We start from the raw sequence: 144,179 nt of genomic DNA, 5'->3' as shown, positions 1-144,179 counted from the left end.
AATTATTATGTACTTTTCCCCTGATGTCAAATTTAATTTAAAGCATTAAAACATGACATAAAAACAGTCAGTTTAATGCAAATCTTACAGCATAACACAGCTTGAGAACATTTTCGGCAGTCTTTTAGCGAAAGCCGAGACGAGGCTCTTGACTGAGATTTTATTGCTCCAGGTTCAACAGGTAGCTGAGAGAGGTTTGTAAAATATATGTCAATACTACCTGGAAGTTGTCGTAACCTTCGACGAAATATATTAAAACGACTAAGAAAAGGTGAATTGCAGATTGAGAATTAAAATACAGTTTTTGGACACGGCTTTTCCCAGACAAAAATTTTTGTTCAGAAATTTGCTGAGATTGACCCAATAATTATTAATTTCTCCAGAAAATCATCTTATCAACGTCACTTGATACGGTCATCCTTGATACAGTTTAGTTCACTATCAGCACCATATTCTTCTCAGGTGCAGCCACCTGGGGTGGCCATGTCCCGATTACAAAATGGACACTTTGCAAAGAATGCAGGGAAAATGGACAATACTGAGAAAGCAAGCAGGAGCAAGGTTTGTCTGTTGATTGGAGCTGTAGCTCCCAGACAAGACCGATACTGCAAAGCCATTACCATACTAATGAGCCATCTCCGGGGACAAAAGAGTAACATTTAGGTAAACGATACTAAAGCAGACACCCTGGCGCCAAAGGAGACTAAGCAGGCCAACGGCCACCTAGGACACACCCAGCAATCAGGGCACCCACCCCTTTATTGGAGGAAATCGATACCGATGATCAAGATACGGTCCAATTAATTGGGACCAAGTTCAAGGCCCGCCCAAAAGTGCGTGAAGCCCCTTTGGGTATAAGAAGAAGCCCCCAAGAGAGAATCGCTCTCTTGGCCTTGGCTCTCAGCGAGGAGAGACCTGCCTAGCAGCTGCACCAGAACGAGTAAGTCCAAAGTCAACGCACGCTACAAGATAGACGCTCCTAGCTACTATTCCGTAACAGCTCGACGCCAGCAGCCTCAGAACCGGACAACGGCCATTGTTCCTCTGACTAAGTGGGCACCCGAAGCTAAGTATTGGCTTTAGTAGTAGTGATAGTTTAGCTAGTAGAGTTTTGTGCATGAGTATATTTGACTCTGTGTGTAAATAACTGAGCATTGATTTCGAACTTACTAACTGGTGTATCAAGTCTTTGATCAGTATTCGGTTTTGAACCTTGTGGCAGCATCAAAAGATACCTGGCGACTCTTGAGCAAACGTAATTAGAATTAAGGACGGCATCCATATTAACTGCCATAAACAGAGCCAATTAAAGAGAGAACACAATGAGCAACACAGGTAACTTCTAAGAAAGGGAAAATACCTTCAGTTGAAGCTGAGCTTTCTCCTTAACCCAAATAAGGATTCCATATAAGCCAATGTTACTTTCCAATGAAACAGACATAAATAAGGACATTAATTTAGCTACACCATATAAATATCTTTCTGGTCAGGGTAAATATTTGGAACCCCTACGGAAAAATAATTGGACAGATCTTGACTTTGTGCGAAAGTGTACAACGATAGCAAGTCATAGCCTGTTCTAGATTTCTCAATTTTTATTCATTGAAATCAATGGAAATAAAAATTGAGAAACATAAAACTGGTTGCCAACTTGCTGTTACCTGTTTTACTATTAATCAAAGTCAAGGTCTACCTATTTGAGTGGGGTAACATATATTCAGTCTCTACAAATTCCCACTTGTCTATTCTGAGAGACAGTCTAGCTGTCAGGAAAGCTTCCTCATGAGGAAGGAGGAGGAATCCCTTGGTTACCATTCCTTGTTCCCAGCAAACAGCTGCAGAATCTCATTGCCAGAGGCCTCCCACCCAGTTGGAATAAGTGCAGAGAGCAAAATCAAATATGATGGACGGCCTTGGTTCATGTTGTAACCACCCGCATTTAGAGTGTGACTCAAGTTAATCTAGCATTGGACTGCAATGAGAGTAGAAAAATCATCAACAGCTGCAGATGAATAACAGGCATTATAACTTGTTGCCGCCAACTGCAGATTGCTTTAATAGTGCATATGTGCTGTACACGCTTTGCAGTGCAGATGAAACAGTTTACATCCTTTTTTGTTCTCTGCTGTTTCAGTTGTGTTCAATCTGAACTGCTGTCTAGTGAGCAGCTTGGACTGCCAAGACCACAATATGGTAGGCAGGAAATGCCTGCTGCAGTAACCCGCCAAATTCACCAATAGAACCAGGCAAATTATCAATTTAAATTTAGGAAGTATGTGAAGGCATGAGAAAGGGTGCAGAAAAGATGAATGTGAATGGTTCCAGGGTGCCGAACCTCTGGTTACAAAGATAGATTGGAGAAGGTGGGGATTGCTCTCCTTGGAGAAAGAAGGTTGAGAGGAAATCTGATGGAGGTATTCAAAATCAGGGCCTCGACAGAATAGATGGGAGGAATGCTTGAGATAGTTGGCTAAAGAAGTAATGGCGACATTGAGGGAAAACATTTTTGTGCAGCGCGTGGATGGGTTCTGGAATGCAGTGCCTGAAATTGTGGTAAAGGAACGGTTAATTCAAGGATTCGAAAAGGGAACTAGGTCATTATTAGAAAAATAAAAATGTGCAGGGCTATGGGGAAAAGGCTGGGGAGCATCATGAGGTGAATTGCTCCTGCAGAGGGCCAACATGGACATGATGGGCTGAAAGATCTCCTTCTGTGCTGCAACCATTCTGTGATTCTACGATGATATGAAGAGAAGAAACAACTCCCAAGAAGGACGTTGAGTTCTTCCGAACCTGATGTATTACTACGGGCGGTGAATGTGGAGAAGGTGCGGAGCTGGGTAAGAGGGGTTGATTCCCAGTGGGTCAGAATGGAGGATAGTTTGTGCAGGGATTCGGGACTGAAAGCACTAGCAACAGCGCCACTCCCGATAGCCCTGAGGAAATACTCAGGGAGTCTGGTAATAATAGCTTCATTGAGAATTTGGAGGCAGTTTCGCCAACACTTCGGGTTGGGGGCAGGGTCAAGAGAAATGCCGACTCAGGGGAACCACAGATTTGACCTGGGGAGGTGGGATGAAATTTTCGGAAATGGGAGGAGAAGGGGATTAAGGCACTGAAGGATTTGTTTCTTAGGGGTCGGTTTGCAGGATTGAAGGAGCTGCAAGCGAAGTATGGGCTGGAGCTGGGAGAAATGTTTAGATACATGCAGGTTTGAGATTTTGCTGGAAAAGAGATACAGAACTTCCCAGAGGAGCCAGCCTCCACATTGCTGGAGGAGGTGCTGACAACAGGGGTACTGGAGAAGGGGGTAGTGTCAGTGGTTTACGGAGCTATTTTGGAAGTGGAGAGGGCACCATAATCAAAGAAAAGTGGGAGGAAGAGTTGGGAGAGGATATGGAGGAGGGGTTCTGGTGTGAGGTGCTCCGGAGAGTGAATGCCTCCACCTCGTGCGCGAGGTTGGGGCTGATACAGCTGAAGGTGGTATACAGAGCACAACTCACGAGGGCGAGGATGAGTCGATTCTTTGAAAGAGTAGAGGATGTGTGTGAGCGTTGCAGGGGGCATCCCCGCTAACCACGTTCATATGTTTTGGTTCTGTCCAAAGCTAGAGGATTACTGGAAGGAGGTTCTTCAGATAATTTCTGAAATGGTGCACGTGAAACTGGACCCGGTCCCCCGGGAGGCCATATTCGGATCCTGATGGCTTGGAGGGCAGCATCTCCACCCTGTGCCCTGGCGTGTTGGGGGGATCTGTTGGAATTCTTGACTCTTGAGAAGGTTAAGTTTGAACTGAGGGGAAGGATGGAGGGCATTCATGGGCATTATTCATTATGCACTTTCAAGAACTGGATAACATTAAACATTATTTGGGGGGTTGGGTGGGAGGGTTGGGGGGGGGGGGGTGGAGGGGGGGGTGTTAATGGTGGCCATGGGTGATTCCTGATTCCTTTTTGTCAGTTGTCTATGTGAACATATGGGCGAATGTTTTGGGTTTGGTGGGAGGATGGGATCGTTGTTATTGTTATGGGGATTGGCATATTTGTTACTGATTATTGTTTATTACTGATTATTGTTTATTGTTGGTGGGTGTAAATTTGGGAGAAAATGCGAAAAAGGAGAAGAATAAAGAAATATTTTTTTATAAAAGGGCACCGAGAAAGCCTTGAGTGTTTTTTACCTTGAATTTTACATCGTGCTTCACATGCTACAGTCAGCATTAAGTGACACAGACCAGGATCCCTCACTGCTGATATTTAAAAAGATTGTGCCGGGCTGACACTCCAGCAGTGCAGCACTGAGAGAACAGAGGGAACAGATTGAAGATAATTTGCAAAAGGAAAAGCCGCCACAGTCCCAGATGTCCAGAGGCTGCTTTCGCCATTGATGGTGAGAGCTGGCTGGTGGTGATTTACCCTAAGGATCACCACACCTCCAGCGAGGGGCAAGGTTGAAAAGGAAGGGCCTTCATGAATAACCTCAGCTGGTATGGGAATTGAACCCAAGCTGCTGGCATCACGAACCAGTTGTTGAGCCAACTGAGCTCATCGATCGAGGCATTTAAAAGAGATCATTATCCACTTTTGATGGTGTTGCCTTTTGGTTGGGTGGAGGTAAAGAAACTTATTGATTGCACTATTTCAAAGAAGAGCAAAGGAATTAATTCTATCCAGTATTTTGACATACGTATCACTCAAACAACGTCTAGTCATTCTCACATTTCAGTTGCGAGACATTGTTGAGTACAAATTAGTTGTAAAGCTCTTTGGGATATTCTGTGGTTGTGAAAGTTGCTGTGTAAATACAAGTAATTTTTTTTATTTCTTGTGATGAAATTGAACTTCTTCCTACCGTGAGGTCAGGTCCTAAGGATGATGCTGTTGGTACTGACCCTGCCAGTCACCTGCAACCAGAATAGCCGAGGGGATGTTCCTGCAGGTGCTGGGGAGGAGTATCCCCTTCCTTGTACTGCTGTCCTAAGACCACTATGGAGACATCTATAAGCCTGTTCCATGAATTACTTTCCCTTTGGTCCTTCTTCCAAATGTATAACAGCAAAATCTGGATCAGAGAATGTGACCTTACCTTAAGTTGTACATTCCTATTTTAAATAGACCTCAAGAGGCATGCCAAACATTGCTTGGAGAGCATGAGCAGGTTACCCATTTCCTGATGCAATCAGTTGAGCAGACATCAGTCACGTTAATATGAAGCTCAGTGGTTCAAATCACTCAGCCATCATGCTAGCCATATCATGGGGTCTGTTTTCCCTTTCTCTATACATAACCAATCCCCTCGGATCTTCAGTTCATATAACTGAACTCAGTAAAACATCAGCAGCTGCCAAATAGATAGATGCAACTCAGCTGCTGTGTAAAAAAAATCAATCTAATTCTCTTTTGATTTCCATCTCCTGCATATCAAGGCTCTCCCATTTAATGTATGTCACTTCCAGGTCAAGAAAATCGCTTAATAATGTCTTATTGTTCAATAGAGTGAATTGCATTTCAGAAACTGCGAGGAACGCCTAATAATTTCCCATCTTTAAGATTTATTTTCCACTTCCCTATCGTATCAATCGGTACCAAGGAGGAAAGCAGGCGACTTGATCTCAACGTTTGCCAAAGTCAGTCTGAACCTCGCCATTGTGACAGCGGACTGGGATGTCATACCTCTTCATTTTTCTTCCTTTGTTTCCCGAGGCATCATCTCACCTCCATGTGGTAACTCCACACATATATAGAACTGTGATTAGGAACGCAATAGGTGGAATCTTCTTTCCTCCCCATGGTGGATTTGGTGGTAGTGCAGGCATTTAATCAGGTGGGGGGTGGGACCATGCCACTTTCCCGCCTCCACCGCTATGATGTGCACGTCAGGAAGGCTCATGGATGACCTTCTTGCCCTGTTGCCAATCAACGCCCTAAAGTGGTCATTTAAGGTACAAAACTGGCACCAACCCGGCAATGTGAAAATTTGGCCACGTGTATCACATCCACAAAAAGCAGGAGAAATTCAACCCAGCCGATTAATGCCCCATCAGCTGACTCTTGATCATCAAAAAAGTGATGGAAGGTGGTGTCGACAGTGCTATAAAGCAGCAATTACTCAGCAATAGCCTGATGGTCAGCTGGGGTTCTGCCAGGGCCACTCAGCTCCTGACCTCATTGTAGACTTGAATCAATCATGGACAAAAGAGCTGAACTCCAGAGGTGAGGTGAGAGTTACTGCCCTTGATATCAAGGCAGCATTTGACCAAGTGTAGTAACAGGGAGCCGTAGCAAAACTGGATCAATGGGAATCAGGGAGAAAGCTTTACGCTGATTGGAATTTTACCAAGCACAAAAGCTGTGGTTTTTTAGAGGTCAATCATCTCAATCCCAGGACATCACTCCAAGAGATCCTCAGGGTAGTGTCCCAGGCCCAACCATCTTCAACTGCTTCATTAATGATGTTCCCACCATCATAAGTTAGAAGTGAGGATGTTTTCTCATGCTTGCAAAATATTCAGTACCATTCGTGATTCCTGTTACGACCAGTCCCTGGCGAGGCCCCCCAAATTTCAGATGAGATCCCTCAATTTGTTAACTTGTGGTTGGGATATCCCAACTTGTTAGGCCACAGGTGAGGAGGAATGAACTGCTCCCTTTCTTTAGTCAATCCCCTTGGTTGTCGCAACAAGGTTAATAGCTATAAAAAGGGATCCCTCCCTTTATGAATACTTTCCCAGTCCCAATATTTATGTTTCAAAAAGGAGTCAATTTAACCAGGATTTAAGTTAAAGAGTGAAAGAGTGACTAAATGCAAGGAAATGATAAACACACACATGCACATTCAAACAGATTATGAATGAGAATAATTCAAACAAATAAGTAAAAAAAAGTACACAAAGCAGTCCTTGACTTGTCCGTGAGGGGTCGCTGATGAAATGTTGTGGCCATTGCGAATCGTCCTTTAAGTAGCGCTGACTGTAGCAGGTGGTTAGTCTGTTTTGAGATTCCAATATTTTGGAGTTTGGCTGAGATGCTGCCTTGTTTCCTTTTCAGCTGTGGCTTTGCTGACTTGCTTCACAATCAGAGGAAGATAACTGTGAAAAATCTTTCGCAGGGGTGTCTGCTGTTGGCTGGCTTTTTTCTTCAGTGTCTCACATGCACTGACACCCTAACACTAGTCCATACCTGACCTGGCTTTAGACCATAAGACCTAGGAGCAGAAGTAGGCCACTCGGCCCATCGAATCTGCTCCGCCACTCAATGAGATCACGACTGATCTGAAATGACAATCCTCAACTCCATTTTCCTGCCGTAGCCCCATAACCTTTGATTCCGTCACTGATTAAAAATCTGTCTATCTCAGCTTTGAACACACTTTTTGAAAAATAAATTAGAGTACCCAATTATTTTTTTTTCTAATTAAGAGGCAATTTAGTGTGGCCAATCCACCTAGCCTGCACATCTTTGGGTTGTGGGGGCGAAACCCACATGAACATGGGGGGAAATTTGCAAACTCCAGACGGACAGTGACCCAGAGCCGGGATCGAACCTGGGACCTCGGAGCCGTGAGGCAGCTGTGATAACCACTGCGCCACTATGCTGCCCTCAGCTTTGAACACACTTAACGACCTCCACAGCTCTCTGCTGTAAAGAATTCCACATATTCAAAAACCTATTTTTATCGAATTTTTTGTATATTCCTGAAAGGCAAAACCCACAATCCATTTGGGACAACTCTTGCAGGATCATTCTTGCTGAGATGATAATTAGCTCCCATTATCTCCACTGGAGATGGCCACTAGTTTCTGTATTGTTTGCTTTTTAGCTTGAAGTAGGTTTCCTTGTTTGGAAACGGGCTGTGGTTCCAATTTCTTTCTCTCAGTGTCACCGACCAGCAATTTAACCAGTGTTTGAATTTACATCTTCCACTATCTTTGGCTTAGCACAGAGGGCTAAATAGCTGGCTTGTAATGCTGAACAATGCCAGCAGTGCGGGTTCAATTCCTGTTCTGGCCTCCCCATACAGGCACCGGAATGTGGCATCTAGGGGCTTTTCACAGTAACTTCATTGAAGCCTACTTGTGACAATAAGCGATTATTATTATTCATTTCTTTAAATCCACAGATTTTATTTAAGGTTCAATACTTTGTACATAATTCAATAATTTTCCTCCATCATCATGACACTCTTAGATACTGAAGCAGTCTTGTCCATATGCAGAACGTGGACAAAACTCAGACTTGGGCTAATAAGTGACAAGTTAAATTTGTGCGGTTGTTTGACGGCAAGTAGTGGGGGTATGGGGATGACCTTGGCAAGATTTTTATCTTCATTGATCACGTGTTGAAGGCTGCGAAGATGTCGTAGTTTCTCCGCTCCGGGGAAGTACTGGACGACGAAGGGTACTCTGTCGGTTGTGTCCCGTGTTTGTCTTCTGAGGAGATCGGTGTGGTTTTTTGCTGTGGCGCATTGGAACTGTTGATCGATGACAGTCGATCAACAGTTGGGTTTGCCAAGGTTATCCCCACGCCCCCACTACTTGCCTTCAAAAACCGCACGCAACCTCAAACCATTGTTTGCAGCAAACTACTCAGCCTTCTAAACAGCAACCACGACACCACACAACCCTGCCATGGCAATCTCTGCAAGACGTGCCAGATCATCGATATAGGTACCACCATTACACATGAGAACACCACCCACCAGGTACGCGGTACATACTCATGTGACTCGACCAATGTTATCTACCTCAGAAGCTGCAGAAAAGGATTTCCCGAAGCGTGGCACATTGGCGAGACCATGCAGACACTGCGACAATGGATGATCGGACATTGCGCGACAATCAACAGGCAGGAATGTTCCCTTCCAATCGGTGAACACTTCAGCAGTCAAGGGCATTCAGCCTCTAATCTCCGGGTAAGCATTCTCCAAGGCGGCCTTCAGGACGCACGACAACGCAAAATCGCTGAGCAGAAACTTATAGCTAAATTCCGCACACATGAGTACGGCCTCAACCGGGACCTTGGATTCATGTCACATTACATTCATCCAACCTGGAGTTGCAAAATCCTACCAACTGTCCTGGCTTGAGAAAATTCACACGTCTTTAACCTGGGGTTACCCCTATCTTTGGATATGTAAAGACATTATTACCTGTAAATGTTCGCATTCAAAGCTTTGTCTTGCATCTTTGACTTTGTCTAGAAATATGTTTCTGGAACATAACTCTTCATTCACCTGAGGAAGGAGCTGTGCTTCAAAAGCTAGTGTTTGAATCAAACCTGTTGGACTTTAACCTGGTGTTGTAAGACTTCTTACTGTGCTCACCCCAGTCCAACGCCGGCATCGCCACATCATTGTTTCCAGTGGCAATGATGAGACTGAAGATAGTCAGTCCTCTGATTGGCCAGCAGCTCTCAGAAGCAGGCGTCCTTAAAAAGACGGAAACCCTGAAAGCAACTCATTAACTGCAATATGGGGCGGGATTCTCCGACCCCACCACCGGGTCGGAGAATTGCAGGGGGGCTGCGTGAATCCCGCCCACGCCGGCTGCCGAATTCTCTGGTGCCGGGTGTCAGAATATACACACAGGTATATGATGGTGCACAGACAGGCAATGAGTGACACACAGGATGACCAGTGAACACACAGAACACAGCAGCCAATCACCAGACAGGACACGACCACTATACAGCCAGAGGGCACTAGTTTTCCCGCTCTCTTGAGATCCAGCCTCTGAGACAGTCAGAGCTCGTGAGCAGCAACTAGAACATACACCATGTGGTAGTCAGATAGTCTGGTCAGGTTAGCCTCAGGTCTCCAGTCAAGGCAGCATAGTGTCAACCCACAGTTAAAGTATACATGATAGTTAAGAGTTCAATAAAATAGAGTTGCATTCCTTCAAGTGTTGGAAGCCTGTCTCTCTCACTACCGCAGTAAATGCAGTCCTCGAAGACCCAGCTTACCCAACACATTACCGGAGATTTGGCGGGGGCGGGAATCGCACTGCACCGGTTGGCGCCAGCTAGCAGCGGCCCGCCAATGATTCTCTGGCCCGCGATGGGCCGAGTGGCTGCCAGTTTTAGGCCGGTCACGCCGGCGTAAATTACAACAGGTACTTACTGGCAGGTCCTGGCTTGGCTGGCGGCCTCTGGGATCTTCGGGGAGGCGTGGGGTGATCTGACCTCGGGAGGTGCTCCCACGGTGGCCTGGACCGCAATCAGGGTCTACCGATCTGCTTGCGGGCCGGTGCCATGGGGGCACTCTATTGCTCCGCGTCGGCTGCTGTGGACATCCGCGATGGCCGACGTGGCGATGACCCCCCCCCCCCCCCGTGCATGCGCTGGGATGACGCCAGCACATGCTGGTGCTCCCGCGCTTGCGTCAACTCGCACTGGCAGGTGGAGGCCGTTCGGCGCCGGTTGGCATGGCACCAAGCCCCTTCTGCGCCGGCCGTCTCGGTGCAAACCGCGCCGGCCTATCCCCTGAAGATGCGTAGGATTCCACACCTTTGGGGTGGCACGGCGCCACACCTTCGCGCCGGAGGTGCCCGCCTGCCGATTCCTGCAGAATCCCGCCCCTGGAACTAGAATACCGCTGGGGAAGGGGTGGGGGGCGGAGTGGGAGCTCCCCAAAATGTCCACGAGGCTTTGCTGCAGCTTTCCGGACCATCATTAGGGCTCTCACTGCACTGTCCTGACAAAATTCATCCCATTGTCTGCAAGCTTTACAAAGTTCCAGATATATTTTTTTTAATTAATGTTTTTAATTGGGTTTCTGAGCAAAGTATAATTACCACTATGCACACAGAATAGGATATATATATATATATATATACAAGAGAAGAGCACACACAAACATACCTTAAAAAGAACAAATATAAAATAAAATAAAATAACTGGTAGGGGATTATGCACCAGCTCAACAGCAGCAACTCCGGACTTTTGGCAATATTATTTTTGACACATAAGTAGGCATCTGTTTGTGGCAGTGGGGGGGAAACTGGGGAGGTAGATATACATTTGGGTGCCGGAGAAACAATTACAGAGGGCAATACTCGAATTGGTCTGGTGTTGGTGTTGTCACTTGTTTCTCCCGGATGGATTTCGCTGGCGTTGTCTCACGTTCACCTCCGCTTCAGCCATTCGTCCCGTCTTTCACCCGGATTTTCCTGTCCCTGTAGAAGCCAAGTTTATTATTGGTTCCCGGGCCCTCCATCCGGCTATCATTCCCCTGCCTCCCCCCCACCTCACTGATTCCCCTCTATTGTTCCCTGTCTCCTCACTCTTTCCCCTACCCCTTCTCCTGTGGTTCGCCTTTCTTTCCTCTTGGGTTTAGCTGTCAGTCCCCCCCATCCTCCGGTCTATCTCTCCCTCTCATGCCTTGGCTACTTTCCCCTGATTCTTGGCTACCTGGCTATTCTTCCGCTTGTTATTTGGCCACAAATAGGTCCTGGAACAATTGGGTGAATGGCTCCCACGTTCTGTGGAAGCCGTCGTCTGACCCTCGGATGGCGAATTGGATTTTCTCCATTTGGAAAGATTCCTAGAGGTCGGACAGTCAGTCTGCAGCTTTGGGTGGTGCTGCTGACCGCCAGCCAAACAGGATCAGGGTGGCAAAGGCAAGGGTGTTCGCCTTCCACCCCAGATATAGATCTGGCTGGTCTGATACCCCGAAGACCGCTACCTTCGGGCATGGCTCGACCCTCATCCCCACCACCTTGACATTGCTTCGAACCAAGGCTGCCCAGTATCCCCCAAGTCTGGGGCAAGACGAGAACATGTAGGCGTGGTTGGCCGAGCCCCCTTGGCACCGTTCGCACCTATCTTCCACCTCTGGGAAGAACCTACTCACACGGGTTCTTGTTAAGTGGGCTCTATGTACCACTTTCAGCTGCGTCAGTCATAGTCATAGTCATACAACATACAGTGCAGAAGGAGGCCATTCGACCCATCGTGTCTGCACCGACCCACTTAAACCCTCACTTCCACCCTATCCCTGTAACCCAATTACCTGTCCTAATCTTTTTGGTCACTAAGGGCAATTTATCATGGCCAATCCACCTAACCTGCACATCTTTGGACTGTGGGAGGAAACCGGAGCACCCGGAGAAACCCACGCAGACACGGGGAGAACGTGCAGACTCCGCACAAACAGTGACCCAGCAGGGAATTGAACCTGGGACTCTGGCGCTGTGAAGCCACAGTGCTATCCACTTGTGCTACCGTGCTGCCCCGTCAGGCTGAGCCTTGCGCACATGGAAGTGAAGTTGACCTTATGCAGTGCTCCGCTCCAGAGTCCCCACCCAATTCAATCCAGAGGTCTTCCTCCCATTTCTTTCTTGTTGCGTCCAGTACGGTGTTGGCCATTTCTACCAGTCAGTCATATATGTCGCAACAGTTCCCTTTATCTCGGATGCTTGCGTCCAGTAACTCTTCCAGTAGTGTCTGTTGCGGCAGTTGTGGGTACATCCTTGCCTTCTTTCATAGGAAGTTTTTGAGTTGCAGGTACCTTAGCTCGTTCCCCCTGGCTAGCTAGAATTTCTCTGTCAGTTTGTCCAGTGTTGCGATCCTGCCATCGGTGTATTGATCCCTGACTTCCAGATATTTGATTGTGTCACACCATCAGCGTTCTTCTATCACCTGGGTTTTAGACATTTGGGCCGGGATTCTCCGACCCTCCGCGCCGGAAACACGCCCGACGCGGGGCGGAGAATAGCCGATGACGCTGGAAATCTGGCGCGACGCCGCTTCCGTGATTACCGCAGACCCGCCAGCCACTTACCCACAATCGGCCGCTGCCATTCGGGCGCCGCTGAAAGAGGCCCCCGCGGCGGTTCTTCGAAGAGACCGGCCAAGATCCTGCCACGTTCCCGCCGGCGTGGTTTACATCTGGTTCCACCCGGCGGGAGCTCATGGTGGCGGCTGGTCGTGACCATCCTGGTGGGGGAAGGGGGGGTCAGACTCCAGGGGGGGATGGGGGGGTGTGGGGTGGGGGGCTCCACGATGGCCAGGCCCGCGATCGGTGGCAACCAACCGGCAGGCACGCGCATTCCGGGGGGGCCTCTCTTCTTCCACGTCGGGCTGCTATAGGGGTCTGCCATGTTGCGCGGGGGCCGACGCGAAAACGGCCGCTGCGCGCATGCGCAGATCCGCGGCCGGAAGGGCAGGGCCCCATATTGGCAGCAGGAGCTGCGGGGCGCATGCTGGGGCCCTGCTATCTCTCTTAAAATCGGAGTGATTCGGTCCCGTTTTTTGGCGGGCGTTAGGACATTGGCGGGTGTGGGCGTGCCCCATTATTAGAGAATCCCGGCCCTTGGTCTGAGTCCTCTGCAGCAGGACTTGTGTACAACCACATTGTCCGGTGAATTGCTACCCTTTACCCCTGCTGTTGTAATAAACTTGTGATGAGTGTCACATCACATGCAAATCTCTCCACTTTCCCAGTTTCTAGACCAGGTGACGCGCCAAATTCTGAGCCAGCGGCTGCCTGTATAAAATCAAGTGAATCTTCATTTTCACTGCCTGCACTGACTGGGAAGGTTCGAGTGAGGGAGGAGTGGAATGCAGACACCCTCACCATCAACCTCAGCGATGCTCCTTCCCATTTCCCCTTCGAGCACTGTTGACTACAGAGGGTTAAAAGATGCAGATGCATTTTTCCGCCTCCGGCTCTTGCCCACTGCCTCCTGTTATGTGTTACCGTCCATAGCAAGAAAGTGAGAAGCATGTCAACAGGTTTGGGCTATGTGACTGTCACAGTTGGATAGCTGCCAGTGTGGGTGAACTGTGACTTGTGGGTGTGAGGCTAGTAACTGCCAAGTATGTGAGGATGAGGGACAGCTAATGAATTTTAGAGTTAACCACTGAGGAATAGTGTTAGTTGGCAGGTGGGTGATGGGGGTGGGTGATGACGGCTCAGAATTGGCTTGCCCAATCATACTGTTAGAATGTGTGATTTATTTGTCAGCTATGAGTGTCTCAATCAGTAACACCACAGCTGCAGCCCAACTGGATCTGAGCAATGTACATTATTCCAACAAAGCTTAACATACCAGATCACTTACCTGACTGACTGTTGACATGATATGTGTTATGATATCATCTCATTGCTTTATTAATGCTTCAACAGTACTTGCCCATGTTAACTTTTCATGGGTTGCCAGAAAACACACCTACTCAGCTGAAGGAATGAAGCTTAAAAAGGACTTCAATGCACACTGTTTTGATAATAGAGTTGATGGGAAGGCAGTATTCTTTTCATAATACACATTTTTATGTTGGCTGTGAGTATTAAATTAGATATCAATGTCCGCCAATGCAGTGGATGTAGATGGCCATATTATGGACATCCTTTGTATAAGAAAGAAAAAGAATGTAATCATTTACTTTAAAAAAAAAAATTATTTACAGGATGTGGGCGTTGCTGGTTAGGCCAGCATTTATTGTCCATCCCTAATTGCCCTTCAGAAGGTGGTGGTGAGTTGCCTTCTTGAATCGCTGCAGTCCTTGAGGTGTAGGTACACCCACCGTGCTATTAGGGAGGGAGTTCCAGGATGTTGCCCCAGTGACGGTGAAGGAACGGCGATATATTTCCAAATAAGGGTGGTGAGAGACAGGGAGGGAAACCTCCAGGTGGTGGGCTTCCCAGGTATCTGCTGCTCTTGTCCTTCTAGATGGTAGTGGTTGTGGGTTTGAAAGGTGTAGAAAAAGGAACCTTGGTGAGTTACTGCAGTGCATCTTGTTGATGGTACACACAGCTGCCACTGTTCATCAGTGGTGGAGGTTTGAATGTTTTTTGTGGAATGGGGAACAATCAAGCGGACTGCTTTGTCCTGGATGGTGTCAAGCTTCTTGGGTGTTGTTGGAGCTGCACTCATCCAGGCAAGTGGAGAGTATTCCATTACACTCCTGACTTGTGCCTTGTAGATGGTGGACAGCCATTTCCATCCTGGGGAAAGGTCTCTGACTATCCACTCTACCCATGCCTCTCATCGCCTTGTACACCTCTATCAAGTCACCTCTCGTCCTTCTTCCCTTCAGTGAGAAAAGCCCAAGCTCCCTCAACCTTTCTTCATAAGACATGCCCTCCAGTCCAGGCAGTAGCCTGGTAAATTTCCTCTGCAAAACATTCACATCCTCCCTATAATGAGGTGACCAGAACTGGACACAATATTTCAAGTGTGGCCTAACCAGGGTTTTACAAAGCTGCAGCAAAACCTCGCGGCTCTTAAACTCAATCCCCCTGTTAATGAAAGCCAACACACCATACGTCTTCTTAACAACCTTATCAACCTGGGTGGCAACTTTGAGGGATCTATGTACGTGGACCCCAAGATCCCTCTGTTCCTCCACACTTCCAAGAATCTTGCCTTTAACCCTGTATTCAGCATTCAAATTCGACCTTCCAAAATGAATCACTTCACATTTATCAAGGTTGAACTCTATCTGCCACTTCTCAGCCCAGCTCTGCATCCTGCCAATGTCTTGTTGTAACCTGCAACAGCCCTCGACACTATCTACAACTCCACCAACCTTTGTGTCATCGGCAAACTTACCAACCCACCCTTCCACTTCCTTAGCCAAGTCGTTTATAAAAACCACAAAGAGCAGAGGTCCCAGAACAGATCCCTGTGGGACACCACTAGTCACCGACCTCCAGGCAGAATACTTCCCATCCATTACCACTTGCTGTCCTCTTTCGGCCAGTCAATTCTGTATCCAGGCAACCACATTTTCCTGTATCCCATGCCCCCTGACTTTCTGAATGAGCCTACCATGGTGAACCTTATCAAATGCCTTACTGAAATCCATATACACCACATCCACTGCCCGACCTTCATCAATGTGTCTCGGCACATCCTCAAAGAATTCATGAGGCTTGTGAGACATGACGTGCCCCTCACAAAGCCATGCTGACTACCTTTAAATAAACTATGTTTTTCTAAATAATCATAAATATTATCTCTCAGAATCCTTTCCAATATTTTGCTCACCACAGATGTAAGACTGACTGGTCTGTAATTCCCAGGGGTTTGCCTATTCCCTTTCTTGAGCAGGGAACAACATTCGCCTCCCTCCAATCATCTGGTACTACTCCATTGGAGAGTGAGGACGCAAAGATCATCACCAATGGCACAGCAATCTTCTCCCTTGCTTCCCGTAGTAACCTTGGGTATATCCCATCTCGCCCAGGGGACTTATCAATCCTGATGCTTTTCAAAATTTCCAGCACATCCTCCTTCTTAATATCAACCTGTTTGAGCCTATTCACACTGTTCTCACGGGCAACAAGGTCCCTCTCTCTGGTGAATACTGAAGCAAAATATTCATTTATGGCCTCCCCTACATCCTCAGACTCTCGGCATGTGTTCCCTCCACTAACCCTGATTGGCCCTACTCTCACTCTGATCATCCTCTTATTTCTCACATAAGTGTACAACGCCTTGGGGTTTTCCCTAATACTACCCACCAGGGCTTTTTCATGCCCCCATCTAGCTCTCCTAAGTCCATTTCTCAGTTCCTTCCTGGAAAAATGGCGTTTAACCCTGATTAGTGCGAGGTGATTCATTTTGGTAGAAAAAATTTGAATGCGGATTACAGGGTCAACGATAGGGTTCTGAGGAATGTGGAGGAACAGAGAGATCTTGGGGTTCATGTCCACAGATCTCTGAAGGTTGCCACTCAAGTGGATAGAGCTGTGAAGAAGGCTTATAGTGTGTTCGCGTTTATTAACAGGGGGCTTGAGTTTAAGAGCCACGGGGTTATGCTGCAACTATACATGACCCTGATGAGACCACATTTGGAGTATTGTGTGCAGTTCTGGTCACCTCACTATAGGAAGAATGTGAAAGCATTGGAAAGGGTGAAAAGGAGATTTACCAGGATGCTGCCTGGTTTGGAGGGTAGGTCTTATGAGGAAAGGTTGAGGGAGCTAGGGCTTTTCTCTTTGGAGCGGAGGAGGATGAGAGGTGACTTAATAGAGGTTTATAAGATGATGAAGGGGGTAGAGTGGACGTTCAGAGACTATTTCCTCGGGTGGATGTAGCTGTTACAGGGGGGCATAACTATAAGATCCAGGGTGGGAGATATAGGAGGGATATCCGAGGTAGGTTCTTTACTCAGAGAGTGGTTAGGGTGTGGACTGGACTACATGATGTGACAGGGGAGTCGGACACTTTAGGAACTTTCAAGCGGTTATTGGATAGGCACATGGAGCACACCAGAATGACAGGGAGTGGGATAGCTTGATCTTGGTTTCGGACAATGCTCGGCACAACATCGAGGGCCGAAGGGCCTGTTCTGTGCTGTACTGTTCTATGTTCTATGTTTATTTATAATACATAATATTTACAAAGGGGCCCAGTAAGTCTTCACCGGATGCTCCCTCTCTGTTGGTCGGTTCCTATCTGGCGAACTCATATACACATGGTAATAACCCATAGTTAGTGGGGGAGCTGATACTCCTCGAGCCACACGGGGAAAACAATTAACCCAGCCCTGTGTGTTCCGTGCAGGTTATTGAACCTTCTACAGATACCCAGGGACAGCTCTGATGGTGGACTGTCTTTGCTCAAGAGGAGATGTTGTATTGTGTCTGGCAACCTTTACAAACTCTTCATGCTCAGGCTTCACCCCCATTGATAGGTGAGGATGAAAGCAGTCCAGCATCCCTAACTGCGAGTGCCAGATGTCAATGTAATTGAGAACAAGGAGATCTGCAGCACTTCCATCTCAGCTTCTACCCCCTTGGCATCACTAGGTTGTGAAGCGAACAGCAAACCACAATAATCTGTGAGACCCTTTGGGTAACTGTACTGCAGTGCTTCACAAGATCTGTCCAGGAACTGGAACTGCATTTTTAAAATGCCAATGGGCGCTCCACCATTATTCTAGTAGCAGCATGAATATCATTGTATCATCTCTCTGAGAACGTTTTTGGCCTCTGGATGGGAATCAGTCATGCCCTTTCCGGGTAACTCTTGTCCCTCAGGAGCAACCCTAAATGCTGTGTAATCCCTTGAAGATATCCAGGATCTGCACTCTGTACAAGACATAGGAATCATGGACGTCTTCAGAAAACTTTGCACAAACCTGCAGGATTGTTGTATTCACACACCAGCTGCACATTTAGCGTGTGAAAGCCCTTGGTTTTGATGTATTGAAGTGCTTGCTGCCATGGAGATCATGGAGGCTGATGAGTGCAGTCGATGGCACTCTGCACCTGTGGGAAGCAGGAAATAGCTGCAAAGCCCAGTGCCCTGGCATCCTGGCTTGCTTGATCTTTCGCAAAGTACATGTAATTGTGGTCCTTGGCAAAGAGAGCCTGGAAGCACTTAGGTGTGGAATCCTGATAGATCATAGAGAGATCCCAAGTTCAACCCTGGAGAGAGCCACTGCTCTACAAGTTCAGAATAACAGCAACTTTCACAGTCATGTCCAGAAAATATCTTCCCAGTCCCGTCGGGGTGCCAGGCGTGAAGAATGTGGCAGATGTGAGGCATTAGATTCCTGGACATGTGGAGGTGTCGGTGACACTGTCTCTCACTCATCTACAGGAGAGACGTGTGTCCTGTACACCCTTAGACTTGCAAGGCGCCTATACACAATGCTTCTGGGACTCCCATCCTCAGCGTGTAGATGGGACCCTGCTGCCCCTTGCTCAGGAGAGTGAGTCTGCTGTCTTCGGCATGCCTGGTGCTACCGTCATTATCTTCCCCGCCTTCTCTCCTGACTGCATGCAATAATGGCAGTTACAATCAATGCAGCACCAGTCTTCCTGGTGGCCTTCTCTCTGCAGTATATAAAAGAGAAAGTCACGAGTCAGCATGAGGCTCTAAAGGTCCTATTTCTTCCCATGATGTCTAATGAGTCACTGGTGGATCAAACGCTTGGTAATAGTGCAGGCAAATAATTACCGCTGAAATCAGGTTGTGTGCAGGGTGTGCTTCAACATTACCCTTCCCTCTACTCTTTAGATGAGCACTCCAGACTCTTATCTATTAGCTATTTTGTTAAGATATGAGATTATTTGGCGATGCAGGGCTGCTGCTTCACATGGGTGTACTTGCGAGCGGAATGATCATAACCAGCATGTCAGACAGGTAAAGTTGCCCAATTACTCCTGATTCCCTTCTAGCTCTGCAGAATTTTGAGTCTGTGGCCATGGAGTTAATACAAGGTCATCGACTGTTGCCACTTATCATCATGGATCTCGCATGAGTGCCCTTCATTTGTACCTTCCCTGATTTCCTGCATTGTGAATAAAGGGCTCATAACATGTCTCAGCTGTGCACCTTTCCTCATCTGAGAATATTCATCTCTGTTGGGTGGCCCTTTCTTCAGCCCCTCAGTGCAGTGCACCAATGTTACCAGACGTCCTCAGCAAACTCACCAGATGAGATCATCCTCATTTAAATTGTTTGCTGCCCTATTGCTTCATGTTGCAAGATGGTGATGCTGAGGTATCAGCATCAGACCTGCTTGGTCCTTCCCTGGGCCAATGTGCAAATTCTTCTCAAAGTCCAGAGATTGAGCTTTCCCTCATTCCTTGACCCTTCAATCCTTACACTCAAAACATCATTGTGAGTACAAATGTACCTATGGCCCAGGTGGACCATGATCCCATCTTGAGGCCTCTGGTAAGATGTGATGTAGAAACCTTCTCACCCCACCCAACGGCACCACAATCATGTATGAGCCCACCCTACCACCCAAATGCAGGCCTCACCTGATACCTCCTTGTGCTGCCGCAGCCTGCATATCCCCAATGCCCATTCCCCAAACCAGAAAGCCATCCAGCCTTACTGCTGCTTCACCGCACCCCTTCCCCTCACCCCGCACTCTCCTCCAACCCTCTCCCCAAGAGCGAAATGCTGCTGGCAGCTGAGCTGATGAACAATCCTCGGTGCAGGGAGCGCTGCATGAGGCAGGTAAACAGGTTCTGAGGGCACTGTGGTTCACCAGGGTCACGACCCATATGTAGCGTTGTGAAAGATGTCGGCATGATTGCTTCAGCATGGGGGGGCGGGAGCGGGGTTGGGAGGTGGAAGATCCCAGGGAGGAACCATTTTAATGAGTATTAACGATATTCAAAAATATGCTAAATATGTTCCCAACGATGCGCTTCAGGAAACACATCATTGCAAACTGGTTTTATGATGTCGTTAAGCTAATGTTTAGGCTCTCGTGATATTTTCTTTTTGATAAGGTGTGGCACATGAGTTTAGGAATCAAATAATTGTGAAAACTTATTAGCATAGATTATTTTATTCCCATTGACCAATCCTCAGAGACATTTTCAGGTTGTAACTAGTGGGGTACCACAAGCATCAATACCTGGGCCTCAGCTATTTTGAATCTATATTAGTGACTTACCTAAGGGGACTGAGTGTAATAAATCCAAATTTACTGACAAGACAAAGTCTGGTCAGAAAGTAAGCTATGAGGAGGTGACAAAGATGTTGCAGCAGAGCAGATAGGTTGGGTTAATGGGTAAGAATGTGGAATATAGTATGGTGAAGTGTCAAGTTATCGACTTGGGTATTAAAGACAGTAGAATATTTTTTGAATGGTGAAAGGGTGAAAAATACATGCATTCAGAGCGGCCAGGATGATGTTATACATAACATCACTTAAAGTATCATGAAGATACAGCTAGCAATTATGGTATGTTAGATTTAGTTGCTTCTAACAGTAAAGGAGCATAGAAATAGGCCATTTAGCCTGTTGGGCCTGCGCCTCCATTCAAATAGATTATGATTGATCGACCTCAACACCACTTTTCTGTGCTATTGAGAGCATTGAGGGCTGAAGGGCCTGTTCTGTGCTGTACTGTTCTATGTTCTATGTTCTATCTCCATATCCCTGTTGCCATTAGCCTCCAGAAATCTCTTGGTTACTGGTTGAACATGCACACTGATTGAGCTTTCACAGTCATCTGGGGTAAAGAATTCCAAAGGTTCACCACCCTCTGAATGAACAAATTCCTCCTCGTGTCAATTTTAAATGGCCTACCCCTTATCCTGAGATATTCCCTGCTTTAAGACACACCAGCCAGAGGAAACATCTTGGGCGAGATTCTCCGTTGGCTGATGTGGAAATTGGGAAACGCGATTGGGCTGGGAATAGGTTCCACCGCCAAAATCATGGCGGGTGCCGATTTGACACCATATCGCAATTCTCAGTCACCTCAACAGTGGCCTCAATGCGGTCCGGAATGCACGCACAGTAAACGGCGATTGTATATCATTAGAGGGCCCGACCCGGTACTCTCCAGGGCCTCCATGATTCTCTTCCTCTGATGGGCCGAATCCCTGACGGTGCTGTTCACTTATGCTTTTAAAAGTCATGAAACCAGAGTCGTGGCTGATGAGTGAGCGGGAGAGGAGCAACACTGGTCGGTATGGATGGGGTGGGGTGTGTGTGTGGCGGGAGGGGGGGGGGGGGGGGGTTGGTGACAAGGAAACAGGCCAAGTGGCCAGATGACCACCCCCCCCCCCCCCACCCACCATGGGACTAGGGCAGTGTTCCGCCATTGCCGCGGCCTGCAAGGGAGCCATCTTGCAGTGCACCCCACTGAGCACCCACCTTGGCCACTGCTTCTACAGAGTGACACCAGCTGTATGGGTGCCCCCCCCTTGGGACCCTCTGGAGGGACCACTCTGGAGGGATCCTCCAGCGACAGTTTTGGCTATGGATCAGCATGTCTAAGGCCTGCGGCATTCTATGCGGGTGCTGGCTGAGTCCCAGGACAGGGTTGCCACCTCACAGGCAGCCATGTGCCAGAGCCCCCTGAAAATTGCAGCAGCGCTTCTGAGCGTGGTCCAGTCACAGCTGACCATGTCTGGGAAGGTTGCACCCGTTAGCCGCCATGGAGCCGACACAGAGGGAGGTGGACCAGTCCCAGAAGGAGATGGTGCAGCCACTGGCTGATGTGACACAAACCCAGAAAGTGGTGGCACAGTCAATGGGTGATGTGGCGCAGTCCCTGACGGAAATGGTCCATTCCCTGTGCTCCATGGCCGTGAGCGTGTAGACCCTGATCATGACCAGAGCAGGGCTCCAGGATTGGTTGCAGGGGATCCTCAAGGACTAGATCAGCTTGCTCCCCCTTCCATGGAGTAGCCCAGGGGCCATTGGGCACCCCGAGGGAGCAGGATATGATGGGGTCCGTGCCGTGACTCCTGCAGGGAAGGTTCCGGAACACTGCAGCACCTCGGATTCCCATCCCACCTGTCCCTGGCGCATCTGGTGTGCAGCAGACAGAACAAGGTGGCACCAGCTCACCTGGGACACCCGAGCAGCAGCTGGGACCAAACAGGCCCGGTTGCCCCAGAAGACGGCCACCAACAGGCCGCCCAAGTCACAGGGCGGGAATCACAGCAAGCCGCCTCTACTCCTGATGCACCATCTAGGGATCCACCAAGTCATAGCATTAGGGTCCATAGGTCCACAAAGTTAGACACCAGTTAAGTTGGCATTGGTGCAGGCCACAGTTTAGTTACAGGTGCTAGGGCACAAATCTGTACATATATTGTCATGTTAAACAACTCTTTGCACTGTTAAAACCTGCCTCGGTGCTTTGCAGATGGGTGTGAGCAGTGGGCAGGTCTGGGTTGGCCATAGAGGGGGTGTGGGGAGGACGGGGGTGGGGGGATGAGCGTACGTTGTGGGTGGCCTGGATTCATTCCCCCTCTCAACCGTCCCCACCACTGTCACCCCAGGGATCCAATGGCACCGTGTGATGGCATGGTCAGCTCGCATGCAGGGATCACCCAGGTGGACGGTGTGAAATGCTACCATGGGCAGGAGTCAGACATTGTCAAACGATCCGGAGCACCAGAGCTCATCGCATTGCAGGTTGTCATCATTTTCCATTCCATGGAGCAGACTCGGTGTTACTTCCAACCCAGGGCCCCCACTCGGTAGTGCAGCAAGTATGTATGATGCAGGAGGAGGGGGTAGAATGCAGTGTCCGTCTCCCTGGCAAAATTTTCCCTCGCCCCTCCCCCCCTAGTTGGTGAACTTGGAATGAGTCAGATGCATCCTGTGCGCATTGCCCCCTTTAGGGGCTGTTTAGCACACTGGGTTAAATCGCTGGCTTTTAAAGCAGACCAAGGCAGGCCAGCAGCACGGTTCAATTCCTGTACCAGCCTCCCCGGACAGGCGCCGGAATGTGGCTTTTCACAGTAACTTGATTTGAAGCCTACTCGTGACAATAAGCGATTTTCATTTCATTTCATTTTAATTAGCTCTGGCGCACACATTTTGCTGCCTCCTGTGCCTGCCTGGGCCCCATGTTCTGCCCACCCTCACCCTCACCCACAACCTTGTGGTTGACGAGGACTGCTGTTCATCCTCCAGCACGCAGCCCATCTGCTGTGCAATGTTAAGGAGGAGGCAACAGGCCGCCAAGATGCGGGCGATCCTCTCAACGTGCTTGGTGTTGACCTGGGTGGCACACATGGTTGGCACCACCTCCTGCCCCTGCACACGGTTGGACTCCTGCACTTGCAGGTGTTGGATGCTCACCGACAACCCTTCAAGTAGTCCCTGGTTTTCCAACTGCATCTCCACAATCAATGGGACTATCCATTCCAAAAGCCCGAAATCCATTTGGACAGCAGCTCATCCCTGGGATTGGCCTGCCGTCCGACCGTCTGCCCCCTCCGGTATTCCTACCTTCACCTGATGTACTGGATCAGCTTTGTGGTGTGCACCAGAGGGTGTCGCAGGAGCCTCTTCACTAAAGTGCCCATCCAGCTGAGTTTCTCTGGGATGGTGTAGGGTGAGTTGGAGACAGCTAAGACGGGAAATCTCTGTCATGCTCAGACTTGAGCTCCGGGGTGTCCTGAGTCTCGGGCGGAGGGCTGCCATCTGGGCAGCTCTCATCATCAGTGCTCAGTTCAAAGGGCAGGGCTCCGGCTGTGGCACTGGCTGGGGGAGGGAGCACCAGATGGACCCGCCCCATCACCAGCTGATCCTCAAGACACTAGGCAAGACGCATTATAAGACTGCAGGCCAGGGAGGGGGGGATGGGGTGGTGTGGGTGGGGGTGAGGTGGCAGGTGATGTGGGGAGGGAGTGTTGACATGTGGAAGAGAAATTGAGCATACTGGGCCTGTAATTCCTGAGAATTTAGAGGAACAAGAGGAGATCACATTGAAACATGTAAAATCATTGAGGGGTTTGATAAATAGGTGCTGAGAACATACAGAACATGGCCAGAGTTTTACAGTGAAGTGAAGTCAGAAAGTCAGACATTATCTTGTTGAATGATGGAGCAGGTTTGAAAAACCACGAGAGATTGAATCGATTGAGCCTGCACTCAAGGGAGTTTAGAAGAATGGGAGGTGATCAAATTGCAACATATATATTTCAGACAGGTTACATTCTAAAGATAAGGGGCGGGATTCTCCGAACCTCCGTCCTGAAATCGCAATTGGCGCGGGGGCTGAGAATGAGCGTTGATGCTGAAGTCCGGTGCAACCCGCTCCCGCGATTCTCCCGCGTGCACATGTACGGACTCCCGACCGGAAGTGCAGGGCCCGTATCCGCAGCCAGAGCTGCGGGAAGCACTCCGGGGCTCTGCTAGCCCCCTGCAAATTGGAGAAAGGCCCGCGTTCTGACGCTGGTGAGGGTACATAGTCCCATTATTGGAGAATCCCGCCCAAGGACTTGGCAATTTAGAAATAAAAAGAGGAGAGATATTTTTGCTTGGAGCGGGTTGCGAATCTATGGAATTCTATATGCCGGAAGGCTGCAGAAACCCAGTTGTTATGTATATTTAAGGCTGATATAATGCTAATAATGTATATTTATATAAAGCCTTTAATGTAATGAAACCTCCTAAGGCACTTGATAGGAGCATTATAAAACAAAGTATGACAGTGGGACACATGAGGAGATATTAGGTCAGATGACCAAAAGCTTGGCCAAAGGGGAAGATTTTAAGTAGTGAATGAATGACTAAGGAAATAGAGTGATTATGAGGATCATGTGGGATAAAGGATTTGAGAGTTGAGAAAATCAGCTATGATCCTGTTAAATCCTGGGTCCAGCTGTATGGTCTATTCCTGCATCTATTCCTTATGCTTGGAGATGGTGAAATAAGTGTTTGTGTGTAACTGAATGATGATGACTTATCTTTCGGTTTTCTCTCTTTCCTGATTCATGATGGGATAAACTTCCACAGGACCTGACATCCCTCTGGTAATGCATCCGTCAGTCTTTGAAGGTGGCAGGACATAATGAGGGAGGGGTTGGGTAGGTATATATGGTGAAGGGCTTCATGAATAGAGGCATTGAGTGTAAAAGCATGGACATTATGGTGAACCTTTTATCAAGCCCTGGTTAGGCCCCAATTAGTAGAGTAATGCATCAGTTCTGGACACTACAATTTAGGGAGGATGTGAGAGACCCTGAAATGGTGCATAACAAATTTACCCAATGGTTCCAGGGATGGGGGTTTTAGGCCCAAGGTTAGGTTGGAGAAGCTGGAGTTGCTCATTTTGGAGCAAAGGAGATTGAGGGGAGATTTAATAGAGGGGGACAATGTTATGACAGGTTTGAATAAGGTAGACAAAGAACCAACTGTTCCCATTAGCTGATAGTACAGGAACTAGAGTAGACTAATTTAAGATTTTATCAATGAGATGCAGGGGAAGTGAGAGGAAGAAGTGATAATGACATGGAACTTGCGTGGGTGATGAAGGTGGTAACAATCAATGATTTCAAAAGGAAATTGGATGGGTATTTGAAGGAAATAAACTGGCAGGGCCCCGGGATTGAGCAGGGGAATAGTACGGATGGAGTTGCTCCTTGGAGAGCTGGCGTAGACTCGATGGGCAAAATGGCCTCCTTCAGTGTTGTAAGTGACTCAATGACTGTGACTATTTTTCACTCACCAGCTGGACAGTAAGGGCTGGATTTTGCTCCAGAGCAGATTTTTTTTGCCAGAGGAGGGTTGGTGTCTGGTTTCTGCCTACTGACCTAACACAGCCAGAACACTTCCTGTGTCAGCACTCATTAATAATGCAGAGATGGTTCCACTGACAGAGAGGGCAGCAGGGTAGCATAGTGGTTAGCATAATTGCTTCACAGCATCAGGGTCCCAGGTTCGATTCCCGGCTTGGGTCACTGTCTGTGTGAAGTTTGCAGGTTCTCCCCGTGTGTACGTGGGTTTACTCTGGGTGCTCCTGTTTCCTCCCACAGTCCAAAGACGTGCAGATTAGGTGGATTGGCCATGCTAAATTGCTCCTAGTGTCAAAATTGCCCTTAGTGTTGGGTGGGGTTACTGGGTTATGGGGATAGGGTGGAGGTGTGGGCTTGTGTAGGGTGCTCTTTCCAAGAGCAGACTTGAGGGGCTGAATGGCCTCCTGCACTGTGAATTCTATGATTTGGATTACTGGTCCTTTTGACCAGAGACACGAGGTGATCATGTATCAAGCCAGCCATTGCAGTGGTAGAAAGAAAGGAGCTGCCTTGAAAGGGATAGAAACATTTGAAATCTACTGTAAAATTCTGTTTTATGTTCTTAATGAACTAAGGCCAACACAAAACCAATGACTGGAGGTAGAAATTATAGATAAGATTCCCAGAACTCTGCATGCTTCCACCAAAAAGGCCTTCATCTGCCACCAACCAGGGTCTTGAGATTCCTGTGGTTGCTGGTTCTTTAGCCAATAAAACCAGGCAGCTTCCCAGACTCCTGTCTATTTGGGTTTTGAAAGGCAATTCAAATTCTACCTAGCTTGCCATAGTCAGGTGATCTCTGCCATGGGGTAACCTCTCCAAACTGCCATATTAGATCAACTGAATAAAAGACTGATAATCAGAAAGCACTGAGAAGAAGTTCTGCTTTCTTTAAACACAAAACTTGAGGCGGGATTCTCTGAAGGAAAACATAAATCAGCAAGTTATTTATTCGGTTATGGGATTTGGGCATCGCTGATTAGGTCAGCATTTATTGCCTATCCCTAGTTGCCCTTCAGAAAGTGGTGGTGAGTTGCCTTCTTGAACCGCTGCAATCCTTGAGGTGTAGGTACACCCATTGTGCTGTTAAGGAGGGACTAGCAGGATGTTTCCCCAGTGACAGTGAAGGAACAGTGATATATTTCCAAGTCAGGGTGATGAGTGACTAGGAGGAGAACCTCCAGATGGTGGAGTCCCCAGGTATTTGTTGCTCTTGTCCTTCTAAATGGTAGTGGTCGTGAGTTTGGAAAGTGTTGGCTGAGGAACCTTAGTGAGTTACTATAGATAGTACACACTGCTGGTGGTGGTGGAGAGTTTGAGTATTTGTGGAAGGGGACCAATCAAGCGGCCTGGATGGTGACGAGCTTCTTCAGTGTAGTTGGAGCTGCACTCATTCACCAAATGGAGCATATTCCGTTACACTCCTAACTTGTGCCTTGTAGATGGTGAACAGCATTTGGGGGGAGGGGGTCAGGTGGTGAGTTACTCACCATAGGATTCCTAGCCTTTGACCTGACCTGTGTAGCCACCTGCAAAGGACCATGGGAATTATGGCCAACCCTAGACTCAGACAGATACAGAGCCGTTGCATATCTAAAACATAGGTAACAAGACCGGATCGAAACCCCCGTCCGTTTGCATTTTAATGGCCCATTTTCCCAGGACAATAGAACTCCAATCAAGCAACCGGTACACCCACAGACTGATCGGTGCCACTCCCCTCATTCAGAAAGCACAACTGCCAAGGTCAATGACTGCTAAGGACCCGCTCAGCTACCAAGGCACCCGTTCCTTTATTGACCGAAATCGAAGACAGTGATCAGAGCCCTGTCGAACTATTAGGTCCAAGGTTAAGAACTACCCAAAAGATCGCAAAATCCCAGAGGGATAAAAGAGAGCTCAGACATGTGTTCTGACTCTTTTGGACCCAGCCTGTAGCAGCCCTTTCTGGATCCGGCCTGTGTCAGCCAATTGCAGCAGGAACAACCAGCGAAGTTCAAGACCAATGATCGCTACCTGACGGATGAGCCCAGCAGACACAGAACCACTTTCTTCGAACCAGCCAAGTGATATCCAGATAAAGGCCTTATCCATTTGCACAGTTCCGGTCACCCTGAAGTTAAGCATAGGTTATTGTAGCTACTAGGTGTAGTTTAACTCGTAGTAGATATTGTGTTTGCATGTCGAGATAACTCTTGAGTGTGTAAGTAAACCATCTTTTGAACTAACTAACTGGTTGTGTGGTAATTTGATCGATATAAGGGAAGGCTTGTGGTTCACTAAGATAAATAGAAATACCCACAGTATTGGCGACGCTGCTGGGTGGGACTGAAAAACACCAACATTATTGCCAACACCTGGTAACCACAGTACTAATATGGCTAGTCCAGTTCAGTTTCTGATTAATGGTAATCCCCAGGATTTTGAATGAGGTGGATTCAGCAATGGTAATGCCATTGAATGTCAGGGGGCGGTGGTTAGATCCTCTCTTGCAGGAGATTGTCATTGCTTGGCACTTGTGTGGCGGGAATGTAACTTGCCACTTGTCAGCCCAAGCCTGGATATTGCCCAGGTCTTGCTGAATTGGGACTTGAGACTGCTTTATTATCTGAGGAGTCACGAATGGTGCTGAACATTATGCAGTCATCCACAAACATCCCCACTTCTGACCTTACAATAGAAGGAAGGTCATTGATGAAGCAGCTGAAGGTGGTTGGGCGTAGGACACTACCCTGAGGAACTCCAGTAATGTCCTGAAGAAGTGGTTGGTAGCTGAGGTGATTGACCTCCAACCACCACAACCATCTTCCTTTGAGCCAGGTATGACTACAACCAGCGGAGAGTTTTCCCCCTGATTCCCATTGACTCCAGTTTAGCTCGAGCTCCTTGATGCAGTCAAATGCTGCCTTGATGTCAACAGCAGTTACTCTCACCTCACTTCTGCATTCAGCTCTTTTGTCCATGTTTGAACCAAGGCTGATATGAGGTCAGGAGTTGGGTGACCTGGCGGAACACAAACTGAGTGTCCGTGAGCAGTTTATTGCTGAGTAAGTGCCGCTTGATAGCACTGTTGATGACTCCTTCCGTTATTTTGCTGATGTTGGATAGTAAACTGATTTGATTTGCTGGGTTCCTTATGTACAGGACACACCTGGGAAATTTTCCACATTGCCAGGTCGATGCCAGTGTTGTAGCTGTACTGGAATAGCTTGGCTAGGGGTGTGGCAAGTTCGGAGCATAAGTCTTCAGTACTGTTGCTGGGATATTGCCAGGCCCTATATCCTTTACAGTATCCACTGCCTTCCGCCATTTCTTGATATCATGTGGAGTGAATCATGTTGGCTGAAGACTGACATCTGTGATGCTGGGGACCTCTGGAGGAGACCAAGATAGATCATCCACTCGGCTCCTCTGGCTGAAGATTGTTGCAAATGTCTCAGCCTTGTCTTTTGCACATATGTGTTGGGCTCCTCTGTCCTTGAAGATGGAGATATTTGTGGAGCCTCCTCCTCCAATGTGTTGTTTAATTGTCCTCCACCATTCACAGATGCATGTAGCAGGACTACCGAGCTTACGTCTGATGCGTTTGTTGTGGAATCGCTTAGCTCTGTCTATTACTTGCTGTTTATGCTGTTTGGCACACAAGTAGTCCTGTGTTGTAGCTTCACCAGGTTGATACCTGATTTTTCGGTCTGCCTGATGTTGCTCCTGGCATGCTCTCCTGCACTCTTCATTGAACCAGGGTTGATCCCCTGGCTTTCTGGTAACGGTAGAGTGGGGGATATGCCGGGCCATGAGGTTGAATACAATTGTGCTGTTGCTGATGGCCCACAGTGCTTCATGGATGCCCAGACTTCGGTTGCTAGATCTGTTCGAAGTCTATCCCATTTAGTATAGTGGTAGTGCCACACAACACGTTGGCGGGTATTCTCAATATGAAGACAGGACTTTGTATCCACAAGGACTGTGCAGTGGTCACTTCTGCCAATACTTCCATGGACAGATGCATCTGCAGCAGGCAGGTTGGTCAGGATGAGGTCAAGTACGTTTTTCCCTCTTGTTGGTTCCCTCACCACCTGCTACAGTCCCAGTCTAGCAGCTATGTCCTTTAGGACCTGGCTAGCTCGGTCTGTGGTGGTAGTACCAAGCCAATTTTGGCAATAGACAAGTCCCCCACCCAGAGCATATTCTGTGCCCTTGCCACCTTTAGTGCTTCCTCCAAGTGGTGTTCAACATGGAGGAGTACTGATTCATCAGCTGATGGTGGTCGGGACGTGGTTATCAGCAGGAGGATTCCTTGCCTATGTTTAAACTGAAGCCATGAGATTCATGGGGTCCAGAGTCGATGTGGAGGACTCCCAGGGCAATTCCCTCCTGACTGTATACCACTATGCTGCCATCTCTGCTGGGTCTGTCCTGCCGCTGAGACAGGACATACCCAGGAATGGTGATACTGGTCTGTAAGGTGGAAATATATTGCCATCCTTCACTGTCTCTGGGTCAGAACTCCTTCCTTAAAAGCACAGTGGATGTACCTACAACACATGGACTGCAGCAGGACAAGAAGGCAGCTCACCACCACTTCTCAAGGGCAACTTGGGATGGCCAACAAATGCTGGCCTAGCCAGCGATGCCCACCTCCCATAAAAATGAGTTAAAAAGAAAATGCGACCAGAGTACTTCTGTAAACAGAACAATACAATGTTCAGACTGAGAAAAGGTTCATGCAAATTTGTCTTTTGTTCGGCAGCAGAAGGGGGATGTTTGGATTTGAACTGCAACAGTACTACAAGTCCTATCTGCCTTGCCGTACTCAGGTCATCTCTGCCATGCAGCAATCTGTGTAAGCTGCCATCTTAGATCAGTTCAAAAAAGACCGACAATGAGAAACCACTGAGAAGCTCAGCTGTCTTTCAACACAAAACATTGTCCATCATCCCACATCGCCATTAACAAGGGACTGGTTAACCAACTTTCCTGCTGAGGTGGTCAAGAAAAGCTCATGCTGGTGCTGGCAGAAAATAACATCAGTGTCTTCATTTTGCAATCTACCATGTTAGCTATTGACACATTGTTTTTCTGTGAGAAACATCTGATCCCATCCTTACTTGACATTCGCACGCGTACAACTTAACAAATATATGATACTTTTGAAGGAGTTGAATGTCTGCCTGATTTTCGCTGCTTAGCTGGGGACACTTAGGTCCATGGCATCATGTTCACGGCTGTTCTCAGTGAGATCAGCTGACTCAGCAAAATCAAGGGTTCAACTTGGAGTTTGCATGGCTTCCGTGCATTATTGGCTGAGTGCCACATGCCAACATAGGAAGTGTAGTCCCCATTATATTGTAAAAAAAATCCCCCTTCAATGCCAATACAACAGGCAGCAGCCAGCATCAAGGCTTCATGTTTTTATTCTCCTGCCTTTGAAGCTGCCTCCTACAGAGTGGAATTGCCTGAAACTCTATACTTTGCGCAGAAATTCACGCTGAGAATTTGTTATCACTTGTAGGATTCTTTGATCATGCTGTATGCTGTGGGAGATCGGCCAAAAACAACATTGCTCAGATGATATCTTAAACTTTGGGAACACAACTTGAAACAAAATCATTTTGATGCATCGGTCATTCAAATAATCCAGCAGAAATAACATGGAATTGCTCACAATACTGTTTCATTACCACAGAAGTGTTATACGACTTAAATTTATTAACCTGCTGCTAACGTCCCCTGATTAAACTGGTCTATTACTTCATATTGAGGAGAGTTTTACGGGACCTTGCCGTTGGTTTGCCGGCGGTGGACGGGCTACCCAGCTGCCTGCCACGTTTGGTCTTCACTTTTATTGGGGTGGTGGGGGGGGGGCGGTCCTCGGGCAGTTGAGGCCCTTAAAGTGTCGAATGCGGAAGAGCTGCTTCCATCTGGCATGAAATTTGGGAGGTGGTGGCAAAGGTGTAGGGTATTCCATCACTGCCTCCTACTACCGCGACAAAGTCTGAGCCCTGGGTCCTCCCTCCCACCTTTGCTTCTCCATCAAGACACCTATTCCGATCCCTCCCTCTCCATGCACTCCCTCAGGCCTCCCCTTCCCATCCCTGCGACGCCACCCCGTGAACTTATCTCCATCCTGGTTTCGACACTTCAACTCGTGAGACTACCTGTGGTCCCAGCATTGGCACTGATGACTTCTTTTGAAAAAAGAGAATTCTTATAAAGCCAGTGGAAAGAAAACTGATGAACAAGGTGACATTATAAAAATGTTCAGTATATAAAGAGTTAATGTCATGTTACAATTAACCACTAGATGGGGCTAGATGCGGTATTTTATAAAGTACTGACTTTAGGACTTTTGGGAGACAGAATGAAGGCTAGAGTAGAGTGCATAGGAGAGATCTAGAGAGGATAGAGTACAGTTAGAGTTAGAGTGTAGAGACTAGTGTTAGTAGAATGTAGATTACTACCATTATTGTTTACTATCGGAGCAAGTGGCCAAACTTAATTTTTTTTTTATAAATTTAGATTACCCAATTATTTTTTCCAATTAAGGGGCAATTTAGCGTGGCCAATCGACCTACTCTGCACATTTTTGGGTTGTGGGGGCGAAACCCACGCAGACACGGGGAGAACGTGCAAACTCCACACGGACAGTGACCCAGAGCCGGGATCGAACCTGGGACCTCAGCGCCGTGAGGCGGTTGTGCTAACCACTAGGCCACCGTGCTGCCCGGGCCAAACTTAATTTAAGTAGTGTAAATAAATGTTAGTTTTGTTAATGAACTTAGCTTCTGTGGTCTTTGTGAACACTACGATATCAATCCAGAAAACAGCATCACAAAGAACACCATATACAAGATTTCACTTTTTAAACCTTTACTAGAACAAACCACCGTAACTCAAACATTACTTAACAGGCAAAGAGGGCGGGATTCTCTCAGCCCAGGGCCGTGCCGGAGAATCTCCACGACCGGACCACGCCGGCACGCGATTCTCCGCAGAGCAGACAATCGGTGCCATTGGCGTTGGAGTAGTTGGCACGCCGCTGGTCGCGGGCCGCTGTACGTGGCCAGCCCGCCGATTCTCGGGATGGGCTGAGCAGCCGTAGTTAAGACGCTGCGTCCCGCCGGCGCCGTCCACACCTGCTCACAGCCAGCGGGACTCTGCATGCCAGTGTTGTGTGGCAGCCTGTGGGGTGGGGGGAGGGCCTCCGAGGCGGCCTGGCCCACAATCGGGGCCCACCAATTGGCAGGCCGACCTCTCTGTCCCTCGGCCTCTTTTCCTACATGCCGGCCCCTGTAGCCCTGCGCCATGTTGCGTCGGGGTTGGCGCGTTGAAGGAGGCCACCGCGCATGCGCGCGTTGGTGCCGGTGCCACTGCGCATGCGCGGATCCTGCGGCGCACAGTTCATGCCAGAATCGGCAGCTGGAGTTTCATGAACCACTCCAGCACCGTGCTGGCCCCATGTCGGGGCCAGAATTACTCCTGACAGTGGCCTGTTCATGCCATCGTAAAACACGACAGCGTTTATGATGGCATGGATACTCTGCCGCGGGATGGGAGAATCCCGCCCAGGATATTTCAAATGGAAAGGTCAATTTCACTCTGCACTGCTGATACAATAAAGCTACACCTCACCTAGTTACTCATATTCATTCCTGCATCAATGTGACAGGTTTTTGAATTTAACCTTTGTTGTGTGCAGTCTCTCAGTTTCCATTGAATCATTTTAACCCTTGATTCGGAAACACCAACAGTTGTATTCCATCTCAAGACCCTCGACATGGTTAACACCAATGAGGTACACAACTGCTAATTCTGTCCTACTTGGGCCATAACAATCTTGATGGCACAGCTATCCGAATTCCCGCTTCACCAACCAACCAACACATCCGCTTCACAGTCCAGTTCTCTGATAGAAACGTTCAGCTTGCTCAATGCCTCACCAAAGTACCTGGAGTTGCATTTTCTTCTTGCTGCAAAACAGAAAATTAATCTATTCGTAGAAAGCTCAGCTGACTTTCCTGACATGAATTCTGAGTTCCGAACTGTCTGCTACAAGACTGACCAGAACCAGACGCCACTGAAATTAGCTTTCTATTTACTTTTGGCTTCAACTTTCATCCCAATGGCCACCTCAGGTCACAAGGTCTTTTTTTTTAGGATTGCAATGATACATAACCAGGAAACCAGTTACTCATCTTTCAGAAGACCCACAGTTTCACTTTGGTCTTAAAGCCAAACACAAAAAGAAAATGTAGGCTTTTCCCAAAGGACATGAGTCATCACACTTAGATGTGAAGTGGTACATTTTGATAGGAAGAATAAGGAGAGACCTAGGAAAATTACAGGGAAAGGGCAGGGGAGTGGGACTAGCTGAGGTGCCCTTGCAGAGAGCTGGCTCAGACGTGACAGGCTAAATGGTCTCCTTCTGTGCTCTGACCGTTCTGTGATTCTTTGAGCACAAAAGTTGATTTACTGTCCTGTTCCGACTGGGAACTGGCTGACGGTCAATTGGACTTCAGCCTGAAAACAGCAGAAAGAAACAGTGCCTTACAAATTGTGGTTCTCTGATATCATTGAAATGCTATTTTAAGTGGGTTGGATGGAAAACTGCCCAATGTCACATTTCTTTCTAAAACCTTATAGGATTGTCTTCAGAAACTGACTGACCGGAGTTCCTACAAGAATTTAAAGGACTTTATTTGAACCCAAAGGAATATATGATGTGGAGATGCCGGCGTTGGACTGGGGTGAGCACAGTAAGAAGTGTTAGAACACCAGGTTAAAGTCCAACAGGTTTCTTTTGAATTACTAGCTTTCAGAGCACTGCTCCTTCCTCAGGTGAATGAAGAGGTGGGTTCCAGAAACATATATATATAGACAAAGTCAAAGATGCAATACGACACCATGAATTCGAGTCTTTGCAGGTAATTAAGTCTTTACAGGTCCAGATGGAGCAACTGGAGAGAGGGATAACCACAGGTTAAAGAGGTGTGAGTTGTCTTAAGCCATGACAGTTGGGAGGGTTTCACAAGCCCAGCCCAGATGATGGGGGCTGAATGTAATGCGACATGAATTTAAGGTCCCGGTTGAGGCCGTACTCATGTGCGTGGAACCTGGCTGTATGTTTCTGCTCGACGATTCTGCGAAGTCACGCGTCCTGAAGGCCGCCTTGGAGAACACTTAACTGAAGATCAGAGGCTGAATGCCCTTGACTGCTGAAGTGTTCACCGACTGGAAGGGAACATTCCTGCTTGGCGATTGTCTCGTGATGTCCGTTCATCCGTTGTCGCAGCATCTGCATGGTCTTGCCAATGTACCACGCTTCGGGGCATCCTTTCCTGCAGCGTATGAGGTAGACAACGTTGGCCGAGTTGCCTAAGTCTGTACCACGTACCTGGTGGGTGGTGTTCTCATGTGTAATAGTGGTACCCATGTCGATGATCTGGGACGTCTTGCAGAGATTGCCATGGCAGGGTTGTGTGGTGTTATGGTCGCTGCTCTGAAGGCTGGATAGTTTGCTGCAAACAATGGTTTGTTTGAGGTTGCGCTGTTGTTTGAAGGCACATTGTGGGGGTGTGAGGATGACCTTGGCAAGATGTGTTCATCTTCATCGATGATGTGTTGAAGGCTGCGAAGAAGACGTTGTAGTTTCTCCGCTCCGGGGAAGTACTGGACAATGAAGGGTACTCTGTCGGTTGTGTCCCGTGTTTGTCTTCTGAGGAGGTTGGTGCGGGTTTCTGCTGTGGCACGTTGGAACTTTCGATCGATTAGTCGAGCGCCATATCCCGTTCGTACGAGGGCATCTTTCAGCGTCTGTAGATGTCTGTTACGCTCCTCCTCGTCTGAGCAGATCTTGAGTATACAGAGGGCTTGTCCATAGGGGATGGCTTCTTTGATGTGTTTAGTGTGGAAGCTGGAGAACTGGAGCATTGTGAGGTTATCCGTGGGCTTGCGTAAATCAAAGTGCTGAGGTGACCGCCCTTGATGGAGATGAGTGTGTCCAAAATTGCAAACGATTCTGGAGAGTAGTCCATGGTGGGTCTGATGGTGGGCTGGAACTTATTGATGTCATCGTGTAGTCGTTTCAGTGATTCTTCACTGTGGGTCCAAAGGAAAAAAATATCATCGATGCATCTGGTGTACAACATTGGTTGAAGGTCCTGTGCAGTGAGGAGGTCTTGTTCAAACTTGTGCATGAAGATGTTGGCATATTGAGGTGCGAATTTGGTCGCCATGGCTGCCCTGTGTGTCTGGATGAAAAACTTTTCGAAGGCGAAGACATTGTGATCAAGAATGAACCGAATGAGTTGCAGAATCGCGTCTGGAGATTGGCCAGTTGTCGTGTTGAGTACTGAGGCTGTTGCAGCAATGCCGTCATCATGGGGGATGCTGGTGTAGCATGCCGGGAAACACTTCAGCAGTCAAGGGCATCTTCGGGTAAGCGATCTCCAAGGCGGCTTCAGGATGCGTGACAACACAGAATCGCCGAGCAGAAACTTATTGCCAAGTTCTGCACACATGAGTATGGCCTCAACCGGGACCTTGGATTCACGTTGCATTACATTCAGCCCCACCATCTGGGCTGGGCTTGCAAAATCCTACCAACTGTCCTGGCTTGAGATAATTCATACCTCTTTAACCTGTGGTTATCCCTCTCTCCAGTTGTTCCGTCTGGACCTGTAGACTTAAATACCTGCAAAGACTCGCATTCAACGTATCGTATTGCATCTTTGACTTTGTCACTATATATATATATATGTTTCTGGAACCCACCTCTTCATTCACCTGAGGAAGGAGCAGTGCTCCAAAAGTTAGTGTTTTTGAAACAAACCTGTTGGTCTTTAATCTTGTGTTGTAACACTTCTTACAAAGGAATATAGGGATGATTGTGCTGTAGAGATTATGGGATTTCCACAGCATTGAGAAACTACCATATTAAGTTTTTTTTTCTAATTTTTACCTTTAATTATCTTCACCAAGCCCTCTTTGCTTGTCATAAGTGGCAGCATTGCTTATCTGGTTGGAGGGACAGTTGGGAGAGGAGAGCATCAGCAACAGCTCCAGGAACCAGACTGAGCACTGCCTGGGCCTGTTAAAGCAGCTTTCGAGGCATCATAACCAATTCAATGGGTTGAATCTTGCTTGAAAAATAATAGCAATTTAAATACGTATGTCTTCATTAGTGCACAAACCATCCAGCAAATTCAGGGTATTAAAATGTATGCCAACCGTGCAAATCTCCAAAACTTGCTGGTCAATTAAAACCACACCACCATTTGCTTTGCATAAACAGCATCTTGCCCTTAGTCTTCCTATTACTTTTAAGAACATGCTGGATTTGCACATTAATTAGTCATTAAACTCATTGAAGAAAGTTAGAGTAATTAAGAGTGGAAGCGTAATTTCAGTGAAGCGATGATTGCTAATGCAATGCCAATTAAGTTCTCTAGCTGTGAAAGGAAATAATGAGTTATTTGAAAATAATAAAATCGAATCTTACATTTTAAAATTTTTATTCTTTCAGTTATTTCTGTTTCTTTTATTGCTACTTATCCAATCTTTCTTCCCCTCTCTATTTATTTATCTGTATTTGACTCAAATTCACACTATTTCATCATTTCTCTGTTTCTTTCTCAATATTTCAATCTCATTGGTTACAGATGGACACTCTTGATTCTATCATTCACAAACCCTAATGGCCTCACAGTAGTTGTAAACATGCACTTCCAAGAAAAATGCTTTAAACGACAGAGTAGGGAATAAAGTCTGTGCAAAGCACATACCATGAAATGCCATGCTCCAACACGATTTGGCCATTGGCACAATGGCAGAACTTTTACTGACCTGACTCACAGGAAGAGCCTTGGTCTGAACATCAGGGGGACAGAACCTGTAATTTAGAAATATTTCAATTATTAAACAATAAACATTACAATTGGCATGGGACTGCATTTCAGGCTGTGAAGTTTTAATTCAATAGTGTGTGCTTAATGTTAATGATTGGTTCCTCACCTGAAGGCCCAGCCTGACTGATAGCTGGGTCTTCAGTTGGGCAGTGAGCCAGTCACTGATCATGGTCAGAGAGCAGGTATCTTCATGTCTAGAAAGTAGGAGTTCAGTGGGCTGGGGGTTCCAGTAGGAGGGGCATCAACCAGAGTGGGATGTTTCAATGGTGGTGGGGGTTTGGTGATCAGGGTATGGGGGGGGGGGTTCAAATTGTGGGGCTGCCAATTCTGAGAGGGATGGTTTTGTACAGAAAATCCAGTAAGTTCTAAAGTGATTTAAAGTACTGCAAATAAACCTATTGTAGATTTGGCAAAAGTCATCTAAGGTAAACGGCAAACCAGCAATGAAGGGTGGAACCAGTTGATAGTGAAGCGAGTGGTGCAGAGAGGGAGACAAGGGCCTAGCGGTGTGGGGAATTTGGAGGTCTTAGAGGAAGCATTGATCTTGGAGACTCCTCAGGAAGGGACCTGGATCCAAGCAGGAGGCGTGATAACACTTAACTCCTGAATCTGCTATTTGTCTTGTGAAATCTGCCAGGTTTCCCGATGCTCGACTGGCTGACAGTAGTTAAAGTTCAAAAGTGGAATGATAATGAGATTTGCAACATCTTTTTTGTGTTTAGAGTTCCTGCCTCCCTCCTTGGATTGGGCTGGCCATCTTCTGTCCGCAGTTGAAGCCGGAAATTAAAAAGGTCAGAGGCAAGTTTGGATCAGGGGACAGATTCCTGGCATGTTAACTGCTCACTCGACTCAATCTCCCCTGCTTTTCTCAGTTAATAATTCAGCCTAATGTCTATAAACATGTCTACTTCCATTAAGGTACTTATAATGATCCAATGCAGGAACTCTAGTTGATTATCCTCTCCCTGATCTCGGACAGCAATGCCAATTGTCATGCCTTCTATCCTCTCCAAATGAGATGAGCTAATTCAGCAAAAAAAAATCAAAGATCAAATCTGCTCTTCCTAGTTTTTACTGCTCAATTGTTCACCACCTAAACCTGCTGAGCCAACAGAGGACCCTAACATAAATCTTGAGTTTGTTCAAACGTACCTATAATAAATATTGATATAATATTTGCTCTTAGCTACATGCTTGCTTTGTCCAATGTACCGAATAGCAGAACATATTCAAGGTGCTGAAAGATCTACTCTTATTCCGATACTCCCGTAACCTTTGTGCCTCTTTTAAAACTTCAAACGCCTATATTATTTCTTCATTTCCATGTGTAACACTATATAATCTTTAAAACTTCTGTTTCATTTGTTTTAACCGTAAAAGCATAAAAGTTATGCACCATTCTACCACAACAAAGCAAACGGGGTGAGAGAGAGAGATGTTTCTTTAATGTTTCAATGACAAAGCTCTGTGTTACTCCCCCAGTCTGTGGGGTCCTGACCTGCCCACTAGTTACATCAGTTAGGATTTTGCATGTTAGCTGTTCCTCTCCGCCCCTTCAGCTCAGGGCCCTATAAATTGCAGCTCAGTTAAAGGCAGCTTTTTACCTCAGGAGACTGCTTGGATTTCTGCGGACGAAAGAGGCTGAAGTCTTCAGTCAGCATGAAGTATTTTGTTCTATTTGTTTTTCCTTTGGTTTTAGTTTGCACCAGCGCTTTTTTACCCTACAAACAAGTATTACAGCACAGCAGGATCAGAGGCAGACAGCATGGGTAAGCAACTTTTAAAGAAAGTTTAACAAAAGTTCTGTCTGAAATTACTGCACATCTTACCTTTCATTCAATGTAATGCAAATGTGACCAAAAGTGCTGCACTCTATAAATATAAAGTGCATGTGAAAAAACTAATGAATCTGATTTAAAAGAAACATTTTGGTCCCAGGATCAAAAAGGCTGAATTTTTACATTCAAATTAAAGTATATTATAAAGACAGAAGTCTAAGCATGTTCCTGTTCATTAAGAATTAAAAAAAACCTATATAACTACGAAAACAGTGTTGGCAGTGTTGTGTTGCTCTATGGTAAAATAAGTTAAAACTGAATTTGGTATAACAGTTTTTAATTTAGTCTTGATTTGAAACAATGGTTCCTTTGAAGAGCTGGACAGCAGATGGATTATGCTCTTGCTGCTTCCTGGAAAGCCCTTGGTCACCGTTCTTTGCTTTAAAAAGAAAAATGTGTGTGTGTGTGTTCCCCCTCAGCCCCAATGTATGTGCTATGCAGCAAATAACGGGATCCAACAAGAAGTACTTCACCAACTGCAAACAGTGGTACCATCGGAAAATCTGTGGCAAACCAACGTGAGTATCACGCCATTTAAATTCAATCCTAAATAGTGGCATAAATTAAAAATCTTGAGCAAAATTGTAGATTTTTGAGTTTTAATCACCAGCGGGTGGTGGATTAGGCCTGAATAAAGTTTGGATAACTTTGATTTTTGTGTCAAAAGTATTTTCTCTGTGAATAACCTAATTTTTCACATAAACAAAATATTTAAAAGTTATTCATTTACGTGTTTGGCTGAAATTGTACTAATGTACTGATGAAAGAATATACGCTGATAATTTACCTGCAAAAATTAAAATAAATAATATTATACTTAATCTGGCTTTTCAATTTTACATTGACAAAGTCAGAACTGTATTAGTATAGGTAGATTGCAAATGATGGTTTGGCAGTGGACTTTGCGTTTTGTATGGTGAGGTCCGATTTCCTCAGACAGGTAAATCCAATTCTGTGCTGTCTGGATATAGTTAGCACATTGGCCGTAAAAATGCAATAAGTGGAAGAATGGAATGTATGTGGAGGAAATGATTATCGGCTGTAAAAGCATTTGAAAGAAGTAACTTTGCACCTGAAAGGACAGTGTGTTTGGGACAAGTTTAGCAAGCTGTGGTAAATGACCGGCAGTGTGAAATTTTTGACAAATCTTCTTTTGTTGCGGGAGCTAAAAGTTTTTGAGTTAAGCCTGGCTCCAACCACTGCACAAGCACATGGTGCCACTCACATCAGCAGGCCACTGGGGAAGGGAAACCGTGACACAGATCTGATTTCGTGGAATATTTAAGCTTAAATGGGATCAACGTGATCCAGGCGATGTAAAGGAAACTGTGTGGGTTTGCTCCAAATTATTTGCACGATGGTAGGACAGATATTTCTGGTTCTTCAGCAAGTTTTACAACTTCACCTTAACATGGAGACTTATAAATCAGTTTGTTTCTAATTCCTTGCAGAAAACCTTTTGAGATAAACTTTGTACACATGTGGCAGTATCATAATTGAAAACAAATGCTATAAAGCAAAAAAAATGTTTTCTGGTGATGATATATCCACACAATGACCTAATATAGTATAAGCAGAGTACATGATGAGGAGACAGCTGACAAGATTTCATCCACTCGTGGAACCATCAAAACATATTGGTCACAAATCATCAGGAGAATCTCGCTGGGATTACAAATCATATCCATATTTTATCATGTAGTCTTTATTGATAGACACTTGTATAAATTATTTTATACAGGCAATTAGAAGTACACATAGATCTATTATAAATTTTATTTAAAAAATTCAAGAAAGGTGAGAGGATTCGCTTTCAAACAATCACTTTGTGCTCTCGAGTGGTTAGATAATGGCTCTATCATCCAATCTTTTCTTTATTTCAGCTGTCACAATCTACACCATGACTGGGATTTACATCTCTATTACTCTTCCCTAAAGTTACACATCCATAAAGAAGTGAAAGCCTGTAAAATTTGAATGATAAATCAAAGCTATCACATCACAGAAATCAGCAAAATTAAACAAGTGAGTTTCTGATATGAATCAGTACTTCAGAAATATCAAGAACTCCGACTATTGCAAATTTCAAAAACCACAAGGAAACACCAGTCGAATCAGTGTGTACGACTGTACTGTGGCTCTGAGACACATACATTGGATTTTTCATTTGGTTCATTGTTTTCCCATTATTTAAATACATTTTTAAATGATTACCAGGGAGTTTTTTTTTCTAAAACGAGTAGCAGAGAATGCCTTTCATGATTCCACATTTAAACTAGTCATTGACGGCGCTAAATTTGGACTTTGTTAATAAGGTTAACACTTTGGCACCAAATCACCTTGAAGAATTTTCAATTGGTGGCAAAGCATTTTAAGTTTAAAAATAGGATTACTAGCTATTGAGAAAACAGCCAAGACCTGCATGATGCAATGTTCAGGTGGATCTTGAAACGGGCCTTTTGTGCTTCTGCCTGAAATATGTGGGAATCATTATAAAATACTTTGGCTTGAAGGACCCCAATGCCACTTGTCTGCACCAACCATGCTAAATTGTCCCTAAGTGTCCAAAGGTTGGGTGGAGGTACAGGAATGTGGTGGGGGAGTGGATAGAATGGTCTTTCGAAGGTTCAGTGTAGACTCGAAGGGCCGAATGGCCTCCTTCTGCATTTTCCATGGGTTCTGAAACACCATCTGTTTCAGGCGATTGGCTTGGAGAACAGAATTACTATGCATATTGACGTCCTATGATATAGTTAGGTCTCTGTCTGCAGTTTAAAGGACAAATGAGTGGAGGTTGTGCTGCACATTGTCCATCCATCAGAGGTCCTTGAAGGAATGTTTCTCCTGACTCCACAAAAAATACCAAAGGTCATTGCCAGATTAGGCTCTTCATTTTGCCCCCCACCCCACAGCCCCTCAACCTGTTCCAGCACTTTCCCTCAGGACCTACCTGTAGCCAAATGTAATGTATGAAACACCCAACATTATGCTGGCCACCAGCAGAGATGCTTCAGTGAGTTGTCCGTTGAGAAGGTGCAGTTTGCCAGCAGCTCTGAACCGCAAAATAGCTTGGGTACTATATTGGTGGGAACAATAATTAAAATCGCTTTATCTCCCTCTTTCTCAATGTCTCTAAATTCATAATCTCTTCAGCTCTTACATCTTTTCAAATATCCTTCACTGATGCTCCTTTGTTTTTCTTAATGCTTAAATTTCCTCCTCTTTTGAAGTAATGTTTCAGACTGGATAATTGTTCTGGATAATTATGTGCCAGCATCTTTGCACAGTAACTTAAAAATGGCCATTCTTCATGTGGGAGCCTAAGTCTGTTAGAATTAATAGGTGGTAGAACATTGGGTCTCAGCCAACGCCCACTGCACAAATTCAGATTTGCCACAGGTATTTCCCGGATTAGTAGCATCAGTCACTCTCTCTTTTATATGAGTTAGCTCCCATTTCCTTACGTCCACTTGTACAATAGTATAACTCAAGAATAGTAATATGGGCCGAATAGCCTCCTTCTGCACTGTATGTTCTATGTATGTATGAATGTATTATCTGAACAGCCTACTTGTGTCTACTGAACAGTGACGTTTCTGTGAACACTGCAAGCAGGTTGATGATTCTTGTTGCTATACAGACTGTCTCAGTCGATATTTCTGCCCGAAAAGGTGCATAATCTGTTTGCCTCTGAAAATTAGGAAAGGCTGTCTGCTACCATCATTTAGTGTGAGGCTTGGTTTCATAAGATTGGAGTTAACAGTCGATATTTCTGCCCGAAAAGGTGCATAATCTGTTTGCCTCTGAAAATTAGGAAAGGCTGTCTGCTACCATCATTTAGTGTGAGGCTTGGTTTCATAAGATTGGACTTAACATTTATGTATACAGTAATCATAGTGTCCACTATGGTTAACCACGGAACCAACAGTATGGGAATGACTTTAAACTACTGCTTTATCATTGGGAGTAGAGAGCTTCCAATTAGGCAGAAACCAGAGTTGACGATATCTGCCTATTATCGATTGTTTCTGTGAATTTTGAAACATGAGGAAATTCCAGTAAAAGGGCAGAATCTGCAGTCATGGTTAATATCTTATTTTACTCTTATAAAACAACTAAGTGTACGCAAACCAAACCAGCTCCTGTAGTTTTGTTACATGAAGAACAGCAGAGTTCTTCCTCATGGCCAATATTTAACCCTCAGCCAACTTCTATAAACAGATTTTCGTGACTTAATCTCATTGCCACCTGTGGGACCTTGTTGTGTGCAAATTGGCTATTGCATTCCCAACATTTCACCAGATTTTAAGAAGTAGTTCATTGTCTGTAAGGACCGTTGGGACATCCTGAGGCCATGAAAAGCAAGCCTTTATTTTCGCCATGTTTAATGGTAACATGTTGGATCAATTTCCAAAGCAAAGTTTAAGGTTCTCAATTGTTCTATTTGTACATCCTGCAAAACCATTCATCAGTGCTTAGACTAATGGGATGGCTACAGACCTGTTTACAGATTGATTCCTCGAGTCAGTGTAAGTGGTAGTGGTTGGAAATATGTTGCTGTGTAATTACCAACCATAGCATAATTCACATTAATCACATGATAAATGCTACGAGCATTTCCCCCTTTTATTCTCTTTGTTGTACAGTTAATGGTTGCTTATGTCATGTTTTTGATGACGTTTTTGAAATATGACAAAGTAAAGATTTCTGATCCATGTTGTACACACTGGGTAGAATTTAATCTGTCACAATAGAGAAGGGTGCTGTACACCAGCATTCAGTTCCATTGCAGACCCTAGAATTGAATATCAAAGGGGCAGATAAACAATGGCCCGAATTCTCTGGTCATCAGGATTCACTTTTCTAGCTGGCAGCATACCCCCGCCAATGGGTTTCGTGGTGGCATGGAGTGTCTTCAATTGGAAATCCCATTGACAAGTGGAGTGAAGAGAAAATACCGCTGCCAGCGAATGGTGCACCCCTGAGAAACAGGATGCAGGGGGACCGGAGACTCCAGCCCACACTGGCTTTTTGGGTGCGATTCACACTGGTATTCGTCCACAGTTAGGGCGCGACCTACTGGCCGTGTCCTGCCGGAACCGGACAAGACGCCGCCAGTCGATCCTGGGAGGGGGGATTCCTGATGGCTGTTACGTCTCGCCAAGATCTAACCAGATTTCATGGGGCGTCGCGATCTGGGTCTTGCAGAACCAACTTAGCCGTGCTACCGCCAGATCGAACGGCCACCCGGCATCTATCAGCCTCACCGAGGAGACCCCAGCCAGGCGCCATTCACTACTGGTTCCCACAAACTGGGAACAGATGGAACGGTACATGGGGGGTCTCCCAGGTGATCAGAGGCCCCCAGGTGATTGGCCTCTGGGCAGGGTGGCACCTTGGCATTGTTGATGCCACATGGGCACCTTGGCATTCCCAGCATGGCACCCTGGTAATGCCACCCACATGGCAGCCTGGCAGGGATACTGCCAGGATGCCAGGCAGGCAATGGCAAAATGTCAGGCTGGCATTTTTGCTCGTACTGGGGATCAGGCCAGAGGTGCACTGCCCCTGTGAGGTGGGGCGGGGGGGGGGGGGGGGTTGCCCGAGACTTCCTTATAGCCGAGTTGGGACTTTGGGGGGGGGGGGGGGGTCTGGGGGTCGAGTCAGTGAATCAAGAGATTAGGACATCATTTAAAAAACGGTGTCCGGTCTCATCTTGCACTGAGGAACTCTGCTCACTGGAGATCCTCAGGGCAGGGAATAACGGGGCATTCCCTGCCAAGCACTAAAAACAAGCAGAATTCCATTCGTTAGTGCTGCAGCCACCAGCAATGACCCCGCTAATCCCACCCAGGATGGATTGTTTTTTCTGGTTAGATTGCACCCGAGTTATTTTTTGGGGTCTTGAGGAGTTTCTCCCCAGTCCAGCCCACAGTTGAAAATGTTTTCAATACTGGAGAGCTGAACTCGCCCACCAGACTGACTCTTCAGATATCAGGCCACCACTTTGAAAGGGCAACCTGTCTCTAAGTGTGCTTGAGGGTCCCCACAGCCCCCCCCCCCCCCCCCCCCCCCCCCCACACACACACACACACACACATGGGTATTTCCACCATCCCCCCACACATGGCTATTACCCCCTCCCCCCACAAGGAAGAACACGCTGCTGTGGGGTCGCTGTGGGCTCCTGCATCTTCAGGTCTCCCCACCCACATTTTTGGACCTTTCTTCTCTTTCAGGACCCCACCTGCATGCCCTCAATGTTTATGAGGCCCCTTCATACCCGCCCTTCAGCCCTACATATCTCCCTCAACATCCCTTCTAAGGGCATGGCCCCCCTCAAGCCCTGACGCTTGACAGTGCCTCCTTGGGAACCCTAGCACTGCCACCCTGACAGTGCCCCTACTAGCCTGGCAGTGCCACCTGGGCACACTTGCTGTGCCTGGGTGTCAGAGCCAAGGTGCCAGCCTGACAGTGCCATGTGCCTTGATGCCAGAGGGAGACCCAGGATACCACCCTGTCCTGTCCTCAACCACCCAGGGGTCGCCAAAGGCATGGGAAAACTACCCAGGTGCCATTACAGCTGCTCCATGTTTGTGTGGACCAGTACTAAATTATGCCCAGTGGAGGCCTCGCTGGGGGTGCTGTTAGTTCCCGGGAACCCAAAGAACATGGCACAGGCATATTTATATGTACTGATGTGGATCTCGCACAGCGCGGGTGAGATCCAGATCGTGACGTCACGCGAGGTTCGGTTGAATCACACGAGACGTCTTGAGTGTCGCTAATTGCCTCTCACGAGATTAAACAGCCCCATTGCAACACCAGGTCGGGCTCGATGAGACCATTAAATCGAGGCTACGGTGTCGGAGAGGTATTCCTGAATTTAAAAAAAATAAATGAGTACCCAATTATTCTTTTCCAATTTAGTGCGGCCAATCCACCTCCCCTGCACATCCTTTTGGGTTGTGGGGGTGAGACCCACACAGACATGGGTAGAATGTGCAAACACCACATGGACAGTGACCCAGGGCCGGGGTCGAACCTGGGTCCTCAGCACCGTGAGGCAGCAGGGCTAATCACTGAGCCACGTTGCCGCCCTTTTGTTTTCCTGAATGCGTGATATTTGTGTTATATACAAAGTGTACATTGTAAATTGTAGCTCATAATGAATGGTCCAAATGAGAATAAAGTTGGGTATTTTTGCCGCTTTTTAAATAGACCCTATCCTCACATAATGCCGTATTTGTTATGTGAGAACTTCATAGCTCCCAGTCTGATGGGTACACATTTGTCTCAGACAAGTGTTATTGTCCAGCATTCCAATCAAACTGAGGCCCGAACAGTCTGCCTGAAGCCTGGAGACATCAATGTCAGAGGCAGGGGCCAACAATCAGACACTCAGGAGAGAGGCTTCAGCACTGGGAACATCTGCGCGACCAAAAGGTGAGTGTGTGGGTCGGGGAGAGCAACTCATCACGGTCTCCCTAATGTTCCTGGCTGGGGTCTGGGGTCTCGGAACTCCTGCTGTGGCCAAGGATGATTGTGCAGAGTGAGGTTTTCCGGCACGACTGGTTTGATGGAATGGACTCTGAGAGAAGGCAGGGCACGTACGGGTGGGGGAGGCCTAGGGATTTTAGGATCCCGTAGTGGAAGCCTGAACTGATTGTCCATCTCTCTCCTTCTCCAATTCTTTATAGATACTAAAATGGGCGGTTGTTGACCCTGCTGGGCAGCCCTTGCGGATGTGGCAGCAGCCCAGGCTGCCAGACATTGTAGAAGCAGCAGCGTTGAAGTAGGCTGGAGGCACCACCCCATATGCAGGAGCCTCCACACACCCTGCAGACTCGGCTGGCACTCAGACTGAGGAGAGAGTTAGAGAGGAACGGCGGCAACAGCCCAATGTCTATAGATGTCTATAGGGCAGCAGGGTAGCATGGTGGTTAGCATAAATGCTTCACAGCTCCAGGGCCCCAGGTTCGATTCCCGGCTGGGTCACTGTCTGTGTGGAGTCTGCACGTCCTCCCCCTGTGTGCGTGGGTTTCCTCCAGGTACTCTGGTTTCCTCCCACAGTCCAAAGACGTGCGGGTTAGGTGGATTGGCCATGCTAAATTGCCCGTAGTGTCCTAATAAAAAAAGTAAGGTTAAGGGGGGGGGGTTGTTGGGTTATGGGTATAGGGTGGATACGTGGGCGATCATGGCTCAGCACAACATTGAGGGCTGAAGGGCCTGTTCTGTGCTGTACTGTTCTATGTTCTATGTCGGTGGTCGTACGGGGAGATGACAGACAGCATGAGGCATCTCAATAAGGAGTTAATGTGGCACCTATGCCATGTCCCCACACTCTTGGCACCCTGTGGAGGAGGAGGACACCCACTCCTGGAGTCCGTGAAGGTCATTGCAGCCTTGAACCTTTATGTGACCAGGTCATTCCAGGGCCAAGTGGGGACTTGCGTGGCATTTCCCAAGCTACAACCCACAAGTGCATCCGTGCAGTCAGGGATGTCCCATATGCCCCGTAACAAACTACATAAACTTTGAGCTGGGCCAAGCCCAGCAAGGTGCCCGGGCTGCAGGATTCTCCACCATCGCCGGGATTCCCCAGGTACAAGCAGTAACTGATGGCATACATGTCGCCATGCGCGCACTGGGGCATCAGGGAGTGCCCTTCATAAACAGAGGTTCCACACCCTGAATGTTCAACTTGGGGTGGCATGGTTAGCACTGTTGCTTCACAGCACAAGGGACCCGGGTTCGATTCCTGGCTTGGGTCACTGTCCGTGCAGAGTTTGCATGTTCTCCCTGTGTCTGCATGAGTTTCCTTTGGGTGCTCTGGTTTCCTCCCATAATTCCTGAAAGACATGCTAGTAGGTGAATTGGACATTCTGAATTCTCCCTCTGTGTACCCGAACAGGCGCCGGAGTGTGGCGACTAGGGGATTTTCACGGTAAGTTCACTGCAGTGTCAATATAAGCCATGTTGCCACTTGTGCTGCCATTGAGTCGTCCATGGAGCTGTTAAAAATGCGGGTCCAATGCTTGGACCACTCTGGTGGTGCTCTGCAGTATACTCCCCGAGGGTCTACCGCTTCGTGGTGGTCTGCTGTGCCACCCACAACCTGGCACAGCAGTGGGCGACATGCTGGGGGAGAAACAACATGTGGCCTCCTATGAGGAGAGGCCAGACCAGGAAGGGCTGGAGGACAAGCCCATGCAGGACCCATTGGAGCAGCCTGAGATTGAAAGACAGGTGGCGGCGAGGATCCGGCATGGCCAGAGAGCCAGGGAGGACTTTATCCTTGTCCGCTTCTCATAGGACGAAGCTTCAATCCATCAGCTCACCTCCTTCTCTCCCCCCCCACCACATAGATCGGCTCTTCCTATTGACCACGCCCACCCCAATACTTTCCACCCATTTCCCAACCTCCCCTACCCCACCTGCCCTACTACCCTGTTCCACTCTCCCAGGTTCTGTGTAACATCACCTCTACGTCAGCATTGCCAGCTGTTAAATATACAAGACAGACGAGTGATAATAGCCGTTGCAAGGTTAGCTCTGGTGCACCTCATTTATTCCAAAGTCTGACTCCTGTCTTTCTGCTGACAGCACTCTCACACCCATTCTCTGAATGGAGTCTGCATTGGGAGCTCATGATCTTGGACCACAGTGGCCGGGGGGCAGACGGAGGGGGTAGTGGAAGACAGCAGTGTATGGGGGTGCTGTCAGGCCCACTTTGGAGAGTAACATGACAGAGGCTTCACATTTTATCAGGTGTCATATGTTTAATGGTGAACAATTGAAAATTCAATTGCCCCTAGCTACTAATAGTGCCCGTGCCCTCCTCTGCATGCCCCCAATGCCCACTCAATGATCCTTGATCTTCTGGATTTTTTTGTGCTCTACTGCTACGTCTAGGTGTGCTTTGAGTATGCACATCAGAGGAGGAGGCATTTTGCACCCTGTGGCCTTTGTTGCCATTGGCATATGTCCTCTGGACGGCCTAGAGCCAGAGGGCCCAGGCCGACTTACCGGTACCACTGTCATCACCATCCCACCCTGTTCTGCCTGCTGACCTTGAGACCCCTGGTATCAGGAGGAGAGGGGGTTTCGGATGAGGTTGAGACGGCTGTCATCTCTCTTGTAGCAGGCACAGGGTCAGCCTCTATTGCTCCCTCCTCCAATTGCCCGTAGGGTCCTGAAGATCTCCATGGGACAGAGGGGCAACTGGAGTGAGCTCCAGAAGCCTCTGAGCCATCTGGCTCTGCCAGTCCTGGCGGCTCTCCATTGTCACCACCATGGTATTAACGTCCTAAGCGATGGTCCTCAGTAACTGGGCCATTCTGTGGCATGCTTTGGCAATGTCCACCTGCATCTGGAACATGTCCCTCAGTGACTGGGCCGACCATGCTGCCCATCTAAACTAAAATCTTCTACACTTCCTGGGTCCGTATCCCTCTATTCCCATCCTATTCATGTATTTGTCAAGATGCCCCTTAAATGTCACTATCGTCCCTGCTTCCACCATTACCTCCGGCAGCGAGTTCCAGGCACCCACTACCCTCTGTGTAAAGAAAGTTGCCTCGTACATCTCCTCTAAACCTTGTCCTTCGCACCTTAAACCTATGCACCCTAGTAATTGACCCCTCTACGCTGGGAAAAAGCCTCTGACGATCCACTCTGTCTATGACCCTCCTAATTTTGTAGACCTCTATCAGGTCACCCCTCAACCTCCGTCGTTCCAGTGAGAACAAACCGAGTTTATTCAACCGCTCCTCATAGCTAATTCACTCCATACCAGGCAACATCCTGGTAAATCTCTTCTGCACACTCTCTAAACCCTCCACATCCTTCTGGTAGTGTGGTGACCAGAATTGAACAGTACACTTCAAGTGTGGCCTAACTAAGGTTCTATATAGCTGCAACATGACTTGCCAATTCTTATACTCAATGCCCCGGCCAATGAAGGCAAGCATGCCGTATGCCTTCTTGACTACCTTCTCCACCTGTGTTGCCCCTTTCAGTGACCTGTGGACCTGTACACCTAGATCTCTCTGACTTTCAATACTCTTGAGGGTTCTACCATTCACTGTCTATTCCCTACCTGTATTAGACGTTCAAAATGCATTACCTCACATTTGTCCGGATTAAACTCCATCTGCCATCTCTCTGCCCAAGTCTCCAAACAATCTAAATCCTGCTGTATCCTCTGATAGTCCTCATCACTATCCGCAATTCCACCAACCTTTGTGTCGTCTGCAAACTTACTAATCAGACCAGTTACATTTTCCTCCAAATCATTTATATATACTACGAACAGCAAAGGTCCCAGCACTGATCCCTATGGAACACCACTAGTCACAGCCCTGCAATTAGAAAAGCACCCTTCCATTGCTACTCTCTGCCTTCTATAACCTCGCCAGTTCTGTATCCATCTTGCCAGCTCACCCGTGATCCCGTGTGACTTCACCTTTTTGTATCAGTCTACCATGAGGGACCTTGTCAAACGCCTTACTGAAGTCCATATAGACAACATCCACTGCCGTACCTGCATCAATCATCTTTGTGACCTCTTCAAAAAACTCTTATCAAGTTAGTGAGACACAACCTCCCCTTCACAAAACCATGCTGCCTCTTGCTAATACGTCCATTTGCTTCCAAATGGGAGTAGATCCTGTCTCAAAGAATTTGCTCCAGTAATTTCCCTACCACTGACGCAAGGCTCACTGGCCTGTAGTTCCCTGGATTATCCTTGCTACCCTTCTTAAACAAAGGAACAACATTGGCTATTCTCCAGTCCTCCGGGACATCAGCTGAAGACAGTGAGGATCCAAAGATTTCTGTCAAGGCCTCAGCAATTTCCTCTCTTGCCTCCTTCAGCATTCTGTGGTAAATCCCATCAGGCCCTGGGGACTTATCTACTTTAATATTTTTCAAGACGCCCAACACCTCGTCTTTTTGGATTTCAATGTGACCCAGGCTATCTACACACCCTTCTCCAGACTCAGTATCCACCAATTCCTTCTCTTTGGTGAATACTGATGCACAGTATTCATTTAGTACCTCACCCATTTCCTCTGGCTCCACACATAGATTCCCTTGCCTATCCTTTAGTGGACCAACCCTTTCCCTGGCTACCCTCTTGCTTTTTATATACGTGTAAAAAGCCTTGGGATTTTCCTTAACCCTATTTGCCAATTACTTTTTGTGACCCCTTTTAGCCCTTCTGACTCCTTGCTTATGTTCCTTCCTACTTTCCTTATAGAATTTACAGTGAAGAAGGAGGCCATTCCGCCCATCGAGTCTGCACCGGCTCTTGGAAAGAGAACCCTACCCAAGGTCAACACCTCCACCCTATCCCCATAACCCAGTAACCCCACCCAATACTAAGGACAATTTTGGACACTAATGGCAATTTACCATGGCCAATCCACCTAACCTGCACATTTTGGACTGTGGGAGGAAACCGGAGCACCCGGAGGAAACCCACGCACACACGGGGAGGATGTGCAGACTCCGCACGGACAGTGATCCAAGCCGGAATTGAACCTGGGACCCTGGAGCTGTGAAGCAATTGTGCTATCCACAATGCTACCGTGCTGCCCTTATATTCCCTTATATTCCACACAGGCTTTGTCTGTTCCCAGCCTTCTCGCCCTGACAAATGCCTCCTTTCTCTTTTTGACGAGGCCTACAATATCTCTCGTTATCCAAGGTTCAAAGGCTCTCAGCTGAGTCCTCGACCCAGCAGACTTCAGACTGCCGGTTCCCTTGGATGTTCCTGCCTCTATCTAATGTGCATCTGTATGATACTCAACCGATTGAGCCCCAGAGGCCTGTCCACTAGCGGGGTGTGTCTCTGCACTGGGGGAAGGTGGGGATAACAGCTGTGATGTCTTGATGGTGGTCTCCTTGTAGCTCTCCTCTGCGGTTATGTTCCCCTGGGTGACAGGGCATGAGGGGGGGTGGGGTGGGGAGATGGGTGGCTTATCCCCATCAGGTGGAGATGCTGCGTGAAAACGGACATGTGGTCAGTGAGAGGGAAGGATCATTTTGTCTGAAATGAACAACTAATTTAAAACGGGTTATCTGGCAGTGGATCCTAACCTCTGCGGTGCAGGCCAACCTCGCTCTCAGTGACTGCTCTCGCCTTGGACAACCCCATGATCTCCAGGGCCTGTTCCTCATAACGGGTGAGGACTCTGATATCTGGAACTCCACTGATTGGGCCCTTTCACGCCTATTCTGAGCTAACTTCTCCTCCGAGGACAGAGTGGAGGCATTGTGATCGCGCACTTGATGCTTCCGGGGTCTTCGGCGGGTGGCATGTGTGGGCACTGCATCTAGACATGGAGGAGTCATGCTGGTGAGTGCCAGGGACAAGCGCCATTGTCGGATGTGGGGAGGGTGTGGGGTGCCTGCTGCTGACCTGTTTGGGGGGGAGGTGGCGTAAGTCAGGGGGATGGCAGGTGGAACTGATGCCAGGGGGCAGGTGTTCACTTAACCTTGCGAGTCAGTGGAGGTTGTTGGTTTATTTCTTGCACTAAACAGCAGTCCTCCTGGTCACACTGCCCGAACTACCGGCCTCTGCCACTGTCTTCCAGGTGCCATTGGCGGCCCTGCTGGTCCTCTGACCTCCTCGGCGAACAGGATGTCTCTCCTCCAGGGCATCCAGCAGCCTGGCCAGTTTGGCATCCCCGAAGCATGGCGTAGGTCCGTGTGCTGCCATAATAGTGTGTTGACTGGGAGTGAGTTGTGAGGGAGTGTTTAAAAGCTGTGCCAAGGTGCCCAGGTGCCAGAGGGAGAGCCAGGGTGCTACCATGCCCTGTTCCCAACCACTATGAGGTCTCCAATGGCCTGGGAGACACCCAGGTGCCATTATGCCTGGTCCACGTTTGTGTGAACCAGTACTAAATGGCACCCAGTCAAGGCTTCACTGGGGTGACGCTTAGTTACCGGGAGCCCAGAGAGTCTGGCGCATGCATATTTAAATGAGCTAAATGGCTCATTTAAATCATTTAAATATACCGACCTAGATCTCGCAACACTGGCGAGATCCAGATCGCGATGCCCCGTTCAATCTTGTGGACATCTCAAGCATCGTGAATTGTGCAAGAGGCCTTTCGCGAGATTCAGCGGCCTCTTCGCGATACCAAGTTGGACATGATGAGTGTTTAACATCATCTCAACATCTCAATGTACTTTACAGCGAATGAAGTACTTCATGTCGGTTGAAAGATAAATATTGGACTCGACATCCGGAAACCCCCTCTGCTATTCTTCGAACAGTGCCGTAAGCTCTTTTGCAGCCAGCTGGTTTCATGTCTTGTTTGGAAGTCAATGACTCCCGTGCCAAAGCACTTTCAATGTGGGTCCACCTGATCAATAATGATCATGTCCAGCAGATTTCTGACACCGATACTTCAGTAATATCTCGCTATTAGTATGTTATCAATAACTTGACCGAATATGTTAATGACCTATCACATAATAATGACAAGGGTAAGCTACTTGTCAAAACAAAGAAGTTATCAGAAGAACCAGTAATAATTACCTGTAAAATTACCAGTAAGAGCATATATTCTCACAGAATATTGGATCAAGAAACAAAATACATTAGTGAAAACTAAGATAGAGGAAATGTTAGCTAGAAATGGAAATTCTGTGCAGCCCACAGGAATGAACCTCATTACAGAAAACTGAAGTGGCTAAGAAGACAGACGTCATAAATCTTGCATGGGAGACAGCGACCAGTTTGGAAACACCAATGATAGCAACCACAGCTGCATGTTCATTGAGCCAGAACATTTATCATTTAGCAAATATTTTTATTTCCTGGCGCTTGTGGTCATTTGTGTACGGTTCTTGGAACACTGAGAACTCCTGTTTGCTTTCCTGTAGCTGACGATATGCGATTCCCTCCTGTTGTGGTATATCAAAAGACTGAACAGTTAGTTAGGAAGGTGACAAGGTTTATCCTGTTAGCTTCTAGGAATATAAATAAATTGTGGAGATCAAAAAGCTGCCATTAGGACTAATATTTGTTTCTGATATCTTTGTTGATCAAATAATGGCGTTCTCTTAAGTTAACATTTCTGTATACAAGCCTGAGAGATCCAGATGGGAACACTGAAGAGAGTGAGGGGAGGGTTAAAAAAATCAGCAATGTTGCCTCCATCGATTTTGAGGTTGGAAGGCCCAATTTATGGATATATGCACAGGCTACTACTAAATTTAGCAGGACGTTTCGGTTTAGGCAGCGATGACAGAAATTAGCGTAGGCTGCCTCCCTATATTGAAGTGAACCTTCTGAACTCCTATCCAGGCACATTTTTCAAATTCAATAAAAATAGACAACGTAAATTTGCAATGGTAAAATATTGGGCTGTCTGTCTGCTACCAATAGTTTTGCATTATCAATCACATCAAATTTGACCCCATTGTTTATGAAGGAGTTGTATGAAGTAAAGAGGCCAAGTGTGAAACATCATGGACTTTGTGATTGACTCAGCATTCTAAGGTACAGCTACAGCATATTGTGAATTTCTGGCTTTAATATAGAAGTCTGGCTTAAGTGCAGACAATTGTAAACTTGCTGCATCGAAAACGACCGACAACTTGGCAACACATTCCGAATATTATTAAAAATGGAATGTGATCACAATTGCCTAGATGCTCCCCTCTATTTACTTCTCTTACCTGTTCCAGCTCATCTCGCATTATTAGGTCCATCTTCTTGAACCTTTTGCATACTGTGTAAGAAAGGAGTCCTGCAAATACTGTAAAACCTCTGTTCCCTCTCTGACTACCTCTTCTTCTTGCCAGATTATATTAGGGTAGCTAAAATTTTGGATTAATATTATTCCATGTCCTTTGCCCATCGTAGACTGAGTGGCCATATGATGATGTGGCTACCTAAAGGGTCATGTGTCGGAAGCGCGGGGGTTATCCCCAAGCGGGGAAAGAGTGGAAGCGAGTAAGAGCTACTGAGAGTACTGAAGAAAGTATTGTTGTCCTTGTTTGCCAGTCATTGGAACCCAGTCTTCTACATGGTGTCAGGAGTTGGCAGAATGGCATAAGTACTTCGCGCTTCAAGCTGCTCTTGCTTGACGAAAACATTCCAGACAACTGGGCCATGTTTAACCACGATGCCGGATTATTAGACGACCATGGTGTCGGATTATTAGGCAAATCTAAAATGACGCAAGCTTGCTAAATTTAGAAGGCCTAAGGCTATTGAAATGTTTGAATCTTTTGTCTTCCAAATGGAGGAGGAGAAAGAAGACCCCAGTGTCTTGTTATGCTCTAAGTGTGGCATAAGCGGCTTCCTTGTGGTGCACTTGACAAAGGAAGGTTCAGACGTGGAGATAACTTCAACACGTTTATTAAACTATATACACTTATATTACTCGGGTTCGACACTACTGTTAACCCTTCTGTAGCTACTCAGACTGACTAACCAGTCTGCTACAATCCACGTGGTGGGAATGATATTGAATCAACCCTGTGTCTGTACTCACTGACTGTCTCCACTGGAAAGAGGCAGATCATGTGAGTGGTGTCCTTTATATATGGGTTGGCGTAATGCCCTCCTGTGGTTGCGGCACCTCTGTGTGTGTATCGTGAATGCCCATTGGTCGTTTCCTATCTAACTGTTCTATTGGATGAGTGTCTGTGTGTCATGTCTCTGGTGCTCCCTCTAGTGTCTAGCTCAGGGGTGGGCAAACTACGGCCCGCGGGCCGCATGCGGCCCGCCAAAGGTATTTCTGCGGCCCACCAAGTCATTAAAAAAAAAAAAAAAAAAAAAAAAATTTTTAAAATTTTTTTTTTTTTTTTAATTTTTTTTTAAGGTTAATGCGGGGGGGGCTGTTGGGTTACTTACTGGTATAGGGTGGATACGTTGACTTGAGTAGGGTGATCATTGCTCGGCACAACGTCGAGGGCCGAAGGGCCTGTTCTGTGCTGTTCTATGTTCTATATGAGGCGCCCAGAATCATAACCGGGTGAAGTAATTATTTTACTTAATATACTATGCGGCCCTTTGTGAATTGTGAATTTCTGAATGTGGCCCTTGCACGGAAAAGTTTGCCCACCCCTGGTCTAGCTAGTCTACATGAATTTACATTAACCCCTTGTGTATTTACAGTGATGCACATCACCACACCCAGGATACTGCTAAAAAGGTTTGAGAATGTTTGGTTGCCCATGAAGAACATAATATCAACTGATGTGCGTTTAACTCGACAACCCAAATATCTGACAAATCGGTGCAGTCCTATACTGCAAACTAAAAATATTTTAGCAATAAATGTGCGTTTGGCACCCTTACCAATGAGTTAATCAGGGATTGTGTAGTCTGTGAGGTCCTCGGAGAGCAAGCAGCTACTTCAAGAGAAAGATTTAACATTGCAAATAGCCATCAGCACCTGCACGCTAAACAAATAGTCTGAAAAAAAAAAGCAAAGAGTTAAGATGGGAAACAGAAGTTTTGACAGTAGAGTGTGCCCTGTCCCATCTGTAATGGCCATCACCCTCAGAACCTGGCAGCATGTTACACATTTAGTAAACCCTGCAATAAATGTGGCAAATGGAACCAAATGCTGCAGATCTAAACCACAGCAACCTTCCGGTGCCACCAGTCATATTGCAGCCAATCATTCCTCAAAGGTTTGGAGTTTGGGCAAGGTAAATGAACTGGAGCTCAGCCAGAGTAACTAACAACACTCGACTGTGAGAGTGTCAACATTGTCACAGATAAATGTGAAATTTTCACCACCCCAAATAGTGTTCGCAGCAACGCAAGACTGAAGGTAAAGATTGACATGGGAGCAAATTGCAATATATTGCCCAGGTAAATGCTATGGGAACTAGACCTATATGCAACACCAGACCCCAATACCTAGATGGATCGCGTGGCCTGTGACGAACAAATCAGCTGTACGGAATGTTTGGTTACTCTCCATTGCACACAGGTGAGGTTCAAGTTTCACATAGTCGACCAGAACATAAGCCAACTGTTCGGTTTTTTGGGACAGCATCGCACTGGTGCTCATCCACTTTGGTCCAGATGCACATGCTCTGCCACACCAGCTCTCGGAAATGAGAGCGTACAAAGGCCGCTTCAACTGCGATAAGTTACCTGTCATATACCACACCAGACTAGAAGATTCAGCACCACCAACAGTTTGTGCTCTGAAAAGAGTACCATTAGCTATGAAGCAAAACGTTGTCAATGAGCTGCGTCGGATGATGACACTAGATGTCCTAACTCCTATAGATGAGGGAACAAATGGGTTTCAGCAATGCTGGCTGTGCTAAGGAAGCATGGCATCGTCAGGATTCACATCAGCCTATCTCACTTAAACAAGCTACTGCTCAGATCTCATCACCCTATGAGGATGGCTGAACAGATAATAGCTGACATGCCCAATGCTAAAGTTTCAGCATCCTGGGTGCAAATTGCAGGATCTGGCTATTTTCCTGAGATGAGGATTCTTCGCAACTTAACACATTCATGTCTCTGGTATGCAGATACGATTTTCTTCGTATGCCCTATCGGATCTCCACTGACAGCGAAGCCTTCCAGCGATGTACGGAGCAACCGTTTGCAGAGCATTCCTGCAAAATCATTTGTCGATGATATCCTGGTTTGGGGTCGTAGTTTGCAAGAACATGTGCATGTCTTTGACTCATTCTTAAAAAAAGCAGGACCATACTGCTAAAGCTGAACCCTCTATATGCAGATGCCGGTTCAACCAGGTTCCCTACATGTGCCATTTACTCACAGTCGATGGTGTGAAGCTGTTTATTGGATAAACATATGGATGATAAGGGAATAGTGTAGATGGGCTTTAGGGCGGTTTCACAGGTCATATAATTTACAGTGCAGAAGGAGGCCATTCGGCCCATCGAGTCTGCACCAGCTCCTAGAAAGAGCACCCTACCCAAGGTTAACATCTCCACCCTATCCCCATAACCCAGTAACCCCACCCGACACTAAGGGCAATTTTGGACACTAAGGGCAATTTATCATGGCCAATTTATCATAGCCAGTCGGCGCAACATAGAACATAGAACAGTACAGCACAGAACAGGCCCTTCGGCCCTCGATGTTGTGCCGAGCAATGATCACCCTACTCAAACCCACGTATCGACCCTATACCCGTAACCCAACAACTCCCCCCCTTAACCTTACTATTAGGACACTACAGGCAATTTAGCATGGCCAATCCACCTAACCCGCACATCTTTGGACTGTGGGAGGAAACCGGAGCACCCGGAGGAAACCCACGCACACACGGGGAGGACGTGCAGACTCCACACAGACAGTGACCCAGCCGGGAATTGAACCTGGGACCCTGGAGCTGTGAAGCATTTATGCTAACCACCATGCTACCGTGCTGCCCAAACATCGAGGGCTGAAGGGCCTGTACTGTGCTGTAATGTTCTATGTTCTATGTTCTAAGTAGGATCCAGACAAGACAATGATTATTAGACAGACAACCATCCCTGTGGACAAATATGCTTTACGGCACTTCCCTGATGTGATGAATTATTTCCAAGTTCATTCACTGTTACAGTGACGTCACTGGGCCTCTATGCCAGTTCCTCCACCAGAATGTCAAATGGTACTGGCAAGAACCACACAGCAGTACTCAACAGACTCAAACAGGCTCTCTCAGCCCCACAATACTTGATGTTCGAGCATCCGTACTCATATCAGCAAGCTCCTTGCAGCTCGGACTTAGTGCAGCCTGCATCCAGAATGGCAGAACAATAGCCTTTGCATCAAGGCCCCCCATTGACACTGAGACTGGTTATGCTCAGATCGAAAAGGAACTTCTTGGCCTGTCAGAAACTTCATGACGTTATTATGCAGTCACCCTGCAAGCATTGAAACTGATCATCAGCCACCTGTAACTATTCTTAAAAGAAAAGCCTCTGCACACTGTATCTGGGGCTGGTTAGCTCACTGGGCTAAATAGCTGGCTTTTAAAGCAGACCAAGCAGGCCAGCAGCACGGTTTGATTCCCGTACCAGCCTCCCTGGACAGGCGCCGGAATGTGGCGACTAGGGGCTTTTCACAGTAACTTCATTGAAGCCTACTCGTGACAATAAGCGATTTTCATTTTTTTCATTTCATCTGCATGACTGCAGCGCACGATGCTAACTCTACAACCTCAGTGTCATCTACAAACGTGGGAAGGAGCTGTACTTGGCTGCTGCTCTTTTCAGAGCCTTTCTACCCACTACAGGCCAGGCAGATCATGAGGAAGACATTGACAGCATGACCATAGAGGTGCTGTCCTCTCGTAGAATCTAGGAACTCAAAGTTGCCTAACAAGTGGACACCACGTGCAGACAACTACAGAACATCATCATGAGGCGTTGCCCTGAGTCCTTAATGGAGCTTCCCCATGAGTTCTTTTGGAGGGTTGGTGCAGATTTGATGGGCTGAATGGCCTCCTTCGGCACTGTAGGAATTCTGTGGTTCTATGGACAGGGTCTGCACTCATCAGTACAATTACTTTTTCCAAATGCACCAGGATGACAATTCCTACTGCCAAGGCTCAATATCGAAACTAATATGAGTGGTGAGGAAAAAGGTGCTATACACGTGACCCTCTAACACCTGGTTAAATGGTCAGGAGCCAGACCACCCCACGGCCATGTCAAGTTGGAGGTGGTACAAAGACATGCTCCACAGCCAAACAGTTAGGTGGTAGCCTCAGACATTGCTCACTATGTTGGAAACCGGCTTCACCTACTACAGGTATTGGAACTAGCACCAGGAAATACCACATCACTCCAACCATGTAGCCTACTACACAGGCCCCCAGTGGAAACAGAGGCTCCTCCACAGCAGGCTCTGTACCCATTGGGTACGCATGATGTGGAGATGCCGGCGTTGGACTGGGGTGAGCACAGTAAGAAGTCTTACAACACCAGGTTAAAGTCCAACATGTTTGTTTCAAACACGAGCTTTCGGAGCACTGCTCCTTCCTCAGTTCCCTTCACCTGACGAAGGAGCAGTGCTCCGAAAGCTCGTGTTTGAAACAAACCTGTTGGACTTTAACCTGGTGTTGTAAGACTTCTTACTGTGCCCATTTGGGTACAACAAAGGAATGCCTCCGGTAAGCCACACTGAGGACACCAGTCCGAGAGCATCAGTGTGTGTGACCAAACTAAATACAAGGTGCCAGGACAATATTGAAAACTAGTCAACAACTGCCCTTTGACTTTTTTAAAAGCAAAACAGGGTGACGGGGACACGTGACGGGCTATGAACTAGCTGCAGCTGCTTAATCCTTGTTTCATCCCATTAGGTGCCAGGGTGCCTGGGTGCCACTTCCAGGGTGCCAGGCTGGCAGTGCCCAGGTTCCAGGATGGCACTGCCAGGTGCCGTCCCCAGGGGGGCCTTTCCCATGAAAGTGGGGTAAGAGGTGGTTCCCAGGGTCTTGGGAAGGTTGGGGAGGTGAGGGCAAAAAGCCAGGGGGAGTGAAGGGGGCGGGTGGGTGGGGGACCAGGGCTGCCAGACAAAATTGTGCCCTGATCTGAGAGTAACCATTCCTGCTGGTGAGATCAGCAGGACATCTCTTTAAGTGTGGCCTCAGCATGGAGAAACTCTCTCCCCCGCTCCCCCCGCCCCGAGGCAAAGAAAGCCGCCAACGTGCCGTTGAGTAGCTGGATGTTTCTCAGTGCTGCAGCCACCGAGAATCCCGCCAGAATCACACCCATTGTCTCTATTTCCCCTGCTTTATTTTAGATGAAATATACATTGCTATGGAGTACAAAGTAACTGATCTTGATATACATAGAATCAAGATTTAGGTTTTGTTCTTATGAACATTCATGCTATCATTAAACATCTTGAATGACTGTTGTTTATTTTCCGCAAGGGTAAAGGATGTTGTTTGCAGAATGTATGACTCATGCCTGTTGATTTATTTTACTGCCACAGTATGAAAGGAGATGGGCAAGATAGTCTTGAGCAAGGAAGTGGACAATGGGGCTAAGATAACTTGCTACACGTTGAATAGTAAACAGATGGATCATCTGTTTTCTCGGAAATGTAGCATTTCTCAGTATCTTGTTTGCAATAACTCTTGTCATCGAGGGCTGCATGCATGACGAGAGGCCTAGAAAGACGTTCTTTCCTTTACAATTCACGGAGAATCAGGATTGAAAGGATCAACGAAGCTACATCTCCACCCGAAGGAAAATGGGGTGATATTGATTCTCTGTTAGTCTGTGACTTGTATGCTTAGTCAACGGAATAAAACCACTTAGGTTCAAATATATTTAATATCAGATTCAAATTATCTTCCAAAAGTTAATTATTGTTCCATTCTACTTATGTTTTATAGTTGTATTTTTTCCCTGACCATTTATGCTACACTCATTCTTCACTTTTATCGTCTTGCATCTTATGTTATTTTCAACAGACCCCCACACTACCACTTTATTAGTTTAAAGTTCTGCATTCAGTTTAATTATCCTTTCCACTCTGATTAATCCCACTCTGGTTCAGATGGAGCCCAGCCCATTATATTGCTCCATCCTGCCACAATGCTGATGGTGCCAGTGAACCAAACCCCATGGAATAGTATCTAGCCTTCTGTTAGTTAAATCGCTTTTATTTACTTCTATCTCCATAAAGATAATTCTCTGAGCTCGCCTGCTTCAACTGCTTGCTGAATCCTGCATTGCTACCGCTTACGAATTTTGAAAATGTTATTGGATGAACCTCATGAAATGTATTTCTCGTGTCTGTTGTAACTACATTACACAGAATTATAGATTTGTCAGCAGGGGTTCTTACCCCACAGTCAGAAGACATGTGGGTTCAAGTCCCACCCCAGGGATTTGGGCACGGAATCAAACCTGATACTGGGACTGCCGGAGTGCTGTCCCTCACGCAAGCTGTTAAACCAAGGCTCTGTCTACCCTCTCAGTTGGATGTACAATGCCGCACAGTACTGTTTCAAGAAGAACAGGGGAATTCTCCTTGGTGCCCTGCCTAATATTTACACCTCCAAGATTACCACAAAGACAGATTATTTGGTCACGTCCATATTGTCTGCAGGACCTGGCTGTGCACAGATTGGTTGCCGCATCTGCTATTGTACAAACGTGACTTTACTTTGAAAAGATCTTAAAGCAGTAAAGCTCTTTGGAAGGTCCTGAGGTTGGGAAAGAAAAGCTATTTTTTTCCTGCCTTGCACAGAAAACAAGGCACAGGAAAAGGCTATTGGGTCCAACTCTCTGCAATGTTTATGCTCCTCATATGCTCCCTCCGAAGCAACTTCTTCAGAATATTGTTCGATTCTGTCTGCCCCCTGCCACTCTGGGGCACTCCCTAAAAAAGCATTTATATTATTCATTTCATCTACCACATGTGAAAAGGATTTCCACAAATTACACTGCACTAAATCCAGGAAAGGATGAAGCCCAGAGATTTAGTGCTGTAATGAGCTGGACATCTGGCAAACATGGGGGAGAGGGGAGGAAAAGTAGTGAAGAATTTGATTCTACTTGGTTTCTGACGCTGTTCCTGAATCAATACCTTCTAATGGACCACGGAGTGAGTGCTTCAATAACAATTTATCTTTAATGTGATAACAGTGTTCCAAGGTGCTTCACAGGAGTTTTAGAAAGCAGAATTTGACACTGGGGGAGGAGGAGTGAAGTGCGGTTGTGGGTTAGAGTGAAGTCAGGTGCTCTTGAATGCAGGTCTGAGGTACCACGAGGACTATTTGGCCCAACTTGGTTTTCTGGGACATTGGGCAGGATCGAATGGCCTTGTCGTATCTGGGTTGGTGACGCAAAGAAGCCGTTAAACCTGGCGAGAAGTCTCTTGCAAGACTTACAATGCTCAGGACACCTTGGGAGATCTTGCATATGTCGGGATCTGCATGTCGTCCTCACAAGGCGGGATCCAGATTTGCATATTTAGGTGAGCAGTTTGTTTCCCTTAAAATCCCTGCAGTGCAGAAGGAGACCATTCGACCCATCGAGTCTGCACTGACGCTCTAAAAGAGCCATCCTATCTAGGCCCACTCCCCCGCCCTATCCCTGTAACCACACCTAACCTTTGGACACTAAGGGGTAATTTTCTAATGGCCAGTCCACCTAACCTGCACATCTGTGGGAGGAAACCAGAGCACCCGGAGGAAACCCACGCAGACACGGGGAGAAAGTGTAAACTCCACACAGTCACCCAAGGCCGGAATTGAACCCGGGTCCCTGGAGCTGTGAAGCAGCAGTGCAAACTATTGTGCCATCATGCCAGCCAAATATGTCTGTGCCGGAATATCCCAAGGCCTGGGATTGAACGCCAGCGGCTGGGAAACCTCGTAGTGGCGCCGTTTAGCACTGGTTTCCACAAACATGGACCAGGTGTAAAGGCCGTTGGTGGACTCTGACAGATTACCGGAGGTCGCTGGGTGGTCGGGCTCTGGGCTAGGTTGTACACTGGCACCTCCGATGGTGGACTGGCACCTTGGCACTGTCAGCCTGGCACATTGATAGTGCCACCCTAGCACGTTTACAGTGCCAAAATGGCACCCTGGCATTTCCAGGGTGCCCAGAGAGCACTACCAGGCAGGCAGGGCTACTTCCAGGGTGCCAAGCTGGCAGTGCCAAGGTACCCATGCTGCCTGTGCCTGGGATCGGGCCTGGTGGTGACCTTCTAAGGTGGGCTGCTCGAAGACTCCTTAATCAGTAAGTTAGGGCATTGGGGAGGTCTAGAGGTTGCGGTAGGGGGGTCAAACGATCGGGGCGCTCCGATCTCTTCTTGAAGGGACGAGCTGAGCTGAGAAAGTGAGGTAAGTGCAGCCTCGGCGGGTATTCCCTGCAGAGGCCCTAAGTCCTGTTTGATAGCTGGGTCATTATCGGCGCTGCATGCTCCCGCTATTCATGCCCAAAATTAGACTTTCGTTCCCCGTTAAATTGTGCCCTCCATTTCATGTACATGAACTAGGCTGCCCCTGGGTCTGCTGCAGTGTGAACTTAGATTAAAGTACACTGCAGAATCCCTGTCCAATTCTAGAGATCAGGGGTGGGATTCTCTGACCCCGGGGGCATTAATCCCGCCCCCGCCGTATCCCGGATTCTCCTCCCCCTGAGATTTGGCGGGGGCGGGAATCGCGCCGCGCCGGTCGGCGGGCCCCCCGTGGTGATTCTCTGGTCCGCGATGGGCCGAAGTCCCGCCGCTGACAGGCCTCTCCCGCCGGCGTGGATTAAACCACCTACCTGACCGGCGGGATTGGCGGCGCCGGCGGGTTCCGGGGGCTTGGGGGGGGGGGGGGCGCGGGGCGATCTGACCCCGGGGTGTGTCCCCACGGTGGCCTATCCCGCGATCGGGGCCCACCGATCGGCAGGCGGGCCTGTGCCGTGGGGGCACTCTTTTTCTTCCGCCTTCGCCATGGTCTTCACCATGGCGGAGGCGGAAGAGACCCACTCCCCTGCGCCGGGATGACGTCAGCAGCCGCTGGCGCTCCGGCGCATGTGCGGACTTACGCCGGCCAGCGAAGTCCTTTCGGCCCAGGCTGGCGTGGCGCCAAAGGCCGTTCACGCCAGCCGGCGGAGTGGGAACCACTCCAGCGCGGGCCTAGCCTCTCAATGTGAGGGCTTGGCCCCTAAAGGTGCGGAGAATTCCACACCTTTGGGGCGGCCCGACGCCGGAATGGTTCACACCACTCCATCCTGCCGGGACCCCCCCGCCCCGCCGGGTAGGGGAGAATCCCGGCCCTGGAAACTGTGCCACTAAATTAATCATAATAAATGAATACATCCCTGTTTCGTTTTACTAAGCATGAGTGGCCTGTCAGAAATGAAATAGAACTTTAACACCGCTTTGTCCAAATGCATTTATTTATGTGTCTGGCTAGAGTGGAGAATAGGAAATGTTCAAATGATATGAATAACTCAACTAAATAATGTTTCCAACTGCAATTATTCACTAAACAGAAACATTCCAATAAAGTCAATCTTTATTAGATCAGCACAAAGGGAGAGGTAATCCCTCCTTTTGAAGGATTACTTGGAACACATTTCCAGAGCAAATTGAAAGATTGCAGTAGTTTGTGAAAACAATGAATATGCATCAAGATTGAAGGGAATGGCTCAGGGTGCACATTCCTGTAGATAACAAAAACATAATCAAGTAATCAGTGTATGTGAATCAGCCTTCTCCATATTCTTTACAAAAAGAAGGGTTTTATTAGGGGGGGAGGGGAGTGGCCTATTTCTCAATTGTATGATCATTGGCCACCTCTTATGTTCACAGACTCTGTACTTAAATGGCAGTAGCAGGACTGAGATCCTGGAAACTTTGCCTCACACCTTTCTCAACTAATCCCCACATCCATGTGCAAAGTGACAGAAAGCCCTGGGAAGTGGCAATAAAGGCCATGAGGGGCCCCAGCGGGAGGAGAATGTTTGCAGCGCTCTCCCCTAAAGAAGCCAAATGGGATTGACAACAGGAACACACGGTACAACTAGTTTATTACGGAATACACAGAATCACAAAAACTACGACTCCTGTCCCCGAAGGTCCACCTCCCAGACTTGCACCCAGGTCAGGGTTTTTAAACAGAGTAGTGTCCCATTGTTAAGAGGAAACCACACCCCAATTACAGGGGGAGTTCATACTCAACTGTGTAAGTGGGAAATCGAATGGAGCATGTGCCTTGGCCCCAGGGGTGGTTATAACACCTCTCTTCCCACCCGCCCCCCTCTCCCCCTCAAGACCAGAGAAAGGTCCATGTATTCAGGCTGAGGCCCTCTTGTTCATTTGGGGAGTGGACGGCAGTCTGGCATTGGCAGGGTGGGTCCGGGAGGCGTGTAACGTTTTCGGGCAGAGTGTAGAGGCGGGGGCGGTGTGGCCGGCAATGGTGCTAGTGTCACAGATGACTATTCCGATGATGCCACTTTCCAAAATGGTGCTTCGTAAATGTGTTCCTCCTTCCTCGACCGTGATTTCCCACCTACAGTTGTGGACAGGGCCCTCAACAGTGTGCGGTCCATCTCCCGCACCACTATCCTTGCACCCTCCACTCCCTCCCAGAACAAGGATAGAGTACCCCTCGTTCTATCTACTGGCATCTTCATGGTTACGGTTTTCACTTTGCAAGTGGGCATCTATCATCACGAGGAAAGTCTCCCCCTGAAATGACCAGACGAAGACGCAGGACCACGATTTTCCCAGCCATTCCCAATGGTTTCTTGGTGCAGCTGGTGGGGCCTTCTGATTCTCCTGGCATGGGCCACAGCGCTGGGCCATCGTCTCGATGTCCGAGTCACTCCCAGATATAGCATCTTCATCTTGGATACTCCCGGTTGTCCATTGTGGAGGTCCTGGAACAAGACCGCCGGACTGCATTCCGGGACGACCACCCGTGTCCCCCACAATCAGATGCCATCCTCCATGCTCCGCTCCAGGAGCTTTGACGTATATACTCGCAGATCGTTGGGCAAAGCTCTGTGTTGGCCCCCATACTGGACCATGTGTCGGCCCCGAGAAGTTGTGGGTCTTCCTCGGTCCATTCTTTCATGCGAGCACCATGACCAGCAAGGAATCCATAAGAGGAGAGTCGCTACTATTTCTGTGGCCTAGGCGGGAGCTGGCAGTCTTGTGGAGAGGGATAGATGGTTCGCTGTGTCGGCCTGTGGAATTCGCGAGCCTGGGTGGTGTTTCAGCATGTGAGATCCGTGTGCCTGGGGGTGTTCCAGCGTGTGGGATTCACGTGCCTGGGCAGTGTTCCAGCGTGTACTCATATGCTGATAGGCATAATGCCCATCAGTGGACCCTGGTAGATGTGATCGGGGGAAATTACTTGATCCTCCTTGAATAGCCCAAGTAAAGGTTTGTGGTCAGTACAGACCGTAAATACTTGGCCTTGGACATACTGGTGGAACTTCCTCACATCAAATACAATAGCCAAGCCCTCAATTTGGGCATAGTTCCGCTTGGCGTTGGCCCGTGTGCGAGATGCGAAAACTATCGGTTGCCCTGACCCATCAGGCAACTGGTGTGCGAGAATGGCTCCTACACCTGAGGGGTAAATGTTGCAAGCCAGGAGTAGTGGTTTCTCTGGGTTGAAGTGCGTCAACAACTTCTCTGATGACAAATGCCTTTTTGCCTCCATTGCCTTCCGATGTGGGGGTGGGTTCCATTCTAATTGGTGTCCTTTTTTTAACAATTGGTAGCGTGGACTAAGCAGTTTGGACAAGTTGAGGATGAATTTCCCGTAGTAGTCGATAAGTCTTAAAAAAAGGAGTGGAGTTCGGTCAGGCCTTTAGGGATGGGAGCCTTCCGGATGGCCCTCAGCCTAAGGCTATGTCCTGATGCCGGGATGGGAACAGTGGCACTTTACGACTAAAAATTCGGTGCAAAACGGCCACTGATCCTCTGTTTGGTGGGGGCTTGTAGGCAGGCAGTGTAGAGCACCCGGCTCTAGCTGCCGATACGGCCCGTAAAATTGCCGGGTCCGTGGCCGCACAAGCACACGGCGGCAAAATAGTGCCCCCCTTTGACCGGCTCGCGACCCCCAGACCAACACCCAACAGTGCTACCAGCCCCTGCCAAAGTCCCCCCTGCCCACGGATCGGCCCTCCCCCGATTGTGGAGGCGCTGGACCGAGTCCGCACCCTCCACGCCAAGTTCCCGACAAAGAACGCACACGCGACCGAAGCACACGCGACCAACGCCATCGGGAATTCGGCTGGTCGGGGGTGGAGCATCGGGCGGAGGGCCTCTGGAACGTCCTAGAGTACGCCGTTTTGGAGGGGGCGGATCATCGTGAAAGCGGCGTCTGCCCTGATTTTGTCGGAAACGTTGATTCTCTGGCCGAACGCGAATTTTGGTGTCAGCGACCGGAGAATCCCGTCCCTGTCTTCCACTGGTTAAAGCCCCCTCATGTCTACCTGGTACCCTAAATAGGTGACTTTGGGGCATCGAAAACATACTTTTCCCTGTGGAGGCGGACGCTGGCATGTTCAAAATGCTAGAAGACTTTGGCCAGATTCTTCAAGTGTCCATTTTCCAAGACTCCGGTGATGAGTATACGGACACACTGGGTAGACCCCGAAGGATGTTTTCCATCATGCGTTGGAAAATAGCACAGGCCGATAAAATCCTGAAAGGTAGTCGGGTGTATTCGTACAGCCCTCTGTGGATATTTACTGTCATGAACTTCCGAGAGTCCGGAATGAAGACCAGCTGCAGGTACATGTGACTCATGTCGAGTTTCATGAATGTTGTTCCACTGCTCAGGTCCTCAATGCGAATGGCTTGGAGTTTGGTCTGTCCCGTTGTGTTTGGCTCTAGATGAGCACATAGGTGGGTCCCTCGAACGCTGCCAGCAGGATAACGGTCTGATGTTCATCTCCAACCATTCCGTTTGACTAAAAAAAAATTGCACCCGCTCTATGTAATGGGTCCAGTCATCTGCACCCGTGTCTCATTGGTTGCATTTCCCAAATGCGCAGCATCTCACCATTCGGAGTGGAGGCCTCCGAACAAAGCGGGTCAGCAGTATAAAGCACAGCGGCTGTGGCTGCTCCATTTCACGCTACGCTGCTCGGCTGCTAGCCCCCAGCCAAATGGAGGATAGGTGGCCGTTTTACGCCGAATTTGTCGGCGTGGAGACATAGCCTCAGAATCGGGGAATCCAGCACCTTAGCTCCCAAGGGGGTCGAAACATTCCCCACCTCCAATTTGGATCCAGCACTAAAGCCTTCAATTTTACCGCTGATGTTATTTTAGGCAATTGTCAGACACACTGTGCGAAAACAAAACACCAGTTGAAATTTAAACTAATCCAAATGTTCACAAAGTCCCAGTTCTGGACAAAACTATCCATCAGGTCCAAGCCCATGGGGCAGCATGGTAGCATGGTGGTTAGCATAAATGCTTCACAGCTCCAGGTTCCCAGGTTCGATTCCCGGCTGGGTCACTGTCTGTGTGGAGTCTGCACGTCCTCCCCGTGTGTGCGTGGGTTTCCTCCGGGTGCTCCGGTTTCCTCCCACAGTCCAAAGATGTGCGGGTTAGGTGGATTGGCCATGCTAAATTGCCCGTAGTGTCCTAAAAAGTAAGGTTAAGGGGGGGTTGTTGGGTTACGGGTATAGGGTGGATACATGGGTTTGAGTAGGGTGATCATTGCTCGGCACAACATCGAGGGCCGAAGGGCCTGTTCTGTGCTGTACTGTTCTATGTTCTAAGTAAAAATTAGGTTAAGACATTAAAAATCATAAAAGCTAATTTATTGGATCAATTTTAATTGTTATTGTTAAATATCTAATTGCTGTGCATTTTACTCCGTATAAAGCCTTAGTTAGAAAAATTGAAATTCGATTTACTGTGAAGAGATAGGGATGAAGAAAAACATTTCAAAATGCACATTCATTAATTTGTGCGAACCTGGTGGCCAGACTGTGCAATCTTAAGGTGATATACTCTGAAAGTCCTAACACAGTGCAACCTACAAAAGCAACAGGTACTGTAACTTGTAATAGGTCTTCAGTAAAATGCATGCCCTGTGTACCAAATTTATTACATGATAGATGTGACTTTCCAACTTCAGTGTGGTCACTTGATAATCCCATCTTTTTGCATTGCCTACCATGTAAGCCCTCGGAACGTATTTCTAGTTGTTTGAGATATTAATGCACATTAGCACAATTGATTATAAACAACTTGTTTCCTGTTTATCACATCCTCCTATGCTCTATTTTTTATTTATTTGAAACGTTAGTGAAAGATTTATGCAAACTGCATCAACCTTACTTCATGCTTGATGGAGAATTCAGAATTGCTTTTGTCTTGTAAATGTACGGGAAGTATTAAATTAGGTTTCCAACAGCTATATTCCAAAGGCATAAATTAAGCAGTTGTACTTGTCATGCAAAGGTACATAATGGTCAAGGAGTAAGTATTGCCAGTGAGAGTATCGATACATTATCAGTGTCAAGTATAGTCACTAGGAAATGCTGCCAGAGAAAGGGAGTGACAGCATGAGTACTGACAGTCTAAAATACTGCTGGTTAAGAAGTAATTTATCACATTGTACAGCTAGTGTACTACACTGCCAGTGCTGCCAATGTGTAAAGCACTATCGGAGTGACATTTGTCATTGTGTGTACACAGCGTGTCCAGTGCTCACAGATATTGTCAACGAATCGTCAAATGAGAATAGTTCCTCACTAACTCCCCTATCCAGTCCTCTCATGACTTTGAACACATCTATCAATCTTCTCTTTTCTATAGAGTACAACCGTGCATGTCCAATGTATCCACTTTACTCAAGTCCCTTATCCCAGGAACTATTCTTGTAAATCTTTGCAGCACCTCTCTAAAGCCTTCGCAAAGTGCTGCCCAGGAATGGATACAATACTCTAGAAGAGGCTGAACCAATGTTCACCATAACTCCCTTGCTTTTATAAAGCCCAGGGTCACCTGTGCCTTTTTAACCACTTTTTCAACCTGCCCTCAGACCTTCAACAATTTTTGCGCCTAAAACCCCAAATCCCTTTGTCCTGTAGCCCCTTTGGAATTGTTTCCTTTGCTTTGTGTTACCTTTCCTAATTCTTCCCACCAAAATGCATCATTTCACCCCTCTCTCCATTAAAAATTTCATCTGTCACATGCCCGTTGATTTTAGATGTCCCATTGAAGTCTATCACGAGCCTGCTCACGGTTCACAATATTCCCCAGTTTTGAGTTATCTGCAAATTTTGAACTCCACTGTATTCCTCCTCCAGTCTGTCATCACTCCTCTAATTTACTGTCACTCAGTCAATGGTCCCACTCCCTTTTATGCCATGGGCTTTATCTTTGCTGAAAAGCCTGTTATGTGGCACTTTAATGTCGAGTTGAGAGTACAAGCAACTGAGCTAAACTAGACCGAGGCCTAAGGCACAGATTGTGCTTCCATTGTTTTCAACTAGTGGCTGCCTCAAACTTGAATGGACCTGATTTCATAAAGGATCACTAACACATTGCGTCTTAGCCTGTGATTCCATTGCACATTGAAATATTTTATTGTACTCCATACAACTCAGAGATACCCATCGTAAGTAGTTGATAACTAAGATACTCTGTTAACAAAATGATCCCTCCTTACAGCAGTAGTGGAAGACATTTGTTTCTACTGTAGCAATTCTAATTCGTACCTAAACTTTAGTCCTGATCAAACCTTGTTCAGGCACACCGTAGCGCATGAAAGCTTTTATTTTAGCTGGAAAAAATATCATCTGTCCATAATTGGATGCTATTTAACTTGTTTTACAGTGTTATACGATATGAATGCTGCCCGGGATACTCGAGGGTGCAAGGAGAAAAAGGCTGCCCCATTGGTAAGATATTAGCAATAATTGATATACCATTATTATATCACGGAATTCATGATTTAATGATTGATTTTAGATGACCAGAGTTTGATACAGACTAAGCGAGTGCTCTTTTAGAATGCTGAGCCCCAAAACTGAAACATTTTGAGTGGAATTTCATGCTCGCACCAACGCTTCCATCAGCTGAAGAGCTGGTGGTGAGACCCACCATGGCAATTTCTAGGAGCCGATCGGCGGGATTATGTTACAATTATGCAGCCTGCTGGCTGCAGCAGGGTTCCCAACTCTACCAGGTCAATTTCCCACCAGACATTTCATTGCAGGCTGGATGTCCGGCCTCTGAGAGCTGCTGGCCAGAAGCAGGCAGCTCTCAAATACTGGAAGCGATGGCCACTAGCAGCTGCAGGAAGCCCGAGGATCATTGTCAGACGCCTGGACAAACAAGCCAGGCAGGGGGATCCTAACAGGGCAAAGGGAAGGGGTGGGTCATTTTGAAGGGTCGAAGGGTGTCTTCCCAGGGGTTACCTCTCCTGCCAATGGTAGCTCCTCCCATTGAGCACAAGATTTCCTTGAAACTTAAGTGAAATTTTATAGCAGAACTATAGGGCGATATTTACCGACCACCCTGCCGGGTGTTTTTCAGTGGCAGAGGTGGCTCCCCCAGTGGGATCTACTGACCCCGACGTCATCAACGAGATTTCCCAGAAACCCGTCCATCGGCGTGGGACCGGAATTTCTCGCTGCCGTGTACAGACGGTAAATTCCGCCCATAGGTTTAATTTTAATTTTCATCCAATTGATTAACTCCTTGTTTTTCCTACCTTTGTTATCAAGTAATTCATCCAATGTTGATTGTCCCTGTAAAGACCATACAGCAGATTAAGGGTCACCTGGCCTAGGGGATCAATTGGAACTCAAAGTGGGGAATCACCCCAGTCATCCTATGCTTAAAGGGATTTTGTGTTATTGAGGTCATTGTAGTTTAAGATATACTTTGTAATCCATGTTGATCTTTAAATCTGTGTGCATGAAAATGAAATGAAAATCGCTTATTGTCACAAGTAGGCTTCATTACTGTGAAAAGCCCCTAGTCGCCACATTCCGGCGCCTGTTCGGGGAGGCTAGTACGGGAATTGAACCGTGCTGCTGGCCTGACTTGGTCTGCTTTAAAAGCCAGCTCTATAGCCCTGTGCTAAACCAGCCCCCATTTGGTAAGCTGAGGAAGGGGGGAGGGGGTGGGGAGTAAAGGTGTATTGTATAATAATCTAACATTTCATGTTTGATAAAATGTTTTTTTTGTTGTTAAAACTAATTTACGGTCCTGTGATTCTATTCCTCCCATGTTGTATTTAAAAAACGTTACCGCTTTTTTGAGCCAGTGTTCCATTCTGGGATCTTACCATCCACTTACAACATGAACTGGGATCGTCATGGTGCGCCATGTAGGCATACTGTGGGTTGGCGTGAAGGAGCTGGACCCTCTCGACCAGGGGGTCGGACTTATGCCTATGCACATGTTTTCCGAGGAGTACAGTACAGGCGTGCTGGTGCATGTGCCACAGGACAGGGCATCTGGGGGCTCATTGAGCTTCCCAGGACGATACACGATATCGTAATTATAGGTGGAGTGTTTGATCCTCCACCTCAAGATTTTATCATTCTTGATCTTGCCTCGCTGTGTATTGTCGAACATGAAGACTAGCGACCGTTGGTCGGTGACGAGGGTGAACCTCCTACCAGCGAGGTAGTGCCTCCAATGCCACACAGCTTCCACAATGGTTTGAGCTTCTTTTTCGACTGGGGAGTGTCGTTATCTCGGAGGCGTTGAGGGTATGGGAAAAAAAGGCTACCTGGTGCCTGGTTAAGGGTAGCGGCGAGGGTGACGCGTCGCTTTCCACCTGGAAGGGGATGGACTCGTCCACCGTGCGCATCGCGGCTGTGGCAATTTCTGCCTTGATGCGGCTGAAGACCTGGTGGGCCTCAGCCGCCAGAGGGAAGATGGCAGCTTTGATCAGTGGGCGGGATTTGTCCACACAGTTGGGGATCCACTAGGCATAATATGAAAAGAACCCGAGGCACCTTTTCAGGGCCTTGAGGCAGTGGGGAAGGGGGAGTTGCAGGAGGGAGCGCCTGCGGTCAGGGTCAGACCCTAGGACTCCGTTATCGACGACATGCCCGAGGCTGGCCAGTCGGGTTGTGCAGAAAACGCAGTTCTCCTTGTTATAAGTGAGGTCGAGGGCTTGGGCGGTTTGGAGAAACTTCTGAAGGTTGGCGTCGTGATCCTGCTGATCATGGCCGCAGATGGTGACATTGTCCAAGTACGGGAATGTGGCCCGCAGCTCGTACATGTCCACCATTCGGTCCATCGTTCTTTGGAAGACCGAGATCCCGTTTGTGATGCCGAAGGGGACCCTGAGGAACTGGAAGAGGCGGCCGTCTGCCTCAAAGGCTGTGTAGTGGCGATCCTCTGGGCGGATTAGGAGGTGACTTCAGATCTACCGTGGAGAACACCCGGTGGTGTGCAATCTGATTCACCATATCCGCTATCCGGGGAAGGGGAGTGTGCATCGTGATGCGTGTACCGGTTTATGGTTTGGCTGTGGTCTACAACCATCCAGTTCTTCTCCCCAGTCCTGATGACCACTAGCTGTGCTCTCCAGGGGTTTACAGTCGGCGGTGAGGTTTGTGAAAAGCGGGGGAGGGTCGACCTTTAGGATTGCGAGGCTACATACGGTGAGAGGGAGTAGGGGCCCCCCGAACTTCAGGGTCAGGCTCCTGAGGTTGCACTGGAAGTCCAGTCCCAACAGGAGAGGAGCGCAGAGATCGGGGAGGACATAGAGTTTAAAATTGGTGTACCCGGCGCCCTGTATCGCGAGGTTCGCGACACAATACCCCCAGATCTGCACTGAATGTGATCCGGAAGCGAGGGAGATTGTTTGGAAATCGGGGGAATTTCTGAGAGAACAGCGCTTTACCGTGTTTGGATGTATGAAGCTCTACGTGCTCCCAGAGTCAAACAGGCAGGGCGTTTTGTGCCCATTGACCCGGACGGTCATCATCGAGTTCCTGAGGTCCTTGGGGCGTGACTGGTCGAGAGTGACCGCGCCAAGTTGCGGGCAGCCGGCGTCGTATGAGGTGGTGGGGTGGTCCCAAGATGGTTGCCCCCGTCAGTCGCACGTGTCGGGTGGCGTTGAAGATGGCGGCCCCCATGAGTCGCACATGGCGGGCCGTGTGGGAGATGGTGGCCCTCGTGAGTCGCACGTGTTGGGTAGAGTCAAAGATGGCTGCTCGCACGGACAACATGAGGCAGATGACGTGTCCGGAGGGGTCGGAGCCGGCAGGAACACAGCCACGCTGCGGGGTCTGCAGCCCTGTGAGTCTGAAAGTCTGGCCTGTGATTTAGAGGTCTTGGACCTGGCCAGGCAAATTTTGGCAAAGTGTCCTTTCTGGCCGCAGTCGCTACAGGTCGTGTTCCAAGCTGGGCAATGTTGCCTGGGGTGCTGGCCGCAGAAATAGCAGGGCAGCCCCCCGGGTTGGGCAGGCAGCCGTGTGGCACAGGCCTGGGGCACCTTCTGGTTGGGTGTCCACGAGGGGGTCGCATGGTCGGAGGGGTAAGCATTGTGGCTCTGGATCGCTACTTCTAGGGAGGTGGATAGTTTTACCGTCTCTTCTAGGTCGAGGGCGCCCTTCTCGGGCAGGCGCTGTCTGATGTAGTTGGACCGGACTCCAACCACATAGGCGTCCCGGACGGCGAGTTCCATGTGTTGTGAGGCCGTGACGGCCTTGTAGTTGCAGCTTCGCGCGAGTACTTTCAGGTCACGTAGGTACTTCTCCAGCGATTTCCCCGGGGCGTTGGCGGCGAGTGGTGAGGAGATGCCACACGAACACTTCGTTCACCGGCCTCACGTATTGCCTTTTCAGGATCGTGACCGCATCTGCGTACGTGGTCGCTTCCTCGATCTGCGCGGAGATTCTGTGGCTCACCCGAGCGTGGAGGAGGCTCAGTTTCTGTTCTTCGGTGACGGAGGGCGAGGAGGAGGTGGCGAGGTAGGCCTCAAAACAGCGGAGCCAGTACGAAAAAATCCCTTTGGCTTCAGCGGTCTGTGAGTCGAGTTCCAGTCGATCAGGTTTGAGGGCTGCCTCCATCACGATGTTGTAGCTGATTAAATTGATGTGACCATCAATTCACACGAGATGGAGAGTTGAAGTGAACAGTGGCTTTAAACAGCTAGAACTGTGCCTACCTGCGACTGCTCTGCACTGGGAGCCGCCTGCAGGGAAGCAGATCTATATACCTTCCCCGAGGGGGCGGAGCCAGGGGCGCAGCCCACAACGGCACCAACATGATCCAATGCGATGTAATGTGATACAATGGTCCCTAGGTGGAGTCCACAAGGGTAACAACATAGTACAATGCAATACAGTGGTGAATGGTTGCCGTAATACATTCACCACAGGTCCCATGGCTCCTCCCGGTTACAGGCCGTCCCTCGCAGGTCCAGCTTGCTCCTCCTGGGTATAGGATGTCCCTCACAGGTTGTAGGCGGCAGGGAAGCACAGTGGTTAGCACTGTCACTTCACAGTTCCAGGGTCCCAGGTTCGGTTCCCGGCTTGGGTGACTGCCTGTGCGGACTTTGCATGTTCTCCCCGTGTCTGCATGGGTTTCCTTCGGGTGCTCCGGTTTTCTCCCTTAATCCAAAGGCGTGCAGGTTAGATGGATTGGCCATGCTAAATTGCCCTTAGTGACCAAAGGGGTTGGGAGGGGCTGCTGGTTTTCTGGTATGGGGTGGAGCTGCGGGCTTAAGTGGGGTGCTCTTTCCAAGGGCCGGTGCAGACTCGATGGGCCGAATGGCCTCCTTCTGCACTGTAAACTCTATGTAATAATCTATGTATGTCTCGCTGCTCCTCCGGGGCACAGGCTGACCCTCACAGGTCCCTCTGCTCCTCACGGCACAGAATGTCCCTCGCACGTCCGGCTTGCTCCTCTTGGGTACAGGCTGACTCCCACAGGTCCAGCTGCTCTCTGCTCCCGATGGAATCAGAATGCATCTTATATTTCTCTCGTGCTCTTTGCCTTTGTCTTTTGTTGATCGAGTTGGAGGGGAATGTCGCTCCATCCTCACAGGGAGGGCAGAGGAATTTTTAGACCAATACTTGCCAATCTGTATTTGCCTCTGAATGTAAGAATATATAATGTAAGAAATATGAGCCTGAAAAGACCACCTGGTCCCTCAGGTCTGCTCTGCCATTCAGTATGATCATGACTGATCTTCAGTCTCGATTCTACTTTTTTGCCCACTCCTCATATCCTTTGATTTCCTGAGAAACCAAAAATCTGTCTCAAACTTGAATATACTCAATGATGGAACATCGGCTACCCTCCGAACACTACAGACCTTTAAATTTCAAAGAGTGGCACGGTGGTACAATGGTTAGCACTGCTGTCTCACAGCACCAAGGACCTGGGTTCGATTTCGCCCTTGGGTAACTGTCTATGTAGAGTTTGCACGTTCTCCCCATGTCTGCATGGGTTTCTTCGGGGTGCTCCGGTTTCCTCCCACAGTCCAACTATGTGCACGTTAGGTGGGTTTCCCATGCAAAATTGTCTCTTAGTGTCCAAAGGTTAGGTGGGGTTATGGGGATAGGTGTGGGCCTGGGTAGGGTGTTATTTCAGAGGGCCAGTGCAAGCTCGTTGGGCTGAATGGCCTCCTTTTGCACTGTAGGAATTCAATGGGAAACAAGGAGACAACACACAAGGGCCATGCATGTCAGATTGTGGGTCATGCCAGAGAAAAGCACACACAATTCTGTCCTTTGACATCTGATACATTTGATATTCAGACAAACTATAACAAACTTAATTTCCATTGCATCTTCACAACTCTCTTACCATCACTTTGTTCACACAACTGATCACACTATTGTACGTTTTAGCACATTCTGACATTAGATGTATTGAAATGTTACTTTTGTCCTTTCTCCACTTTTACAGCTTTACCAATTGACAACATCTACAACACCCTGGGAAATGTTGGATCCAGCACCACTCAGCTGTATTCTGACCGTGCCAAACTCAGACCCGAGATCGAAGGACCTGGAACCTTCACAATTTTTGCTCCCAGTAATGAAGCCTGGGCTGCTCTGCCTCAAGTAATCAATGTCAACTTTACTTTTCACTTCGCTTTGAAGTGTATGAAACCCTGATTGACATGGTCGCATTGTCAGTTTGATCACCTGTATGTCATTTATAGACGAGTTCGTAAAATTAAGAGCCCACCTTTTTCACACGCAGAATAGGTTGAATAAAAATATGGATCTATACAATAGCTTTCACAACCTCAGGATGTCCCAATACACATTGCGACCAATGAAGTACTCTTGAAGAGTAGTGCCTGTTGCAATGTTGGAAATGCAGTAGTCAATTTGTGCACAGCAAAGTCCCACAAACAGCAGTGAAATAATAATAATCTTTATTATTGTCACAAGTAGGTTTACATTAACACTGCAGTGAAGTTACTGTGAAAATCCCCTTGTCGCCACACTCCGGCACCTGTTGGGGTACTGAGGGAGAATTCAGAATGTCCAATTCACCTAACAAGCACGTCTTTTGGGACTTGTGGTAGGAAACCAGAGCACCCGGAGAAACCCCATGCAGACACTGGGAGAATGTGCAGACTCCACACACGACAGGGACCCAAGCCAGGAATTGAACTCGGGTCCCTGGTGCTGTGAAGCAACAGTGCTAACCATTGTGCCACTCATAGCCAAGTTCTAACCAGGCCTGAGTCTGCTTAGCTTCCGAGATCAGATGAGATCGGGCGTTTTCAGACTGGTATGGCTGTAAAATGAGTGGATAATCTATTCTACTTTCACTTGAGAGGGCAGATAGGACCTTGATTTAACATCTGACTTGGAAGATGTCATCTCAGATCAAAAGCCAATCCTCCCTCAGCACTACACTAAAGTACCAGTCTACAGATTATGGCCACAATTCTATCGCCCTGTTGCACCTATCGCACATCCCACTGTTCCCAGAGAATAGTGGAAGAGCCTTTAACGGGTTTGGCACAGGGCATCGAATGGAACGTGATGCCCCCGGCCCGCAGGATCTGGCGCAACCTGGTTCATGGCCTTAAATTGTTTATCTGGGGAAGAAAATAATCCTTTGATAGATTGAATGATGGGTGGGATGGTGGCACAGGGTTAGCACTGCTGCCTCACAGCGTCAAGTACCGAGATTCGATTCCAGCCTTGGGTAACTGCCCGTGTGGAGTTTGCACTTTCTCACTATTTCTGCGTGGGTTTCATCGGGGTGTTCCTATTTCCTCCCACAGTCCAAAGATGTGCAGATTAGGTGGATTGGCCATGCTAAATTGCCCTTAGTGTCCGAAAAAGATTCGATGGGGTACTGGATTACAGGGATGGGGTGGGGGAGTGGGCCCAGGTAAGGTGCTCTTCCAGAGGTTCAATGCAGACTTGATTATGGTCACAATTCTAATGGGCCAAATGGCCTACTTCTGCACTGTTCTGTGTTTTGCAGTTTGATCTAATTGCCTTTTTCCTTAAATGCAGGAAATTATTGATGCTCTCGTAAGCAACGTCAACATTGAATTGCTCAATGCCCTACATTACCACATGGTTGACAGACGCATTCTCGCAGATGAACTGCGGCATGGTGCGACATTGCCCTCAATGTACCAAGATTTAAATATATACATACATCACTATTCCAATGGCGTAAGAAAAATGTATTCTTTGTTACTATTCTGCCAACATATTGTACCTTTTTGTTCTTTTTCTTTTTCTTCACCATTCTAAATGTTTTCAAAAACCAGTTCAAATATTGCCTGTTTATATCCATACAGATTGTGACCGTCAACTGCGCTCGAATCATGATGGCTGACCATCTTGCAACCAATGGTGTTGTGCATGTCATTGACAAAGTCATCACAGCTTTTACAAATACCATTCAGGACACTCTTGATGTTGATGATAACTTTCAACAGCTTAGAGTACGTATAAAAAGATTGACACTTGAGTTAAAATAGCATTTTATGGATGCTGCACAAAGTGTTTATTTACTGATATTGTAGTTTCTAAGATTCTATATCTAATACTTCCTAATCTGTGTGTTCAGCTCCACAGCCATTTTTTATGCTTCCTTTATCCATCAAAGAAAAAGTGTCATTAATTATGGAGCCAATACAATGTTCCTGTGTTTTTCACCCAGGGAAAAATTATTACAGGCAATCAGCGTAGGGAAGAGAGGCAATGCCACAAGACAATAACCTTCAGAACACTTTATCTTGACCTGAGAATTCCAAGAATTCACTGTCTACTTCTCGCTGTAAATGAAGGTTATGGCAGGCAAATGAGGTAGAATAGGGATTTCCCACCACCATTTCCCTAAAGTTTTGCAGATTGAAATACAAAGGTGCCCAAAGAGCCCTAGTGCTTGGCGTCCCCACATCAGTATGCCTGAAGTCAACAGGCAGCGACCTGAAAAGGCCCAAAAAAGTAATGCAGCCTTTCTTTTTTTCAGGAACCCACTGATTGTCTCAGACTACAGGACATCTCATTATTTTTAGGACAACTGTTGGAAGCTACTTCCAATACTGCCGGTCACTTTTACCGGAAACAGTTGTTGGTTTTCCCACCCTCAGTTCCAGATAAATGTGTCTGCTGGGAGCATGCCTGATCCTGAGACAACTCAAAGTCATGCAGACTGGATTCTATAAATTTGATGAGGTCAGGTGAGGCACAAAGGAATTGCCTTACTAATCCCCAGAAACACGGTGAATTGAGCAGGGAATAAACCCATTAATGTCACCACGATTGTTGATATTGAAAGCCATTTATGTTAGAAATAGCTTAAAAGGCAGTCTAGGTTTCCAAATTTACAGAAATTCTTTGTATTTGAAATTTAATGCATTGATTTCCATCTCATACTAGTATAATTGAAATGATTCTAAAGGAATATTTTCTCTATTTTCTTTTACAGTTTTATTGTGCGCTAATACTTTGTCTAATTTGGGTCTGCTCATCTCAGCTGGCTAGATGGCTCAGGAGCGGTTTAGAAAAATGCCAGTGTGGGTTCAATTCCCAGTCTGGCTGAGGGAGACTTGAGCAGCTGCACCCTGACCCTGCCCTTTCGAGTGGAAGGCTGTGGCAAACCACCATTGACTGTAAACAGTCCAGGGTGAAGCAATAGATAATGAGCCAAGGACTATGAGCAGAGCGCACAAAATATTTTCACTTTGTTTTATTAATTCAAAGGATGTGGGCTAGGCCAAAATTTATTGTCCATCCCTAGTTGCCCTTGAGGAAGTGGTGGTGAGCTGCCTTCTTGAACTGCAGCAATCCATGAGGTGTAGGTCCACCCACAGTGCTGTTAGGGAGGGGATTCCAGGATTTTGACCCAGTAACAGTGAAGGAAAGGCAATATATTTCCAAGTCAGTATGGTGAGTGGCTTAGAGGCCAACTTCCACATGATGGGGTTCCCAGGTATCTGTTGTCCTTGTCCTTACAGATGGCATTGGTTGTGGGTTTGAAAGGTGCTGCCGAAGGAACCTTGCTGAATTCCTGCAGTGCATCTTGTAGATGGTACACATGGCTGCTGCTGTGTGGAGGTGGTGGAGGGAGTGGATATTGTGGATGAGGTGCCAATCAAGCAGGCTGTTTTGTCCTGATGGCGTCAAGCTCCTTGAGTGTTGCTGGAGTTATACTCACCCAGGCATGGGAAAAATATTAAATCACACTCCTGACCTGTGCCTTGTAGATTGTAGACAGACTTTGGGGAGTCAGGAGGTGAGTTACACGCTGCAGGATTCCCAGCATCTGACCTGCTCCTGTAGCCACAGTATCTATGTGATTAGTCCAGTTCAGTTTCTGGTCAACCCCCAGGATGTTGAATACATTCTCTATCAGATTCAAAGCATTGCAATTGGATGTAGATTAGCATTCATCCTAGGGAATTGTTGTAAAATAAATACCCAGATTCATTTTGGGATTTAAATGGAATTCTTTCTACTGAATTTGTCTGAATTTGTGATATCAGAAATTCTTTCTGCTTTCAAGTCTATTTGCTTCGGTACTATCCTGATTAACCAGAGATTTCCAATGTCAAAATCCACTTTGGAATTGGAGCTGTATTTAAGTTGACACAAGCGGCACCACTGTGTTTTGATGACATTCTTAACGTTCACCCCGTCCATGGACAGGTTAGGATCCTGTGCCAGTTGATGCAAAAAGCAAACTCAATTCCCATCTATTGTTTCCCAAAAAAGAATCCATATAATCAATGAACCAAAAGAAATTATTGTAAGATGTGAAGTGCCATCGCAAAGGTTTGGAAGAAATTGGCATGAAGATTGCAAGTTCATACAACTGTTATCATTCTAATGCATTTTTTTCCATCAATTATTACATATGCTAAGTTTGATTTCAGAAATGTGTTCTGCTGTTAGGAAGCCCCGACTGTCAGATCAATTTATTGGCAAATCCTTAGGCAGTAAAATCGCGGGATATGCTTTTGCAATTTCCTAACACATGTTCCAGTGGCCAATACGTCACAGCATCAAAATGTGTTTATTAAATCAATTATAAGGTGTCCAGTAATTCAGAAGAAATACATCAAGAAGATAACAGTTATTAGATTTTGAAACTGTCATAACTTATTTTGGCAAATATTGAGATTTCAGACGTGAATTTCTTCCCTGTACTCATGCACTATGTGTTGCAGGCTGCAGTGGCTGCTGCTGGTCTCGAGGAAATGCTGAGCCAAGATGGAGAGTACACGCTCTTTGCTCCCACTGATGAAGCATTCAAGAAGATACCACCTGCCACTTTGAACAGAATCTTAGGAGATCCAGAGGCTTTGAAATGTAAGGTAGAACTTAACAATATGATACAGCTGTTAATGCAAGGTTTCTGATATTCTGCTTTCATAATAGTCTCACATATTTATTGGACAAAAAAAAGGCCATTCAGCCTAGCAGGTCCGTGCTAGTGTTTATGCTCCACACAAGCTCCTCCCAACTTTCTTTATCCACCCCATCAGCATAATCCTTTGTTCTTTTCTCCCACCTGTATTTATCTATTTTCCTGTCAAATACATCGAAGTGCTGACTTCAACCACTCCTTGTGGTAGCAAATTGCTCATTCTAACCAATCCTCTAAGCGTAAAAAGTCTCTTTTTTTACTGGATTTATTGGAAATCCCATTGAGAACGGCGGGACCAGAAAACCCCGGGGGCGGGATGCCTCCCCTGTGAAAAACACATGCGGGTTGGTCAGTACATCCCGCCCTATATCCGATGGAATCCTATGTAGTTCCAGTATCCATGAAAGTGGAAACATCGTCGCTGCATGTACTCTATCAAAGCCATTGATAATCTCAGCAATCTTTAATTTAATTTTTTTCTTTTTTTTTATAAATTTAGCGTACCCAATTATTTTTTCCAATTAAGGGGCAATTTAGTGTGGCTAATCCACCTATCCTGCACATCTTTTGGGTTGTGGGGGCAAAACCCACGCAGACACGGGGAGAATGTGCAAACTCCACACGGACAGTGACCCAGGGCTGGGATTCGAACCCGGGTCCTCAGCGCCGTAGGCAACAATGCTAACCACTGTGCCACCGTGGTGCCCGATTTTTAATTTAATTTAATAATCTTTATTGTCACAAGTAGGCTTACATTATCACTGCAACGAAGTTACTGTGAAAAGCCCATAGTTGCCACACTCCGGTGCCTGTCCGGGTACACAGAGGAAGAATTCAGGATGTCCAAATTACTTAACAAGCACGTCTTTCGGGACTTGTGGGAGGAAACCGGAGCACCCGGAGGAAACCCACGCAGATACAGGGAGAACGTGCAGACTCCGCACAGACAGTGATCCACGCGGGAATCCATCCCAGGACCCTGGAGCTGCGAAGCAACAGTGCTAACTACCATACCACCCCATATCAGATTAGCTCATGAACTTCTCCTTTCTTGAAAAAAGAGCCAGAGCATGTTCAATTGCTCCTGACAAGTATAGTCTCTCAGTTACATTGCCAGCATTCTAGTAAATATTTCTTACCTTCTCCAGCGCCTCTTTCAACTTTTAAGCAGACGGAAACACGTACTCTTCATAGTACTCTTAAAAAATTCATATAAGTTTAACATAGTGCCGAGTGGATGATCCATCTCGGTCTCCTACAGAGGTCCCCAGCATCACGGAATCCAGTCTTCAGCCAATTCGATTCACCCCACATGATATCAAGAAATGGCTGAAGGCACTGGATACTGCAAAGGCTATGGGCCCTGACAATATTCTGACAGTAGTACTGATGACTTGTGCCCCAGAACCTGCCACACATCTAGCCAAGCTGTCCCAGTTCAGCTACAACACTGGCCGGGGGCCGGTTCAGCTCATTTGGCAAGACAGCTGGTTTGTGATGTAGCCAGCAGCGTGGGTTCAATTCCCATATCAGCTGAGGTTATTCAGGAAGGCTCGCCTTTTAAACCTTGCGCCTCGCCTGAGGTGTGGTGATCCTCGGGTTAAATGACCACCAGTCAACTCTCCCCCTCAAATGGGAAAGCAGTCTGTGGTCATCTGGGACTATGGTGATTTTTACTATACAACACTGGCAGTACCCAGCAATGTGGAAGCTTGTCCAGGTATGTCCTGCACACAAAAAGCAAGACACATCCAACCTAGCCAATTACTGCCCTATCAGTCTGCTCCCAGCCATCAGTAAAGCGATGGAAGGGGTCATCAAAAGTGCTATCAAGCGGCATTTAGCAATAACCTGCTCATTGACAATCAGTTTGGGTTCCATCAGGGTTACTCAGCTCCCAAGCTCATTGCAGCCTTGGTTCAAATATGGACAATAGATCTGAACTCCAGAGGTGAGATGAGGTGAGAGTGACTGCCTTTGACATCAAGGCAGCATTTGATCATGTATGGCATCAAGGAGCCCTAGCAAAACTGGAATCAGGGGGAAATCTCTCCGCTGGTTGAACTCATATCTAGCATAAAGGAAGATAGGTGTGGTGGTTGGAGGTCAGCCATCTCAGTCATGGGACATCGCTGCAGGAGTTCCTCAGGGTAGTGTCCTAGACCCTACCATCTTCAGCTGCTTAACCAATGACCCTCCTTCCAACATAATTAGTAAGTTTGCAGACAACACAAAAAGGTGGAGTTGAAGACAGTGAAGAGGATTGTCAGCGGATACAGCAGGATATAAACTGGCTGGAGTCTTGGGCGGAGAAATAACAGATGGGGTTTAATCCGGACAAGTGTGAGGTAATGCACTTTGGAAGGTCCAATGCATGTAAGAATTAGACAGGAAATGGTAGAACTCTAGCGAGTACTGACAGGCAGAGATCTGGGCGCGCATGTCCATCGATCACTGAAAGTGGCATGTGGATAAGATGGTCAAGAAGGCCTTTATTGGCTGGGCATTGAATATAAAAATTGGCAAGTCATATTGCAGCTGTACAGGACCTTAGTTAGGCCTTATTTGGAATATTGTGTACAATTCTGGTTGTCACACTACCAGAAGGATGTGAGTGCTTTGGAGAGGGTACAAAAGCAGTTTACTAGCATGTTGCTTGGCATGGAAGGCATTAGCTATGAGGAGAGGTTAGATAAACTTGGTCTGTTCTCACTGGAACAACGGAGGTTGAGAGGCGACCTGATAGAGGCCTACAAGATTGACTGGCATGGGCAGAGTGGATAGTCAGATGCTCTTTCCTAGGTTAGGAGAGTCAAGTACTAGGGGACATAGGTTTAAAGTGCACAGGAAAACGTTTAGAACAGATGTGCGAGGCAAGTTTTTTACACAGAGCGTGATAAATATATGGAGTGCGCAGCCTGGGGAGGTGGCGGGAGCAGGTACAATAGTGGCATTTAAGGGACATTTAAACAAATATATGAATAGGGTAGGAATGGAAGGATACAGACTCTGTCAGTGCAGACGGTTTTAGTTTAGGCAGGTACCACGGTCGGCCCAGGCTTGGAAGGCCTAAGGGCCTGTTCCGGTGCTGTATTGTCCTTTGTTCTTTTTAAAGTCCAATGTGTGGCTGTTCGCTGATGATTGCAAAATATTCTGCACCATTCACGGCTCCTCGGACTAAAGCAGTCGATGTCTGAATGCTGCAAGACCTGGACAATATCCAGCCTTGGGCTCAAAAGTGGCAAGTAACATTCACGCCACACAAGTGTCAGGCAATGACCATCTCCAATAGAGAGAATCAAACCATCTTCCCATGACATTCAATGGCATTACCGTCACTGAATCCCCCACTATCAACATCCTGAGGGTTACCATTGACCAGAAACTGAACTGGACTAGCCACATAAATACTGTGCCGACAAGAGCAGGTCAGAGGCGAAGAATCCTGTGGCAATTAACTCACCTCCTGACTCCCCAAAGCCTGTCCACCACCTACAAGGCACGCGTCAGGAGTGTTATGGGATACTCCCCATTTGCCTAGATGAGTGCAGCTCCAACAACTATCAAGAAGCTTGACACCATCCATGACAAAGCAGCACTTTGATTGGCACTCCTTCCACAAACAATCACGGAGCCTCGCGGCACCGAGGTCCCAGGTTTGATCGCAGCTCTGGGTCACAGTCCGTGTGGAGTTTGCACATTCTTCCGAATATTTCGCCCCACAACCCAAAAGATGTGCAGGGTAGGTGGATTGGCCTCGATAAATTGCCCCTTAATTGGAAAAAATTAATTGTGTACTCTAAATTTATAAAATAAGATGCACTGCAGGAACTCACCAAGGCTCCTCAGGCAGCACCTTACAAACCCATGACTACTACCATCTAGAAGGACAGGGATAGCAGATACATGGGAAACCCCCCCCCCCCCCCCCCCCCCCAACCTGGAGGTTCCCCTCCAAGTCACTCACTATCCTGACTTGGAAATATATCACCATTCCTTCACTGTCCTTGGATTAAAATTCTGGAACTCCCTCCAGTGGGTGAACCTACACCATAATCACTGCAGCGGTTCAAGAAAAATCGTTACATCTCGCTGAGCTCATCAGTGCAGGAAGTGTGATAATTGTGGCCTCAGAGGGGTATTCCCAACCGAGGTCAAAAAAACATCAGAGTCCCGTTAGATAGCGGTGTCTTTCTCAGTGCTACAGGCGTTGGGAAACACCTCGCTGTGCGTGCCAAAACGGGACTCTGCTTTTTGTGTGTTCAATCGCACTCTTAATTAGTATTTTTACCTGGAGGGACCATTGCAATCAGTAATGCAGCAGTCCCTCAAAATTGAATTGAAATGATAGCCTCAAATATATTCAGGTCCTGGAGTAGATCTTGTATCAACAGCTTTCTGATTCAGAAGCAAGAGCGCTGCAATTAATATCTTAGTTTCAACTGTATACTTATTTTACTGAATTGTAATGTTTATGTTATAGAAATCATACAGTAATTAAAAAAGGAATATTTGTACCAGAGACCCAGCGTAATGTTTTGGGGACCCAGGTTCGAATCTCACCATGGCAGATGGTGAAATTTGAATTCAATAAAAATCTGGAATTAAAAATCTAATGATGACCATGAAACAATTTTTGTTTTTCGTTTTTCAATTTCCAGTGCAGAAGGAGGCCATTTGGCCCATCGAGTTGGCACCAGCCCTTACAAAGAGCACCCTACTCACGCCCACGTCTCTACCCCATCCCCGTAAACAGTAACTCCCATTTAACCATTTTCTGGACACTAAGGGCAATTTAGCACGGCCAATCCACCTAAACCCGCACAGGTTGGGGCTTTGGGAGGAAACCAGAGCACCCGGAGGAAACCCACCCAGACACGGGGAGAGCGTGCAGACTCTGCGCAGACAGTGAGCCAAGCTGGGAATCGAGCCTGGGACCCTGGAGCTGTGAAGCAACTGTGCTAAGCACTGTGCTGCCGTGCTGCCCAGACTGCAGCACGGTCGATTGTCATTAAAACCCATCTCATTCATTAATGCCCTTTAGAGAAGGAAATCTGCAGTCCTTACCTGGTCTGGCCTGCATGTGACTCCAGGTCCACAACAGTGTGGCTGACTCCTAAATGCCCTCTGAAATGGTTCAAGGAGAATTAAGGATGAGCAACAAATGCTGGTCCAGCCAGCGATGCTTGCACATCCCATCAATGAATTAGAAAAATAAATTAACAGCAATAAATGAGTGAAAATTCTGCCTCTGCAATGTTTCCGCAGCTCTTCTGAATTACCATATTTTGAAAAAAATACAATGTGCAGAAGCCATCATCTCAGGCGCACCCATGGAGACCTTGGAGGGCTCATCATTGGAGGTCGGCTGTGACGGTAACAGTCACACAATCAACGGCAAGAAAATCATTACCAACAAGGACCTACTCACAACGAACGGGGTCATTCATACAATTGATGAGCTACTGATCCCTGATTCTGGTAAGCAGCACTCTTGTGATACCATTGTTTTGCCTCATTAAGATTCAATATCGCAGGAAATTGCCGTAAGGATAAAGATGACCTCAACGTAACAAACATATGTACAGTTACTGATCTAACTGAAACCTTTGCGGATTATGGCAATTCACCAACATTTGAGTGTAAAATTTGTATGAATGAATATCATTTCTGTTCTTCTTACTATTAAAACAATTTTACTTCAATCCAGTTCAATGCAATTTCGGTTCAGGAAAACCATTCACCGCCGCCTTTTCAAGGACACTGGAGCATGGACAATAAATGCTGGTCTTCCTAGAGTTGCTCACAACCCATGAAATAATGATATTTTAAAAACGGATTGTTTCACTGCTGTGACTTCCATATGAACTTCTGAAAGTCTAATCTTCCTGAGCCCAGTATTTCAGTTAAGGGCCTTTAAACTATTTATCATTCCGGTGACCCTCATTTGAACTTCTTCGAGTGCTTCTACCCCACCTAAAGGACCAAAATTGGATAATGATTTAAATGAGCCCCAACTAAGAATTTATAAAAGGAGAGTACCATGTTTTGTTATGCTCTTGACATAGCGTAAGCTGCTTCCTTGATGTGAACTCTGACAAAGGATGGTTCAGACTTGGAGATAGCTTTAACACATTTATTAACCTGTTAATGATTCTCCTACTTGGATTTGACTCTCCTGTTAATCCTGCTATAGCTACTCAGACTATCTAACCAGTCTGCTACAATCCACGTGGTGGGTATGATGTGGTTCAAGCAACCCTGTGTACTCACTAAGTGTCTCCACTGAAAAGAGGAAGATCATGTGTGCTGTGTCCTTATATATGGGTTGGTGTAATGCCCCCCTGTGGTAGTGTCACCTCTGTGTGTATCTTGAATGCCCATTGGTCGTGTCCTATCTTACTGGCCTATTGGTTGAATGTCGGTATGTCATGTCTCTGGTGCTTCCTCTAGTGTCTAGCTAGTCTACATGTATTTACATTAACCCCTTGTGCATTTACAGTGATGCATATCACCACATACTATACTTTGGGCGGTATTCTCCGCTCCCGATAAAAATCGGGATGGGCGACGTGAAATCGGCCGAGGTTCACGACGGCCTTGGGGCCCGCTCCCCACACCTAATTCACCCCCACCCGCCCTCGTCGCGCATTTGTGAGGTCACCCGCGCATGCGCGGATGGCTTCATCGCGCAGACAGCGCAAACCACGCATGCGCGGTGGCCGTCTTTCTCCTCAGCCACCAGGCAAGATGTGGCGGCTTGATCTTGCCGGGCGGCTGAGGGGAAACAGTGCTTTCGTTTTGGACGCTGGCCCAACGATCAGTGGGCACCGATTGCGGGCCTGTCCCCTCCCGAGCACAGTCGTGATGCTCCCGTGCCAATCGGGCCCCTAGATGCCCCAAACGGGCATCTGGCGCCCGTTTCACGAATGCAGCGACCAGGTATGGTTGCTGGCGTGTTGAAACAGGCGTGAAGGGCCAGCCACTCGGCCTATCGGGCGCGGAGAATTGGCGTTCACCGTGAAAAATGGCGAGTGGCGATTTTTCCGAGCTGGGGGGGGGGGGGGGGGGAATCGCTGGGGGTGCCAGGGGGACGTGAAAAATGTCGGGAGGCCCTCCCACGATTCTCCCACGTCACGTGGGGAGCAGAGAATTCCGCCCTTTATGTTCGATCCTGATAGGATACATTTTTGGCACTAACATTTTAATTGCTTTTGCAGTAACTTTATGTCGCTAAGAGGGCACATCAGGAATTTCTATACTATCGCACTCGGGCTCAGGTTTTCGCTGCTGGGTCGGGTGAGGAACGACCAGAGAATTCCCGGCTCAGCGAACCCAACATCTAAAAACTGTGTGCCCAATCTTACAATTTTCAGTTTGGGGTGGGCGGAGGTGGAGGATGTGTGTGGGGCGATGTGTTAGGAGTCGGGATGGGCCACCCAGGAAGTACTGAGGGGAGGAGGCGGGCTTGATGCAAGTCCGGCAACTCTGGGCAGATAAATAAAGAGACTCTGTGCGGAGTCTGCACGTCCTCCCCGTGTGTGCGTGGGTTTCCTCCGGGTGCTCCGGTTTCTTCCCACAGTCCAAAGATGTGCGGGTTAGGCGGATTGGCCATGCTAAATTGCCCGTAGTGTCCTAAAAAGTAAGGGTAAGGGGGGGTTGTTGGGTTACGGGTATAGGGTGGATACGTGGGTTTGAGCAGGGTGATCATTGCTCGGCACAACATCGAGGGCCGAAGGGCCTGTTCTGTGCTGTACTGTTCTAATTAAAAAGGCCTTCAAAATGATCTATTTGAGAAGTATAAGTCATAGGTTAAAGAATCCCTACAGTGCAGAAGGTGGCCATTTGGCCCATCGAGTCTGCACTGGCCCTTGAAAAGAGAACCCTAATTAGGCCCACACCTCCACCCTATCCCCATAACCCAGTAACCCCACCGAATCTTTTGGGCACAAAGGGACAATTTAGCATGGCCAATCCACCTAACATGCACATCTTTAGACTGTATGGGGGAAACCGGAGCACCCGGCGGAAACCTACGCAGACACGGGGAGGAAGTGCAAACTCCACACAGACAGTCACCCGAGGCCGGAATTGAACCCGGTCCCTGGGGCTGTGAGGCAGCAGTGGTAACCACTGTGCCACCGTGCCTCCCGCAAGTCATCAATACTCAAGTCCCTGTGGTGTCGTTACCTTGTCAAGTTAGTGTCAAAACTGTAAATATTGTCCAACTGTTAGCTAACCCTGGAACAGATGATCCATCATAGCCTTTCCCTGTGGGAGAATCTTCCTGGCCATCTTCTGCCCTCCCTCTGGCCTCGGGTGACTCACAGTGACTGGCTTCTATGGCCTCTTAGTGTCAGGGTGCCACACCCATCTTTCTTTGCACAAAGTGCCGTGCACCCTTCCCTAGCACAACGTTCTTCCTGCCACCTGGGTGCACAAGTTGGTGAGTTGCCCTGCAAGACCAGGAACCCCACCCTCCTACTCTTGGGTTAAGGGGAGACAGTTCTAATTTGATTTTTGCCGTAATTGTCAGCGAGTTGGGGGTGGGGAGGGCGGTGGTGGAAGTGCAAAAGCAGAAAGCAACAATTTTCATCAACTGACTTAACGTAGGAACTGTGCAAACCTGATGGAAAGACAACATTTTATCACCTCTGCCCCAGTAAAATTCCTTTCCCCAGAGGTCAAAACACAATCTAATCCCCTGAAATGATTTGTTTATACCTGGAACAGGTCTTTTTTTGCTTATTTCTAGGCGGTGGGCAGGCTTTGGTGTGTCAGGAGGTGAATTCCAAAGAATTCCCAGCCTCCATCCGTATCTTATGGCAGCAGTATTTATATGGCTGGTGTAGGGAGGTTTCTGCTGATTGAGGGTCAGTTAGCTCAGTTGGGTGGACAGTTGGTTTATGATGCGGAGCAACGCCAACAGCATGGAATCAATTCCCATACCGGCTGAGGGTATTCATGAAGGCCCCGTCATCTTAAACTTGCCCCTCACCTGAGCTGTGGTGACCCTCTAATGAAATCACCACCAGTCAACTCCCTCTCAAAAGGGGAGAGTAGCCTCTGGTCATCGGTACAGGAATTGAACCCACTCTGTTGGCATCGCTTTACATCACAAACCAGCTGTCCAACCAACTGAGCTAACGGTCTCCCGTGATCTAATCGGCTACCCGGTCAAAGGTCATGTGAGCGTCAATTAGTACTGGTCACACAAATGTGGGCCAGGCGTCATGCCATCTGGGACAGGGCAGGATGGCACCCCTAACTCTCCTCTGTCACCCGGGCACCTTGACATTGCCAGGCTGGCACCTTGGCACTGCCACTGCTGGCATAGGCAAACAGGGACAATGGCGCCACCTAAAACCAGCCCAGTGAAACTGAAAAGTCCCAAAGCACTTCACAGGAACATCAGAAAACAATGTTTGGACTGAGCCATATAAGGAGATAGTTGGATAGCTGTGAGCTGGGACTAAAAGTTAGGTTTTAAGAAGTGTCTTAAAGGAGGAAAGTGAGGTAGAGAATGGGGAGAGGAGTAGGGAGGGAGTTTCAAAGTCCGATGTGACACCAAGGTTGGGATAGACTGGCTTAATCTCAGATAGTTGCCAGGGATAGGAATGGAGTCGCTAGCCAAGGGAATAGAGTTTTGAGAAGGGACTGAAAACAATGGTTTCGAACATCTCAATATTAATTGGAGGATGTTTCTGCTCAACCATCTCTCGATGTTGGTTTAGCAGTCCAATAATTTTGCAACAGTAGAGGAGACAAGAAAAGAGGTGTATGAGAGTTTGGCATATAATTTTAGTGCTATGTCTTTTGTATGATGCTCACAGCCTCTGTTATATTCATTTACCTTTTGACAATTTCCCGCATTACTCTGATTTATTTTCTGACCTGTGAACTCCGGATTGTTTTGAGATGCTTACTTGTCCACTCATTATTAGCTTTCCATTTGACCTGGCTATTTTCTGACGCAAATTAAAATTGCTTGCAATATCCAGCAAAGTCAATGTGACTGCCTAATCATTTATTTTATTTTGATTCCAACATCATTCAGTATTTTGTTATTAACTTCAGTTCTATCACTGCTTCACAATCAGAGGTCAAGCATCATTTTTGATCTTGGTATTTGAAACAAATTCAATCCTGATGAAAAGAAGTCATTCAGTAGGTGCACAAACAATAAGTATGTGCAAAATTGTATCTGTGCGTTTTTATAGTAATTGATAAACTGCAGCATGTCGACAAATGGAGCTTGTGAAAATAATGCATTTGATTTAGAAACTCTTTCCTTTTTAAAAAAATGTTTTCAATTCAGGGGCAATTTAGTGTGGCCAATCTACCTACCCTGCACATCTTTTGGGTTGTGGGGCAATACCATGCAGACACTGGGAGAATGTGCAAACTCCACACGGATCAAACCTGGATCCTTAGCGGTGTGAGGCAGCAGTGCTAACCACTGTGCCACCATGCCACCCCCCCTTTCCATTTTCTAAACATATAACTCCAAAAAAAATCTTGTTGGCTTTCTGCTACACATTGTTCCAAAAGATTCATTTATCTTGATTATTTTACAGCCAAGACGCTTCTAGAGTTGACTAAAAAGCCTGGTGTCACCAAGATTGGAGACCTCTTCAAACAAGCTGGCCTGACCTCCTATCTAGAAGGGAAAGAACTTTTAACGCTTCTTGCCCCTCAGGATATAGCATTCACAGGTAAGGGGAATCTGTGCATCATCTACCTTTCTAAAAAATATCCAATTCACTGTGCCTTTTACTTTTGAAACATTCAGCCAAGTATGGTTTTCAAAGAAGCAATACAAAATGTTAAATTGCTCAGTGGAATTAGACAGTGCCGTTCTTGATTTATGAATCAAAATAACCCTGTTTTATAGTATGTAAGGAAGTCATTTACTGATTTCATAAACAGGAGCACATGTTAATCTGATAACTCCAAGTAAATGAAAGTAAAAGTCAAATATTTCCCATCTGGTACTAATCTGTATCAGTGACTACAATTTCATCAATACTGCAGGTTGATCAGTGAATTTAAATTACTTATTCAGTTTTTGCAAAAGCTGAGTTCCATGTGTTACATATGTGCTACATTACTCCCAATACATGTCAGAGGAATCATATGGACTTGAAACGCTAACTCTGGGTTAGATTCTCTGGCCTCCCCGAGGCATGTAATAATAATAATAAACTTTATTAGCATCACAAGTAGCCTCACATTAACACTGCAATGAAGTTATTTGTTTCTCGGTGGTGAGAGCGGCCTGCCATTGGCTGGCGGAGGGATCTTCTGGTCTCACGGCAGTCAATGGGATTTCCCATTGAGCCCACCCTACTCCACCGGGAAACCCGCGGCAGAGGGTGCGCCACCTGCAGGACCAGCACACCCTGTCGGCATGACCAGCCGGGAGATCTTGCCCTCTGTTTCTCTCTCCACAGATGCTTGCCATCCCTGCTGAGTTTTTCCAGTATTTTGTGTTTTTATTTCAGATTTCCAACCTCCACGGGTATTTAATAATAATAATCATTATTTTTGTCACAAGTAGGCTTACATTAACACTGCAATGAAGTTACTGTGAAAATCTCCTAGTCACCACATTCCGGCGCCTGTTTGGGAGGCAGCGGAAGAATTCAGAATGTCCAATTCACCTCACAGCACGTCTTTTGGGGCTTGTGGGAGGAAACCTGAGCACCCGGAGGAAACCCAGGCAGACACAGGGAGAGCGTGCAGACTCCACACAGACAGTGACCCAAGGCGGGAATTGAACCTGGGACCCTGGAGCTGTAAAGCAACAGTGCTAACCACTGTGCTACCGTGCCGCTCACAGTCATTCATTATCTCATAAATACGCATTCCTCATAACAAAGTGAAAGTGTTCTTATCTGCATCTCTAAACCCTTTAAATAGTAATTCAGTATGTAAGAAATAACATTTTCTCATATTAAAGTGAAAGTAATCCCATCTAACCTTTTGGACAATAAAGAGCAATTTAGCATGACCAATCCACCTAACCTGCACATCTTTGGACTGTGGGAGGAAACCGGAGCACCCGGAGGAAACCCAAGCAGACATGGAGAGAACATACAAACTCCACACGGATAGAGGCCGGAATTGAACCAGGGTCCCTGGCGCTGTGAGGCAGCTATGCTAACCACTGTGTCACAAAACCCGATTTCCAACAAATTTATTTCAAGGTGCCATAGAATAGCACTTTGGGGCTGCTCCTCGAGCCAGTGGGGACCAGTCCCGAGCACTTAGACACGAGAACGGAGAATCCCGGCCTATGTTTCACATTAGTGCAAGGAAGCTTGAACTTTGTCAATCTTCTGGTTAGTACATTAGGTGGCAGGATTCGAACTGATCCTGGAATGAAGCAGAATGAGGCTACCAAGGGGTCCTATACCACCTTGCTCTGGTACCAGCTGCTGACATCAGATTCAGCTGGGCTCACACTGGGACTGAAAATAAAATTTGACACAAAACGTGCCATTGGCAGGTAGCTTACAGTTGCGCTTGCTGCATTGCCCCAAGAAGTCTAAGCAGTGTGAAGGCTGATAAGTGGCAAGTAACATTCACACCTTGAGTACCATCTCCAACAAGAGAGAATCTAACCATCTCCCCATAGCATTCAATGGCATTACCAGGCTGAATACCCACGACCAACATCCTGGGGGTTACCACTGATGAGTAACTGAACTGAAACAACCATGTAAATTCTGTGGCTGTAAGAGCAGGCTGTGAATTCTGCAGCGAGTAACCTGCCTCCTGACTCCACAAAGCCTGTCCACCACCTATAAAGCACCACATCCACCACCTTACATTTTCACTCCTTCCACCATCCGCAACAGTGGTAGCAGTGGTCCCTTTCAAGGTTGCTGGTTACTTCCCTCAATAAATGGATTGATTATAATGGGCAGAACATATGCTGATCCAATTATGCTTCAAAATTAGGGAGAGACACTAAATGCTGGTCTTGGTAGTGATGGCCACACCCTGAGGACAAATCAAAAAGGTCTGGGCCTCATTTACGTGAATCTGTTTGGCTGCTTCTTTTCCTGACAATGAGGTGTGATCAGCTGAGTCCCATGAGGAGGAGGAGGGTGTTTCCTTAATGGGGGTGGGGAGAGCTCATGCCCAGTGTGAAGTATTTCTGTGGGCCAGAAAGAAAATGAATGACCCCTGAAAATGTTTTAAAATTAAACATATTTTCAGGCTAATGGTTGAATGGCCTCAAGGTCCTTTTCAGGACTGCTGGTTCATATCTCCTTCCAGGTTAATTCGCTCAATAAATGGGCAGAACATGAGCAGCAAGTACTTATCCAATATATGCGCCAACATTGAAATTGGTGCAATATATATGCCAATGGGTCCTGATTTATATATCAAAATAGACTTCCCACCTGCAACACGTGGCTGTTCCAGCTTCACAAATAACGTACTTGCCAAGATGGTAGAAGTCAAAGCATGAGTGTAATCAGGGCAGTAAATGATCTGAAGTCACTGCAGGCTGTTAAATTCCATGTAATACCAGATGACCACAGCTAACATTGCAGCTGTAGTGCAGAAACTGCAGCATAACAGTTACGGTGTGAATGCAATCCAATTGGATTCCTCTGTTTGATAAACATTTGGCAAAAGGCACAAAGAATAAAAGTACTTTTGTCAATCCTGGATTAGCCTAATGGCTAGAAGGAACCTCTTTTGTGGTCAGTGTGTATATTTAACCGGGGTTCAGCTCCTAGTGGGGGCATAACCTATTGACCACTTTAATGATTAGTAATAATATAGCATTTGTTGAAGTACCTTAGTATTTTAGACTCTCGAGATATTGCTCAATGCAAGAAGAATTGTTCTTAGGTTGTTATTGTACTGCCTTGTTTCAGCAGCTCTGTCTGTTTCTGTTCAACAAGGATTCTATTTGCACCACTTATTTCTTAGCCCAACAGATTCTTTGACATTTTAAACTTTAACAATAGCATTCCATATCTGTGTAGTTTTGTGCCTGAAACCCTCTCCTCTAATGTGCAAAGAATGCAGGATAGTGAAGAAAGCCTTTATTTCTTTTTTAATTAGTTGCACGGGGAAAAGGTCAGCTTCTCAAACAGGCTCAACATGAATATTATTTGAAGTGAAATACATTCTTCTGAGAGTGCTCTGCTATGTTTTATACAGAGATTCCAACAGTTATAAATGAAGATGTGAGGAACCTGCTGCTCAGCCACATTGTGAAAGATCAGCTCTCCTCCAAATATCTGTACCATGGGCAGCAGCTTGAAACCCTGAGTGGCAAAAAACTGAGAGTCTTTGTATACCGTAATGTATGTGTATTTTCAGTATTTTGAATTCTTATATACATTACTGTGAAGAAGAACAATAACTGCAGGCACTTGTATCATGGACAGATATTGAGCCTGGTGGGTGGTTAAGAATTTCCTGTAAATGCCAGAAACAATTTGAAACTGATACTAAAATGTGACTCATTTGATTGGATATGAAGTTGGTTTTGATTGAACAAATAACAGCATGACGTATCTGGGGCTAGATTCACTGCTGGCGCTGACAGCCCAGGGATTTCTCAATGGCATGGGGCTGCCCACAGTGGGGAAACCCCATTGGCCAGCTGACGAGACGGAGCATCCCGGGGGCGCTGCACACCAGAAATCTGGTGCGGCGGGATAGAGAATCCCGCCCCTCGTGTTTATTGTTTGGCTTGACATTTATATACAAACAGAGGTGGGCATATCTATATAAAGATTTTTAAAAATCATTACATGTTAAATGCATTTGTGTACAATAATGTCAGCTCATTATTTGGGGTTTCCAAATAGCCTTATATGTGAATCATTGAACTTGATGATATGGAGAATATTGCAGTAGTGCACTCATCGGCATGAACTGGTACCACTAACCTGCCAACCCAACAACTTCTCACAGAGCGTAACATATATGTACATCACCAGAGCTTGCAGACAAATCATGGAATGAAAGACCCAGAAATAAAATTGTTTTAAGTCACCTTTAGAATGGAAATCAGAACCCTTTCTCCCAATGCAATGACTGGTAATGATCCAATGTTCATTATGATTTAATGATAACCATATGTTCAAGATAGGACATTGGAAGTGTAGGAGCTGAAGCCTAAGGTGCAATGTTTGGATTAAGAAATGTCTTTTCGACCTTCAAATTCTCTGTTCTCTTCAAGGCTTTATGTGTTGAAAACTCATGTATTGCTGCACACGACAGAAGAGGCAGATATGGTTCAATGATGATAATGGACAAAATAATAACTCCTCCAGTCGGAACTATTATGGACATTCTGAAAGCTGATGATCGTTTCAGGTATGGAGTAAGATAAAAGTGAATGTTTATTTCCAATTGCAGTGCGCGAGTATCCAGGGCTTAAGTAATCATACAGAATAAAATTATTAATTAAAAATACAATAAGGTGTTTAAGGAATCCTGTGGTGATACAGTCCATAAAGCACAAATATCCTGGGCACCAAGTAGTAGGATGCCCAACCATAATTCTAGGATAGTACATTACTCATCTGAGCCACGCGATTGTTAAAGGATGGAAAATAATGGAGTGAGCTATTCCAGCAAACATTCTTGGGGTGCAATCTCGCCCTAATGGGAACCGAGTTTCGTAGCGAGTGTATTTAGAGGGGTGTTTCCCGGCGCTCGGAGCGCTGAGAAACACCATGCTATTGAACGCCCATTTGGGTAGGTACGGGGCCTCAGTGGGGAATGCCCCAATGAGGCCGCACTTAGTCCCATTTTCTGCACTGAGGTGTTCTGTTCACCGGAACCCCTCAGTGGAGAAGGAGAACTGGACAACATTTTTAAATGGCATCCCAAACTCTCAACGCCCCGACTTGCCCAAAGCTCCAACTCGTGTATAATGGGGTACTCACCCGCTCAGGGCACAAACCGGGCCCAATCTGCAGCATGGGGGAAATGCCAGCTTGGCACTGCTAGCTTAGCACCTGGGCAGTGCCCCGCCAATGCCGCCTCGGCACTGTGGCAGCACCAGGCTGGCATCCAGGTGGGGTCCAATTGAGGTCACGTATGACATAGAGAGGAGAAAAGGTGGAAAGGAAACACTTAAAACTTAAAAAGTTTGTGTTCATTGTTGCTGATCCCAATAGTGAATTAAATTAATAATTTAGAAAATTAATCTGATAATTAGAATCCTTTGCTTTTTGACTGTTTCAGTATGTTAGTGGGAGCCATCCAGACAGCAGGACTGACTGAAACGCTCAACAGGCCCGGCACATTCACAATCTTTGCACCAACCAATGAAGCTATCCTAGCTCTACCTAACAGAGAACGGAACAGAATAGTCGGTAAAAGTTACTGCATCCTCATCTCACTTTCAATATATCTGAAATATTGTGGCACACTATTTAAATCTGTTTAGAAGATTCCATTGTGCAAATAATATGTTAGTTTACCTGTTTGCAGTGAAAGAAATTTGCAAACCTCTTAACATGTGCAAGTTTTCTGAAGCAGGTGCTTTTGGACATTCTCCCCAGTAAATTCACCAACATACTGTGCAGCTTTGAACATATGTAATTTCTTGTTGAGCATTCATGATTTTCCATCCAAATGTCCTTCCATTTATATGGGCCGATTTAGCTCAGTTGGCTAGACAGCTGGTTCATGAGGCCAACAGCGCAGGTTCAATTCCTATTATTCATTAAGGCCCCTCTTTCTCAACCTTGCTCCTCGCCTGAAGTGTGAGACGATCCTCAGGTTAAAACACATCAATCGGCTCTCCCTACATAGGGGAATGTAGCAAATAGCCATTTGGCACTTGGCGACTTTACTTTTATTCCTAAGTAACAAGGAACCATTTGCTAAGAAACATTTACATTGTAATTTTGGAAATTAACACTGCAGTAAAAATGAACGATTCCTATCTATTTTTTGTTTTATAGTCTGGCTGTTCTTTTGTGCAGTGTGGCCTTTTGTTGGGCAAGACTAGAGCTCTCTACTGCTCAAGTTCAGAGTTTTTGGCTTAATGGTTCTGATTAAAGTAATGTTTATTATTCTTGCCTGTTACGCTAGTTAACTTAATCACTTGAAGTTAAATTAGGCCCTCAGTGTCTGAGAGTATGATTATATTCTGTTCTGTTGACCAAAGTACAGTCCCTACTGACACCCTCCCTCCCCAACCACATTATCCTTCAAGATTTGGAGGACTGGGAATTAAAATTATTGTTTTGTTAAATTTCTGACTCAAAAGTATCAGAGCAATGAGCTTTTCCCTGGCAGTTTGACAGTGACAAGAAACTTAGCCCCAAGATGCATAACTTTCAAGAATGGTTGCTTTTCCTGGTTAAATTTCAAGCATTGACGAATCATCCTTGTTTCTTCAATTGTTTGTTGTATTGTGTGTTCACTTCTAGCTAAATACATGAAAAGAAACATGAGCTGAAAGGTGTCAAGTAACATTGTTGGGATGTCTGGCTGAGGTTGTACAAGATATTAGTAAGGCCACACTTTGAATACTGTGTACAGTTCTGGTCACCCTATTATAGAAAGGATATTATTAAACTAGAAAGAGTGCCGAAAACATTTACTAGAATGGTACTGGGACTTGATGGTTTGAGTTATAAGGAGAGGCTGGATAGACTCCCGACTATTTTCCCTGGGGCGTTGGAGGCTTAGGGGTGAACTTATAGAGGTCTATAAAACCGGTAGCACAAGTGGATAGCACTGTGGCTTCACAGTGCAGGGCCCCAGGTTCAATTCCCCGCTTGGGTCACTGTCTGTGCGGAGTCTGCACGTTCTCCTCGTGTCTGCGTGGGTTTCCTCCGGGTGCTCCGGTTTCCTCCCACAGTCCAAAGATATGCAGGTTAGGTGGATTGGCCATGCTAAATTGTCCTTAGTGACCAAAAAGGTTAGATGGGGTTATTGGATTACAGGGATAGGGTGGAAGTGAGGGCTTAAGTGTGTCAGTGCAGACTTGATAGGCCGAATGGTCTCCTTCTGTACTGTATGTTCTATAATGAGGGGCATAGATAAGGTAGATAGACAATGGGTGCAATTCCCCCAGTCTCGCGCAGGTCCGGAGAATCGCCGCAACTGCACTATGCCGCCCCGACGCCGGCGCGCGATTCACCGGCACGGATGGGCCGAGCAGCCGCGTGGAAAAAACAGAGTTCCACTGCCACCATTCACACTTGGCCGCTGCCGGCGGGAACTCTGCGCGAAGGGTCGGTGAGCGGCCTGTGGGGGGGGGGGGGGGGGGGGGGGGGGGGGGCTCTGTCCGTGGGGGGGCCTCCGGTAGGGTCTGGCCCGCGATCGGGGCCCACCAATTGGCGGGCCGGCCTCTCCCCTCCCGGGCCTTCTTTGTTGCGCGTCTGGCCCCACTACCCCTGCGCCATGTTGCGTCGGGGCCGGTGTGTTCCCTAAAGCCACAGCGCATGCTCAGGTTGGCACGTCGCCACTGCTCATGCGCGGGTTGGCGCCGCTCCCACTGTGCGCCAGGAAGTGAGGCTGGAGCGGCGTGAACCGCTCCAGCGCCATGCTGGCCCCCTGCGGGGGACAGAATCGTTAGTGCCTGCGCCCATTTCGCGCTGTCGTGAAACGCGATCGTGTTCATGACGGCACGGACACTCTGTCCTGTGATCGGAGAATCGCACGCAACATTTTTTCTCAAAGGTAGGGGAGCCTAAAATTAGAGGGCACCGGTTTAAGGTGAGACGGGAGAGATACAAAAGGGTCCAGATGGGCAATTCTTTTCACGCAAGAGGGTGGCGAGTGTCTGGAGCGAGCTGCCAGAGGCAGTAGTAGAGGCGGGTACAATGTTTTGTCTTTTAAAAAGCATTTAGACAGATTTATGGGAAAGATGGGTAACGAGGAATATGGGCCAAATGTGGGCAATTGAGACGAGCTTAGTTGTAAAAATCGGGCGGCATGGACAAGTTGGGCCGAATGGCCTGTTTCCATGCTGTAAACCTCTATGATTCACATCATATATAAGTGGCAGGAAATAATATCCTCCAGTAAAAATGACCTCAGCCAGACCTGAGGAAGATACTGAATAAACCGTTACAATTGACAGAGCCAAACACTTTTGCTAATCATTGAAAAGCAGCCCTGTTGGGATGGATATGTAGTTTGTGTGTCTGACTTCCAAAGCAAGAGTTCTGCTTTGGAGACTCCCAAGAGGACAGCGGAAACAGCTTCGAGATGTCCTTAACGCATTGCTGAAGGGGTCAAACATCACCTCCGACTTGTAGATGACCCTAGCTTGTGACCAACCGAAATAGAAAAGTTTTATTTGGTAAAGCTCTGAACATATTGAGAAGTTTCATTAAGAGCTTGCAGAGGTGAAGTTTAGGCATTGGAAAGAGTACACAAACATCTCAGCACCGCCTTGATGTTGGGCCCACATTCGCCGCGAGGGCAAATGGCAACGTGGGCGCAAAATCCCACGAGACTCGGAAAACGAAAACCTCACCGGGGGAGGTTTTGTTTCCTGATTCTCTCTGCCCCCTGCTGCTAACACACTGAGGTGCCACATAGGAAGGTCGGGAATCTAATTTCAATAACTTTAATTATAATTAGCCGGTTTCCCCATCATATCGTCCCGCCCCCTCCCCACACATTTCGAATTATCACGCTGGTGAGATTTACAACTGCTTTTCAAACACAGGAACCAGGTGAAGGGAGTCCAGCTGGAGGGGTGGGGGGGGGGGGGGGGGGGTGGCGCAGGGTGCCTGGGTTAGTGTGGGCGGGGGGGGTTTCAGGTAAGTATAGGCCTCATGGAGGAGAGGGACATGGCCAGGCACTGCCCCCTAGCACTGCCCCATGATTGGCAATAGGCGCGCTGGTAGCTCCATTGGTGGGGTTCCCCATATGGGGGAGGTGGGGGTTCTGATCCCGCCCTGCTCGCGTGACAGCAGGAGCCATGCCTCCAGATTTGTTTTGCACACTGTACTGAATGATCTGAGAGGAAACTCAACTGTGCAGCCTGCGAGCTGCGTACCGGTTTTCTCCCCTCAGCTAGCATGTTGTGCACAGAATGGAAAATTCGGCGCTTCATCTACCCACGTCTTTGTGCACTATCTGCCCCAGATGTGGCAGAGAATGCAGAATGTGCTTTGGACTTATCATCCATCTCGGAGTCCATTGAACTGGAGTGGAAGCAAGTCTTCCTCAATCCAGAATGCAGTATAATGATTGGCCAGTCTCCCACGGCAAACATCACAGGAGTCATCATTAAGCAGACACAAATGTCATAGCTATTCCATTAGGAATGCTTTTGCTTTTATCACCCCAGAGCCTTTCCACCACCTCCAAGTAACAGCTCAGAAATAAACTGGGATATTCGCTGCTCCACGGATGGATTCAGCTGCAGGAACTTTCAGGATGTTCTCATGCATTAAGGACAAAACAATCCACTTGGTTAACTGTACCTATTAACCTAACATCCACTGCTGCCACAGTAGGCATGTGTTAGACAGGATGGTGACAGTGTGTACTATTTACAGAAAATATAGCAGCCAAAATTTTTTTGGCAACACCTCTGAAAACCCACAATCTCCACTCCCTCGAATGACAAGGACAATAGGTGCATGAGGACATCATCACCTCCAAGTTATGCATAATAATGATTTGAACATATACTGCTGTTCTTGGTCAAAATTCTGCAATTCCCTGCTGAACGGCAATGCAGTGCAATAAGAAGACTCACCTTCACCTCCACCTGGGCAACTAGGGATGTAACAAATCCCAGGCTTCAACCACTGCCCACATCCAGAAAATGCATTATTAAAAACACCTGAGAGCAAAAGACAACTTTTAAAGAAGGCAATAATTGTACAACTATTTTACAATGAGCTGTCAGAGTATAGCCAGACCTTGCAGAACATACCAAAATAGATTAACAAAAGAACATTCTTTCCTTTCTTTTAACGTCATGTAATTTGAATTTGCACCAATGTCATAACAACATTCAACAGTGCCATTGAAATTCACCAGAGTCTTTTTGATTCATCGCACACTGATAAACATATCTTCCCTATTCATAACAAATGGATTCACATTCAAGGATCAATTGTCATCTTAATTCATGCAAATACATTTATCTTTTTAAAAGCTGTGCTAATAGATGAACCGTCGTTTTGAATTTGAAGGAACAATTCTTCTCAAATGACTCTGTGCCAATTAAAATAAACATTTCTTAATTTTCCTCGGCCGAGGTTAACAATTTGTTGACATTTTTGCTTTCTTCTCCTTTCCCGTCAGGTGACCCCAGTTTGTTGAAGTACCACATTACTGAACAAATCTTGGTTAGCGGTGGTGCTGCCAGCCAGATTGTGTTATTGAAATCCCTGCAGGGTCCTAAGCTCGAAGTGGGAACAGTTAAGTGCTCAACTTCTTACCACTGAATTCTGCCGTCACTTCACTTTGGTTGATACTGTGAATAAACAGAAATGTTGTGTGATCTCTTTCAGAAAAGACATGTGCTCCACGTAAATAAATTTCCCGTTATAGAGTCTGACCTGATGGCAACTAATGGCGTGATCCATGCCATTAAACAGGTCCTGCAGCCCTCTGGTAAGGAGCAGTTTGCATAGAATGAAAAAAACTTTACAACACACAACGCTATACAATGAAACAACTGTATACAGTACACATGCAGTGCTTAATGTGAGAGGTTTAACTGGATAGCTAAGTAACTTGAGAAAAATGGAAAAGTGTTCTTCTTCAGTTTGTTTTATTATCTTCCCCTTTCTAGCCTTCTCTAGCCAAGACAACAGGAAATTTTGAAAAAAATAAATCTTTCATGGGATGGTACTTGTTTCCCATCCATAGCTATCCTTGAATTGAATGGCTCACTCAGCCATTTTAGAGGTCAGTTAAGGGCCAACCACATTGTTATGGGTCTGGAGTCACATGAAAGCCAGACCAGCTACAGGCTTTCCTAAAGGGCTTTAATGAACCAGCTGGGTTTTCGCAAAACTAATGATTTGGGGGTCATCATTTTTGAGAGCTTTCAATTCCAGATTTATTGATTTGAAATTAAATGCCACCAGCTATCAAGAAATTTTTCAACCAGATCAAATCCGAAACTATGTATCTTGAAAATTTGATTTGTAAACATGAAATGCACTTGATCTTAAACTACTGGCAAATGTGTTTATTGGCAAATGGAGAAATTCTGCCAGGTCTGCCAGCCAGTCTGCATCTCTAGGTGGTGTTATGTTCTGCTTCTTCATGTGGCATAAGCTGCTTCCTTGAGGTATACTCTGACAAAGGAAGGTTCAGACTTGGAGATAGGTTTAACACATTTGTTGAACAGTTAACAATTCTCCTACTTGGGTTTGACACTCCTGCTAATCTATCTATAGTAACTCAATCTAACTAACCAGTCTGCTCTAATCCATGCGGTAGGTGTGATACTCTGATCTGTCTATGGAAAAAAGCAAGAGCATGTGGTGCCCTGCACTTTTAAAGGGTAGCCCCCCTGTGGTAGTGTCACCTCTGGGTGTGTCTTGACTGGTCATTGGTCCTGTCCTATCTTACTGACCTATTGGTTGAATATCTGTGTGTCATGCTGTCTCTGGTGCTCCCTTTAGTGTTTATTCAGTCCTAGTGTATCTACATTAACCCCTTGTGTATTTACAGTGGTGCATATCACCACAGGTGGGGTTGCCGATCGGCGGCCAAGCAGGCTTCTCCAGTGTGCGATTAGGGATGCAAACGCCAGGGCATCGGCCCTCTCCCCCATATGAAGGGCTGGCTGTTCCGATACCACAATGACTGCCACTCTCAGGCATGGCTCCACCCTCACCTCCACAATCATTGATATCGCCTTAAAGAAGGCTGTCCAGAACCTGACAAGTCTGGGGCATGCCCAGAACATGTGAAATGGAGCATGCCTCCAACAGGGGAAAGCAAAGTGGTTGTGGGGGGGGGGGGGGGGGGGGGGGGGGAAGGGCAGAGGGGAGGGCAGGGGGGAGGAAGGGACGTTGTACATAGTATACGAACTGGCTGGTAAATATCAGACACACTTGAGCTGCTAATTTGTAAATACCTGGGGCGCGATTCACCGCTCTCACGCCAGGTGGGAGAATCGCGGGAGGGCCGCTCTGGCACCCCCCGCGATTCTCCCCCCCCCCCGAAAATGGCGTGTCGCGTTTTTCACGGCGACCCACGATTCTCTGACCCGGATGGGCCGAGCGGCCGGCCGCTGCCGGTGTGAACATGGCGCCAGCAGCTGTTTTATGGCTTGTGGGGGGCGGAGAGGGGAGTGAGCACCACGACTGTGCTCGGGAGGGGACTGGCCCACGATCGGTGCCCACCGATCGTCGGGCCGGCGTCTCAATGGGATGCACTCTTTCACCTCCGCCGCCCCCCAAGATCAAGCCGCCACGTCTTGCGGGGCAGCGGAGGGGAAGACGGCAACCGCGCATGCGTGCGTTTGAGCCATCAGCCATCGTGACGCGCGGCTGACGTCATTAGGCGCATCGGCCGCGTAATTCTCGGCGCGCCGGGCCTTGACGGCAGCGACAAGGGTCGGCGGCCGAGATTCATGGCATGGCCCTCCTAGCCCCCCGGCAGGGGGAGAATAGGGGGCCAGGAGCGGCCTCCAATGCCATCGTGAACATCTCCGGGTTTCACGACGGCGTCGGGCCTGGTGGAAAATTCCGCCCCATGTGCCTTACATGTCAAACTGTTATATTGTTAAAGTTGAAAATGCCAATAAAAATTTTTTTTAAAAACATAAAACGCTGGGAATGCTCAGCAGGTTAGGCAGTATTTGGGGAGTGAGAGCCAATGTTAATGCTTCAGGTCAATGATCTTTCTGCTTACAGGTATAACCAGTGTTGTAGCAAGATGATAATTGGCACATGGTGGTTTTATTTCAAATGTCTCAAGGCATCTTATGAAATGAAAACAAAAGCACAAGCTTGGAGCTAGTGGGTATAGGGTGGCACGGTGGCGCAGTGATCAGCACAGCGGCTTCACGGCGCCGAGGACCCGGGTTCGATCCTGACCCCATGTCACTGGATTGGATTGGATTTTATTTATTGTCACGTGTACCGAGGTACAGTGAAAAGTATTTTTCTGCGAGCAGCACAACAGATCATTAAGTCCATGAAGAGAAAATAACATTAAAAAAATACTTAATGGGCAACACAAGGTACACAATGTAACTACATAAACACTATCCGTATGGAGTTTGCACATTCTCCCCGTGTCTGTGTGGGTCTCACACCCACAACCCAAAGATGTGCAGGGTAGGTGGATTGGCCACACTAACAGAAAATGTCCCTTAAATGGAAAAATGAATCGGGTTCTCTAAATTTTTAAAAAAAAAGAACAAGTGGGTACAAATGTTTGGATTTGATCTTAAACTACTGGCAAATGTGTTTATTTTGGACTATGCTGATTTGGAGAGCACTGTGGTGCACACAATGGATCAATAGGCCTCCTATGTGCTCTAATAATCCTGTGATTTAGTATACATCAATTTTTAAAATGCCATCAGCTTTGTTTTCAACCAGAGATTTAATTCAGGCAAGTAATTCACTGTTAAATGCACCATAGTGGGTTTTAAACAAACATATTCTTTTATTTACAAGCTATGAGACAATCAGAAAGCCGAAATGGCATGGAGATCAGCAGTGAAGATATCCTTCGCTTTGGAGTCAGCCCAGCTAAGGTAATAACCTTGTTGATGTTAAATGTGAAGCTATTCCAAACTCCTGAAGGGCCGCTTGGAACACCAGTTCTTAACTCTTTCTTTTGCAGTTTGGTATAATGTGATGAAAGAGGTGAAAATCAGTGAAGGAAGTCCCAGTCTTCTTGGGCGGGATTCTCTGGCCCCTCGCCGGGGGGGGCGGCGTGAATCCCGCCCTGACGCTGGCTGCAGGGTTCTCTGGCGCCGGTTTTTCGGCGGGGGCGGGAATAGCGCGCGCCGGTCGGGGGCCATTGGTAGCGCCCCCCCCCACCCCCTGGCGATTCTCTGGCTCGTGATGGGCCGAGTGGCCGCCTGTTTTTGGCAGGTCCCGCCAGCGTAAAATACACCAGGTCCGTACCGGCGGTACCTGGCTTTGCGGACGGCCTGCGGAGTCCTCGGGGGGGCCCACAGTGGCCTGGCCCGCAATCGGGGCCCACAGATCCGCGGGCGGGCCTGTGCCGTGGGGGTACTCTTTCCCTCTGCGCTGTCCGGTGTAACGGTCCGCCATGGCCGGCGCGGAGAAGAACCCCCCTGCGCATGCGCTGGGATGACGCCAGCACACGCTGACTCTCCCACACATGTGCCAACTCGCGCCGGCTGGCGGAGGCCCTTTGGCACCGTTTGGTGCGGCGCAAACCCAGCCGGCGCCGGCCTAGCCCCTGAAGGTGCGGAGGATTGTGCATCGTCCGGGCAGCCTGACGCCGGAGTGGTTCATGCCACTCCTCAGCGCTGGTCCGACTCGCCCCGCTGGTTAGGGGAGAATCCCGCACTTTGTTATCATTCAAAAGACAAATGATTATTAAACTATAAAACACAGAAGAAAAAATACACTTCACTACAGTAATGTCTACATACAGAGTACACTTAAATTAACCCAATCCAAATTTCTCCACTGTCCTCATCTCTGAGATATACCACCCCAATACAAACTCCCATTTATGTTAACGCTATGAGCCAAATCCAGCAATAATTAACACACACAACCTGTGCCTTTCTTTTTCGGAAATTTTCTTCTGGTTTCGGGTAGAAACACCGAGGGTTTGAACAGCAGCCTCCAGGCAAAAGCTTGCTTTGGGAGAGAAATCAGCTTCCAGCTGGGTGTGGCAGTGATATTTTTCACCCACCAGCTTTTCTCCTCACTTCAGAACCAACCCTGCCACTGATATACTCACCAAGGCTCCTTAGGCAGCACCTTCCAAACCACTGACCGCTATCATTTAGAAGGACAAGGGCAGCAGGGACATGGGAAACCATCACCTGGAAGTTCCCCTCCAAGCCACTCACCATCCTGATTTGGAATTATGTTGTCGTTACTTCACTGTCAATGAGCCAAAATCCAGGAACTCCCTCCCTAGCAGCACGCTGGGTGTACCTACACCACATGCACTGCAGCAGTTCAAGAAGGCAGCTTACTATCTCCTTACCAATGGCAATTAATGATGGGTGACAAATGCTGGCCTAGTCATCCCATGAATGAATAGAAAAACAATTCTGTGGTTACAAGAGCAGGTCGAAGGCTGGGAATCCTGTGGAGACTAACGCAACCCCTGACTCCCAAAGTCATGGCCGTCACCTACAAGGCACAAATCAGGAGTGTGATGGAATACTCACACTTTCCTAGATGAATTCAGCTCCAACAACAGTGAAGAAGCTTAGCACCAGCCAGTACAAAGCAGCCCCCATCCACCATCTTCACCACTGATGCACAGTGGCAACATTGTGTACCATCTACGAGATATCGTTTTCACGATGGCACAGTGGTCAGCACTGCTGCCTTGCAGTGCCAGGGATTGGGTTCGATTCTGGCCTTGGGTGACTGTCTGTGTGAATTTGTGCATTCTCCCCATGTCTGCGAGGGTTTCTTCTGGTTTCTCCTGTTTCCTCCCATAGTCCAAAGATGTACAGGTTACGTGGCTTGGCCATTCTAAATTGTTCCTCAGTGTCCAAAGGTCAGGTGGGGTTAGATGGGATAACAGGGTTGAAGTAATGGGCAAGGGAGTGGACCTAGGTAAAGTGCTCTTTCCAAAAGTTGGTGAAGACTCAGTGGGCCGAATGGCCTCCTGCACTATAGGGACTCTATGAAACTTAATATGGAATTCAATTGTATAATGATCACTTTTGGGGCAACACGGTGGCACAGTGGTTAGCACTGCTGCCTCATAGCGCCAGGGACTGGGTTCAATTCCAGCCTTGGGTGGCTGCCTCTATGGAGTTTGTACATTCTACCCGTGTCTGCGTGGATCTCCTTCGGGTGCTCTCGTTTGTTCCCACAGTCCAAAGATGTACAGGCTAGGTGGATTGGCCCTGATAATTTGCCCCTTATAGCGTCTGAAAGGTTAGGTGGGGTTACTGGGTTACAGGGATAGGTTGGGGAGGGCATGTGTCTAGATAATATGCTCTTTCAGAGGGTCAGTGCAGACTCAAAGGGTCGAATGGATTCCTGCTTCACTGCCGGGATTCTCTGATTCTATTCTAAGATGCACTGCAGCAGCTCACCAAGGCTCCTTCAATAGCATCCTTGAAAACCTGTGAAATTTACACTTAGAAGGACAAGGGTAGTAGATGCATAATCTCCTGCAAAATGGAACCATATCGCCATTCCTTCACTGTTGCTGGGTCAAAATCCTGGAACTCCCTCTCTAAAAACACTATGGGTGTACCTACACCAATTGGACTGCAGTGGTTTAGGAAGGCTGTTCATCACCAACTTCTCGGCAGCACAGTGGTTAGCAAGGTTGCTTCACACCTCCAAGATTCCCGGCTTGGGTCACTGTCTGTGCGGAGTCTGTACGTTCTCCCGTGTCTGTGTGGGTTTCCTCCGGGTGCTCCGGTTTACTCCCACAGTCCAAAGATGTGCAGGTTAGGTGGAATGGCCATGATAAATTGCCCTTCGTGTCCAAAAAAAGGTTAGGTGGGATTATGGGGATATGGTGGAGGTGTGGGCTTCAGTAGGGTGCTCTTTCCAAGGGCCGGTGCAGACCTGATGGGCCAAATGGCCTCCTTCTGCACTGTACATTCTATGATTCTCACAGAAAATAAAAATGGTGGCCCAGCCAGCAACACCCACGTCCCATGAAAGAATAAAATATAGCTTTCTAGTACTTTATGTGGTCCAGCCAAATCTAGTAATGGATAGTTAAGCCAGTTGTGCCCCCGATACAGTTCAATGTGCATCCCTGGCACCTGAGGAAATTAAGATGGGGCAATGGCCAGTGTAAGAGAGAGTGAGTGTTTTACAGGGCTCGGAGCATGAAAAGTAGAATGAATATATAAGGAGAGTGATAGCTGTAGACATTTTGTGGCAAAATAGAAATAAAGGGGAGGTAGTTGCAAATTTGAAGTAGCGGTTGTAAGTGATGTGCGGGAGAGTTTTTTATCAGTGGATGCAGAATGACATGAGGCCCAAAGAGGGTTGGGGTTGTAAATCACGAGGGATGCAAGGAAGTGGTCAGAGATACCCACATTGACTGACAGAATGAGAGGAGTGTTGCCACAAGCAAAGACAAGTTCAAGGGGTGTCTGTGAAAGTTGATGTAGAGTGGGTAGGGGAGGGGAATTAAGAGAACAGGAGGGCTGTGAAATTGGAGGAGAGATGAGTGGGAGACGGAAATCACAGACCATGAGGAGTTACTTTGTGCAGAGGCTGACAGAGTAATGACTGAGGGTGCCTTGGTGCGAAACCTATTGGACGGGATTCTCTGATCCCCCCCACCGGGTCGGAGAATCCCTGGGGGGGGGGGGGGGGGGGCGGCGCGAATCCCACCTCGCCGCTCCGACGCTGGCTGCCGTATTCTCCTGCACCGGTTTTCGGGCGGGGATCACACCACGCAGGTTGGGGGCCATTGGCAGCGGCCCCCCCCCCCCCGGCAATTCTCCGGGCCCCGATGGGCCGAGCGGCCATCGGTTTCTGGCCAGTCCCACTGGCGTGGATTGGACATGGTCTCACACGGCGGGACCTGGCTGGTAGGCTGGCTAGTGTGGTCCTCGGCTGGGCCGCGGAGGATCCGGCCCCGGGAGGGGGGGGGGGCACGGTAGCCTGGCCTGTGTTCGGGGCCCACCGATCTGTGGGTGGGCCTGTGCCGTGGGGGCACTCCTTCCTTCCACGCCAGCCCCTGTAGGGCTCCGCCATGGCGGCGCGGAGAAGACGCCCCCCTGCGCATGCGCCACAATACACCAGCCGGTCTGCGCATGCGCTAACTCGCGTAGTCCCTTCAGCGCCAACTGGCGCGGCGCCAACCCATCCGCCGCTGGCCTAGCCACCGGAAGTGCAGAGAATTCCGCAACTTCTGATTGGCCCGACACCAGAGTGGTTCACAATGTTCTCGGCGTTGGCGTCGGGCCAATTCGCCGAATGCGGTGAATCCCGCCCATTGAATTTATTGTGGGTCTTGGAGAATCTGCACTCTACCAAAGAGTCACTTCAGATGTAAAGATTTTAGATAAATCAAGGCACAGCCTACACCACCAGCCTTGAAAGAAATTTCTGGGTAATTGGCAACAGTCTTGTTGGTCAGATCTAGTCTGTTTCTTTCATATGATTCAATTGTAATGTGCATGAAAGTTGTCACATTTCTTATAGATATTGAATAAGAATACCAAAGTCTAACTCATTTTTTTGGGTTTTAGGTTCCACGCCCTAGGATACGGAAAAGTATGTAAAACACCCAATATTTATATAATTTTAATTCTTGCAATGGTAATCAATCTCACTGCATATTTTAGTGATTCATTGTTGAATGCATTATAAGTTAAATAATATAATTTTATTTTAAATTTCAGTCCGAGGTGCCACTCTGCAAAAGAGCAAGTAAAATGACTGTGAAAAGCAGCCAGTAGATCATTGCAAGAACCTTTCAGGAACTCTGAATTCTGTGATTCATATTTTTCTCAATTTGAATGTTTATATTCTATAGCATGTCATTTCCTCACTATAATGTCACATTGCTTGCTGATTTGTACATTTTCAGGATTAGGATTGAAATTGCAGCGTTACTTTTCTCATTTGTCACTCGAGGTTGCATTTGGGGGGACGAGCAGGGCAGTGGTGGAGTCTAGTTTGAAGCTACAGCTAGCCTATAGGTGAAGTTTGCAGGTCGGAAACAATAGAACACGAGTTCATGTTAGTGTTTGTATGCATGAGCATATGTGTGTCTGTTCCCAATAGTGTGTAAGTGCTGTGCATATCTAAATTGTGTGTGTATCGCATGTGTGCTTGTGCGACATTGTATACTTGGATTTGAGTCAATGCGTGCCCATGCATGTACCATTCAGCAGCATGTTTCTGTGCACTCCACTTGGTTTCTGGATTGCTTGCAATGAATGTAACTCAACATTTTTGCGAAAAGATATCTGCAGTACCACATAATTTTGTTTCCATTTCATTTTTAAATGTATTTCCTCCTACTATACACATGCTAGATTATGTTTATATACCTGAGTGCTCATATCGATGCATGTCACAAGCTGCAGTCTGGTTTTATGTTATATCACTTAGACTTTGGTAAGGGTCATATATATATATTATATATATCTCCGAACACATTGGAAATCCTTTAAAAATATTATATTTATCTTCAAAATTTCTTCTGTAATATTTTCAAAAATATTAATTTCTCTGAAGTAATTTGAAACTGCAATAAAGTGTTCATTTTTTAGAAAGTCTGGTTCTTTATTAATTGAGTAGAAACCTTACGGTATCGTTACCACAGTTATTAGATTGGTTGGTTTGTTGAATGATTCTGTAACTTTTTTATTCTTTCACTGGCTCATCCAAAATTTACTGCCCGTCCCAAATTGCCCTTGAGGGATCATTTAAGAATCAAACATAAAGGGCTAGATTCTCCCAAAATGGGGCTTTGTCCCCATGCCGGAGTAAAAACGCTGGTGTATCTCTGCCAAGTTTCCGATTTTTAAAAAAACGTTTCCGATTCACTCACCTGCAGGTGGCTAGCAGGGTCCCAGAGTGATTCACGCAGCTTTAGCTGTGGATATGGGCCCCTGCACTTCCGATCTGGAGATCATCTGACAGCAGTGCAATAAGTAGTCCCACAAACTTGCACCAGTAGTCAAGGTTGGTGAATGCAACTTCACATGACATCTCCTACACACCCCTGCACTAGCCTTTCGTGCTAATGAATGCACCATATCCCATTACCTATGCAGCAGCATGCTCTGGCATTCAGTGCTCATACCTAACATCCAAATACTCCAACACACCATCACACACCTACAAATATTGCCAATCTCATACCTACCTCTCCTTGCTTCCACATGTCTCCTGTCATTCAGCTATGGCAGTCACATCCCCCAAAATACAATGCTACACAAACACTGATATTCTTCCCTTTTTCTCTGGCGAAAAGGTGACACACAAGGGAGCATCCAGTCATTGTCCAGGGAGCTTGCAGGAATCTGGCTCAAACTTGGGACTGTGCATCTCTCAGCTTTCCATAGACCTCTGCTCGTGTTGCAAACTCAGAGGGACTGTCACGGCCGCCCCCATCCATACCTGTTACAGCTTTTGGACGGACAGGTCATCTACTCCATATAATCCCTACAGTGCAGAAGGAGGCTGATGTGTTAGGCAGGTTCGTTCGACGTGGACTGCACTTGATGCAGTGTGGCGAGAGACAGACTTCGAACACTGGAGAAGATCCAACACGTTTTTATTCAACGACATAACTAATATACATGCTCAGCTGTGGGTCGACACTATACTGAACTGACTGGAGACCTGGTACTAGCCTGACCAGACTTACTAGCTACCGGATGGTGCTTGCACTGGCTACTCGTGGACTCTGACTGTCTCAGTGGCTGGGTCCAGAGAGGGCAGGAAACCTAGTGCCCTCTGGCTTTATAGTGGTAGTGTCCTGCTTGGTGATTGGCTGCACTGTGTTGTGTGCTTACTGGTCATCCTGTGTGTCAATCACTGCCTGTCTGCACTTCATTATATACATGAGTGGATATTATGACAGAGGCCATTTGGCCCATCAAGTCTGCCTCAACCCTACGAAAAAGCACTCTGCCTCATCCCATTCCTCCGCCCCAGTCCCTTAACCTGGCTCACTGATCATGACCAATCTGCCTAACCTGCACATCTTTGGACTGCAGGCGGAAACCGGAGAACGCGGAGGAAACCCAAACAACATGGAAGAATGTGAATACTCCACAGCCACCCAAGGCTGGAATTGAACGTGGTTCCCTGGCAATGAGAGACAGCAGTGCTAACCACTGTGCCACCGTGTTGCCCCCCTCCTCTGTCATCTTTGTGAGATAGAACAACTCTCTCTGACTAATCCACAAAATTGCCACAGCACCTTCAAAAACTTTTCAGAGTACTTCCAGACACTTACATGAAGTTTTCATTACCTTCCTTGCAATTTAGATGCCTACAGCTTAAGGAACGCAAATCTTACAGGTATGCACTTACTGTTTGCAGTATCGCCTGGACCTTCATGCTTGAAACGCAGTATCCCAACTTCACATCGGCCAATTGGGCAATGTGATGTCAGGTTAATACTCCATACAGCCTCCTGGTGCATGCTGGTTCAGGCGCCCATCTCAATAGGGTGTGCCATGTTAACTTTACCAGAAGTAGCTGGCAGCACATGCACCCCAGCAAGATGATACTGGGGTACCGTAGCCTGAGGAAAATGAAATTCTCGCTCAGATGCGACTGTGGATCGGTGCACTCTTATTGAGGGAGTGGCTGGTACACACATATATATATATATATACAGTATATATATATAACAGATGTATATAGGACTGCTGCTCCAGTGCTGTATGGAGAGAACACTGCACTGTTGGAGGTGTTTTTTTTCATCCGAGGCCCAGTCTGTACACTTAGGTGGACATGATATCCTTCGACCCCGTCTCCAAGAAGAGCCAAGGCGGTACCCCTGGTGTCCTGGCCAATATTTATCCCCAAATCGACATCACAAACCAGATTTTAGGTCATTATCACATTGCTGAGTAGAAACAGGCTGTGCATTTCCTGCAACATTGCCTCGATGTCAAAAATATTTCATGAGCTGTAAAGCCCTTGGGACATCCTGTTGTGGTGAAAGGTGTGATATAAATGCAATCGTTTCTTTCTATTTTTCTTTCCTACATGCCTACACACACAGGCCATATCAAAAATCTAATAGATGATTACAGTTTCAGAGCAAAACACTTTTGGGGCCTGATTAAAATCCGAGTTCCTTTTGATGTACACGGCACAGCTTATTCAGCTATCTCCTTCAGGATCTACTGCTTTTTTCTACTTTTAATGAGAAAACATTAAATGTACAATTTCTCTTTGCTTCTTTTGTACAATGCTTTTAAGTGCTGCATGCGACTCAAATCACCTTTTGATCTTGCACAGACATGCTACTGGCAACATCAGTTTAGACTTAAGTACATTATAATTAGGGGTGCGCATTTGAAATTCAGTTCTGGTCCAATTTCAGTTTTTTGAAGTCAGCTTCCGTGATTTGTTTGACTGTATAGATCCATCTCCTGAAAACACTTATCTAGTTGTTACTTGTCGGGAGGTAGCTGGCACCTTGATGTTTTTGGATGAGCTTTCTGGAAAACAAAGTTTCCAATATATTTAATGGGATTGCTCTATAGATCGCTGAATTGAGTGATTTAGATTGAAGTGCAAGAATGAATTGAAAAACAGTATTAAGATATTAAAAAAGTACTTGCAATTAATTACAGTGAAACTTTTAATCTCATTTAATCTTGTTTTAATCACACATTGAATTGTTGCAATCCACAAGATGCACTGTAGAAACTCACCAAGGCATCTTAGACAACGGCCGGGATTCACCGTTTGGGAGACTATGGGCTGGATTCTCCATCCCGCAACGGCCAAAATGTGATTCCCGATGGGACGGAGAATCGGTAGTTGGGGGAAAATCAGGATTAGCGCTGGGCACCGATGTGAATGTGATACTCTGCCCCTCGCTGCCTCGAGTTTCACGACCGCGCTCCAGCAGGAGAATGCAAATGAAAGCAAATGGGTCTCAATGAGTCAATGCAATCCTATCACTCAGTGCAGCCCAATCTCTCAAGCGTTTGATTGCAACGCACTTACTACTCTTTGATGTGGTTGATATTTGTAAACATTGAGATTTCACTTCTTAGAGGCAGTTATCAATGAAGGGAGATGAATAAATCAAGGCTGCAGCAGGTTTGTGGAAGCTGTCAATCACAGCCCACTACTAGAAAGGTATGAATGACTTGCAGCTACTGGATTGAAACACAGGTCACCAGTTGTTTTCCTTTGATGAATGGACACGTGGAGCCTTCAGGTAAGTGTTACAGCTGTAATTGTTTTCACTTCCCCTGTCTGGACTGCCCTCTAGCTTCCAGACAGGGGTCTCTTCTCAGGGAAGGGGTGGTGGGTCTGTGGGGAGGGATACCTTCAATCAGGCGTCACTATGTGGGGTCCCTTTAGTTAGGGGGTCCCTGTGGGGGGGGTTCCATTAGTTAGAGGGGGGTCTCCCATTCATGGTGTGCCTGGGGAGGCCTCCCTATTAAGGGAGTAAGGGAGTCCCTTGGGGGAAGCCTGCCTATTAAGTGGATCTCTGGGGGGGGGTCTCCCTCATTAGGGTCCCTGGTGGAGGGGCGGGTCGGGTCATCTCCTTACTTGGGGGAAGGAGGAGCACACAGGCAATCAGGCAGTGGAGGGCAGCTTGGCAGAGAGGCAAGGGAGTTTAGGGGCTTTTTTGCGGTGCGGGGATGTGGGTAGCTGACGGCTGGACTTTGTTATTGGGCTGCCATTTCGAGCAGGCGGCCCAATAGTGGGTTTCCCTCAAGAATCCTTTGTATTCCTTGCAATGCGTAAATTTGCATGGCAACGGATATGGAATTGCTTCCTGATTTGCACTCCCAGGGGGAATGTAAATCGGTTGCAATTATTCTCCGGCGGGAGAACATAGGGTGGGATTCTGTTTGCCGACGCCGAAATTGCGAAACGCGATTGAGAGCAGAATAGCTTCCGAGGCAACTCGCGGTTGGCGCCAGTTTAACGACAAATCGGGAAACACCGGCACCGCAAAAATGGCAAAATGCATCGCTCGCCGCGCATGTTAAAAGTACAGTGGGCATATCATTAGCGGGCCAAACATATTCTCCGGGGCCTCCGAGATTCACCGCCTCCGATGGGCCGTGTTCCCGACGGCGTGGTTCACATGTGGTCTCAAAAGTCGTGAAACTGGCGTTGTGGCTGCTGAGCGAGAGAGGGAGGAGTTAGGACTCCTGCAGGTGCTTGTCTTGTTTTCCCTTGGTCCCTGATTGCATCTGTACTGTGGCTTGGATTGGATGCTCCAGGAGCCTGGGACCTGTCCGGATGGCAGCTGGTTCCTGGGGCTAGCCAGCCCTCTGACCGTCTGGACCGCTCGGCTGCTCCTATCTCCACTTGCTGTACCAGATGCAATGTCTGATGTGCACCAGATAGTGTCCCAGGAGCCTCTTCACTAATGTGCCCAACCGAGGTGATAGTCTCTGAGATGGTGGAGGGTGTAGGAGACAGCTGTGATGGAAAGTCGGTGTCCTCCGATGAGGGGTGAGGGGAGTGTGGGACCACATGTGTGTCAGGGGAATTCGCAACTAAACAGGGTCTCACTTCCTCGCCCGCCGCCGAACTCCACCTCGGTGACCTCCCTTTCTTCCAGGCCGCCAACCATGTCCAGTGCCCTTTGCTCGGGCATGGCGAGGGGCCGCAGTTCTGGTGGTCCCCCTCCGGCCTTCACACACTCCTGGCGATTTTGCGCAGCCTTCTCCTGGGGTTGTGGGGAAACACAAACAGCAGAACCGTTAAACTTTCCGTCACATGCAGTCCAGGGGTTGGGTAGTTGGTGGCCTCAGTGGCCGTGGCACGTGGCCGTAGCGGTTGGCGTGAGCACTGGCATATGGGGCAGGGTGGGGGTTCAGCCGTCCCCCTGGAGTGAGAGGAGCTGGGGTGTGGGGGGGGGGGGAGCGGTGTTAGTGCCAGGGGCATGGAGGAACCAACTCACCCTGGCTGCCCTGAGGAGGTTGTGAAGTTTCTTGAGGCACTGTATGCCAGTCCGGGCGATGTTACCCATGGCGCTGACCACCTCTGCCACCTGCGCCCAGGCACGACGAATGGTGCAGCTGTTGCACCGTTTCTTCCATCATAAAACTCCACGGTTCGCATGCTGGCGTCGGCACTTAGTCTCAAAAATCAGACAATCCAGCCCCTAGTCTCACAAATGAAGAATTCACCCCCATTTCTCTCGCAGGGCAAAGCACGAAGCAATTCTGTATTCCATGTCATACAAATTTACGCATGGTGAGGAATACGAGGGATTCTCGGACCGCCAGTTTGAGAGGGCGACCCAATAGTGAAGTCCCACGGCTGGCCACGCACTGCCTGCACAGCAAATCAGCCTCCCTCCACCCATCCCCTGCATCACAAAGCAGCCCCCACCCCCAGAATTTCTAGGTGTTCTTCCTTCCCCAAAGTACTGGAGAACCAACTTGCCCATCCCCAAGGATCCCCTAAATAGGGAAACCCTTCAAAGAGACCTATCAGCCACTATTTTCAGTGCAACATCACCCAGTTCTTAATTGGTGGAGGGCCTGAAATTGCATTTCTCTTGAATTCACCTGTGCAATAAATAGTAGTTTTAACAGTCCTCTTGATTGAAGAGTCACTTTGGACTTGAAACGTTAACTTTGTTTCTCTCTCCCCAGATCCTGCCAAACGATCTGCACTTTCCCAGCACTTTTTGTTTTTATTTAAGTCCTCTGATGTTGCCCAGAATATACATGCACCGAAACAGGCCATTTAACTCGACCAGGCCATGCTCGTGTTTATATTCCACTTCAGCTCCAGCTGATAATGTTGCAAACATCAGAAGAAAAAGTATTGAAAACTTTTAAGTCCCAGGATAAATTCAGTGTCAACTGTTGATGCCAAAATACCAAGTCCTTGAGCAGTTAAATTTTATAGTCCTGATTTTAATGAAAAGCGGGATGAGCACTTCCTGACATTGCCAACATAAAGACCCAGGTGATTTAAGCTCCTGGGTCTCATTTTAATGTTAGAGGTCAGCTGCCCCGGTAGTGGACTTTGGCTGGTAGGAGGCCTGTATAAAAGAACAGTCATGACAAGTCAAAGGTAGATGGTTTCAAGAGCTTACAAGGCTTCATTCTTACTGGAGGGAAGGGTTGGAGTCTGGGGCACGGAAATCCCAAACTTTCTTTGTGGGGCTTAATGGAGGGCTACTTATAAAAGATGTGTAAACAATGTACTAGACTGGATCTATTCTGAACCTCTCCCTGCTGTCGAGCAAAGATTTATTGGTGCCGCTCTGTCTGCTCTCATGCAAGACAAGTACTTATGAGCTGTTATCCTGAGGGAGTGTTGCAAAAGGAGGGCAGCACAGGGAAAACAGTCACCATTATTAAAGAGATCCAAGTACAGTACTCAAGTCCGGATATAATCTTCAAAAACTTGAGGCACTCAAACCCAAAGAACCGAAAAAAGATTGTTTTTTTAAGTCGTCGGAAAAAGAATCTGTGCATCAAGCTGATATACAACCAATATAAAAATCAATGATATGTGAGTAATTTACTGACATTGTGAATCATTATAAATCAGAAAATCTGAAATACAGTGCTAATTTCTTTGATACTTTTATGTTTCATGTATTAACATTTTTTGTATTTAGGTCCTAGTCTCTGTATTCTGTACAAAAAAGGGTGTAAATAATCTGTAATATAAGCTATCAAGAGACCCTCTGGCTCCTTGGATTGCTTAGGTTTTATAGCATATATACCTTGGGACTTCACAATCCCCTGTAGAGCTATGAACAAACTGCATGAAACATCTGTGTTTATGGCTCCTTAATTTCATGTGAGCCTGGTGTGACAGAAAATGAAAAAATTTCTAAAAAGTGCCACATTAAACTTTCATAAATTTGCAAACAGGATGCAGTTATCGTAGAACGTCAGGGAAAAGTGCTGGGTTTTACATCACACAAATGAATTTAAAGGTTTGTATAGTCTATGAATGTTTGAAAGTCACGCACCTTTCATTGAGGTTTAGAATGGGACAAAACTAACTAAACTAGTGCAGAAGGTGAGTGTTGATTTCTAAGTTTCGGATTAAGTTTCCTCAGTGAGACACACAGCAGAATCATAAATCTGCTGGTCTTAATAAATGGCAATTGCCATTTTGTTACACCTCCCCTGCAGAAAATGTTCTCACTTCGTTCTTTAATTTATCCTGTTGATGTTTTTATCTATGCTGTCTTTCTTCCATCCGATCTAGGATAAATTGGGTGAAACACAAATCCGGTTGCGCTGTACCTTGTATTTTAAGCAAAAGGCTTCAAACGAATAGGATTCTTTTCTCTGAGCAAAATTCTTTTTTTTTTGTATTAAATTCATAAACATCCATATAAAGGCCTAATTAGAAGCTCATCATTCATCACTTAGCTTTCATCTGTTGTGCTGAATTCACGTTGCCAACCACAAATAAGTGAGCAGATGTTTTATTTTAAACAATTTAATAATTATTATTTTGATATTGCGGCTTGTGCTCTTGGAGACTTTATGGGGGTTGAATAGCCAGCCATGCATCCATGACATTCAGTTTCATGGCTGTCTGAGTGGTTTTGGTACTATCCATTTCATAATGGTCAGCATTGGTCAGTATCCATAGTATCCAGTTTCCCATCGAAATTAACGCTTCTTTGAACAGAATGATTTAAATCTACTTTCCTGATCTGTTGAATTCTGTTTGTGGAAAAGTAATTATTTGATCGAGTGAGTGGCCAAATCTGTGTGCAGAAATAAAAACAGAAAATGCTGGGAATATTCAGCCAGTCAGGCAGCATCTGTGGAGAGACAAACAGAGCTAATGGTTAAATGTTGCCACGGAGATGGAGATGGGTGTGCCAGAGGTTTCTTGCAAAAAGGAGTGCCAGTTGCCTAATGTATAGCCGCCTTTATGAAATTTCTCTGGATGCGCTTTCTCGCTGATGACGGCTGCCAATCTGGCAGTAAATTAGGGTAACTAAGCTGGCAATTGAGTGGTCTTTTGTCACAGGCGTAATTCTGTGGGAGGCGCACATGCCTGGCTGTGCACACTGTGTCATCCGAGCGGCTGAGGTAGGCGTACAGCAGGAGGCCACCGATGTAAGAGGTAGCCAATAAATCCTTTGCATAAAATGGAGAATCAATGAAGTGGAGCTCGTGCATGGCCACTGACTTGAAGAGGGTGGGTTTTGGAGGAGGTCCTAATAACTCTGGCTGTCTCTGGAAAGGCGAGCCATCTACTCAGAGGTGGGCTAAAGCAGTGATGAGGAGCAGCAGCCACCATAACAAAGGCAGTCCCTGAGCACAGGGATAGCAAAGTGAGGTGAGCTGGGCGAGAGGCAGGAGAGTCAAGAAAGCTGTACCAGCAGCATCAGCTTTGCTGACAAAGGACCAGCTTCCTTAACACGTCTGGGCAGCAGTGCAATCGAGTTAGGCGATGGTTGATTTGTGCATCCTCCTGAAGAATGCAGAGGAGTTGCCAACAGCTGGCCAGGTGAATTCAGCTTGAAGGTTCCAGTGTCTGGTTCATTTCAGGAGTCGGTGGTGGACCCATGTGGGATACCCATGGGCAGGCTGCCTACAGCAGCATTACCTAAGTGATGAGGTAATGATTCAATCATCCTCAGACAGGCTCAGGTCCTTCTGCTGTTCATGCCACCAGACAGCCTCCATACATGGACCCTGGCTGAGAAGAAATATCCTTGATGACAACTGTGCTTAACCCCACAATAGAGGCGCAGGAGTGAAACAACCAGATCACTGCCAGCAACACCCATGATCAGACCATCGGTCTCCTGAAGACATGATTTGGGTGCCTTGGCCCACCCAGTGCCACCCTGCAAGAGTGTCACGGGTTCTGTTGGTCTGCTGCACTCTGCATTGAATGGCCCCGCAGGGGATGGTGGAACTGGAGGAGGAACAAGTAGAAGAGCAAAATCATAAGAACATAAGAACTGGGAGCAGGAGTAGGCCATCTGGCCCTTCGAGCCTGCTCCGCCATTCAGTGAGATCATGGATGATCTTTTGTGGACTCAGCTCCACTTTCCCGCCGAACACCATAACCCTTTATTCCTTTATTCTTCAAAAAACTATCAATCTTTATCTTGAAAACATTTAAGGAAGGAGCCTCACCTGTTTCATTGGATAGGGAGTTCCATCGATTCACAACCCTTTGGGGGAAGAAGTTGCTCCTAAACTCAGTCCTAAATCTACTTCCCCTTATTTTGAGGCTATGCCCCCTAGTTCTGCTTTCACCCGCCAGTGGAAACAACCTGCCCGCATCTATCCTATCTATTCCCTTCATAATTTTATATGTTTCTATAAGACCCCCCCGCATCCTTCTAAATTCCAACGAGTACAGTCCCAGTCTACTCAACCTCTCCTCATAATCCAACCCCTGAGCTCTGGGATTAACCTAGTGAATCTCCTCTGCACACCCTCAAGCGCCAGTACGTCCTTTCTCAGGTAAGGAGACCAAAATTGAACACAATACTCCAGGTGTGGCCTCACTAACACCTTATACAATTGCAGCATAACATCCTTAGTCTTAAACTCCATCCCTCTAGCAATGAAGGATAAAACTCCATTTGCCTTCTTAATCACCTGTTGCACTTGTAAACCAACTTTTTGCGTCTCATGCACTAGCACATCCAGGTCCCTCTGCACAGCAGCATGTTTTAATATTTTATCAATTAAATAATAATCCCTTTTGCTGTTATTCCTACCAAAATGGATAACCTCACATTTGTCAACATTATATTCCATCTGCCAGACCCTAGCCCATTCACTTAACCTATCCAAATCCTTCTGCAGACTTCCAGCGTCCTCTGCACTTTTCGCTTTACCACTCATCTTAGTGTCATCTGCAAACTTGGACACATTGCCCTTGGTCCCCAACTCCAAATCATCTATGTAAATTGTGAACAATTGTGGGCCCAACACTGATCCCTGAGGGATACCACTAGCTACTGATTGCCAACCAGAGAAACACCCATTAATCCCCACTCTTTGCTTTCTATTAATTAACCAATCCTCTATCTATGTAGAAGATTGATGACGACTAGCAGGCCGTACAGTAAGGCCATCCAGAGCTCACCTTGAGGGGGCAAGGGACTCATCAGGATGGCAGGGAAGTTTGAGCCGACATGATCCACGCACACTTCTCCTGAAGCTCGTAGATGATGGAGTAGATTTGTCCCATGTATTCTCTCAGCATTTTCATCTGCTGTCAGAAGTCCAACGTCTCATGGTGTCCAGTAGTCATCAAACTAAATGACCCCACTGGCTACACTGCGATAAAGGTTTTCCACTACAACCATCTCCAGATCATGCTATTGCTATACCAACTACGAACCGGAGGGGCTGGTTTAGCACAGTGGTCTAAATAGCTGGCTTGTAATGTCGAACAAGGCAGCAGCGCGGGTTCAATTCCTGTACCGGTCTCCCCGAACAGGCGCTGGAATGTGGTGACTAGGGGCTTTTCACTGTAACTTCATTGAAGCCTACTTGTGACAATAAGCGATTATTAATAATATATTATTAACAACATGACACATTTAAGGATCAAAAAGCTACATGTTTCATTTCATTTATGTGCAGAAGCAGTGGACTGGCAGAGGTTGAGCTTGACTCCTGGGATGGTGCATCTTCAAAGAGCATTTACTCCGCAGAGACTGGCATGGCCGCCACAATTGGCTGCTCCTCTGACACCAGCCCAGAGGAAGAGTTACTCAATCTTCCAGCTTTCATCAAACATCTGACAGCCCATCAACTGTGATGAACCAGTGACATAAATGGGAAAGCTACTGCTAGCCACATGCATGGACAGGACAAGAAACTGCCACAATCTCTCTGGCAGACACCTATCATACCCTCATCTGTCCGCCTTGTGACTGACCACCCTGCTATTGGAAATGGCCTCCATTAGCCTCAAAACTGCTAGGTCAGCCACTGTAGCCTCAGAATAACATCTCTCGTGGATGCTGCATGCTCGTATTTCTTGCAAAGTGAAGATCAAAAGTGTTAGACACTTCCCATCAGAACATCTGGAAACACTTGCACATAGAATCATAGAACCCCTCCAGTTCAGAAGGAAGCCATTTGGCCCATTGAGTCTGCACTGACCCTTTGAAAGAGCACCCTACATGGGCCCAATCCCCCACCCTATCTCTGTAACTCCACCCAACCTTTGGACGCCAAGGGACAATTGATCATGACCAATCTACCTAACCTGCACATCTTTGGACTGTGGAAGGAAACCGGAGCACCTGGAGGAAACGTACGCAGACACGGGGAGAAAGTGCAAACTCCACACAGACAGTCACCCAATGCGGAATCGAGCTCAGGTCCCTGGTGCTGTGAAACCGTAGTGCTAACCACTGTACATGCTGGGGTGGCACGGTGCAGTGGTGAGCACTGAGGTGTCAATTTACAGTCCCTGGGTTTAACTAATCACCCTGCAAAAGCTACATCACTGTGAGCTCTTAATTGGGTGAGGAATCCACATGCATTCCGTTTTCCCAAGGTGATACATGCCTTATGCCCAGATGCGGGTTCAGCAGATATTTACTTCTTGGCTGCCAGCTGGATGCTGCACATTACTCAGTTTGTTGGATCTCAGAAATCATTCAAGCCCTTCCTGCACTGGACCACTGTCCTGCTCATCATAGTGCAGCTGCTGACATCTCAAGCGACCACCTCTAGCGATGCCTGCTTAGCTTGTTCTCCTCTGTTGAAATAACACACTCCTCTGGGCTCTCATCAGCTCTATGAGGACCTCCAGGGAGACCTCACTAAACCATGGGCCGCCTTTTCACAGCTATCTGAATATTGCAGCACATTCTGTAATTATGCAGTCTGCCTGCAGCTACATTTATGGCTGCGCGTGACCTTGAAAAGGGAAATGTCCACCTCCTGGTTCCTGAACGTGCCCGCTGTCCCCAATTAGACATCATTGTGGAAGCGATCCACGATTGATCACCTCTCTCAATATTCTGATGGACATCTCACAACAATCTCGAGCTGCTTCGGCACCTGGGAATGGTCCTGATATCGGGTTCCCAACGCACTCAGGAGAATTCTGCCAAAATTTTCAAGTCGATAATCTTTCATCGGAACTGGAAAGATTAGAGATATAATGGAGTAAATGTTCTGATCCTGCCCGCCCGCCGTGGGAATCGTTACGGATGGGACGGACAATTTCATGGACCATTAAAAGGTCCGTTGACCTTGGGAGGAATTTCCGATCTTGGGGTGGGCAGGACCAGAAAGTTCCACCTCTTCAGGTCTTAGCAAGTACACAGGGAGGGAAAAGGGACAAGGGACGAGATTTTCTGTTGCTTTTGCCATGGGCGAAAATGATGAAGCCGGTGGAAAACCTCATGAGACTGTGGAAACGATAATCTCGGAGGCGAGATTTAGTTTTCTGATCACAACCACCCTTCGCCGGTGATGGGACATGATTCCCAACAAGGAAGGGTGGGAATCTCATTTGAATCCATTTTAATAAATTTACAAATGCACAAAGGGCTTCCATATGTTCCCCCGACAGAAAGATGGCCCCCCATCGCCAACGTGACAAGATGTACAGCAGGTATCTCAAACGTGACACAGTTTGAGGGGAATACGCCAGGGGCACAAAGGGGGGGGAGGGAGTGATATGCCTGAGCTGTGCCTTGGCATGGGCCATAGCACACTAGCAGTGCCAACTTGGCAGTGAAAACCTGAAAGTGCAAATATTGCAGTGCCAACCTTGCAGTGTCAACCTGGCAGTGCCAACATTGCAGTCGCACCCTGGCAGTGAGGGTGGCACTGCCAGCATGGCACTGCCAGGGGCAGGCCCTCTGGGAAGTTCCATTGGGGAACCTTCCCTTATATGTGATGGGGTTCCCCTTTATCTGCAGGGGGAGGGGGCGGTGGTGTACCGCATATCTGTGGGGTACGAATATTCTTTTCAGTGAATATCGAGCCGCCCTATAAAAGCCATTGTGGTGGCGACAATCACCTCTACCCCCCCCCCCCCCCCCCCTCCAGAATGTTTGTGCACAGAGTGCCAGAGAATCTGGTGAGAAAACTCAGCTGTGCAACTGAAAAGCTGCAAGCTGCTTTTCTCACCACAGCCAACACACCTTCCACTCACGGGGTCGAAAGAACATAAAGTAAGGTCTGATATGGTGGAAGGTGGACGGATTTAAATGGATAATTGTGCAAGACATAATGAGATGGTAATAGGACAAGTAAAGGAAGATTACAGCAATGTTACAAAATGAATAGCGAGTGCTAACTCAGAACAGATGTTGTGTTTTCAAAGCTTCAGCTTCCTGAGGTGTGCAACCTACTTCATACTGTGGCAGGCTTCTTATTTTTGCTTTTATTTCAGATTATCAGCAACCACAGTGTTTTCCTCTTGTACTGTTGGAGTTCTGTTATCTTTACATACCTCCCGCGCCCCCCCCCCCCCCCCCCCCCCCACCCCCCACCCTCATCCGGCAAGGGTAAATCTTCCCTTTGAACTTATAACTTGCTTAAAACCTCAATAAAAAAGGAAATTCTAAAATATCATAAGAGTTTAGTCAGCTGTGCGAGATGGAAATTTGGTCTCAAGATAAATAAACTTTCTTCTTGGTGCTTTTAAACGAAACAATATGATTTCAGGAAGAAACATACAGGATACACGGTCACAGATCTGTCTCTCTGAATGATGCCCTCTATCAGCACTTAGAATCTCATAATTAACAATTCTAGAAGAGTTCTGGTGCATGAGGTTTACAAACTGAGACTGCAACCGTTTTAATGGTTGCAATATAATGCTTTATTTTAAATTTAAATCTTGGATTACATTACAATATTATTTTGAATACTGCGATGTGTAAATACACCATAAACAAATTCATCTAAAAGTATTAACTTCAAATTCCCTGAGGTAATAACACTTTCAGGATACACAAGCAAACAAAAAATACTTCTACACTTGCAATCCAAAGCCTGAAGTACAGATGTTGCTCTCTTTCTTTGTGTGTGATTTTCTGACAGCGTTGCTCTCGGGTGTGGTGGGTGCATTGCGGGAGGGGCCCAAAGGACACGAGTCTCCCGATCCCTGGCACCCGCAGTGGTCGCGGACAGGACAGTACCCTGGCACTCCCCTGGTACTCTGGCAGTGCCAACCTGGCAGGGTGCCTGGTTGGAACTGCCATTTGTCAGGAAACAGTCCAGGTGCCAGGTTGGCAGTGCCAGTGTTCAGGACCTGAAGAGACCATGCCCAATGAAGAGGTAGTATGAAGGGTAGGGGGTGAAGAGGGGATATGAAGAAGTTTCATAAAGGTTGGTAGGGGCGTGAAGGGGGGGGGGGGTCCTGAAATGCGGGCCACTCAGCCCTTACTTAAGGTGTCCTTACTTAATGGTGTGTGGAGTAATGCCCATGTGTGCGGTGGGGTGGCATTGTCTATGCGTGGGGAGTGTGGGGGACTCTCAAACTCACTTAGAGATTGGGAAACCCTTTCAAAGCGAGACCCTCTCTGAGGAGCTGGTCTTGCCGGTGAATTAAGCCCCCCACTGATGAAAACATTTCTAACTGCTGGCAAGACCAGGAAGAAACTCCCCAAGCCCCCCAAAGAAAACAAGTCTGGAGCTCACCCAAAAAGCCAGAGGGAAAGACCCCACCCAGCACGCCCAAAAGGATACAGGGCGCGATTCTCCGGAAAGATTTCTAAGTGTGGTAGCGAGCGGGAGCTGTCGGCAACGCCATTTAACGAGGCCCCACAGGCTTCACGCTGCAAATGAAGGCTCCCCAGTTGATTGGCCAGCACCATGCTCACCAATTCCTCGCTAACAAGGTCCAGCAGCACTTAAGCAGCAGTTTCACAACCAACCCCACTCAGCTCGCAGCCATGACGCTGAGACGATCGACCCTAAGATTCGGGGATACAGACCTGGGGAGACTCCTCTATGCGGTGGAGGCCAGGAGAGATCTCCTGTTCCCCGAGGGTCCCAGACGGTAAGCTACAGGGCAACCAGTGCCACCTGGAATGAGGTGACAGCGGCCATCTGCTCGGGAAGTATGACCAGGAGAACTGGCCTCCAGCGCCATAAGAAGATCCAACAACCTACACCGAGCAGTATGGGTGAGTTGATACCAACCCCCCCCACCCCACCCCACTGCCCCCTGAGACCTTTCCACTCTCACGCAAGCATCCACCCTCCAACCCTCCATGCAGCCCCCAACCTTCCCTTCACACCCTGCTCCCTTCAATCCTTCCTTCACATCCCCCGCCCACCACTGTGAACCACACATGCGGCTAATAATGCCCCCTCTGTGTCTCTGCAGAAGAAGCTCTCCCACAATCACCCAGAGAGGGCCCAGACTGGTGGAGGCGTGCCAGACATACGAATCCTCATCACCTTCAAGGAACAGATCCTGGAGGTGATGAGGGGAGACCGAGGGCAGAGTGATCACCAATGTGGAGGTCGGCGGACACCGCAGAGGTGAGGATCCACCAGACCCCACCCAGATGAGCTGTCACACGTGAGTTTTTATTGCCCTCCCACTGACCACATGTCCATTCTCCCCCAGGTCCTTCAGTCAACAGCCAATTCCAGGTGGCCCCCATACCTGCCTTCCAGGAGAAAACCTTGGAGGAGAGCTCCAAGGGTGTTACAAGTGATGCGACACAGCTGTCAGCCCCACCCTCCACCAACGCAGATACACACACCTCGATGGGAAACGTTAGTAGACAGACAAGATCCTGGGGCACAATTTGGTGAGCACCACACAGCTGCTGATGTACATCATGTGGAACCCCCAGGCGAGACAGCAGTCGGAGGTCTGCTGGATCACGCGTCCCACATGAGTCCCAGCCTGATGCTGAGCCTCTGGTACAGGGTTACCCAGAGCTGATTGAGATGTTATATGCTGGGATATTCAGATGGAGATGTCAACAACACTCCAGCAGGTCCATAACCAATTGGAGGGGTCCCAGAGACTACAGGCGCAGGAGATATCGCTGGCACTGCATGGCACTGAGGCCAACACTGTTAATGTGGCTGCAGTGGAGTGCCTGGTGCATGACGCAACAGCATGAGTGAAGTTGTCCAAGGTGTGGCGCAGTCGGTTACGGCCGTGGCTGAGGGTCTCAGCAGAATGTCCGACTCATTGGGGCATGTTGCCCAGTACCAGGCCGACCTTGATGAGGTGCGGGACATGTCCCGCTCTCAGATGGGAATGGCTAAGGTGCTGCGGAGCTTGTCCCAGTCGCAGGTGGGCATTGCAGAGGCATTGCGGAACATGGCCCAATCACTGAGGGGCATCACCGAGGGCTTCAACACCTTGGTGCAGACATCGGGGAGCCGCCAGGGCTGGCGATGTAGGAGCAGCTGGGGCACGAACCAACTGGAGTGGGAATGATGGCCACCAGCTCCTCTGAGTTCCACCCATCTGGTGAGGCCGTGTTTGGAAGTAAGCGCACAGAACAGGGTGGCACGGCTGTCCATGTGCGGCCGACAAGTGCGCCGGATCTCTTCAGCCCCACAGCCCCCAAAGGACGCCCGCCAGGGGCAACCAAGGCCACAGGATGTGCTATGTAGCTGGTTGCCTCCACCTCAGATGTGCATCCTGGGACACACCGAGATGTAGCGGTAAAGCAAGGAAGGTTAAGCATGTTAAGGATCACTGAGGGCAGCGGGCAAGGGCGGGAAAGGGCAGGGGCGAGGGGGGGCTAGCCAGGGGTGGGGGGGGGGGGGGGGGGTGAGGGTGTTGTGGGGAGAGTGGTGCGGCACCATTGGGAGAGTACATCATTGTTGGACACCTGTAACACATTAAAAACACTTAACCACTAGCAGTATGACACCGCTGTCAATTTCTCCCACAATGCGGCCTGACCTCCGAACCCTTGGCTCATCTCTCCAGGCATCCCCACCCTCCCCGTAGCACTCACCTCGCCCGCACCGGCCATGGACATATCACCAGAGTTGTGTCCCATCCCCTGGGTGTTTGGATGTTGGCTCCTGCGTGTGTGGTGTTGCCTCCCGCAGTATTCAGGCACAGCGTCCAGCATCAAGGTGTGCTTGTGTTGCTAGACAATAACTCCCACATGCTATATGGCCCTCCTACCCACAGGAATCCACTTGGGTTGTGCGAGGTGCTCACTCAACCACAATTGCCAATTTCCTATCAGCAATGGCTTTCAGCTGCATGACCAGAAGCCTCGGCAGTCAGTGGGGGTTATGGGTGACTGGTGGGGCAGACGGGCAGGGACAAGGGTTGACCCCAGAATGAGTACTCATGATCCACGGGTTGGCATGGTGGTGCTGCGCACGGTTGCTCCCAAGTTGCCCGACCCCGGCACCTCCCCCGACCTTCCCATGGTGGCCCAACCCTGCGGATTGGTCCCCCACTCCCACCCCCGGTTGAGCATTGGGATGGCAAGCCCAGCCTCCCCGGGCTCTTTGGCTGTGAGCAAAGATGGCTGCTCACCTCATCGGCACCCCGCAGAAGCCCTTCCTCCAGGTTCACATTTTTAAAAAAGGAGTACTAATTGGCGCCAATGTGACCACTTGCTGTGGAGGCCGCTGAATGACGGTAGAATGACGGATATGGGATCACTCCCGTTAATTGTATGGAAATAGGGCTTAAGTGGTAATAATTGGTTTCTCGCCACACTACGGCGAGATCCTGATTTCATCTACGGGAGCGGGCCGGTTTCATCACAGTTTGGCGCCTGCCGCGGTTCTCGTTTTCGGCCTCTCCCACTATTCACCGGCCTCGTTTCGCAAAAGCAAGAGCACAGCAAGGCCGGAGAATCGAGCCCTAAAATTCCACGATGGTTTGCACTGATTTGGATGATTTTAGTCAGAAATGGTTGACAATAATGACTTCCACATCAGCTGAATGAAAAAGGAAACTCGAAGACAGATCGTTTCTGCAGCTTGAAAAGCGGATCATCTGCTATTGGCAGTTGATTATCCATTTAGAAACTGCTTGTCCACTAGCAGAAGATCAGACCAGATGCACCATCCCGTGATGCTATAATAACTAATGGCAATCGACAGCTGTGTTTCTCAAAATTACATTCATTCAGAAACCATTCACAGGGCATCAATTGGATTGGCTGACTGCCCAAAAACAATTGTCACTTCTGTGAAGTGTGGAGAAATCCCAATGTCTGACTGTCTCTATCCACATTATTAAAGTTCAGCAAATTGCACACAATAATTCTGAGGCAGCCAACTTCCTAGATGGTCTGATAATAAATAACGGGCTGGATTCTCCACTCCTTCAGCCATGTGCTTCTCGGCTGCGCACCGTTCACTCGTGACCTGGTTCCATACTCCCGCTGCTTGTCAATGGGATTTCTATTGCAGCCAACATATCTAATGTGGCCCTTTTCCTTTCCAGGTCATAATATAAATTCCTTCCAATTTGCCGAATGCAGTTAAGGCTTGTTGATCTGAATGCCATGAGATCATAATTGTTAGCACATCACAAGCTATTACTAACAATAAAGGTTCTAAATCAAAATTTTAGCAGAGGCAAAAATAATTTTTTCTCACATCAATATTAAGTTCAAGCAACGTTTAACGCATCCAGGTTTTGATGTCAGGTATACAGCTAGCACTGCAAAAGTCATGAATGCAAGAATGCAGGCAATGATAGCTTTGTTTTTACCCGATATTTAGAGATGATACAACGAATAGAAATCATGTACATACACCCAAAGTAGGCTGGGGTCAAAGATGGAGGCTTCAGTTATCCCAGCGATGCACATGAAGAAATGTGATGAGAAGCCCTTGGGGGATGTTATGTTCTGGTGCCTGGCCGTATGGAATTAGTGCACTCGAGAACAACTAGTTCGTGACTAGTTGAATGTTTATTGATTAACAATAACGTGGGTCAGATAACAATATGAAAACTACTAAAACCACTAACTACTAAATCACTATTATAAAATTTTCTAAGAGCTATTACAAATGTGACTACCAACCACGACGACAATCTCCAGACTCCTGAGGTAACAGTGTCATGTAGCTGTTCTTTACTGCCACCTGCTGGTTGGAGGTCATGTCTGTTAATATTTACGTAACTCGAGGCGGGATTCCATACTCCCGCTGCTTGTCAATAGGATTAGTGCACTAGAGAACATCTAGTTCGTGACTAGTTGAATATTTATTGATTAACAATAACATGGGTCAGATAACAATATGGAAACTACTAAAACCACTAACTACTAAATCACTATTATAAAATTATCTAAGAGCTATTACAAATGTGACTATCAACCACCTCGACGATCTCCAGACTCCCGAGGTAACAGTGTCATGTAGCTGTTCTTTACTGCCACCTGCTGGTTGGAGGTCATATCTGTTAATATTTACATAACTGCTTTTCATACCATCACATCCCCTTTCCTTTGGAAATGAATAATATTTACATGCATTATTTAAATTCAATACATGATACTACTTCAATTATTTACATATTCAGTGTCCATCACAAATTCAATTTTCTGGCTTTCTTCTGTGTCTTGTCGACCTCCTAAGCATTGGTTGAACTTGTGAGTTTGACTGATATGCGGATGTTTCTAAAGATGGTTCTTGCTGTGCTTCTGTGCTGTGCACATCTTCAGCTTGTTCTGTTTCTGTGTGCTGAGGTAGCGTCCGCTCGTTCAGTTGTCCTGAGATTGCTTTCTGCATCATCTGCTGGTTCTGAAACAGCGGGTTGCTGAACCTTCAGCAAAGCTCTCCTGTTTCTTTGTAGAACTTGGCCTCCCTTTGTGACGATGATGTATGACTGTGGACCTCATGGTTGTATTGCCTTTGCACACTTCAACCATCCATCAGGATCTTCCATCCTGGCTGCATCATTCTTTGCTAATGGTTGCAGGCATATTGTAGATCTATCATAATGTTCCTTCTTGTTTTAAATTTGAGCTTCTTCACGAGTTTCTGATTGGTTGGTTGGCTTGGTGAAATATATGGTAAGGTGGTTCTGAGTTGTTGATTCATTAACAATTGTGAAGTGAGAACTCATTAATGAATGGTGCTGCTCTATCACTAAGTAACAAGAGATATAGATCTTCTTGGCTGTCCATTGCTTTTTTGAGTAGCTGCTTCACAATGTGAACACCTTTTTCAGCCTTCCCATTGGATTGCGGATAAAGAGGACAAGATGTGATGTGTCGAAAATCAGAGCTCTGTGGGACCTCTGTCCATTCAGGGCTGCTAAAACATGGGCCATTGTCGCTCGTGACAACTTCTGGTATGCCATGATGAGCAAAAATATCCTTGGTATGTTTGATGACACACCTGGCTGACGAGTTGGCTAGTTGTACCTTTTCCGGGAAGTTAGAGAAATAGTCGATCGCTAACAGGTATTTGTTTCCTGCTAGATAGAAAAGATCTATTCCCACTTTCTGCCATGGAATCGTTATTATTTCGCCCAGTTGCATTGGCTCTTATCGTTGTTTGTGCCGACATTTCTGACAAGTTGCACATTTGTCGACCATCATCTGAATGTCTTGATTTATACCGGGCCAGTTTACCATGTCTCCATCTCTTGGTTTGCATTTTTCTATGCCTAAGTGCCCCTCATGAATCTTCTATAGCATCTCAGATCTTAGAGATTGTGGTGTGACATTCCTGTTTAGCCTGAGCAAAAACCATTGGCTGCACTTAGTTCTGCTCGAATGTTGTAATATTTGGAACAGGATTCTTTTGGCCATCCCTCACTGAGACATTTTCTGATCCTTTGTAGCACTTCACCTTTCTTGGTTTCTTCTTTAATCAACTTTGATTTAGTATTGGACACTGGAAGTGTCTCTGTCACAAGATTTACGTGTACTTGCACATCCTCATCCATCCTTTGTTCTTTCTCCATATCCGTAGCCCATGAGAGTGCATCTGCGACTACGATGTGTTTTCCTGGAGTATAAATAAGATTGAAGTCGTCCCTCTGGAGTTTCATCATCATTCTCTGTATTTGTGGTGACATCTCATTCAAGTTTTTTTCTTGTATTTGTTACTAACGGTCTATGATGTGTTTCAACCAAGAATGTTGGTAGGCCATATACATAATTGTGAAATTTTTTGAAGCCATTGATCAGACCTAAACATTCTTTCTCGATCTGACCATATCTACGCTCTGTGTCAGTCATTGACTTAGAAGCATATGCAATCGGTAACCAATTTTCATCAGTGTCTTGCTGCAATAACACTGCTCCCAATCCTTCTTTCAATGCATCCATCAAGGTTTTTGTCTTTCTTGTAGGGTCAAAAAATATCAGCAATGGAGCTGTTGTCAATGCTTCCTTCAGCATTCACCACTGTTGCTCATGTCTTTCAGACCATTGGAAACAAATATTCTTTTTGATTATTTCCTACAAGCATGTCGTTTTTGCTGATAAATTAGGAATGAATTTACTTATGAAATGTATCATACCAAGCATCCTTAGAACACCTTTTTTGTCTGCTGGACATGGCATGTTTGTTATTATCTTTTATCTTCTCCTGGTCTGGTTGTACACCTCGGACAGACAGCTTGTTTCTGGAATCTGAGTTATTAAATGGTTTCAAGAAGGAGATAGATATATTTATGACACAAAACAGGTTAAAGGGATATGGGAAACAGGTGGGGAGGTGGATTTAGACCAAGAAGAGATCAGCCATAATCTGATTGAATAGCTGAGCTGGCTCGAAGGGTTGAATTTCCTACTTCTGCTCCTAATTCCTATGCCCTTATGTTCAGTTCTTCACAGTCCATTTGTTTGCTTGCTGGCAGCTCCAAAATGGAGGAATCTCTGCTACATGATTTCACGCCCAAACCACGGACCCAAAACATGATGTCAGTGTACGTACTGGACATGTGACCTGATCTCTGCTTCCACGTCTGGCGAGAAGACTCCAGCATTCTCATTTAAAAGTTAATCGTGGCCAGCATTCTGAAAAGCCAGTTGTAGCCATTAGGCATTTCTCCCACGATCTGGAACAGTGCAACCCTCCTGACACTCTCTTCACTGCTTTCCTGTCATCCACCCGTGCGTCGTGACCCTGAGTTTGAAAAACCCTAGTTTAAGGGATTCAGGTTTGGCAGTATTGATGATTGTTCATTGATGTTCTCTGCTTTCTTAATTAGGTTGAGGTTGACACAGACATTTCGGGTCAGAAGAGAAAATTCCTGATTTTAAATAAGATAAACGTTGGATTTTCTGTCCCCCTGCAGAGTGTATTGTGGCGGTGGATATGGTTTGCCATTGGCCAGTGGCAGGATCTTCCGGTCCCGCAGCTGACAATGGCCGTGACCTGATCTGAATGTTTATTTTCTTCACACCCTCTGCTTCTGGGGAACCCACAGCACGGGGTCACCGTTTGCGGGTTTAGAAGATCGCTCTAGTGGGAAGGGCCGGAAAATCCCATTTCGCATTTTTCCAGTCACTTTGTTCTTGTATTGGAGCTTGGCTTACAATATGACTATGCTTTGTAGACCTCCTGGACATACAACCGGTTTCAGTTATCCTTTGCTATTGTTTTGCAAACCATGGTTCTTTGTTAGACAAGAATGTTACACCTGTATTTAATTTGAAATTAGTGATATAAATATCCACATTTTAGAAGGTGTATCTGGGGAGTGAATCTCTCTTAGAAAACATTGTGATTCTTCTTCTTGCTGAGATGGTTTAATTCCATTGATGGCCTAATGTGTGAAGATTCTCTTGTTCTCATCTGTGTAACTAGAGGAGTTAATTCTGCATATCTTTCCAAAGTGTGCAAACCTTTCACAATAATACATTTTTTGCAGTGCTTTCAGGACACTGTTTGCTCCTGTGGGGCTTTTTACACCAGAGTGCTGGTATGGTTTGACGGTCTCTTCAACCTTTGCTCCAAAAGGTGTCTTCTTCCTTTTTCTAAAACTTTGTACTGTCATCGGGGTTTTCTAAACCATGCTTTGTCGTCTCCTCTGAGTATGGCTTTGTTTTGCCAAAGACCTTCCAACTGTTTCGCCTCCTCCAAAGTTAAGTCTTCATTGGATTGCAATAGATCAGACAGGATGTCATCTGTAACGCTGACTATGATGCAGTATTGTATCAGCTCAGCTTTAGGATTACCTTATCTGTGACTTTCAGCCAGTTGATACAAGTTGTTGATCTCCTGGTTCACCTGGCGTCTGGACATTATTGTTAGACCTGGCTCTTTATAATGGCCGAAATTCTTCAATCATCAGGATTCACTTTTCCCGCTGGCAACACACTTCTGTCCAGCAGTTTTTGCAGTGATATGAGTTTGTTTCAAAGGGAAATCCAGTGATGAATTTTTAAACTAATCACTGGAAGTTATTATTAAGCTCTCTTCACTGCTTTCCTCCTGCTGGGACTACATGGTGTATAGGAACCTACCTTCACCAGAAATGGAATTTCCCCAGTGTTGCCTGTTTAACTTGCCATCAGTTTGAAGATTTTGATACTTTTTCAAGGTTTGCTCACCCTTCCTCGATAGTTGCTACGTTTTTTGACTCTGCTGCTGCAACAGTATTTTTCACAGATCACCACCTGCTGTAGTTCAGCCTTTAGTAAGCTGAAAAGCTTTTCTCTCTGCTTCGCAGACTCCTACGTCTTCTATGGAGCGCTTTTGCCGATTTTCAAAGTCTTCCGTTTTGGCACCTTTGAGCAGGCCAGACTTGCAAATGTTTTTTTTAAAGTTTATTTTTGGAGATTTCAGGGTCCATCATGGCTGCCACCATGTTGGCGCATGAAGTACACCAGAATGACAGGGAGTGGGATAGCTTGATATTGGTTTCGGACAATGATCGGCACAACATCGAGGGTCGAAGGGCCTGTTTTGTGTTGTATTGTTCTATGTTCTATGTTGTATGTTTGTTGTGACTGGCTAAGGAATGATTACAGAGACATAGATATGTCTGACCAATAACTAGTTCATTGGATGAACACAATTACATTCAGATAGATATACAAAGCCGCTGGTGTCACACAGTCTAAGTCATGGGCTTTTTCCTCTTAGTCATGCGTCTCTTACCTCATCGTGTGGTTCGCGTTGTCTCTCCAAATCCATACATAAATCTGTCAACCCTGAGAATCCTGATACTACAGATGTATTGATGTTGGAAGGAGTGGGCACAGATTCACCTGACAGTTACCAGTACTAACTCCTGAGGAGAAGTTATACAAGGTAAACGTTTATTCCCTGAAATATAAACGGTTGGCAGTAATTTGATTGAGAAATTTAGGATTTAGTATATACTGAGAAACATATTTCACTAGTCTACAACAAGGAAGCATAACCCTAAAATCAGAGCCAGACCATTCAAGCGAGAAGTAAGAAAACACCTTTCACACAAATGAGAGTATAAATATGAACATTTCTTCCACAGAAAGCAGTGGATGCTAGTTCATGAGTAATTTGAATTCTGAGATAGATACATTTTTGCTAGTCAAGGTTATCAAGGGATATGGAGCCAAGGCAGGTGAATGGAATTATGATATATATCAACTGGGATGTTTAGCACAGGGCTAAATTGCTGGCTTTGAAAGCAGGCCAGCAGCACGGTTCGATTCCCGTAAAAGCCTTCCTGAACAGGCACCGGAATGTGGCGACTAGGGGCTTTTCACAGTAACTAGGGGCTGTTTAGCACAGGGCTAAATCGCTGGTTTTTAAGGCAGACCAAGGCAGACCAGCAGCACGGTTCAATTCCCATACCAGCCTCCCCGAACAGGCGGCGGAATGTGGCGACTAGGGGCTTTTCACAGTAACTTCATTGAAGCCTACTTGTGACAATAAGCGATATTCATTCATTCATTGAATGACTGCACAGGGTCAAGCTGAAAAGCCTACTCCTGTTTCTATGTTTCTATGACAGATCATTGTGGTTGATGGCAGACATTTTAAGGCGGGAGAATGGCAGTTCTTTTGAAAATGGACGAGTAGCAATGGGAGAGGTGGAAGGTCATGTCTGAAGTACAGGAGAGCTTTTGAATTAGAGAAAGATAGTTAAATAGTCGGAGACAGGTCAGGAAAGGAGCGGCATGGTGGCACAATGGTTAGCACTGTTGCTTCACAGTGCCAGGGACCCGGGTTCGATTCTCAGCTTGGGTCACTGTGTGCGGAATCTGCACGTTCTCCTGTGTCTGCATGGGTTTCCTCCGGGCACTCCGGTTTCCTCCCACAGTCCAAAGATATGCAGGCTGGGTGGGTGGTCATGCTAAATTTCCCCGGAGTGTCCAAATGTTAGGTGGGCTTACGAGGATAGGGTGGAGGTGAGACTGAGGTAGGGTGCTCTTTCAGGGGCCTGTGTAGACTCAGTGGGCCGAATGGCCTCCTTCTGGACTGTAAATTCTAAATTTTATGAAAGGATAGCTTCAAGCAAGCATATAGTGCACCTCATAGGAATTTAGCCAATCTGAAATAGAAGGGTATCAAGAATGGTTCGAGGAATTTAGTTTCTTTCCATGAAAACAATGCACAAACATATTCTAATGGGCTCTGACTGTGCTATTACATTTGGAAAAACAAAATTAGCCAGGGATCCTGCTTTTAATTCATGGAAGCACACATTCCTCAATAGCTCGTAACTGAAGATCATTTTAAAGGCTTCAATCATTATAATATTATTTGCTTTCAAGCAAGTTCATGCTTTGCACAGTGGTGTGTATTTTGCTTTACAAGTCAACTAAAATGACTCTTTATGTGCAAGTCCTGAGCGCCAGGTTGTTAATATTTTAACTAAAAGCAGTAAAAGCACATTAGGGGCTGGTTTAGCACACGGCTAAATCGCTGGCTTTGAAAGCAGACCAGGGCAGGCCAGCAGCACAGTTCAATTCCCATACCAGCCCCCCCCCTGAACAGGCACTGGAATGTGGCAACTAGGGGCTTTTCACAGTAACTTCATTTGAAGCCTACTTGTGACAATAAGCGATTTTCATTTCATACAGTGGAAGGCTAATGATTCAATTTGGAGCCTTTCCATCTCTCTTTGCACTAAAGGTGGTTCTGAAACAGAGCAACTTAAGATAAATTAATAATAAAGCATAATATTTATGTCAACACTTTTGGATCAACTCAATGGACAGGCTTCTCCAGCTGCGTCCGCCCAGCGACCCGAGAATCCTACCCGAGGTCAATGGCATTCTCCATTGTACGCGGCTTGCCCGTGGCGTTCTTGTGGCATTGGGGCAGGAGAATCCAGCCTAATACATCTCAAATCCCTTGCCCCCGATTAAAATTAACAGAACAGGAATTGGAAATTTTGAAGAATTGGAAAAATTTGTCCAAAACTGGGACACTTCAATTCATTAATTGAGCAAAAATGCATTCATTAATGGGTAACAACTAAATTGATTCAGACAAATCTCAATTTTTCTAATTAACGGCAATTTAGCATGGTCAATCCACCTACCCTGCACATCTTTGGGGGGGATCAGACCCAAATAATTATCATTTAGTGTGCGTTTGGCGGGGTATTTCCCGCCGGCGTTTTGGGTGAGATCCAGACCAGAATTCACCAACACTTAGTCATTTAATTGGGCCTTGGGGAGTTTCTCTCCTGTCTAGCCCACACTTTGAAATGCTTTCATCAGTGGGAAACTGAACTCGCTGGCTAGACTGTCTCCTCAGAAATCGGGGTACCATTTTGAAGAAGTCGGGCCGATGGTCGTCCTTGCCTCCGGGAGCGTCGGTTGTAGATGTGTCTCCGTACCCCGGGCCGGTGGTGGAGACACTGTAATGGGGGAAGGGGGGGTATATGCGCTGGGTCGTGGGGGCGCGGGGGGCGCTGGGGGGAATTGGGGTTGGGGAGGAGGTGTTGATGTAAGGGGAGAAGGCCGCACGCCGGCGGGTGCCAGGTCCCGAAGCGAGACCGTGTCCTGCCGACCGTCGGGATACTCCACGTACGCATACTGCGGGTTGGCGTGGAGTAACTGGACTCGCTCAAACAACGGGTCGGACTTGTGCACCCGCACATGCTTCCGGAACAAGATGGGCCCGGGGGTGGCCAGCCAGGTCGGGAGAGGGGATCCTGAGGACAACTTCCTAGGGAAAAGAAGAAGACGTTCGTGAGGTGTTTGATTAGTGGTAGTACAGAGGAGAGACTGGATTGAATGAAGGGCGTCGGGGATGACCTCTTGCCAACGGGGGATAGGGAGATCTCTGGACCGTAGGGCCAGCAGGATGGTCTTCCAAATGGTGCCATTCTCCCGCTCGACCTGACCGTTACCCCGGGGGTTATAACTGGTCGTCCTGCTAGAGGCTATGCCCCTGCTGAGCAGGAATTGATGCAGTTCGTCACTCATAAAGGAGGACCCCCGGTCGCTGTGGATGTACGTGGGGTAACCGAACAGGGAGAAGATGGATAGGAGGGCCTTTATGATGGTTGTTGTGGTCATGTCGGGACAGGGAATGGCGAAAGGAAAGCGGGAGTACTCGTCGATAACACTCAGGAAATATGTGTTACGGTTGTTGGAGGGGAGGGGACCCTTGAAGTCTATACTGAGACATTCAAAGGGGCGGGACGCCTTGATCAGATGCACTCGTTTGGGGCAGTAGAAGTGCGGTTTGCACTCGGCGCAGACGTGCAGTCCCTGGTGACGGTCCTGACTTCCTCAACGGAGTAGGCCAGGTTGCGGGTCTTAATAAAATGGTAAAAACGAGTGACCCCTGGATGGCAGAGGTCCGTGTGGAGGGAGCGGAGGCGGTCGATCTGCACGCTGGCGCAGGTACCGCGGGATAGGGCATCGGGAGGCTAGTTGGGCTTCCCAGGACGATACAAGATATCGTAGTTGTACGTGGACAACTCGATCCGTCACCGCAAGATCTTGTAGTTCTTGATCTTGCCCCTCTGTGCATTGTCGAACATGAAAGCTACTGACCGTTGGTCTGTGAGGAGGGTAAACCTCCTGCCGGCCAGATAGTGCCTCCAATATCGCACAGCTTCGACTATGGTCTGCCTCCTTTTCCACCGAGGAGCGGCGGATTTCGAAAGCGTGGAGTGTTCGTGAAAAGAAGGCCACGGGTCTGCCCGCTTGGTTCAGGGTGGCCGCCAGAGCTACGTCAGACGCGTCGCTCTCAACCTGGAATGGGAGGGACTCGTCGATAGCGCGCATCGTGGCCTTTGCGATATCCGCTTTGATGCGGCTAAAGGCCTGGCGGGCCTCCATCGACAGGGGACTGGTTGAGGGGGCGGGCTTTGTCAGCATAATTGGGGACCCACTGGGCGTAATAGGAGAAGAAGCCCAGGCAGCGTTTGAGGGATTTGAGGGAGTTGGGGAGAGGGAGCTCCATCAGGGAGCGCATGCGTTCAGGATCGGGGCCTATCACTCTGTTACGCACTACATAGCCGAGGATGGCTAGACGGTCGGTGCTAAACACGCACTTATCCTTATTGTAGGTTAAATTAAGGAGTTTCGCAGTTCGGAGGAATGTTTGGAGGCTGATGTCATGGTCCTGCTGATCGTGGCCGCAGATGGTGACGTTATCGAGGTACGGGAAGGTGGCCCGTAAACCGTGCTTGTCGACCATTCGATCCATCTCCCGTTGGAAGACCGAGACCCCATTTGTGACACCGAATGGAACCCTGAGGAAGTGGTAGAGGCGCCCATCTGCTTCAAACGCGGTGTACTTGCGGTCACTCGCGCGGATGGGGAGCTGGTGGTAGGCGGACCTAAGGTCCACCATGGAAAAGACTTTGTATTTCGTGATCCTGTTGACCAGGTCGGAAATACGGGGGAGAGGATACACGTCCAGCTGGGTAAACCTGTTGATGGTCTGACTGTAATCAATGACCATCCGGTTTTTCTCCCCAGTCCGAACTACCAGCACTTGGGCTCGCCAGGGACTGTTGCTGGCCTCGATAACTCTTTCCTTAAGGAGCCTCTGGACCTCGGACCCGATGAAGGTCCGGTCCTGGGCACTGTATCGTCTGCTCCGAGTGGCGACAGGTTTACAATCTGGGGTGAGATTAGCAAACCAGGAAGGTGGGTCCACTTTGAGGGACGCTAGGCTGCAGACAGTAAGAGGAGGAATAGGGCCGCCGAATTGGAAGGTTAAGCTCTGCAGGTTGCACTGGAAATCCAGGCCCAAGAGTGCCGGAGCGCATAGACGGGGGAGAATGTGGAGTTTGAAGTTTTTGAAAACCCTCCCCTGGACCGTGAGGTCCTCTATGCAGCACCCGGTGATTTGGACGGACACCAATTCGATTTTATGCTTAACTGGGTGGATGGGGAGCGCGCAGCGTCTTACGGTGTCGGGGTGGACGAAACTTTCTGTGCTCCGGGAGTCCAGTAGGCATTTCGTCTTGAGTCCGTTGAGCTGGATCGTTGTCGTAGTCTTGGCGAGCGAGCGTGGTTGCGACTGGTCGAGAATGATGGAAGCAAGTCGTGGCGAGAGATCCAGGTCATCCTCGGTGGCAGAGTAATCGCTGGCCTTCCGTGTTGGCCCAAGATGGTGGCGCCCAGGACCCGCACATGGAATCGGGGTCCCAAGGTGGCGGCGCCCGTGGGGACCTCGTGGCAGCTGGGGGCAGTGTCAGTGGCGTCTGCGGGCTGGTTGGGGGCAGCCGGGAGCGGGGGTCGGGAGGACCGTGGGCCTGTTGCGGAGGCCGGGAGGCGGGCCGGAGAGGTCAGTGCGCGGGGCGGGGTCCTGGGGGGCCCGGGGGGGGGGGGGGGGGGGGGCGATCCGCGGTCGGTGCATGGAACAGCAGTGAACGTCTTACACACACAATTTACAGTGCATAAGGAAGCCATTCGGCCCATCGAGTCTGCACCGGCTCTTGGAAAGAGCACCCTACCCAAGGTCAACACCTCCACCCTATTCCCATAACCCAGTAACCCCACCCAACACTAAGGGCAATTTTGGACACTAAGGGCAATTTATCATGGCCAATCCACCTGACCTGCACATCTTTGAACTGTGGGAGGAAACCCGAGCACCCGGAGGAAGCCCACGCACACACGGGGAGGATGTGCAGACTCCGCACAGTGACCCAAGCCGGAATCGAACCTGGGACCCTGGAGCTGTGAAGCATTTGTGCTATCCACAATGCTACCATGCTCACCCTTGACTTGGTCTGGCAGACCACCGCGTAGTGGCCCTTCTTCCCGCAGCTCTTACACAGAGCGGAGCGGGCCGGGCAGCGCGGGCGGGGGTGCTTGGAGAGGCCACAAAAATAGCAGCGGGGCCCCGCTAGTTTGTCGGAGCGTCCCGCAGCGCAGGCCTGGGGGGGGTCGGGGTCGGCGGAGGACGGGGGTGGCGCGTGCCATGAAGTCTAGGGGGTTGCTGCGCGGCCGGGGGCGTATGCGCGGGTATTCAGGTCAGTGACCTCCAGGGAGGTTGCAAGGGTCCGTGCCTCAGCTAGGCTGAGGGCGTTCTTCTCCAGCAATCGTTGGCGGATAGAGGAGGATTGCATGCCGGC

General features: G+C 47.4%; 1 protein-coding gene across 1 annotated transcript; it reads left to right on the top strand.

Annotated features, from left to right (window-relative positions):
* The first annotated feature begins 39,439 nt into the window (after positions 1 to 39,439).
* On the top strand, positions 39,440 to 113,377 carry tgfbi (transforming growth factor, beta-induced). The gene is made up of 17 exons (XM_038795827.1): positions 39,440 to 39,641; positions 40,130 to 40,228; positions 72,001 to 72,065; positions 78,052 to 78,209; positions 79,632 to 79,796; positions 79,925 to 80,071; positions 82,802 to 82,943; positions 88,270 to 88,482; positions 93,579 to 93,716; positions 97,189 to 97,334; positions 98,219 to 98,355; positions 99,232 to 99,362; positions 104,278 to 104,393; positions 104,487 to 104,589; positions 107,622 to 107,701; positions 112,346 to 112,370; positions 112,499 to 113,377. Exons 1-17 carry the CDS (start codon positions 39,532 to 39,534, stop codon positions 112,528 to 112,530), a joined length of 2,007 nt encoding a protein of 668 aa, XP_038651755.1. The 5' UTR covers positions 39,440 to 39,531; the 3' UTR covers positions 112,531 to 113,377.
* The last annotated feature ends 30,802 nt before the right edge of the window (positions 113,378 to 144,179 follow it).

Source organism: Scyliorhinus canicula, chromosome 4, assembly GCF_902713615.1.
Source record: "Scyliorhinus canicula chromosome 4, sScyCan1.1, whole genome shotgun sequence".
Taxonomy (NCBI): domain Eukaryota; kingdom Metazoa; phylum Chordata; class Chondrichthyes; order Carcharhiniformes; family Scyliorhinidae; genus Scyliorhinus; species Scyliorhinus canicula.
Note: the sequence above shows the minus strand (reverse complement) of the source record. Positions and strands in the feature narration are given on the sequence as shown.

What these genes read in the sequence shown, in the direction of transcription:
- tgfbi (XM_038795827.1), top strand. Translation starts at nt 39,532, where the DNA reads ATGAAGTATTTTGTTCTATTTGTTTTTCCTTTGGTTTTAGTTTGCACC. An exon ending in ATCAGAGGCAGACAGCATGG is followed by an intron (nt 39,642 to 40,129) that starts GTAAGCAACTTT and finishes GTTCCCCCTCAG; the next exon opens with CCCCAATGTATGTGCTATGC. An exon ending in CCTGGGCTGCTCTGCCTCAA is followed by an intron (nt 78,210 to 79,631) that starts GTAATCAATGTC and finishes CCTTAAATGCAG; the next exon opens with GAAATTATTGATGCTCTCGT.